General features: G+C 49.8%; 3 protein-coding genes across 4 annotated transcripts; 1 reads left to right on the forward strand and 2 right to left on the reverse strand.

The window, feature by feature from the left end:
• The first annotated feature begins 24,254 nt into the window (after positions 1-24,254).
• LOC122381336 lies at positions 24,255-41,685 on the forward strand. The gene is made up of 7 exons (XM_043365373.1): positions 24,255-24,489; positions 29,088-29,147; positions 31,366-31,440; positions 33,998-34,216; positions 34,495-34,692; positions 39,104-39,313; positions 40,599-41,685. Exons 1-7 carry the CDS (start codon positions 24,355-24,357, stop codon positions 40,986-40,988), a joined length of 1,287 nt encoding a protein of 428 aa, XP_043221308.1. The 5' UTR covers positions 24,255-24,354; the 3' UTR covers positions 40,989-41,685.
• Positions 41,686-74,734: 33,049 nt separating this feature from the next.
• LOC122381337 lies at positions 74,735-89,797 on the reverse strand. Of its 2 annotated transcripts, none has more exons than XM_043365375.1 (6): positions 89,584-89,797; positions 79,387-79,440; positions 77,899-77,970; positions 77,291-77,536; positions 76,221-76,421; positions 74,735-75,846 (listed from the first exon to the last, which is right to left on the reverse strand). In XM_043365375.1, exons 1-6 carry the CDS (start codon positions 89,698-89,700, stop codon positions 75,502-75,504), a joined length of 1,035 nt encoding a protein of 344 aa, XP_043221310.1. In that variant the 5' UTR covers positions 89,701-89,797; the 3' UTR covers positions 74,735-75,501. The 2 variants fall into 2 exon arrangements, with proteins under 2 accessions (XP_043221310.1, XP_043221309.1); XM_043365374.1 differs by lacking the exon at positions 89,584-89,797 and adding an exon at positions 83,669-83,898.
• A 28,480-nt stretch (positions 89,798-118,277) lies between these two features.
• On the reverse strand, positions 118,278-119,324 carry LOC122381305 (phenoloxidase-activating factor 3-like). The gene has a single exon (XM_043365311.1). The coding sequence runs from the start codon at positions 119,322-119,324 to the stop codon at positions 118,278-118,280; it is 1,047 nt and encodes a 348-aa protein (XP_043221246.1).
• Positions 119,325-144,179: the final 24,855 nt, after the last annotated feature.

Genomic DNA, 144,179 nt, shown 5'->3' on the forward strand with positions numbered 1-144,179 from the left:
TGGCTAATTGATGTCATCTGTCCACATACTAAATTTGAGCTCAATTGGGCCAGTGGTTACTGAGATATAAAGAAGGGGTGTGCACGTGCGCACGTGCACCAGCACCCCCTGTTTCAGAAATGCAATAGTGGCTAATGTATGTCATCTGGCCACATACCAAATTTGAGCTCAATCGGGCCAGTGGTTACTGAGATATAAAGAAGGGGTGCGCACGTGCGCACGTGCACCAGCAATCCCTATTTGACAAATGTGATAGTGTCGGATGTATTGTATCTGGTCACATACCAAATTTGAGCTCAATCAGTGACGCGGTTCTGGAGATATCATTAGACCAACTTTGTAAACACCCCTCACGCGCCACGCGCAGACCCTCCTCCGTGCCAGCCGATATCTCCCGGAGACATTGCATTCAATTTTTAATGCACGGGGTCATCAAACAGTGAAGACCGGACCTATGTGGGTGTTACTGATCTCGAGATATAAAATCTGAAAGTTAGGGCCACTATGGTCATGGCCGAAATTTCTGCGCTCAGTCCAGGTGTACAGAGGTCTATGTATATATATGTTACGGGTCATATGCTAACTTGGGCAGTATGCAAACTACCCGGGCAGTATGCAAACTACCCAACAGCCCGGGCAGTATGCATACCGCCCGGGTAGTATGCATACTACCCGACCCCTTAGGCAGTATGCATACCGCCCGGGCAGTTTGCATACTGCCCGGGTAGTATGCATACTACCCACCTTTTCTCTCACGGGCAAGATGTTTACTCGGGCAATATGCTGACCGTGGCCCGTGAGACTAGTTCATGCAATAGCTCACATATACGTGTCAATGACAGACGCTTTAACCCGCGCCGGGGCGGTGCTCGGCGCCAGTCGTGCCGGGCTGGGGAGCGGGTTGAACACCCCTGCTCGACTCCCGTGCCACTTAGCGGAACAGAAGTAAGCGGCATGTAAGATGCGGTAACCGGCATTCGAAATAGCGTCAAAGATCATGACGAAAGTGTCCTAGTCATTTTTAAGGTCAGGTCAAAGAATAGGGCAACAGAGGTTATCAAAGATCAAATTTCGTCTTTTTCATTTTTTTTTATAAATTCGCCCATAACTCGGAAGATAGGAGAGCTACAGCGCCGCAGAAAAACGCATTCGATAGCTCTGTTAGCGCTTTCTGGAATAAGTACTCAAAGTTGATCTAAGTTCCAAATTTGACCAGAGGTCAAGGTCATGACCTGACATGAAAAGGTCATGTTGTTTATCAGCCGCTCCTTATCGTCGAACTGAGCACATCTATGTAAGGTTGTTTACATGACCATCGCTCCAACACGTCTCCATAAAAAAAATAATGGTCAAAGAACTGCTGGAGGCCTTTTATGACCTGATATGACCTCATGGTCATAAAAAGGGGTCACAAGTGCAATTTTTTCGATTCAGTGCGTCATGTTTACCTGTATGTAACCCGATGTTTGAGAGTGTTTAGAATAACGTTCAGCAAAAATGGCGTCCTTCAACTTTCTCCTGTCAACTTTTTAGGGAGACTGTGCAATATTGACTTGACCTAAAAGTCATCGGTATGATATCAAAATTCAAATACATGCCTTTTGACCCTAATGTTACTCTTATTAGTCGCTTAAAGTTTCAAAGCGATCGTTAGGTCGGTGTAGCTATGGCGAGCATTCCAACTTTTTCTGGGGTAAGGTCACTTGACCTGACCTGGTAACCCGACCATAACAACTTGTAACGTCTTATGTAGCACGCTACATCTTGACCATCTAACGTAGTATCTTTTCGGCACGGTCGGCCCGGTGACGCGCAGCTGAGCAGAGCGCTGCCGCACGCTTCCCTCCCTTGTCATTATTCCCTTCCTCCTCCCACCCGTCCCCAGGTCCACCCTCCCCAATCATTTCTCACTGTCCGCACAGAATGGGCCGCCATTAAACTCCAATTAAGACAAGCACCTCTGAAGACAGTCACATCAGGATGAGTCATTGGTAGTCATTACAAAGCAGCTGAAGCTACAAGCAAACGTCGGCACACTGTGAGACCACGCGCAGGCTTAAGGCACGTAGCACATTGGGTCTCACGTAGCCATGGTAGCACAACAGTGCGTCTCACTGCAACGGAATCTGCTAAACTTAGCAAACAGCCTCCGAAACAGACGTAGTTCAGGACGTCTCCACTGCGGACAGAAAGCGCTGTTGTCCGAAACAAACGTAGTTCAGGACGTCCCCACCGCGGACAGAAGGCGCTGTTCTACAGACCCTCCCAACCAAGATGACGTCAGTGGGTGGAGCAAGAGTGACGTCACAAGGGGCGTTGCCGGCAGACGAAACGGAAGGAAACAAAAGTTTGAATAAAGTGAAATTGAAGAATCAAAATTAAAACTCGAAAATCACCAACCTTTCGGGGATTGGTTTATGCCAGCGACTACTAAGATGATAAAGCACTCAACACGAAGACGATTCGACGGCCAAAAATTGCAGACACAGAGGAGCAAGGTGACTAAACAGGACAGAGGGCGCCATCTTACGGGCCCACCCACAAGAGGAAGGCAGAGGAAGAGGACGGCGCAAGGGCGTGGTAGTCACCCCCTCCCCCCAAGCTATAAAAGGGTGCACCACCCAACCAGAGAGGTAGATACAGTCGAGCAGCCGAGAGTCACAGTCTGCAGCCGGAGCCGGAGACGCCATCTGGGAGCCGCCGTCAGTCCGGGGTCACCCGCGAGAAGTCTCTTCAGTTCGAGCGCAGAGGAACTCCAGAATGTGAGTGCTGTTGAAAAGTCTGCTCTATCCCTGATCCTTGCCCCCCCCCCTCTGCCCAGCTTGCCGTGCCCGTGACGACCGCCAAACATTTTTGGTTGCCATAAAATGCACTCTCAATTGGAATTGGAAAATTTAAATTACTTTGAACTTATTGGTCCAGACACCCTAGTAGCACATTAGGATCTGAATTTCGAAGTCATGTCAGAGCCGCCAGTAAATACGTTATTGTCAGTTGGAGTGCGGGATACATCGCGATTAGGTCGAGAACGGGATGCTAAAATTTGAATAAGCAGCTCAGTGTCACGAACGCTGAAATCGATGACCGGATGCGTAACAGCGTTGAAACGTCTTTGTCTTTGGTCAAACTGGTTCGTTTGATTTATTATCGGCGGTGGCCAGGCGCAATTTGAGGTTGGAACGTTTGTGAAATTAAGGGTTTAGATTCGTGCTGTACTCACTAAAAGTTGCATTGCGAAATCATTGGTAATATGACTGTAGGAATTAATTGCGAAGTCGAAATCAATTGTAGAACAGGTAAATACGGTTGAAAAGGAATGTACTATTTTAAGGTGGCGACTGATTCATGCAATCGATCTATGAATATGGCTATGAGTTATGATTTTCGACAGATACGAATGCTTGAGCTTACGGCGGAATTTCTTCTGTTACTTAGGTGCAGAGTTGAGAGTAGTGGTTTGAGGTCGACGGTCTGACGCTTTGCGACTTTAGATGGTCCTTGTACTGCGTCATTGAAATTGCGAAATGTCGAGTAATAGGTAGATGTAGAATGGTTTGTGGTTAGAACTAATATGCGACTTATATGATACCGATCGTTGTGCTTTTGTAGAATAAATACTAGAAAAGACCATCTTTGTTGGGGAACGATTAAATGGGACAGGAATTTAATTTAAAAAAAAAACTTACGTGGAATGGAGCTGATGAGATGTCGAACAGGGAGATATTGCAGCGATATTTTACCAGATTCACACTCACTGACACATTCGTTGAATCTACCCGGCCCGGAGAGACCGCACACACCAGTACTGCACCGCAAGTGATGACGCGCCCATAACGGCGCGGCCTTGACAACTGTCGACTGTCGACGCGGCGCCGGCCGGCGCCGCGGTAATCATCGTTCGCGACGCGGGACCGTGCGCCGCTAGATGGCACACGAGGGCAGCGTCGGGAGTGGAGCAGCGGCCACAGTAGGGCAGTGGGCTAACCGTAATTGGGCGCGTGCGGTAGGTGAAGGTCATCGTAGGTATAGGAACATGGTTAGTTGTGGAAGTTGCCACGGGATAAGAACGTAAACAGTTACTGCATAATTATAAATACGACATGCTATGTAATATCTAGACTGCAGTTCGTTTAATGTGCATTGTTTACTGTTGATAGGATGATTTAAATTAGATTTCCTCTGAAAAGCTAGCGATCCGTATCCGTATGACAATATTCTGGCATTCTATAAAGATAAATTGTATAGGTAACTAGTAGTCCATCAGAAACTGCCACCAGAAACTATCGAGCGAGTTTCAAGGACTCATTTCCGTTTGAGCACTCAGTAATTTACTATGATACGGCGGTCACAACCAGACGACAGATCCGTGCGTACTAATTGGTTCTAGATCATCTGATTAAATCAAGAGCGGTTCAAGGTCTGCTAGGGTTGTATACGAGAACTGATGATTAGGTTCACGCGTACAGCAGCAATTAGGACTTGAGATTACGATTTGGTTTGGATAAATAATGCGTTTTTGTTCTTCGCGTTCTTGCGAGTTAGCGCCAATGATTACTCCACCAATATTGGCACAGGGCATTGTGAGGCACAGACGGCTTGTTTGCCCGTCTCCTATGGCGTAACGTTTACCAGCATGACTGTATGAGACACAGATGCACTTCTCTAAACCCACGTCCAGACCGGAATAATAAGAGGGACACACCGTCACGTACGCAGGGCATATGCACGTTTTCCGCCAGTGGTACCGGCCACTGTTAATTTCCCGCTTAGGTAATACTGGGTAACGAGGCAGTGAGAGGTTTCTATGGCAGAGGAAAGGAGAAGACTGGTACAGTGCAGTCGGAGAGTAAGTTGGAGCTATGCCAAAGGCAAGAAGCCGAAGGTCAGGGGTGAGTCACCCAAAGGGCGGATAAGGCATGCTGTAGTGTCCCGAATAAGTCCTCATACTTATTTTGTAAGGGTACCTTAATCGGTACTGGACAGCCTCAGGGGAGGTAACGATGTACTCCAGGACACGTAAGGCCTTGAAAGTAAATCCCAGGGTTTAAGGAGAGTTCCTGAGGAGAGTTCCAGGATATGAACGGTGGTCCCTGGGTCGTGAACGGAGGTGTTACACGCGGACCGGAAGAGGGCATAGGTAATCTCTCCCGGATAGAGAGATAAGTCGGATGTAAATCGCGTATGTGTGTACCATAAGTCTATCGGACGTGTAGTGAATCCCATAAAATGGCAGGGTGGATATTTGTGCATAATTATTCTGGACGGCCCTGCGATAAGTTTGTCGCCGGTTAGCGGAGCATGCAAATGGATTTCGGAAAGAGACATTTATCTCGCCGGGGAGATCGTCGTCAGCCAGACACCTAACACTATCGGAGGGAATTTCGGGGGCTGCTAAATCGATTGGGGTGAGTGAATGGAGGGCAAATGCTTTGTGTGGATGAGCGTAGGAATGATGAAGGATAAATCTTAGGATAAGGCCGATAGGAGTTAAGCAGAACTCAGGTTGGGCAGTCCAGCTAATGATTCTCGAGGGTAACTAAACTAGCAACGCTAATACGAACTAAGTGGGCAGTTTTCGTAATGGGGAGGCCAGTGATATAGGAATGGGTGACTGGACGAATGATCACATTCAATTAATCAATGTAATTACCACCCATAAGTTTGGCAGTGGTCATCGGGACTTCGAATGCCCTGTCCTTCACCTGCCTAACTGTGCCGCAACCCCAGCTGATCGGATTCCTCTATCCCTAATCCGAGCAGTGAAGAAGCATCTCGTGCATCATGGTCTATACAATGAACAGAATCATCAAGCCTCTAAATCAAAAAGCATCTTCCATCAGATGTATTTGTATGCAGGGTAGATCTCTAACTGGATGCCCACATCTCTATCAGGTGGATCTCATCACTATCAAGATCCCTTTCTAAATCTATCTCATCTAGATCAGGATCTCATCACTATCTGGATCCCTCCCTATAGCTATCTCAGGATCTCTTCAACGACTCTCAGGTTCCCCTGTATCACCAGCTCTACTATCGAGTTCATTACAGCAGCAAATAGTTATCTGTCTTCTACAATCAGCCGCAATGAACCAGTAGGGACCGCTGTTTGATGAACCGCAAGATGCAGTTCATCCTTATTTTCTTTCTTTTCTTCATTCCCTTGCTACAAATGGCGCCCATAACGTGGGGCTTTGATAATTCTCAAATTGTGAAGCTGGTAGACTGGCACAAGCCGCCGAACCCGAAGTTGATGAATTGAAAGTCAACCGTATGGAGAAGAGGAAGAAGTTGAAGAATAGAGCAGGTGTTCGAAAATACTGGCAGCAGTGGAAATGAGCGTGCTGCAGGGGTCGACGTGAAGAAAGAGGATGAGCTAAAGAAAGCTGTGTGAAGATGATGAAGCTTATGATGGTGGCTGATGACAGGGAAATTGAAGAATTGAGCAGGTGTTCGAAATACTGACAGTAGTGGAAATGAACGTGCTGCAGGGGTCGACGTGAAGGAAGAGGATGAGCTAAAGAAAGCTGTGTGAAGATGATGAAGCTTATGATGGTGGCTGATGAGAGGAAGCGGTCTTACGAATACTGAAAAGGACATAGAAGAAGTTGTTGAAGATAAGATAAGGAAATGAAGCTGTCTCATGAAACAAAGAATCAGACCAATACAGAAGTCAGGCCGAAAATGAAACTTGACAATTGTTCGCAGCAGCTTATCAATTCTTCTACGTTCTGCTGTATAACAAGTACAAGTCAAGGTCAGCTGCTGTATTGCAAAGGGAGCTCGAACTTTCTAGAGTATTGATGATAAGAGGACAGCAATATCAAAAGCAGCAGAGGAAGAAGAACAGGCGGAATGCTCGTGTTGTACTGAATCAAAATCAAGCACGGCCGTCTTCACAACACAGCCAAGGCGATGATCAAGTTGGTGAACGAGGAGAGGGTGCCAGGGTGCTGCAAGACCAACTGCCAAACGATCCATTCAGATGGGCTGCTGCATAGATCACCCACCTGGGCTGCTGCAAAAGCTGTCACCTGGTCCGCCGAAAGGTCGCTACCTGAGCTGCCACGGAAGATGCACTAACCACCCGTGCTACCACGAAGGTCTCTACCCGGGCTGCCGCGGAGGTCACCCAATCGGACTGCCACAGAGGATACATTGTCCTCCCGTGCTGCCTCGGGGGTCACCCACCTGAGCTGCCGCGGAAGTCGCATACCTGAGCTGCCACGGAGGTCACCTGTGCTGCCATGAAGGATGCATTGCCTCGCGGGCTGCCTCGGGGGTCACTCACCTGAGCTGCCGCGGGAGTCGTCTACCTGAGCTACCACAGAGGCTGTCACCGGGTCTGCCACGAAGTTCACCTACCTGGGCTGCCATGGAGGTCGCCCACCTGAGCTGCCATGGAGCCTGCCACCCGGGCGGCCACGGAAGTCGCGGCAGGGCCGGCCATGGAGGTCGCCTATCCGGACTGCCACGGAGGTCACCCACCTGGGCTGCCACGTAGGCTGCCCATACGGGCCGCCGTGCAAGCTGCCCACCCGGGCTGCCATGGAGCCCGCCGTCCGGGCTGCTGTGGAATCTTCCCACCCTGGCTGCCGTGGAGGCAGCCCCACCCAGGCTGCCATGGCAGGCTGCCACCCGGGCTGCCGTGAAGGCTGTCACCCGAACTGCTGTGGAGGCCGCCCACCTGGGCTGCTATAGAGGTCTTCACCCTCCTGAGAAGCCGCTTACCGGACGGCGACCGACGACATCGGGCTAACCAAAGTGGTTGGTGCCCGTGACCTGGATCTGGTGAACGACAAACTGAGGTGGGGACGAGGAACAACAGGTGCGTGTGTGTACTGTACTAGGTATACGATGTCATTTTGTAGGCGTTGCGGAACTTAACATGATTGTGTAGATTTAGATGAGTAAGGGAGGTGACTTTTTTGTAGGAGTTGCGAGGACGCAACTAGGGTTGTTTGGACTGAAGATGTAGCACGCTACATCTTGACCATCTAACGTAGTATCTTTTCGGCACGGTCGGCCCGGTGACGCGCAGCTGAGCAGAGCGCTGCCGCACGCTTCCCTCCCTTGTCATTATTCCCTTCCTCCTCCCACCCGTCCCCAGGTCCACCCTCCCCAATCATTTCTCACTGTCCGCACAGAATGGGCCGCCATTAAACTCCAATTAAGACAAGCACCTCTGAAGACAGTCACATCAGGATGAGTCATTGGTAGTCATTACAAAGCAGCTGAAGCTACAAGCAAACGTCGGCACACTGTGAGACCACGCGCAGGCTTAAGGCACGTAGCACATTGGGTCTCACGTAGCCATGGTAGCACAACAGTGCGTCTCACTGCAACGGAATCTGCTAAACTTAGCAAACAGCCTCCGAAACAGACGTAGTTCAGGACGTCTCCACTGCGGACAGAAAGCGCTGTTGTCCGAAACAAACGTAGTTCAGGACGTCCCCACCGCGGACAGAAGGCGCTGTTCTACAGACCCTCCCAACCAAGATGACGTCAGTGGGTGGAGCAAGAGTGACGTCACAAGGGGCGTTGCCGGCAGACGAAACGGAAGGAAACAAAAGTTTGAATAAAGTGAAATTGAAGAATCAAAATTAAAACTCGAAAATCACCAACCTTTCGGGGATTGGTTTATGCCAGCGACTACTAAGATGATAAAGCACTCAACACGAAGACGATTCGACGGCCAAAAATTGCAGACACAGAGGAGCAAGGTGACTAAACAGGACAGAGGGCGCCATCTTACGGGCCCACCCACAAGAGGAAGGCAGAGGAAGAGGACGGCGCAAGGGCGTGGTAGTCACCCCCTCCCCCCAAGCTATAAAAGGGTGCACCACCCAACCAGAGAGGTAGATACAGTCGAGCAGCCGAGAGTCACAGTCTGCAGCCGGAGCCGGAGACGCCATCTGGGAGCCGCCGTCAGTCCGGGGTCACCCGCGAGAAGTCTCTTCAGTTCGAGCGCAGAGGAACTCCAGAATGTGAGTGCTGTTGAAAAGTCTGCTCTATCCCTGATCCTTGCCCCCCCCCCCCTCTGCCCAGCTTGCCGTGCCCGTGACGACCGCCAAACATTTTTGGTTGCCATAAAATGCACTCTCAATTGGAATTGGAAAATTTAAATTACTTTGAACTTATTGGTCCAGACACCCTAGTAGCACATTAGGATCTGAATTTCGAAGTCATGTCAGAGCCGCCAGTAAATACGTTATTGTCAGTTGGAGTGCGGGATACATCGCGATTAGGTCGAGAACGGGATGCTAAAATTTGAATAAGCAGCTCAGTGTCACGAACGCTGAAATCGATGACCGGATGCGTAACAGCGTTGAAACGTCTTTGTCTTTGGTCAAACTGGTTCGTTTGATTTATTATCGGCGGTGGCCAGGCGCAATTTGAGGTTGGAACGTTTGTGAAATTAAGGGTTTAGATTCGTGCTGTACTCACTAAAAGTTGCATTGCGAAATCATTGGTAATATGACTGTAGGAATTAATTGCGAAGTCGAAATCAATTGTAGAACAGGTAAATACGGTTGAAAAGGAATGTACTATTTTAAGGTGGCGACTGATTCATGCAATCGATCTATGAATATGGCTATGAGTTATGATTTTCGACAGATACGAATGCTTGAGCTTACGGCGGAATTTCTTCTGTTACTTAGGTGCAGAGTTGAGAGTAGTGGTTTGAGGTCGACGGTCTGACGCTTTGCGACTTTAGATGGTCCTTGTACTTTGCGTCATTGAAATTGCGAAATGTCGAGTAATAGGTAGATGTAGAATGGTTTGTGGTTAGAACTAATATGCGACTAATATGATACCGATCGTTGTGCTTTTGTAGAATAAATACTAGAAAAGACCATCTTTGTTGGGGAACGATTAAATGGGACAGGAATTTAATTTTAAAAAAAACTTACGTGGAATGGAGCTGATGAGATGTCGAACAGGGAGATATTGCAGCGATATTTTACCAGATTCACACTCACTGACACATTCGTTGAATCTACCCGGCCCGGAGAGACCGCACACACCAGTACTGCACCGCGAGTGATGACGCGCCCATCGCGGCGCGGCCTTGACAACTGTCGACTGTCGACGCGGCGCCGGCCGGCGCCGCGGTAATCATCGTTCGCGACGCGGGACCGTGCGCCGCTAGATGGCACACGAGGGCAGCGTCGGGAGTGGAGCAGCGGCCACAGTAGGGCAGTGGGCTAACCGTAATTGGGCGCGTGCGGTAGGTGAAGGTCATCGTAGGTATAGGAACATGGTTAGTTGTGGAAGTTGCCACGGGATAAGAACGTAAACAGTTACTGCATAATTATAAATACGACATGCTATGTAATATCTAGACTGCAGTTCGTTTTAATGTGCATTGTTTACTGTTGATAGCATGATTTAAATTAGATTTCCTCTGAAAAGCTAGCGATCCGTATCCGTATGACAATATTCTGGCATTCTATAAAGATAAATTGTATAGGTAACTAGTAGTCCATCAGAAACTGCCACCAGAAACTATCGAGCGAGTTTCAAGGACTCATTTCCGTTTGAGCACTCAGTAATTTACTATGATACGGCGGTCACAACCAGACGACAGATCCGTGCGTACTAATTGGTTCTAGATCATCTGATTAAATCAAGAGCGGTTCAAGGTCTGCTAGGGTTGTATACGAGAACTGATGATTAGGTTCACGCGTACAGCAGCAATTAGGACTTGAGATTACGATTTGGTTTGGATAAATAATGCGTTTTTGTTCTTCGCGTTCTTGCGAGTTAGCGCCAATGATTACTCCACCAATATTGGCACAGGGCATTGTGAGGCACAGACGGCTTGTTTGCCCGTCTCCTATGGCGTAACGTTTACCAGCATGACTGTATGAGACACAGATGCACTTCTCTAAACCCACGTCCAGACCGGAATAATAAGAGGGACACACCGTCACGTACGCAGGGCATATGCACGTTTTCCGCCAGTGGTACCGGCCACTGTTAATTTCCCGCTTAGGTAATACTGGGTAACGAGGCAGTGAGAGGTTTCTATGGCAGAGGAAAGGAGAAGACTGGTACAGTGCAGTCGGAGAGTAAGTTGGAGCTATGCCAAAGGCAAGAAGCCGAAGGTCAGGGGTGAGTCACCCAAAGGGCGGATAAGGCATGCTGTAGTGTCCCGAATAAGTCCTCATACTTATTTTGTAAGGGTACCTTAATCGGTACTGGACAGCCTCAGGGGAGGTAACGATGTACTCCAGGACACGTAAGGCCTTGAAAGTAAATCCCAGGGTTTAAGGAGAGTTCCTGAGGAGAGTTCCAGGATATGAACGGTGGTCCCTGGGTCGTGAACGGAGGTGTTACACGCGGACCGGAAGAGGGCATAGGTAATCTCTCCCGGATAGAGAGATAAGTCGGATGTAAATCGCGTATGTGTGTACCATAAGTCTATCGGACGTGTAGTGAATCCCATAAAATGGCAGGGTGGATATTTGTGCATAATTATTCTGGACGGCCCTGCGATAAGTTTGTCGCCGGTTAGCGGAGCATGCAAATGGATTTCGGAAAGAGACATTTATCTCGCCGGGGAGATCGTCGTCAGCCAGACACCTAACACTATCGGAGGGAATTTCGGGGGCTGCTAAATCGATTGGGGTGAGTGAATGGAGGGCAAATGCTTTGTGTGGATGAGCGTAGGAATGATGAAGGATAAATCTTAGGATAAGGCCGATAGGAGTTAAGCAGAACTCAGGTTGGGCAGTCCAGCTAATGATTCTCGAGGGTAACTAAACTAGCAACGCTAATACGAACTAAGTGGGCAGTTTTCGTAATGGGGAGGCCAGTGATATAGGAATGGGTGACTGGACGAATGATCACATTCAATTAATCAATGTAATTACCACCCATAAGTTTGGCAGTGGTCATCGGGACTTCGAATGCCCTGTCCTTCACCTGCCTAACTGTGCCGCAACCCCAGCTGATCGGATTCCTCTATCCCTAATCCGAGCAGTGAAGAAGCATCTCGTGCATCATGGTCTATACAATGAACAGAATCATCAAGCCTCTAAATCAAAAAGCATCTTCCATCAGATGTATTCAGGGGCGGATCCAGAAAATCTCCAAGGGAGGGGCCATTAGAAACCAGGAGGCCCCCATATGTTGGAGGCCCCATCTTCCCACTTGTTGGGCCCCCCCCCCAAAAAAAAACTGCGTCTATTGAGCTTATCTAGCTGTTCAGGCAACATCTCAACATGAATAGCCACTTTATTTTCAGGAGGCCCCCTTTTCAGCTTTTTAACTTTTTATTTTATTTTTGAAAAAAATCGGCCAAGGGGGGGGCCATGGCCCCCATGGCCCCCCCCTTGTATCCGCGCCTGGATGTATTTGTATGCAGGGTAGATCTCTATCTGGATGCCCACATCTCTATCAGGTGGATCTCATCACTATCAAGATCCCTTTCTAAATCTATCTCATCTAGATCAGGATCTCATCACTATCTGGATCCCTCCCTATAGCTATCTCAGGATCTCTTCAACGACTCTCAGGTTCCCCTGTATCACCAGCTCTACTATCGAGTTCATTACAGCAGCAAATAGTTATCTGTCTTCTACAATCAGCCGCAATGAACCAGTAGGGACCGCTGTTTGATGAACCGCAAGATGCAGTTCATCCTTATTTTCTTTCTTTTCTTCATTCCCTTGCTACACTTACATGTAAATGGTTTCAGGTAACATTAGCTATTGAAACTATGATAACCCCCTCTACAGGTCCAAGTGCCAAACCAAAGCCAGCGAGTGATGGCACTATAGATATGTCGTCATTTCAGATGAAAATGACTTGTTGACCGCTGGCAATGAAATTCAATGAAATTCTGGGGAAATATTTTAAGTCTTTATATTCTAAACATTATTTCACTCTTCGATCGATAAATCACGTTTGACGGCGAAAAAGACTTCGCGATTGAACTACGCTACTTTTTTTAAATTTAGTCCGAACCTTTTGAATAGAAGGATTCACAGGGACAGAGCCCCCGCTAAGCGAAGCTTGTTGCGGTAACCCTGTCCTCTACCCTCCGATCGCGCAATGCCGGTTCTATGGCAGAATTTGGAGTCCAAAGTTTAAAGTGCGCACAGAGCCGCGCACGGCCGGTCCTCTCACTGACTTCGCTTGGCTACGGGCTACGGCCTGCCACAAACCGCAATCATATCTGTAAGGAGGCTCATTAAACGTCAATCGCCCGTCGCGCTTCGAACCCGGACTGTTATAACCGGAAACGCGTGTTCTCACCACGCGGAGTCCAACGCTCTACCGACTGAGCTACGGGACCGGCCAATACTTATAGAGCCATTAATACTTTTTAAAATGGACATGGAATACACAACTTCAAGACAAGAAGCGGGCAGTATGCAAACTGCCCAAGTTTTTGGGCGGTATGCATACTGCCCAAGGGGTCGGGTAGTATGCATACTACCCGGGCGGTATGCATACTGCCCGGGCTGTTGGGTAGTTTGCATACTACCCAAGTTAGCATATGACCCGTAACATATATATATATATATATATATATATATATATATATATATATATATATATATATATATATATATATATCGATGTTTATGGTGACAATTCAGGGTTGGTTTTCATCAAGAGAGCACAATTCTAACAAATAGCATGGGCAATGTAAAATGACGATATTAACCTGCGCCCTGGTGGAGGGGGGGGGCTATTTTTGCTCCCCTTCAGACTTTTGGATATACCTCCAGAACCGCTGCGCCAATCGTCACCAAACATTCAGTACCCTTCCGGGCATCAATTTTACACATTGTGACCAAAATTTTTCCAAAGATTATGATAGGTTGGCCGTGAATGACGTCAGAGTGACGTCATGTTCTTCCGTTTTCGACCCGAAAAAGGGTTTGCGGGAAGAGCTATCAGGCCTACAGCTTTGAAGATACAGAAAAACGTTTAATACATAAAAGGTGTAGAATTACCAGGGCTACAAAACTATTATTTCAAAGTTTTCAAATTGTTGGATTTTGTAGATCACGTAGCGCAAAACAAAGACCACCATTAGATTAGCCGTGACGAGTTGCATCGAATCAATACCCATTTTATGCAAAAATATCAACTTTGAAATTTGACTTTTTTACCTGACATTGACCTGACCTCAACCACGAAGTGACCTAAACCGTTCCTGATGGTCTTATACCCAACACCATTGAGTTGGAAATGAGAAATTGGCCATAAAACAAGCATCGCAAAGCCCTAGTAAAATTGGGTTCATGTGCTGACCCTTGGTGACCTGACCTGTGACCTGACCTGGTATTATCAGTGACCTCTAGGCCAAAAGAGGCATTTCAAGTTTATCCCATTGACTTATAATGGAGAGGTCACAAAATAAACCTGGCCTTATATCGCTGATATCAGAATTCCGAGATAACGTTTTATACATGTTGTTACTCTTAAAGTTTCAAAACGATCGTTCTGTTAGTTCAGCTATGGCAAGCATCGGAACTTGTTCTTAGTCAAGGTCACTTGACGTGACCTGGTGACCTGACTTGGAACTGAAATTTTCACATCATGTGCAGATGCCTGATAAGATGTAAAAAAAAACAATTTAAAAAGAAACGAAAAACGGCGCCGCCGTTTTTTATATTCGCGACAAACCTGAGGGCCGGGGGCATAAAACGCCCCCTCCAGAACGGGTTGTTTTGAGTGTCTCGTCAGCATGGCATGGCGCCTGTAATACTGCCGATTTGACTCTATGTAATTGTGCAACCTACGTCCTACAGTAAACTACAAGCCTGCACGTCCTTCATGATATAGTTGAGTCCCAACCGGTCTATACATACAATCCTTCCTACAATCCTTCCCCATCGTGCTTATATGCTACATCATGATATACGCGCAACCAGACTTGTGCCTCGACCAAAAATCAAGATCCAAGATCCGCAAGAACCCACACAATTTCAAAATTTCAGGATCCAAGATCCCCAAGATCCAACGCAAAATCAAATTGCAAGATCCAGGATCCCCAGGATCCCACACAAAATCAAAATTCCAGGGTCCAAGATCCACAAGATCCCACGCAAGATCAGACTTCCAGGATCCAAGATCCCCAAGATCCCACGCAATATCAAAATTGTAGGATCCAAGATCCCCAAGATCCAACGCACAATCATAACTTTAGGATGATTTATCGGTTATTTGCAACTACAGACTGCAACTGACTCAGTTCTAGCCCTGGAGAAGCACTAAATGGAGACATGTATGTACATAATTGTACATGATAGTGATGTAAATATTAGATTTTGTATGTACATGTTTGTGATGTAAATTTAAGAAATTTTCGAAACCAATGCGAAACTGATACCGACCAAACTTTATATCTATCATTGATATATTACATACAAGCTCTGCTAGCGCCACCATACGACGCCAGCTGGCAAATACTCCAGTTAATAAATAGTACGGCCCACAAAGTCTAAGATGTGTTTATCCTGATATATACTTTGAAACCTTGAGCACCTTAGTTAGTAGAGTATGTCTTCCTTCCAGTATAAAGTGAGTTTAACAGTTGTACATGCTAATGTTTTGCACATTGGTTTTCCTGGCTAGATATTCATCCTCAGGAGACTTGAATTTGCTAGCAATGAATAGGTTTGGTAGGCATTTAATCATGGTATACTGATGTGTAAAATATTCCTGTTAAAAACCAGGATCCATGATCCCCAGGATCCCTCGACAAATCCAAAACCAGGATCCAAGATCCACAAGGTCCCTCGACAAAATCAAAAGCCAGGATCCGAGATCCTCAGCATCCCTCGACAAAATGATGACCAGAGTCCTGGATCCTCAGGATCCTTGGGCAAAACCTGAAGTGCTGGATCCAAGATCCCTAAAGATCCCGAATCTTGGATCTTGCAGATCCTGGATCTCGGATCTTTTTGGGATCTTGGCACAAGTCTGCGCGCAACGGAAGAGAGTCGAAATGTCCCCTAAGTAACGCGTGTCCTTCGTCCCCGTGGCCTGTTCGAAGTCGGTTGAAATAAACCCTTAGTGGGTATAAGTAACTGGAGTACCAATCATGTAGTAGCCTGCCCGTCCAGTTATGACGTGCAAGGGTATGACGTCGAGCCTCCGTTTTTTTACGGGGGGGGGGGGGGGCTCTACGGTCCGGAAAAGAGGTTGTTTCTATAAAAGCCAGTCATGACATCAACTATAGGTACTTACATCGTCGTTGTGCAAACGACGCGTACCTACTTGCTCGTCACTTCAGCATAAACGAAGAGATGACTGGGTGATGACTGATGATATTGAAAACGAAGTTGTTTTTTATGTTTATTTGAGTTAACTAGGTAGGCATTGTTTGATCGCTTTGATAGCCACCCAACCAACGTCCCCAAACAACTTTCCAATGCTACGCTCAGCGCCACCTAGGGAACTTTGCCAGCCCCTAGTTCTCGTACTTGACGCTAGGCGCAGTTACGGCGCTGTGCTCGACACTCGACAGCAACCGCCGACTGCACCGTCACCGTAAACCACGGAATATATAGTCTACGACTATCGTAGACTATATATTCCGTGCCGTAAACCATCCATCACGGGGTCTGACAGTTGCAAAGTATGCGGCCGTTACAACAATTTTTATAATATCATTGGCTACGTTTCCATGGCACAAGCTAAGCCGATTTTGAAAAATGGATTTGCTCCATCATAGCATTTAGGCATAATTTAAAAATGTAAAGATAGGATTAGGTGCTACCTAACACCATATATACGCTCATTTTTTGCATAAGGTAAATAGTTTCCGAGAAAAACGCACGTGAAATTTCGCTTAATCGATTTAGACGTGTCATGGAAGCGTAGTGATTAATTGATCTGTGCCTGAATGGACGTATCAGCCAGCTTCGCCATGGTGCAGAAAGGCTGTAAAGACACTCGTATCTCCGGAACAAATTGTGGAATCGGAAAAACAAATTCAAACGGCATTTGAGAGCGCTCATCGAGATGAACAAAATATGATATCGTTGACCTCGACATTTTTACCTGTGATGTCTCAAGGAGGTTCAAACAAGGTAACATTTGTCCAATTTACAGTGACGAGAATCGGTCATAAAAATGTATATTTCTAAAATATATGATGTATTCATAGAGTTGACCAGTGGATAGTCATCTGAATGGATGATGTCCTGTGACGTCACAAGAGAGGCCAGCCTCGCCCTCGACCAATCAGAAGACACTTGCATGAATCGTATGGAACGGCATGCTGAATTGTGAATATTCGAGTCTTTATGAAACCACGTCATATATACAGGGTGTTCCAAAAAAGTGAGCCCCCCAACTAAGATCACCTGTATCTCTGCAACCGTGCATCCTACACTCTACAGCTTTGGGAAGCCGCTCATTAGAAAGAGCAATCAAATTCCATCCAGATATGCCGTAATTCCCTTACCTACATATCTTGCACAACACGACCAGCATTTTGAAAAGCACAATTCAATACCATTTTTTTTGGTAAAACATTTAGCTGCATTAGATATGGTCAAAATTTCTTCACATCTGACTGCATATTTTCGTTCACGTGCGTTCTTTTTTCTTCGCCGTGTTTCACCGCCGATCTCGCAACACATTTTGTTTTGGTCGTTCTCGATGTATGTAATAGGTACGTATACATACATTCAGAGTCACACTTTTTTAGTAGGTAGCTTATCCCGCGTCCCAGTGGCGGTCTCAGCCAACTTCGCCATAGTGGGGAGGCATATGTTACCACCCACCTCTAACTCAAAAACTAAGAGGGCTAGAAAGACGCGGTAAAAAGTAGTCGATAGGTCTCAATGCGTACGTTTGAAAGTATTTCAGTCATTTTTCATCTTAGAGTAATATTGGGGTCACCAGAGGTCATCAAATGTCAAAATTTGCCAAATGTCACTATTCTTAGGTGTTGTTTCTATCCGCTGGGTATAATATTGGGATGAGTAATATTGTGTATAATACTGGGATGAGTAATATTGGGGTCACCAGAGGTCATCAAATGTCAAAATTTGCCAAATGTCACTATTCTTAGGTGTTGTTTCTATCCGCTCACAAATGTCACTAAATTTTTCAGAAAACATGCCGTTATCTCAGGAACTATGATAGCTATAAAACACATGGAAAAGCAATCGATAGCTTTTGAACTCTTCTTTTGATAAGGTCATCATCAAAATTGACGTCAGGTCAACGGTTAAGCCTCCATAGGTCTTGTTTGTTTATTAGGGTTTACGGGCGCGTCGACTGCGGTGGTCATTTTGCGCCAGCCTCCATAGGTCAAACATTGTGAAAAAACTGTTTTTGGATAAAACTGTTTCACAACTAACTTTTAATCCAGCAAAGAAAAAGAATCGGCAATGGCACTATCCTGTTTCTCTCCTTCAGTCGCTTCGAAAAATATATTTTTTACCTGGAAAAGTCAAGATCAAACTTTGACCTCAGGTCAAGGTTACGTGGTGACCCCAATAGACCATGTTGCATATCAGTCGATGTGTCTCGACAAGACAAACACAATGAAGCAATCCCCAGAGTTCTATCTCTTTCCGATCGAGAGTTATTGGCGAAAAGCTGTTTGTAGCCTCAGCCCTCAAATGACCTCTGATGACCTTTCTTGAGGCTATCAGCAACTAAGACACCTTGGTCGTCGGTGGTCCAAATCATTGTGATTGTGAAATATTTGGACTCTTCCTATGCGTACACACGGATCTAGAGGCATTTTCATTTTTCTCTATTGACTTATAATGGAAAGGTCACGCCACTGGCCTGACCTTAGCTCAAAGATATAACAAATCCGAGATATCAAAATTATAGGTGCCCGTAACATCATGCAATCCACCAAGTTTAAAACCTCTCCGACAAACACTGCAGGCTGGACATGATTGCAAACTTTTTTAGGCTTGGTCAGTTAACTTGACCTGGTGACCTGACCTGACATGACCTGGGGTCAAAAATTTCACACATTGTCCGAAATTGATGGACCAAAAGCTACCCCACCGACACCGACTGGCCGATCGCCTTGAAACTTTCAGCGATTGATAAGAGCAACAGTATGCACAAAATAAACCCTCGCCCATGTAGGGGGGGGGTTGGTGCAACCCCCCCCCCCTGAGGCTTTTCGGAAATAGTGCAAAAACGGCGGCGCGCAGCGCCGCCAAATTTTGGGTACCTTATGGGGCAAACCTTGCGCATCTTTTGATAAAAAAATTTGACCGGGTCATGTCAGGTCACGGAGTTATGACGTCACAAAGGGAACAGCCTCCGGCCGGATTTTCACAAACTGAGTGCCAACGCCCGAGGTTTCCTGCCGGTGGTACGGACATCGGTTGATGGATCGTGATGAAACTTCCCATGCATGTTGGGGCAAGTATTGGCTATCATATGGTATAAGAAACTTGACCGGGTCAGGTCAGGTCACGGAGATATGACGTCACAAGAGGAACAGCGTCCGGTACTATTTTTGAAAAGCGCCCGAACCACTATTTTGCTAATTCTTGTCACCTCAATGGGAATATGCAGCAATATTAGCTTCTATAGGGAGCAAATGGACCTCCCAAATCCAAAAAATACAATCAGATTTCAAAAATTTAAATTTTGATTTTTCAAATTTCTGCCGCCGACTGTGACCTTGCCGACTTCCGGCGCTCCCAACGCGCCATTTTTAGAGCTAGGGAAACGAAATACATACCAAACGATAGAGAATTGATCAAGGAACACGATAGTGAAGATTTCAAGTCGATATCTCCCACCGTTTTGCCGCAATCGCCGCGGAAAGTTGAAAAACAGTCTATTTTTCCGAAAATTTGACCTTTGACCGGTCAAAAGTAGGTCAAATGTTGACCTAGGACCAAAAAATATACCACCAATCGCGAGATCTCGGCGAGAGCAATCCGTTGGTCTTTTCCGCTAATCTCTACGACGCTTCGTTTTCAAACGCCAAGGGGGGGGGTCGCACCAACCCCCCCCCTGCATGGGCGAAGGTGGCAGATCGCCGTTTACGGGCGAGGGTAAATATATCGGAATTTTGATATCGGTGACCTAAGCTCAGGTTAATTTTGCGACCTCTCCATATGTACGGATAGGTACCTATTAGTTCCCGAGTTAGCCGTTGGCAGTTTCCAAAATTGTTGAAATGGACTACATTTGACCCTTGATAACCTCTGGCGACCTGACCTTTGACCTGACCCAAAAAATGACTGAATAATTCCGTCATTATTTTTGACGCTCTTTCGAATGCCGCTTACCGCGTGTCGCTACGTGGCTCAGGAGCCGAGTTAGACGGGGGGGGGGGGGTGTTCAGACACTCTCCCCTCGGCCCGGCCCGGAAGTCGCGGAGCACCTTCCGGGTTAACTTGTTTAGCGGCGGTAAGAGCCCAAAGTGTGAACATGCCGAAATATTGATAATATCTACTTTGATATGAAAAGTGACTCCTAAATGGCGTCATAGGAACTGTGGGGGCCCCAAAAAGTAGCCAAAAGTAAAAGTCAAATATCTCAAAAACCGGTAAATATTTTTTGGTGAAATATGGTGTATATGGTACATCACTTTTATGCCAATTCATTGACTTTTTTGAAGGTGGGAGGGTCCCTCTTCTCGCCAATTTTTGCACTATGTTGCCGCCTATGCTTTCGCTTTTTCAAATATTTTCCTTTTCTATATTTTGTCTTTTCGATAGTCTGCGTTTGATATTTTGTCTTTTCGATATAATGCCTTCGATACTTTGTCTTTTCGATATTCTGCTTTCGATATTTTCTCCTTTCGATATCATGCATTCGATATTTTACCTTTTGATATTCTGCTTTCGATAGTTGGCTTTCCGTTCCTTTCTATATCCATTCTGTTTTTTTTTTTATAGGTACTTTGTCTGTTCGATAATTAGCGTGACGTAATGCTTGACTTGACATGAACTAGCCTGTATAAAAATTGTACACACTGTCCTCCCGTAACCCATGCCGTTTAGGCGTTTACCGCTTGCCGCTAGCTTCTTCGTTTTCCAGATTTTAGGGGCATGTACCCATCCCCCATCCCCCGCAGGTGCGACATTGGGCCGGACTCCCAAAGACGTGCAAGTTGAAGATCACATGCAGTGTATCAATCGACCTGTATTGTTCACCTGAAAACATTTCAGATGCTTCATTGCTCTATCAAGGCTCTAACGTGAGTTATTGTCGAAGACCCTTAGAAGACCTTTTATGACCCAACATTACTTTTTGAGTGACCTGTGGTCATCTACTGCAGCCTGTCTATATGGGTAGAGATGTCATGTTTCTGATAATGTCTTGTTGATTTGACGTGTTTCTTCAAATTTTGTGTAGGCATTTGCACTTTTCCCAAAAGCTTTATCATGGTGAGGCCCCAAATCTGATCTAACCTCAGGTCACACATATAAAAATCCAATATGATAAATGATGTTGCTGATGCTTTCATGCAATACGCCACTGTTTCAAACTTCTTAGTGATGGGCTGTAGAAATCTCAGAAATAGTTATTTTTTAAGAGGTGCTTATATACATAACTTGACCTGTGACATGGCCTCAAGTGACCTGTGGTTAAAAAAATTAAACACACTATGCAAATTTGATGTTTGATAAGCTTTACTAATTTCCGCGGTAAAGCGATTCGCAGTTTTCTTTACACCCGCAAACAAAGTCGAGTTTCAGCAGCCCCCCTCTTAACTCGCCAGAGTAAAGAGGGGGGCTGCAAACAAAGTCGAGTTTCAGCAGCCCCCTCTTAAACTCGCCAGAGTGAAGGTTAAGATCAACTTGGCGCCTGGGGAGAAAACGGTAACCCTTGCCGGACCTATCGGTTTTCTACCTACGCGCCGGCCGAGGGGGGTTAGTACGACCCGCTCGCCGTTTCGTCTCTGATCGAGCTAGAGCTTCGCAAAAAACAGCGTATGGGCCTTACGAGACGCAGCGACTGGCACCCTACTTTAAGGTCTCAGGTCAACAGGTGACCTCTGAGCCCTGAGGTCAGGTCCAGTGGCCCAGGACACAGGCTCAATTTTTGATAAATAACTTCGCAAAAAAATGGTTGCGCCGCCGCGGTTTTGCCATCATCGTGTTTGTCTCCTTCAGACGCGTCAAATAGTATAATTTTCGTTCGGATGATGTCAACCTGAGGTGAAATCTCGGGTCGGGTCTATGTAGGTTAGGTCAGAGCCTCCCAGGTCACGAAGCTGGTCGAAGGAGCTCATAATGCATATCATTCGATTCGACAGGTCTTCCTGAGTCCATTGCTGGCTTTTCCGACCCGCTAGCTCAATTTTATCGGGAGTTATTAGCGAAAAACTCCTATGTCCCTAGTGACTATATGAATGCGTCATGAATGACGTCACGCAAGGTCAATAATGCAAAAGTAAGCATCAGGCCTTCCAAGGAATGCATGAAATCACTATTACGTGTCTCAGAGATAATTTGAGATCGTTCCCGGTGCCAAAATAGCAGTTTTTCATTTTTCCCATTGACATTTTTCCCAATGGTGATGTCACGTAACCGACCTAACCTCATTTTTCCATTCCATTCCATTCCAGAATGTTTATTGCATATCGACAACCTAGTAAAATGATCGGAAAATGAACATGAATAACAGAGATAAAGCAAAATAATACAAGAATGGTGCAAAAACACATTGTGCTTGACTCTAGGCACCACCTCTTGTAACATAATCAGATAGATACCATAAACATAAATTAACATGAACATAGCCTTCAGATCAACGTCGAATGAAGCGGCGCAGGCTGGTTGACGTAAACATACAACGTAATGAAGGTAACGTAGCGTAATGAAACAAAACTACCATGTGACTTTGACCTCACCTCATGTGGCCTTTAGGAAACAATCCGAGATATACGAGCTGTGAGACCTCTGGAGGATACTTCGTCTCGTAAGTTTCACCTCCCTGTAAAAGTTCCTCTGGCACTGAGGGCGTTGCGAAGTTGGGACATCTGAGGACCGTGCAGAGGTTCACTGACGTAAAATGCGGTTTTGTCGCAAGATTTGGCTTGAATCAAAGGTCAGGTATCCAAGTTTCAGCTCTCTATCGCCGGCGTTTTCGGAGCTATTGCGAAAAAGCCTATGGGGGGACGGCACCCGCTGCCCCCCCCCCCCCACTCGGCCGGCGAGGGTTAAAACTTATGCTTTTCGGAAGAACTACTGCGCATTATTTTTTTCCTATCCAAATCTTGTATTTTTTCAATTTTGCGAGCGTCTGCATGTCTTCAAGTAGAGCCCAATGAACAATACTTATACGCACAGCTGTTGGGATGGTTTGGTTTTCGTTTTTTTTTGCAATGTTTTTTTGCAGATGTTCAGAAGCGGTGGTGGGGTGGTAAGGACTTTTTTGTGTCATGAGGTGCTTTTGACACATATCTGTGGTACGTGCTGGGAAAAGACCCAGATCCTTCTAGGTCAGACCATTAGGATCAAAAATGAGCTGGCTCGGACAAAGTACCGGTAATGGCCAGATGCGTTAGTCTACCTAAATTAACCTTCGTCCAACGTTTTTCAGGAATGTCGCTACTCAAGTCAACTGAGTGGAGAATTTTTTGCATATTTTTTCATCGTTTCATCTCTGCAAAAGGAATGAAATATCACTGGCCTAAGGCCAGCGACAAAAATAGACTTGGTGGTACCCTATGGTGATCAAAGCTGTGAATTGAAAGGTGAGCGTTTCAAACCCACCCCCAGTCAGAAAGTAGCAGTCCGCACTACTATTGGTTTAGTTGAAAATAATTGTACATTACTGCATATTCTATACCACGAAATGTGGTGATTTCATTTGCTGACCCCACTCGATGAAAGCGCCGGGTGAGTGTCAGAAGCTGCCCCCATTCCACCGGCCCCCACTTACATCGAGCGAGATAAACCGGCGGTATGTCAGTGGCCGGCTACGCACAACGGCGCGCGGCAATTTCCCACAGCAGTAATTAATCACAGACAGCAGCGCGATCGTTAGGCTCCTTTATGCCGGTGCCTGAGGAGGCTCCCGCGCGCCGGCTCCCTGCTCTGGCTCCCGCGCCGGTTCCTGCGCTGGCCTCTCGGGTCGCTCCTCTGCTCCCCGACCCGTCTCGCCCAGCCCCTGTTTACCTCGTTTCGCCACCATACAGTAGCGGCCGGACGGACAAAAGAGCAGGACGGCTCGCGCGGGCGCTGTTTTGCATAACTGAGCGCCGGCCCGACGCGGCTGATTATTCCACAACCCTTGCCTTTTTGCGGGCGGGCCGGCGCGGTCGGCAGAGGGCGCCCGCGGTGGTGCCCGCGGCGGCGGCGGCGCGGCGGCGCGGCGGCGGCGGTGCGCCGCGCCGGCCGCCGCCAGACGTGAGCGGAGCGGCGCGAGGGACGAGTGATGCCTGTGCACGCAGCAGCCATGTGGAGCTCGGCGGTCCTGGCAGTGTGCGCGGCGGGCCTGGCGGCGGCCACCTCGGCCACTGAGGACAGGGCGGCTCTCTCGGCACAGTGCAGGGCCATGTGTCTGGACGAGGTGAGTGGAGGACGGGAGGTCGCTGGCCTGCGAAGTGGTGTCTTGTTTACTACGATTGCCTTTTTCAGTTAGATTTGCATGCATTGCTATGATTTTTAACGCTCTTTCACATTGACTTTCCCAACGTAATGCGATTATTATAATACCTAATATTATTTCAGTAAGTGCGCTGACTCACCTGACACCAATTGTTTCACACTCAACGCTATTCATGAAGTTCGCGCTTTCCGGCCATCTGTTCCTTGCTGTTCATTATATGTTGGAAAATGGTGTTATTTCTTCTCATAAGATGTCACGCAATATCCTAAGCTGAAGGCTGACAATACATAGATTCTGCTTCGCTAAGATGCCTACGCGTCATCCCAATAACTGCATGCTTTTGTCATGGTAAATCATTGGTGTCACAGAGGAGGACAGACCATTCCATCATGCTCCAGCATCTGACAAATCCCGTCATTTTGCCCTCGTTAACCATCAGACGTGCCATCAAAGGCGCTCGATCGTCACCTCCTCTCCTTGTCATCGTCATGAAATATCAGGGCTCTGTCCATTTTTACAATGTTACGCTCACGAGAACAGCATTATGATTTATCTTTTGTCTCTGAACGGAGGGCTTATCAAACTGTCTGCCACCGTGTTGGTCACGATTTCTTCCTAGCTGTCCTGCTGTAATCTGACGAGCACGTTTCATGTGATAGGTGCCGATGGCACAAACGTCCCTCGCTTGCCGTAACTTCAATGCAGACGACATTATCCATAGCACATCGAGTCTGGTTTCTCAATGTCGGTATTGTCAGATGCAGTTGTCCTGGTCTGTTCTCATCGGAGATAGAGTGCCTTTGAACAATGCGTACTAACCAGCCATGCATTTAACTTGCATTGGCAGGGCCGTCATTGAGCGCTTGCTTCGGTACTAGCACATCTCTTTTCTACGTCACGGTGTACGAGGATTATGCTGATTGGACATGGCTTTTCGATCTCAACCATTAGGAAATATTGACGTTGCTTGTAAAGTAATCCTCAGAAATATTCAAGAATATTGTTCAGCCAGTCAATGTCTGGAAACAAACCAGCAGAAACTGCACATCACAAGTTTGGATCCGTCATTTTCCGACGAAACTGCCGCTGCGCTGCGTCGTGACTGAGATTTACGGCCTTGCGCAATCGGCCCCGCCGCTCTGTGGACGCTAATGCTAAACCACAACACTGCAGCTTGCGACAGCGTCCTCAGGTCACCGGATCTGCCCATATTGTGACCACATTGTGCGTTTTTAGTTCGGGAGCTCTAAAACATTTGTTTCTAATGTTGTCAAAAATGTAGCTGTCTGGTAAGAATTTTTTTGTATGCATTCAAGAAAATTCGCTAATGAAAAAGTAAGTCATGGCTACCCACTAACAAATTATACATTTTCATATTCACTCGGTACTTCAGTCAGGCTCCATTCATCGCCCGTCAAAATTGCAGCGTACTAACGTGCCAAATGGCTTTGAGATCACAAGTCATGAGGGGGGGGGGGGGGGTCAGCTCAGCTTTGTTACCATTCATAGCTCGCTACACAGAGCAGCACAGACTAAAACCAGACGCAGACCATTCCCTTTTCAGATCAGAAGCACCCAACTTTCCTTCTTACACCGTCCGCTCCGAGCCCTACGGTCCGCAGTCCGCACCGCGGTGCTAATAGAGGGGTGGACCAAAATGGCGCCCGCCCGGCCGGTCGCGCCGGACCGAGCCCGTGCTGTCAGTGGGCGGACAGGACAGCGCGCTCGCTGCACGCTCATGGCACGGACAATGGGGACGCATTGGCGGCAGACGAGCCGGGAGACGGCACACCGCCTCTAGTGCAGTCACTGAGACACCTGAGAATAGGTAGTGTTTGAAAGTACCGATGTTTGTTTCTGGGTAGTATGCATGATTTGCGTCAGGTTTCTCAGATACACTTATCTGGTTTTGTTTTCTGTAAGTTATGCGGTCTTGATGGGTAATCTCACTCAGATGAATGCATGTTCTTACGGTGCAGTAGAGCTTATCCCACGGTCCGACGGAGTCGCCAGCGGTGACGTGGTGACGGCGACTGATGTGTATCAGTTCTGACGTCTTCCCGGTGTGCCGAGCGGTGCTTCAAACGACACTATCCCCCCCAGACCCCCTCTCTGAGCCCGGAGTCCAGACATATCTCGGGTGACCTCGGTGCGTTTCCTGTGCGTGGTCGGGTCGGCGCGGCGGGCGGTCTCCCGCCGGCGGCTTACTGCAAACAGCTCAGCCGCCGCCACCACCGATCAATTAACGTGTCATTTCCGGTGGTGGACCGGCCGGCCGTCAGCGAGGGCCCCGCGCGACAGGGAGCCGGCCGCTCTGGGTCCGCCGTTGGGCCCCCGCCGGCGGCGAGTTTCTCACATCCACCAGCGCGACCCAGTCGGTCCGACTGGGCCGGCCGGCCGGAGCTCACAAAGGCCGGCCGGTCGTCTCCGCGCCCGGCGGACAATATCAATGGTGCCGGGCCCAAAGGCCGCTTAGAATCGCGTCTCCATTCAGCCGCCAGCCGAGGGCGCATATTTTCGCGGCCGGCACAGCGACGGCGGCGGGGGGCATTCACCAGAAGCGCTATCAGTGCGGCCCGCTTTCACGCGGTCACAATCGACGTCGTCTAATGCGACGGCGAGCTGTCGCGGCATTCATAGCTCACACGGTCCCGGCTGACAAATAGAAATAAGGTGTAACCAATGGCGCTAAGCGGCAGCCGACCTTTCACGCGGCGACAGGAGCGGCGCAAAATAGCCGGGTCGAGGACAATCCGGCGCGCCTGACAACAGGTACCCTTCCGCCAGCCGCGGCCGAGACGGCCATTGAAGGGTTCGCCCGGGTGGCTTTCTTCGATCTGGCCCGATTGTGTAAGCTTCTTACCGTGTAAAATTGGCTCCCGGCTTCCTTTCCGGCGCCCAGTTGAAGGAGTACTTTTCTTACCAGTCTCTGTCAAAAATTGGTTGACGTTTTGGTAATACGCTGGGCTGATAAATAGCGTCAGTTACCTTTGCAAAGCCAAGTTCTGACTTTTACAAAGCCTAATGAAGCAGCAGTGAATAGCGAAAAAAACTGCGGTTAGATACTTTTCCAAGCCAGCTCGTCTAACAATCAAGTCTGGAGCTGACCAGTGCCGGAATAGCGATACCATCAGTCCATGTGCGCGCGAGCCTGGCCTGACGTGCCGTCGCTCAGAACCAGCCTGTCGGTTTTTTCCTCGGCGACAGCGTCACCTCCTGCGGACAGGCTGCACGTTTCACGGTGTTAGGGCGCGCGTGTTCTCCTCTGGGCGACGTGATTCCCCGCGACGGAGAGCGGCCATCGCGGCGCAGACTCATTGCGGAGCGGTGCGACAGATTCCTCTCCTTTGTGCGTCAGATTGGCTCACTTCCTGGCGCTGGCAGGCAGAAATACTCCGTCATTATGGCGTAATTGAAAATCCGGGAGCGCGGCGCGGGCGCCGGAGGTGAAGAAGCACCCGAGTGGCGCTGCCGAAATCGCCCCAGCCGTCACGCACATCCTGTGGACGGCAGTGGCGTCGCAGACAGCGACTCGAGATAAAGGAGACGGGAGACTGCAACGCAGCAGTGTCAGCGCCACCTACTACCGCGGTGACTGCAATACAGCAGCAGCAGTAGCACCAGTAGCGGCGGAGACTGCAACACAGCAGTAGCAGTAGCACTAGCGGCGGCAGAGACTGCGCTGCGGCATAGAACAACAACCCGTCGGCCGGGTGGCGGCCCTCGCGGCGCAGGCTCGCATGATGCGCGATGAAAGGCGCGATAGCCGCGGAAACAGGGCGCTGTCCGACCCGGCTGGGACGGGTGGGCGTGTTTTTGAGCAAACACGACCGGCAGCGGCGCGGGGGGCGCCACCGCGCGCCGGGAGCCGCACTGCGCGCCGCTACTGCGCCGGCCGGACAGAGACGTAAGCGGCGCAGTGGGGCGCGCCGGTTAGTGCGGCGCCTCGCTGCGCCATTGTGCGTGGCCGCCCGCCGGCCGGCCTCGGCGGCAATTTGTCGACGGGCGGCCGCCATTGGGTGCGAGGTTGCGCGGCGGGGTCGGTGCCGGCCCACTATAGACGCTCCCGCGTGGAGCACCTGACCTTGTGAGCCGGGTAGGACCGGGCCGACAGCCGCGCCGCCGACCGGCGCGCTGTTCGGACGGTCGTTAATTTTCAGAGGAATTCGTTGATAACTTTTTGTCTTTTGTTTGAGTGCCCCGTAATGGAAATAATTTTGTGGAAGGGGTTCAGCACGCTGTTCTGATTTATAGCGGCACAAATCCGATGAGGAGTGGGTCGGGCGCCGGGCACAGATTGAGAGCGCGGGCTACCCGAGATTAGGCCCGGTGGACACCATGAGTTATGAGAACACCCGATGATATCACCGCAGCGATATATCGAAACAGACCGACTCGGCCATAGCTCTCCCCAGACCGACAATTTTCCAGCCAATTACCAGCCGTAAACCTGAGCCGGCCGCACTCTTATCCCTTCTAATGTCCGAGCCAGACCACTGAGCACTCCATGGCGCGTTTGTGGGACTGTGTGCATTGTCTGACCAGTCTTTTTGTTTCAGTACGATGTCGGGAAGACCGCCTCTCACACCAAGTGTCTTCAGAACCAGTTTTGCTTTATGGTAAGTGCAGAGTGGCGGGCAGGACAAAAACTTTATAACCATGGCACGTACAAAACAATGGCTTTGATGGTACCGATGGTCTACTTTTTGTGATTCATTAGAGGGCAGATAGATGTCACTTAGCGGATAATTTCATATGACTGCTAAAAACGGTTGCTCTGATTTCCCTTCTCTTTGTGTTAGGAGAGAATCGTGTATTTGTTGTAGAAGTAATCCAGGTGCGGGTTCGATTACGTGAATATGATTTTATCAATCGTGAATTTATTTTGCATTATATAGTATTTTACTTTGTAGTACTTGACAATGCTTACAATGGTACGATGACTAAGCCACCGCAGCCGAAGAGTGCCATGCCGCATTTTTGTCGTTTATTGCATTGACATTTCTGCTTCTTTTGATGACGTGGGATTAAACTCCCCGATCGGCAGTAATGCCACAGACAATTGACGGATGCCAGTCGAATCGTGGCGACTTTTTGCGGCCGCTCAGTAACGAGCTGGGCCTGCCAGCTGAGCAGTAGTGCGGTTCACTTGTGGTCCCATGTGTTGATGCACTTGTGGCCCGGTCTGTCTGCGCACCAGTCTGATATCGTGTCCCGGGGCCGCTCTCCTGCTCTCCTCTGCTCTTGCGCGGCCGTCGTCCTGCGTTCCTCTGATCTGGCGCGGCCGTCGTCCTGCTCTCCTCTGATCTGGCGCGGCCGCGGCCACGAGTCTGGCGTGCGGCCGCTGCGGGCCGGCAGGCAATGAACGACCGGCAAACGGCGCCCACCAGCTGCCCACTTTGGGCGACGCACGGCAACGGCCATTTATAGGGTACTAAACCGCAGCATTCAGAATAACCCGATCTGTTTGCATGCAATGGTGGCTCTCGAAGCGCCCGCGGCGGCGCGCCGGTGTGCAGTAGTGCTCCGGAGGGCTGTCCGCCGGCCATCCCTGTCTTCTGGCCGCGTGTCAGCGCCGCTCAAATGGCCGCAGCCGGCCCTCAGACGCGACAGCCTTCTGCGAAGCCGAGCCGCTGGAGGAGCGGTGGCGAGCCGGACTCAGCGCGGCGCGTCCAATGGCGCCGCCGGCTGAAAGCGCGCGCCGTCCGCTGGCATCACCATCCGAATGCATTCCAGGCGCGCGCGGGGGCTTTATTCGTGGTCGCCCGCCCGTAGTAAAGCCGGGCGGATCCCTGGCGGAGCTCGCTCGGACACGGGCGCGGCTCGCGCTCTGAGAGCTCTGATGGTGAAGGGTGGGTGAGCTCCGGTAGGTCACAGCGCCGCGGCCGGGCCGGTGTGTGACCCTCCCCGGGCGGCGCGGAGGTCCGCTCGTGACCCGCCGTGTGACCCTCGGCGGCGCGGCTTCCTGCGCAGCCGGTAGCGCGGCGGTTCGCTCCGTCGCTAATCAAAGCGCTGGCATCAACAACAGCCGGGCGGCGCGGCGGCGGCGCCGGGCCCCGAGGCCGGTCCGTCAGCTGGCGCGCCACTGCCCAGTAATTGTCCGCGGCTCGCCCGCGGCACCCGCCCGCCATAAGGACGAGAATCCCGGCCGCGCCGGGCGGCGAACACCCTTACGGCCACGCACCGGCGGCCAGGAGTAATTACCGTGGTCTTGCGTCGGTAGGGGCCATTAAGGCCCACCGTGGCCCCGTGTAATATGCCCCTGTGGCCCGGCGGACGGCCGGCGCCGGTTATGCTAAGAGAACCGGGCGGCGTCTGTTCGGGTAATATCAGAGAACTGGCCGGGTTGTGTTTGTCCGTGCGGCCTGTGTCACCGGCCGCCACTCTCCAGAGCAAATACGCACACCGCGCGGCCGATGAAAGCCAGTCATTAGAGCTGCGATCAGGATCAGGCGATTACACGCGCCGCGGCGGCGGCTAATATGAAGCCTCGGCGGCGATCGTGGCGCGATGCCGCCGCGGAGACGAGAAGGAGACTGGGAGGAGGCGAGGGGAGACGGCGGAGCTGCCGCCGCCGGACGACATAATGCGTGTCCCCACTGGATAACATCAGGTGCCGGTGGAGGCCGTGGGTGGGTAATGACACCTGGACCTTCAAAGTGCCGCCGCCTCTGTGTCGCGCCTCCCCACACCCTCCCCCTCTGCCCTTCCACCCTGTCGCCAGCCATCATCTCGCCGGCGTGATCGTCCCGAGATGGGCGGCCCCCCGCTCCGGCCGGCGCGCGGCGCGGCGCGGCGCTCTCTACTGTCTGACCGTCCGTGCCCCTTTGTCCGCAGTGCTGGGAGAAGTGCGCCTCGCTGCAGGACGTGCTGGCAGCCAAGTTCACCTCCTGTGACCGCGTCCCGGACTGTGTAAGTATTTGCCCGGCTGCATGGCTGGCCGTCGGCCGGCGGCGGCGCCGTGCGCTCGCGGCCCTCATCTATCGCCACTCTCGCTGGCACTGGTCGTGACTGGCGTTTAAAGAAAGCGTTGTCGGCACTCGCTGGGCCTGACATCACAATTCTGCGAAACCGCCGGGCGCTGGCGGCGTGGTGTGGCTCGGCGCTGTGCCAGGACCGCCGCCGTCCACCGGTCCCGGCCCTCCGGTGTGCGAGCGGCGCCCCGGACCCTCCGAGCGGCCCTGGGACGCTGCGCCCGGCGTCCGCTCTAAGTAGTATCGTTTAATTGCGTGAGTAGGCTGTTCGAGGCTTTTATAATGACGCAGTGCTCTTGCCAGTACAAAAGAGCAATGGCATCGCGAGCGCTATAAAGTGCAGGCGTATTAGGGCGTAATGAGTCGGCCAGTTGGGCGAAAAACTCGTCACTCGGGCGACATAAAGTCATAAATTCACGCCACGGCGGGGCATTCAGAGCTCACGCCAGCGAGACGGCTAGAATCTGGCTCTGAGGCCAGCAGGAGATTAGTCACACGCAGAGATATCCTCACCGGAGATTCCTGAGTCATGCGTGGATACGGTGACTTGGCCAAGTAAGAACGGTGTTGAAACGGAATCAGTGAAAAATCTCGCGAAACATCTGCTATCCAGCTTATCCAGCCGTGGTTTTGCAATGTGCAGCGCGCTTGGAAACCTTCCACCATCATGCACCTTTTCATACAGGCCACATGTCAAGAGTGTTTTCTGTACTTGTTCACATTTTTGCTGGCCATGCATCCATGCGTCGTTCAAAAGGCGTTCCTAATTCTTATTATCGGCGGTCGTAATTTGTGTTATCTCCAGTCATTTGTGTTTGCGTTCATTATCGATGGATTCAGGGCCTCGGCTAACATGTTAACTACTGGGGCAAATGCCCCAGTAGAGTCGAGGAATGCCCCAGTAGTGGTCAGGCTTTGCCCAACCTCCACAAAATAAGAATATACCAATATTAACGTACATTCTTTCATTCGGGAGCGGTTGAAGACGTTTGTGGCAAGAAATCAGAGGCGGCGGAAGAGGGAGTGCACGGTGTGCAGCTGCACCCTCAATTTCCATCCAAAAACATAGGCGTGCATTGGCAAACATATCTTTTTCCACCCCATAATCCATCTTCGTTCGAAAGAACGTCAAAAATAATGACGAAATTACTTCGGCCACTTTTTTGGTCAGGTCAAAGGTCAGGTCATGGTGATGGCCAAATTTCGCCGATTTTCAGGTCGAATATCGACAGTTTACAAGATGCCGACGCATAACTCGGGAACCAATAAGAGCTACAGCACCGCGGAAAAGCGCATTTGATAGCCATATTAGCATGCTTTCTGGCTATTTCTCTTAGATTTGACCTAACGTCAACGGTTTTGCCTGCAAGGGGCAAAAACTACCAAAATAGACGATTTTTTCGGGAGCAGTTTTTTCTGCAATAACTTTTGACTCATGCCTTGCACGAGCTTTCTTTTACCGACATCGTATTCCTCTCGTCAAGACGCATCAAATTGACTAGAATTTGACCTTGAAGGTCAACTTGAAAATTCGACCTCAGGTCAAGGTCATGATCTGACCGGAAGTTGTCATGTTGCATATCAGTCGATCTGCATCGTCGAGCCAAACACAACTATGGCATTTTCATCGATCTAGCGTTACTCTTTCAAAAGTTATTCGCGAAAAACTGTTAGATACCTACCATTCGTGAACTGAGATGACCTCAGGGGCATAAACAAGGGTCACGGGTGCTATTTTCATGTTCAGTGTGTCAAAGTCGCGTACAGTGTTTTATAGTGTTTAGAATAGCTTACATCCAAAAGAGGTGGTTTTGAATTTTCTCCCATTGACTTATAATAGAGGTCGCAAAATTGAGCTGACCTTAGGTCACCGATATGAAAATTCCGAGATATAAATTTTGTACATGCTGTTGCCCTTATCAATCGCTGAAAGTTTCAAAGCGATATGTCACTCGGTGTAGCTACGGCATACATTGAAACATTTTATGAGGTGAGGTCACTTGAAGTGACCTGGTGACCTGATGTTGAATGACCTTGGTCTGAAATTTTTACAACACGTGTAGAATTGATGGATGATGGAGCGCCGCCGTTTTTTAGATATCCGCGAAAAACCGCAGGAAAACCCGCAGGTGTTCAACCCCCCAGCAGGGCGCCAACACACTTTGACGATTTGCCCCAGTAGTCAAAATTCCTTAGCCGAGGCCCTGGATGGATTGACGTTCAACAATCATCATTGCTAAATATAAAGTAGCTTTAGATTATTCTGAGTGAATTGTTGAAACACAAATTAAAAAGAAAATGCACCTTGATGCCCGACATCATAACAATGTTGTAAATTTCCAATTAGTTATTTTGTATGTGTTCGAGCATGTGTCATGATAACTTTCGGCAGTCTACAACTTTGTTGCTAAGATTACGCCTGTATCGCGCACCCATCACCTTTCAGGTCCTAGTCTGCCCTGACCTGATCTGACCTGTCCGGTGGCCTGTTGCAGCGTGACGTGGGCTGTCAGCTGGCGTGCCGGTTCCACGCGTCTCCGCCGTCGGCGCCGCGGCTACTGCCGCTGCTGCCCGTCCGGCTGGACGTGCAGTTCGGCTGGTCAGAGGCCCGCTGGACGGTCACAGAGGGCGGCGACTCACAGCTCTCCCGGCGCGGCAGCATCGTCTACCTGCTGCTGGCCAAAACCGGAGACCAGTGGAAGGAGCTTGTCCAGGTGAGAGAATGACGACGACTCGCTGGGGGATTATATTTGTACATTTGACGTGGATAGGCACTCATAAGCAGTTGCGATTTGACGCGATGGCCTGAAATTTGTCATTTTCTTATTCGAATTTGCCGTTAAACATACCGCCAAATGAGCTCTTATCAACTTTCAATCAGTCTCCTTCGTTTTATATGCAGTTAAAACCCTTCTCACGCTTAAATTCACACGCTTACCCAAGTTACGCTGACCACTCTCCCAATTCTCACCACCCCTCTTTCTCTCGTCAGACCCCGGAGGTCAGCGTGGTGCTGATCAACCTGCCGGCGGGCACGACGCTGCGCCTGCTGGCGATGACGCGCCACGGCCAGCTGACCGCCATGGAGACCGTGTTCGCCCCCACCGAGCCCGACCAGCTGGTCCTTGACGTGCAGGACAACCGGCTGCCCGGGGACCAGGAGCGCCAGATGGAGACCTACCAGATCGAGGTGGGCACGGGAGCGCGAGTACCTACCAGATAGAGGTGGGTAGCGGGAGCGCGAGTAGCTACCTGATAGAGGTGGGTACAGGCGACCAGGAGCACTCAGAGATGGAGATCTATGAAATAGAGGTGGGTAACGGGAGTCAGAGAAAGCACCAGATCGGGGCCGGTAAAGGGTCGGGGAACGTCCCGCGAAGTCGGGGAACGTCCCGAATAGATGTCAGCAAGTGAGTCAGGAGACAGGGAAGGTAGTTTTGTCGTGTCTCAGGGAGAGGTGGAGTTACCGGAGACCTGTGACTACAAAAGCCCGAGGACTTATTACAAAGTGTTTGGAATTACGGGGTGATGGTTGGGGAGAGGGAGGGACGTGACGTAATGGACGCCACGAACGTCAGAAACTCACAGATATTGCCTTATTTTGGATTTTGGAGCGGCTAGCAGACGAGAAGTGCTGCCCAATTACAACCGATGATAAGAGATGCGGATCATTAGTGAGGTAGGCTCTTGAGGCAGGATGTAACTTCTTTCCAGCGCAATAATTGGCTATTGTGGTGGTTATGTGTAGTTTGGCTATGTGAACGGAACGTAAGCGGGCAGCGTAGAGGGCGGAGAAAATTGGCCGTAATTGGTCAATAGGGTGTGTCACTAGAAACAGATCAATTGCTTCCGCTGATTTTCCTTGTCCCTGTGTCTATGGAAGCCCATTGGTGCAGTTCTTTTTTCCATGCATCGAAAATTCGATCGGCGCCGGCTAAAAGAAGTTCGGTATTTATCGTGGCGCCCGGCGTTGCAGTCTCCATGTTTGGCGTAATGCGTTTGATGACACTAACACCAGCCGCGCGCGTCTTCGCCTGTTAGCGTTGACAGACGCTGTCAATACGGATGTAAGCAATGCAAACGAGGCAGTATCCTCTTTTTAGACAACGGTTACACAGAAAAGATGCATCTTTGCCATTCAATAGCAAACTGAATTCAACTGAATTAGCATTTGCCTACCTTGTATGGTTCAGGGGACCGATTTTCTTCCAGGCCTCCTTTGAGGAGATGTTGCCCGTCCGCGCGGCTCTGGTGAGCTGATACAGCAGGAGTTGGTCGCTGCTGTGGTCGGCGATGATGTCCGGCAGATCCAGCTCTGGGCCTCTCACCAGTCACCGGTCGGAACTTCACGGGAGAAAAACGGTGCACGGAGCAGCCAGCTGCCTTACCCAACGGCCCCGTGAATGATCCGGGTCCACTGGTTTTGCCGTCCAAGTTCTGGAACACTTCCCTGAGTACAAGCTCATTCGAGTGCAGCTGGCAAGCAAACCAATGGACCGTTTTCTCTTGAATAAGCTCCAAAAGTCGGCATATTCCACCAGATCTGCCCGTATTGACGGCCGCGCCATCGCAGCCTATTAGCTAGAGTGGCAGCGTTTATCAGCTCATTGGCTTGATCAATGGCTTTACCCGAAATTGGCGTAAAGTTGGAGAGATATTCGTTTCCTGGTTCTGCTACCTTAGCCACATGTTCCTCAGCTGCCGTGTCGCCGCCTCGGCCCGTGCTAGTTTGATCATGCCTTCCATCAAAGTACATGGCCTTGAGCTCAGCGTCGCTGTGTTGTTGGTCCCGCGCTGCCACTGTACTTTGTCTCATCCGGCATCTTTCTCTCTATACTTTTTCGGGTCGACCAGCAATTCTGCTTTGCCGCTCGCTACGCGACCGATATCCATCTGAAAACCGTTGATGACGGCCGTCACAGCACGGTTGGATAAACCATACCTGTCAGTCAGCTGCCAGTGCAGTGTTTGTCATATCATCATCGTTTGAGTCTTTGATGCATTTCTTCATCTCAAATCATCTTCAGTGCATCACTTGTGACGTCTTCATTGCTGTCGTTGGTGTCGGTCGTTGCCGACGAGTCTACCTGGCCTGTCTCGTCGATATTGACGCCGTTGGAATAGGTACGGAGGTGGGAAGGACCAGCTTGACCCACGTCGCCCCTCCTCTCGTTCCGCTCCCGTCTCATTCTAAGGCTCGCAGTCTTACGCCGTTTCCTTGTCTCCTCGTAGTCCACACCACCCAGTCTCATCTTCCGAACTCCTCTCTGGTCTCGAAGGAATGCTATTTCCGCTGGCGGTACCCGGTTTGAAAGTGGACAGGTACAGCTTCGCCGATCTTTACAGCGGCAGCGGGCGATGTCAAAAAGCTTACGAAACAGACTCGCTTCAGAAAGACTTTGTTTCGCTTGTCCCTCCTGCATTCTTTTGGGCACCTTATTCGATCGGCGAAATCTTTCGTAGATTTGCTTTACCTTCCGAACCACATTGTGCATTTGTATCGTTGGTATGCCCTCACTCGACCACATTGCAACCACAGCTTCCGCTGCTTCACGTAAACATGCAGTGACTGTCCGCTCACTTTTTCTATCCCCTGCCAAGAGTCTCACATAGTTCAATACAACTCTGTTTGTAGGCAGCTGATTAACCTACCGGCAACACACTGGGAGACCCGATAACAAAATGTTTCGCTTTGCTTCGCAACGGCATCACTGCGGCACGGATAGTCCGATTCGATTGCGCCACACGCATTTCTGCTCACGCCGCAGCTGAAACCAGACTGACCCACGTTCTTCACAAGCTCGTGTGCCTCGGGGAGACAGCACATGACACAAAAGCCGACACATTGTGTTGCCGACGGAGAAAGATACCCGAGACCCCGCTCACGTTGCCCTCTGTCCATCCGTGCTCTCATTCTCTCTGCCCCACTCGTGATAGTCTTGCCAAGGCTGCAGCGTGATCCTATTATATGGATCATCTGTGGGTCCCTGAATGGCCCCAACACATTAAGATAGCAGTATGTTTCGTCCGACGTCCATTTAAACAAGAAATAGCAATCGAATTTTAACCGTCAAACGGTGTTGGCCGCAACAGGCCGACGGCGAGTCATATGGCTGGTGTTATCGCTACGGTACGCATTGTGTTCAGTATGGAGACTTCAACGCCGGGCGCCATGGGAAATGTCGAAATTGATTGGGCCCGCGCCGCCTGAATTTTCGGTGCAGCGAAAAAAGAACGGTGCCAATGGGCTTCAATGAACCCAGGGACGAGGAATATCCGCGGAAGCGCTTGATCTGAGACAAAAATATTAGATATGACACACCCTATTGGTCAAACTGGTTAGATACAGCCCAAATGATGCTGGGACTTATACCTGGACGCGAATAAAGAGCGACCATGACGGACTTGAAGGGCTTCTATCGGCGAGACGACTGGGGAGCGAGGTCAGAGCGGAGCAGGTGGCTGAGGTCCGGAGGGGGTTGGTTTCCGTCACGTCCGGCTGCGGTACGGACGGTGTCCGGTGTGGTTACCAGATTGGACAGCGGTGTCCGGTGCGGTTACCAGATTGGACAGCGGCCGCGGAGGGTGGTGGGCTGTCAGAGACTGAGTGGCCGGTTGTGGTCGCCTGATTGGCCTGGGAGGAGCACGGCGGCGGCGGCGGGGCGGTGGGCAATCGGCCGGGGGTGGGCGGTTAGCGCGCGCGGTGGGTGATGGGCTCTGTCGGCTCTCTCGCTGCTGTTATTGGCCTCGGCCGGCCGACTGGTGTCGGAAAGTTTGACGGGCGCGGCAGGCCGCGTGCTCGGCGCACCAGACGCACTAATGAACACCTGGACTCGTCAAACGTCGCCTCTTGACGCCGGCTTTGACAGACAAATGACGGGGAGGTGCGCGTGCCGCGGTCCATGGGCTGATCGGCCCTCACTGATACTGAGTCGCCGCCCGGCCCGCACACCGCCCGAGGACCCGGCCGCCGTCCGCTGCTAGAGAATTTATGCAGATAACTGGCGTCAAAACCGCCGTGTTTGCTGTCAAATAGCTGTGGCTCCAGCCCACCGCCGCTGGGCGGGTTAGTGGGCTTATTTGCGCGACCTTTGCCATCAGTATTCAGATGTATGACCGCGCCGTGCTCGTCCGTATGCTACATTAGACGAGATAGTTGCGGGTAATTTTCGAGCCGTGTTGTCACTTAAACCAGCGGTCTCTTTGATGCGTGAAATCGTTGTTTGTCTCGAGAAGAACAAATGGCTGGCAATTAAAGAGACATTTGAATCTCAGGCAAATGTGCCCAGATGACGGTTTAATATAAGCCTGAATATATCATCTCATCTTGAGTATGCTGATTGCGATGCTATGAATTTATCATCTCATACATCTGGGCCATAGCTCATCGTCTCCGGGTGCATAAAGCCATCGCTGAGAATTGTAACAAAACTAGTTCCTTTTTCATCTAACATGAGATGTTTTAGTTCTTGGGCAGTTACCGTGCCGGTAACAGGGTATTTCTCATTGCTCGGATTTAGAATGTTATTCATAATTTGTCAGTCTATCACGCCACGTTCACCCCATCCCTTATGGTCACACGTCTCCCCTCTGCGCGGCAGATTCCCGGCGCCTGGCTGCTGGAGACGGTCTCTGTTGCCCGCGACGACAACATGGTTCTGGCCGAGGTCAGCTGGCAGCCGCAGACGGCCGGTCTGGCAGAGTACCTCGTCACCTGGGAGGTCAGCGGCGGGGGCATCAAGGGCCACCTGTACACCGACATGACGTCTGTCACACTTAGCCTCTGGCCAGAGTCCATCTATAACATCCAGGTGAGTTACTGGAGGGGAAGGGGACGAGAGGGAGGGGTGGAGGTCCCATATCGTGAGCCGGATCGCTCCGTTCCACTCGAGATAAATGCATCTGATGTGGGATTTACGGCTATAACACTTTTAGGGACACGAACGTGTCGCGTGCCTGGAATATCATTGCGGCGTTATCAGCGCTATATTATCTGAACGCCGAACATATGCCATGCAGACTCGTATCGCGCCGCCGAATGGAGCCCGCCTCGATAGCATCGGATTCGAAAACACTTCTTTATCACTGCGAGCGACCATCAAAATTACATAAACGTCCCACCAAAGCGGCGGCCGGCGCGGCCAGCTCGGTTTGATGGCCGTCCGAGGCGCTATGGCAGGGGCTTGGCGGCTCGTCCGGGCCGGAGCTGCGGCGAGCTGCAGAGCTCAGCCAGCGCCGGGGCTCTGGCGGATCTCGGCGGTCGCGCCGCTGTATGACCCAGCCGGCTGCCCCGCCCGTCTGCCGCGCTCGCCGCTCGGCCCACACGCTCCTCTGACGAGGTTTTTGCTCCCGCTCGGTCGGCCACCGCCCCGCAGCGTCGGAAAAACTGCACTGGTTTGCGCCGGCCGCGGCTCCGCGCTGCGCGTGCCAGGTGCGGCGGCTCACGCGACGTCACTCGATCGGCACCGGCTCAGTCGGACGTAAATGGATCTCAATGGGGCCGTCGGCATTCCTGGCGCGACGCCGGAGAGCGTCGGCCGGGCGCGGCGCGAGCAGAGACCAGCGGAGGACCGGCCGTCCGCTCCGCTCCGGTCCGGTCCGGAGCGCCGGCCGCTGCCACGGGGCGTCTTCGCCGCGCTCTCTGACTTATGGCGCGAGCGACTCCGCTTTGGGCCGGCTCGGCCGAGTAACTGCATCCTAATTGGCGTTATTAAATTTTGCAGCGAGCAATGATGCAGCCCGATGATAAATCACCACTCTACGATGCACAAGTGTGATTATTTGCATTAGTTTGATTCAGCGCGGAGGCCGGCCGGCGGCCCATGTGCCTCTCGGCGATCCGACCGCGCCAACAAATCTAAATTGGCGCTAAAACCCGTCGGTAATTAGTGGGCTGCGGCCCGTGCCGGTCGGCCGGCGGACCACCAGCAGATGAGCGGCCTTCGGGTCGGCCACCGCCGCTACCGCCGGCGGCGGCGCGGCGCGGCGGCGCTAGTTCGCCCGCCGGCCACCCGCGGCGCTAGTGAGCCGGCAGCTGGTCTCTCGCCCGTCCGCCAGAGGCGCTGAGTGCTGACTGTTTCTCTGTTTGTCCACCAGGTGGAGCTGATGGTATCGGAGGAGGGCGGCGAGCCGCTGAGGTCCGTACCGCTGGTTATCAGCACATACAGCGTGGCCGAGACGGGCCCGGCCGGCCGCGCCGTGCGCAAGGTGCCGCGCTCGGCGCTGGCCGGCGGACCGGCTGGCCAGCGGCTGCCGCTGGGCGACGCGGCGCTGCTGGCGCTGCTGCTGGTGGCGCTCTGCTGCACGGCCCTCTGCGGCCTGCTGGTGACGGCCCGGCAGCGGTGCGCCGTGCCGCGCCGGCCGGCTGCCGGGCCTCCGGCGCCCCGCCTCCTCCCAGCAGTGTCCCGCTGCGTGGCGCACAAAACGGTACCCTCGCCACTAGATGTCACTGCGATCGCTGCCATACACCCGCCCCGCCGGCTCTGATGGGTCCGAGCTGTGTCAGGTCGAGAAACTGCCTCCTGGTTGAGTGAGTGTGAGTCTGCAGTGTATGAGAGTGTCTGGAGTGCGCTGCGAAATGAATTCTACCTTAGTGTTTTCTAATGGGTAGCTTTACTTATGAAGTGTCATATTTGTGTTGTAATTAATTGCGTTCGGTGAATATGACAGATTTGTTGCGTTCCTATAATGTGTTGATGTTCGCTTTACGCTGTAAATGACTCGATACCATGTTGTCAACTGCGCTGAGTTGTAGGCCCATTCACACCATCTTCCGTGTCCTCATATTTCGCCTTCCCACCACGTCCATTCGTCTGGGTCCGTGCCCAGGCGGCGGTGTTGACAGATCTGTCAAATTTATGCGCTCGCTCGTGTAGCCTGCGGCCGCCAAATGCGTTCCATGTGGCGACCCGGAATGTTGCCTGCCGGTGTTGACGGCCGGCGGAGAGTGGCCGCTCATCTGTCACCGCTGGGCTGGCAGCCCGTCATCTGTGTCCGCCCGCCCGGCTGAGGGCCACGTGTGTCCCCCCCTGTTCGAACGGGTCACCGCCCCCCCCCCCCCCCGAGACTGACCATTATCTGTGATACGCATATGCATGATTCGCCGCCGCTGCGTCGCCGGTCGCGGTGCGCGCTGTACAAATACGTGCCTTCGTGTCTGTGAATACATCCAGTTGATCGCGAACGGTCTGTGTTCAGTGGCTGGAGACGCAGCAGCCTCCGGTCGGAGCGCACACCGCCCGCGGACTCCGCGAGCGCAGTAAACACGGCGCACTTCGTCTCCATTATGGCGCACAGCGGCGCGCGCCGGCGGCACAACCGGCCACTCTCAATTATCAATTACGGCGCGGCAGTCAGCAGTGGCGGCGAGGAACGGCGCACAGCGCTGCGCGCCGCCGGGCCGGGGCGTGCGCGGGCCGCGCTGCCATGAAATATGCATATCAGCCGGAATATGGGGACTAATGAGAGGCTACGGCGCTGGGCACGAGACGGACAGCCAGTGCGCAGGTCCAGGGAGGCGCCGCCCCCTCAGGGCAGAGAGCGCAGATCGAGAGGGAGGGAGAGAGGGCTCACCGAAGGAGAGAGGGAGGGTGGGGGGTAATAAGACTCGATGAAGGTTAGTACCAAACGCTGTGGGCTGATTCAGGAGGACACCACGGACAAAGGTTGCAAGCACGGTGTAGTAAGGGTGACGCTTTCCTTTTTCTTACATGCCTATGTTTTGCTTTCAATTACATCAGCGTTTCACTCGGTTACCCAACAAGGCTCGTTAAGATGATGAAATGATAAAATCCCTATAACGATAAAATGACATTGTTAAAATGATTCGTCTCACGTTTGTATTATATGGTATAGGCCATGGTCTGCAATAAGGCGGCTTTTGCGTCGTAGCCCCATCATTCGGTGGCGCTGAACGCTGTTTCGCTCCGCCTGGAGTGGACGTTACGCGGATATTGCAGCAGCATCTTGTCGAGGAAGTGAATACTACTGGTGCCCTAATGAGCACCTCGAGTCTTTAACCTGCAGAATCCGAGCCCACTCACCTTCTCATAAAACGAGGCTTGAACCGACCAACAAGACGATCCCGTTCGCCCCAACGATATTTCCAACTAAGCACAGCGCGTATTTCACACATAATGCCCGTTTAATTTTGAATTCATTCATTAATTTGCGTTACTATTACGTTCTTTATTTGTAAGCCGTTCAGGGCTGCCGTTTCGCCTTCAATATGAGCGGCGAGCGCGCTCTGCCCTAGGCGGGGCTTGAACCCCAGTTTGCCATATTCATGCGCTACTGCAGGAAATGGTCTGCACTTGGTATGCAATATGCCATAGATGTGCGGCACAGGAGGTAGTCCACGTAACCCACGGCCAAGTGATTACCAGTAACGTGCGCCAAACCACGCAAGACGCTACTACATAAGGCCTCAGATGAATTTATTATTTCCTTCACACGTAATGGGCAATACATGCAAGCAATCAAAAGAAGCGTTCTGAAAAGTGGGATATGGTCGAGTCCCGAGTGCATTCCGAAGTTCATGTTCCGCTGTGCAGTGCTTCCCTAAAAGAAAAAAAAAACTGGTGTGCATTTGAAGATTCAACTAAACACTGATATTCACTGCAGATGAGCAGCTCGCTGTAACTACACAGGTTTGATTTTACCCATCGTCCGAAATCTATCTCAATCGATATATCGGTGAGCCGAACAATGTCGGCGGCGCCCAGCCGAACGTCAGCTCAGCAGACCGATTGACGGCACTATCTCCCGTCGTCATTGCGCAACGCTCATTGTCTAGCCTGCAGTTGTCGTTGTGACACCCACCCCCGTCCACCCGACGCATACGTCCGGTCCGCGGGCCTTGTGACCAGCCCGGTACCCGGTCAGCTCCTCACGCTATCGGAACAGGTGACAGTTACTGCCGGCCACGAATCAGCCGCCTGTCGGTCAACATGTTCAACTGGACGTCCAAACACGCTCGCCATCGGCGGTTTGGACACGGCCCGGTGAAGTGATCGCTGATCTGTCGGGAACCTGTTCCTCGGACACCGGTCAGCGGTACCTAACGATGTTTGTTTGCGCTACTCACAGCACTGTAAAATCGAGTTTCTTTTGTTGTTGCTGCCTGGCCTTGCCCTTTATTGTGCATGCTGTTGGATGATACTGTGATAAAGAGCATGCACAACTTGTGTGCATGTGTGCCCCACAAAATATCATTGCATCTACTATGCATTTCAGACCCCATGAGACCCTGTTTTTCGGCGATAATTTATTTAATATTTGTCCAATTTGCTTCAAATTTTCACAATGCACATTTCAGCTCAAGCGCCAATTTTTGTCAATATGGTCTTTTAACAAAATATCAAATTTTAGGGTACTTGTCGTTGCCTCGTAATGTTAAAATCGGCCCCGTAAATCCGTCAGTGGAGTAGAGGCTATCCGTGCGTAGGTGTGACGTCACAAACACGTGACCATTAAGCTCCGCCCTCCCGGCGGACGGGGCGGTGACCTTGGCCGGTCAGTCGGCTGCGTGGAGCGGGCGGGGCAGTAGCCGTCGCACCGGGGCGGCTCGCATGGAGCGAAGCTGCCGTGCAGTTGTCGTTGCAGCCGTAACTTCATCGAATGAGCTAAATAGCGCGCATAAGTAACACACTAACTGAAGCCCTTGACTTTCCATTTATCACAAATGTATACGTACACCTTGTTCAGTCACAACAAAATATCTATTTCCACACAAGATTCGGGGCTTGTGAAAAAAGCGCACATAAAAAACGCTGTTGATTTCAAATGATTGCGTAAAATTATGTATCGTGTCAGACTACGTTCAAATTGCAAAATAGAATCACAATTAATAGGATGCAATTTATGTGTTTGATATATGAAATTTGATTAGGAATGTATGCCGGTGTGATCGATTCATATCATCCCAGTGCAACATAAGCATTGAACACCTTCAGGAGTAATCCATTTTGTCATCGACTTCGGTTGAGGAGGTCGCCGGACTAACTTTACCCCCAGATCTTATATGTTGAAATGCAAACATGAAAAGTAAAAGCCTAGAGAAAAGAGATAGGTAGTTACCTCACCATTGAGGACATACCTACTGCTACATAAGTTTTGCAAACAAAAAAAGTTTTGTGTTTCTTGATGATCGTTCTCGTGTAGTGCCCAACGTCCGCCTGCCACATTCCTATTTCTTTCTGTGCACGCCTTAACAATATAACACACACACAATACACATGACATTCTACCATACGACACATTACGCTTCTGCCCCACCCGGCGCCCCGCACCGCTTCACGAATCACGAATACGGTCGTCTCGCTGGAGCGATGCCCCAGGCAATCGGCCGTGCCCGAGACTCTTCATCCTACCCTGTTGCTTTCTGCGCCTTCCTCAGAAACATCTATTGACGCTGCCAAATATATCAATATTTTTTTGGTCATGCAGAGGCTTACGCATGATCTTATAGGTAATCGGGTAGTGACCTGACCCAACCTGACGATGAGATAGGTGCAACTCCGGCTTAAATAAATATTCAGAGTTCAAGAGTCCATCTATCTTTCCTTCTACGGCCGGTTCCGTTCCAATAGATCCTAGCTTTGATTCTGATCATTCTGAATATTCTGAGCTGGTTCGACGTTTAAATACCAAAATAAGGAGAAGAGGACACCAAATGCCCTCGAACGGATAATTTTTTGGCTTTCGTCCCGAAACAACGTTGCCAGCTTAACTTGTCTCCATTATGTGGTCCCGCTGCGACCTCTCCGCGGTGCTGACACCGACTGAAGCGGCATAGACCCATCGCGGTCACGGCCGGTGGGCGGAGTCAAGTTGAGCACGGCGTAACGTGATTGGCCAGCGCTCCTATCCAATCCGGTGCGGCAACGAGCGAGCCTCTATCCGGGTGCAAAAACTGATTAACATTACGAGCCAACGACAAGTGCTCTAAATTTTGATATTTTGTTAAGAGACCATATTGACAAAAATTGGCGCTTGAGCTGAAATATGGTCTGCCAAAATTTCAAGCTAATTGGACAAAAATTGAAGAAATTATCGCCGAAAAACAGGGTCTCATGGGGTCTGAAATGCATAGTAAGCTACTCTAAAAAGTTTGTGAAAAAAAGCCTAATACACCGAAAAAGTTATGTACAAGTTTCCATCTTGGCTCGCCTTTAAACAATCGGTTAAACCAACCAAGTTCGTTTTAAGACAAGACAACGACAGCTCAGAGACATCTCCGACGTCAAAAAGGCACATACACTAGACTAAACAATAAACAGCTTTCCAAGACGCTTCTGTGACCTTCAAGTGCATAATGCTTGCAGCTTACTGGCATTTAGCCAAAAGCTAGAAACGGTATATTATCGAACCCCGAAACTTCCCTCACGACCAGCTCGCTGAATGACGCATGCACATCTCATCTGCATCACATCGGATCATTGTGCGTATCTCCCCTCTATACTTCAGTAGGTATAAGACAGACGAGTCGTCTTTTCTCGTCTCTCACTCAAGTGATGGACAGACGAACACTCCAGTGCGGTCGCGGCGCCCGCTCTACCCGGCGCCACACAGACAGGCGTGTGCGATAGTCCGTCACGGACTTCCCTGCGCGCTAGCCCTGTCTCCGGCCAAAACAGATAATTAATTGTATCGTGACGGGCCGCTGAGTAGGTTTTGATGTCACCTTAACTCTCCCGGAATCAATAATAGCCGAGGCGGAGTGTCAGCCTCCTCGGCCGCGCCGGACTGCCGCCGGTGCGCCGGTAATCGTCTCCAAGATCTGCTGTTTGTCTCGACTCGTCTCGGCGCACTGATGGAGGAATAACGTGCGTGGCGCCGGGCCTGCGGGCGCTACTTTCGCCCCGGCAGCGCCGCGCGTCTGCCCGTGGGAGGGAGGGGTCACTACTCACTAACGAGCCTGGACCGGGGAGGGGCGAAGGTGGGACACATGGGATGGCCAGGTAGTAGACTCACCGGGTGGCAGGCAGACGCGGAACTGGGACATGTCCGGCTTACCGGGGGGCGAAGACAAGGGAAAAATATAACTTCAGCAGATGAGAGATAACGTGGTGGTGTCGATTAAGTGGGTGTCCTAGACGGAAGGTAGGAGGGTTAAAAAACAAACCCACCCAGCACGTTTACCATCCGTCATTCATATTAGTCACCGAATCTATCAGTGACCGAATTAACCAGTTACCAAACTGGCCTCCTCTGCTCCTCTACATCGGGTGAAGTTAGTTTCCAGTTTGTATGAATTTATACGCAGGTCCGAGAAGTTTCGACCCAGAGTTATCCTTTTCTCTTCACTGGCGCCGCGGTGCAACTCTTTGCCACATTTTACCTTATTAATCTGCCTAAATTTGTCTGCCAGTGCAGTATCTCAATCTCTCCTCTGCGCGCGGTTCAAACGGACTCTGCTCTAACGGCCCGGCCCTCCTCGCCGCCTCTCTCCGCGTGTGACCCTCGGATGGCCATGACTTATGGCCGCTATCTGACTCTCGCGTGATCGGTCGGCGCGCGTCTGGACCGATCAGCGCTGACGCTTCTGACGCTAATTACGTCCGCTGTGCACCGCCGCCTCCGGCAGAGGAGACGACATCGGCAGGCGGCGCGGCGGCATCCGGCGGCATCCGGCGGCATCCGGCGGCATCCGGCCCGGGCGGACCGAATGCCGAGCGTGGCTGCTGCTGCTGGTCCGCATTAGGCACCGCCTGATGCCGGCGCTTTGATGTCGCCGGCAACGTGACGAGACGGCGGAAGAGGGCGAGAGGAGATGGAGGGAGAGAAAAGGAGAGGGATGCAGAGTGAGTTCAAGGGAGTTTGCCTGCAAAAGAGAGGGAGATGCAGAGAATGAGAAAACACTGGTTCAGGGGTTGTCCATTTCCCACTGCAGTGACTGCACTAGAGTTGCAAAGTTTCCCCCAAAGGCTGCTACCGGCACCGCCCCGCCCCACAAATTTTTTTGGGGATACCGGCATGCTACCACGCCCAAAGCAAAAACACCACCTAATTACCGGCATACTAAAAAACCTGCATTGTTGCTTCCAGTTTACCCCTACAAGAATTGCCACATTTTCCTCTTAGTGTCCAAAGTTTGAATCATATGCTAATAATTTTTTTTTGTGCAAAACCAAAAATACCGGCATGCTACCGGCAAGACATGCCAGATACCACAAAAAAAAACCTGCGGTAGTGAAAAATTACCGGCATGCCGGTAATGCGGTAGGGAAACTTTGCAACTCTAGACTGCACTGACCCCCTGGCAATTTGAACCTACCATTGACTTTATAGACCGAGAAACCAAACCAGTTTGGATTACTTTTTGGACACCTTTTTTAAGTAAATGGTCAATAACATTCATTCGCTGTGGGCTTGTATTTTAAACGTATGTAATAAGTTTTGTGTGGAAAATATATGCAGACACAATTCAAAACTGTATTTAGTAAATAAACCTACAGATAGTCCCACCTGAGCGGAACTCAAAATTGAGCCCCGATCCTGCCTCGAGCAGTGCCCCGAGCGATCCCGAGCAGTGCCCCGAGCGACTCCGAGCAGTGCCCCGAGCAGTGCCCGGAGCGATCCTGAGCAGTGCCGAGCGGAGCGTGAAGGCCGCACCCGGCTCCGGCCGCCGGCAGGTGAATTACGAGCTCGCTTCTGACAAACCCTCTTAGCAGAAACACGCGCAACACTTTATTCGCCTGCTCCCTTAATTAGATCTGGTGCCGGCGGGCCACCGGCTGCAGCCGACGTCCCGCGCCCGCGGCCACCTCACACCGGGCCATTTGTATTCAACCGCCAGCCAAACAGGCCAAATGGCCACTACCCGAGCCCCCGCGCGCGATGCATTCGTGCCTTATGTATATGTATGACTCCTGCGAAGCTCAGCGCGGCCGCTGCCCCCGTCTGGAGCACCGCCAAGGGTGATTGAGTCGTGCGCTGCCGGCGCGACGGAAGCTGCCCGGATCAGTCCGATTGCGGGCCGTGTGTGGCCGGGGCGGTGACCCCGCGACCCGGGACGGGACGAACTGACCAGTCACGGACGCGGTGTCACGCAGTGGTGGCCGCCGGACGCGGCCAGTCACGACAGATGCCGACAGAACCGAGTGAGCAGGCAGCGCCAGTTAGGACAGATGCTGACGGGATGGGGTGAGCAGGCAGCCCCATAGTTAGGACAGGGGCGGGGTGAGCACTGAGCAGGCTGTGAGCGTGACGGGACAGACACCGTGGGTTCGAGGATGGGACCCATGGTTGACTCATGATCTTGGGGATAGAGCTCAGTATGGTTCAAGTGTTTACTTACGGCTTTCAACAAACGACGTCCGCAGGCATCATACGCACAGTAAAACGTGGTGTGTGCTCCTTGAGTAACATGCTCTAGGACATGCCGTGAGTCAATATGTGAGACGCGATCAAAATTTGATAGACCAAATAATTATTTCATTTGCTTTTTGTCTTTGCTTAAATCTGAAAAGCCAACTTTCATATAGCACGCGTATGCGTAGGTGAAGCAAGCAGAACCAGATAAAATAATTCATATATCCAAAAATTTGCTAGATCTATGCGGGCTTCAGCGTAATGTAACTGGCAGTGAAGTCAAACATTGGCTAGCTGTACAACCAGGTGCGAAGTGACATACCGCCGAGTCATAACGGCCCAGCGAGAGCTGAAGCATCGGGCTCGGGACTAAAATGCTGAATGGGCACGGCCGGCATTCACACGAACGCTTCAGGAACAATTGTCTGGCACCACATCAGCTAGCTCATCGACGGGGATACGCTTCAGAATACGACCCATCTGAGATCATGTGAATGCTCACTGATCGCCGGACAGCTGATCCCCGTTCAAACTTCGCACCGATCCGATCTAATCGGTAGGTGCCGAGATCCGCTCGGGGTCTCCCAGGGATCTGTGCTGGGCCCTGTTCTGTTCATTGTCCGCTGACACGGGAGCCCGCGGGACGTCCTGTTGACAATAACACGGCACCGTGTCCGGTTGCACGGAGCCCAGCTGGCGGTCAGCGCTTAGTGCCGCTAATCCCCGCGACAAATACGGCGCACCGCCGCGCGGCGCTCGCTGTCCGGCCGGGCGACACCGAGCGGTCGCGCAGCCGCTCCGGAGGTGTCGTGTTCGCGCGTTAGAGCGTGATCGCGCAGCGGCGGCGATCGGCTCGCTTTCATCGCGCCGGCTGAGGAGACAATTAGGAGGTGCGTTAGCATTCCGGGACCCACCGGGTAGCCGGTGCTAATCCCCCGTAACAGCACGATCCTCAATTACCAGAGCTGGCCGGCTGTTTGGACGGTTTTATCGAGGCGCGGAGGGCCGTGAGGCCTGGCTCCGGTGTCCTATTCAGTGGTCATGAACACCAAGTGGATGGGAGATGGGGTGTTTGGTGCGAATCCAAATCACGTGTAAAATGGCCTGTGTTTTGGACGGTTAGGTCGGCGCTTATGCCGAGTGCGAGCTGCTGAAACACATCGGTCTGCTGCTGGCTGTACGAAAACAGTGCCTGTTGGCGCTTACTGTTGTCACTTACTCAAAACACAGCCTGGAAAAACTTCCAGCCACTTACATGTAAAAACTTCGTAACATTTTGCGTAAGAAATAAATTCTTTCTCGATTTTGAACGTCTGTTGACTGTCAATCTTCCACCAACTAATCACCTGCGCAGTGCGCGTTGAAGGTTTCATTTCATGACAGGGTTTTCTTAGGCAGTTTCGTCCCTTCTAAGGCATTTTAAAGCTTCATCCGTGCTTATGAATCTAAAATGCATCCTGCAGTCACCAAATGTGTGCACCTATATACTATATAGCCATGCTATTATTTCTTTTCCCACATATGCTATTATTCGCGCTTGAAAGCAGTTTGTGTACTAGTAAACAAACGGTTCCCCAAAAGAGCGACCGGGGAAGATCGTGCTTCCCGGTGAAACTAAAAAAGAAAAAAACGGAACACGGATATGGTAGGTAAAAATATGAAACGTTAAACCAGCTTTACGGAAAAGTGATGCCTAAGCGTGTTAGCGATTCACTAAACAAAAATAAGACAACGTTGAAATGATATCCAAATAAAACATATCATTATCAAACAAAAAGAAAAACGATATTCAAAAAGATGTATGAACGTCACGCCTCACTGTTGCCCACCAAGCATTATTGCATTGAGGAAATTGCGCGCGCGGACCGTTGCAAGCACCCTGCTGCGCCGTCGCGGTACGCTCCCTCCTCCGGCAGCCCGTGCCATGAGCTCCGTTTACGCCGCTCCTGGCCATTAGTCGGGACCATCTGCGCAAAAACGGCCCGCCGCCCGGCCGCCGCTGGCGCCGCCATTGTGCCGCGGCCGCTCGTTACGCGGAGGCGCTCCTTTTTGCCGCGCCGGCCGCATGACGGGCACCCATGACGCCTCGCGCCGGCGGCAGGGGCGACGCCAGCGGCACGTGCCCGGGGGGGAGCGGACAGCAGAGCGGCGCGTGCACGCTGGGCCCGCTGCAGGGAGGTCCGCAAACCGCGCTCAGCCGGCGCCGGCCGCTCCAGCAGCGTTCATCGCCACTGGATGTGCGCGCTGCATGCAACTGCACGCGCGGCCGGCACGGGCGGCGAGACTCGTGCTGCACGGCACGCTCCCGAGACTGAAACCGCACCGGAGATCTCAACTGTTCTCAGGAACCCGAACACCACACCGGATACCCTCCCCCGACCGGGCCACGGCACAGCCGGCACAGCACCCGCACTGTCAGACAGCGCGGCTTCGTTACGGGCGATCATTAACGGAAGTCGGGTCGGCCGAGCGGCGCCTAACAAGCGCCACGGCCGACGTGTCGGCATTAACATGACCAGCCGAGTTATGGCGCCAATTATATCGACAACAAATAGATCGTTAGTGCAACGGGCGGCTATAGACGGCACACTACATGGTCACTGTCCCCGGTTTTTGTCGGATGTTGTTTGGATTTCTTGCGCAGGGCGCTTCGTTTGCGTCACACTCGCCGGCACATGACTCGTGCTGTGGGATCTCTAATCAGGGGACGGTACAGCGATGGTCGAACATGCATCCGAGTCTGACCGAGGCCAGTACACAGCTTGTAAGTAAGAACGAGAGAGCTTCGGCTTTCTGAAAGCTTCGGCTTTCTGAAAGCTTCAGCTTTCTGAAAGCTTCGGCTTTCAGCACAGAAGAAAAGCATGACACAGAGAGCGATTCAAGTATGACAATTTTTGACCGTGTCGAAGTCAACGCATGACGCATATCATCAACCTGACCTGACCTAAAAATATTTTGGTGCCAAACGATACGGCCTCAATGAAATGTCAGTATCCTGATTTCGGCCCGCTATCATAACGCAAACTGATCAAGCGCAAAAACCATCAGAGCTGAGGGAACATCTCAGCCGACCGGAGAAATGTCTACTCAAGTACTCACACTTCGGTACTCACATTTCGGCTTGGTTCGGTCACCCACACGTCCCACATTTCAGCCACCATTCGGTAATAACTGGAATCAGTCGCAAGAATTGTCCGCTTAGTCAGCACTCAGCAGTATACTGTCATCAAGGTAAAATGTATGTAGATAAGAGCTTTCTTTCAAGGCTACATATATCTAGCCTCTGGTATGCTTCTGCTTTCCCTTTTCGCATAACTATATTCATGGGTTTTGCTCCTGTATAGAGAGCATTTCATGCATCGAGGACCAATTACATATATCATTGGTTCACAACACTGTTTTATCTGTTGAACGTGGTCAGTTTCTCAAGAAGACCTGGATACATGTAAGGAGCCTGATCAGTGATAGCCAATATAACTATTTTCGTGAAGCGGCTAATTTCCCAGGTATGAAGGTAATTGATAAGAATTGTAATTCTCAACTTTCAATGCACACTTGCCATTTATATACCGATACCAATCATAAATGATGATTTATGGCGTGAACCAGCCATCAATCATCATAAATTGCTCAGTTTTATATAGCTAGACATTGTTGTTGATGCAGTCGGCAATGCGTTAAACGGTAACTTCTTTAGATAGATACGGGATTACGCAGTGTCTCGCGAATGGCTTGTTTGAGAAATATCAGATTAGTTTTACTTACGCTATCGCCCAATCACTAATACATTGCTCAAGTAAACGAAATAATGAAAATTGTTATATGTACTGAACAAGTGAACAGCACACAGCAATATATTTTGCTGCCTTTAAAGCACAACAGACAGTTTTTTTGAAATAGCAAATGATGAAAAATCGGTTACATTTGAAACACAATTAACGATTGGTCATCGCGCTTTGTGGCATGCGTGCATGATCAATATGATCCAGCACTTTCAAAACATACTTTATTACTTTATTATCTGTCTTAGTTGACTTCAGCAGTGCTATTTGCTGTCATCAAGAAATTAATAAAATATGAGATAATTGTCTATTCATTGCACCCCAATAATGATTGCTGCGCTGCTCACTGAGTGAGCAGCGCAGAATTCGCTCAGCGCACGCATAAAATGAATCACCTTTTAGGTCCGACGTTATTTCATACAGCATAAACGAGTCATAACCCAGACCCACATTGGTGCTGTGCTTTTACGCTCGGCAGACGGGTCACACAGACACACACACACCCAGACACACACACACAGGTCCGTCGCCGTATATCCGTCACCGGCCGGGCCGTTTCCCGCACACCCGGCCGGCGCCGCCTCCCACCACAGCGCGCCGCGGCCCGTAAAGTATATCACCGTGACAGGCCAGTGGTTTAAGCGCCGCTGTCACTCTTTAACGGCTCTGGCGTCTGCAATGCTCGCTGTCGCTCCGAACTCCCCTATCTCAGACTTAGCACCCGTCCGAGAGGGACGGTCGGGTGTGTGTGCCGCCCGTCCGCGCCCCACCGTCCCCGCGTCCCCTCCCGTCCCCGCGCGGCGCTGCAGTAAATTCTGCGATACGATCGGGCTGCGCGGGCCACATGTTTATGGGAAACGACGGAGGTCGGCGCGCCGGCCCGATCCCGCGGATAAACGACGGGCGACGACGGCACCACAATGGGGTCTCGACGGCGGGCCGCGCACCGACTGGCGACCGCGCATGGGAACCGAGCGGCTCCCAGAGGAGACACGAGGAGACCAGAGGAGGCCAGAGGAGACCAGAGGAGACCAGAGGAGACCAGAGGAGACCAGAGGCTCCCGACAGCTCCCGGCGGAGACACGCGGCTCCTGAACACTGAAAACACCTGGTACACGACTTACGAGCGACTCACAGCGACACGCGCAGCTCCTGAGCTGTGGACTGTGACCTTACCTTGCATATGCGTCTGCCATACACTGATATGACAAATGCATGCCTTGGTTCCAGGCTGTCGAATCGAGACCTTTGACAGATATTTCAAACTCTGCCTCTCTTTACCGACAGCTCACTGCTTGGATGATTGTACTTGGTTTTCGCCACCCCTGTGCATGCAGCGTCAAGGCATTTGACAATCGACCTGACTTTATGGTCTCACTTGCGTTAGCAATGAAAGCCAATGGCTGCGAAATACAGCTGCCATTTTTTCTTTCTAATAAAGATATAGGGAACATTCCAAAAGTGTGCTAATAGACTGTCTGGTGTCACGCAGAAGTATTCGTCGGATGCAGCTCATTTTGACGATTTTCTTCGCAACAATACTGAAGATTGTTGCTTGTTCATTGCTGTGTGGCATATCAATTGCTGTGTGACCATCAATTCTGTTTGCCTGATAATAATCAACCAATAACTTACCAGTTTCCGTACTCATTGAACTACATATATAAGATACCGAGACGCATAAATTCTCAGGTGTCGATAAGATAAATGGCCTTCATAAGTTATTCTTATTTTCATCTAATATTATTATGCTCGATCTTAAGACCGATCTCCAAGTCCACACCCACCAAGCACGTGAGCGCCAGCGATTTGTAACTATGATTAGTTGTTGCACTAATGATTCAATGAGGGGGCCCGCGCACCGGCCCATTAGAGTCAGCTGTGATCTGGGGCAGGTGTTGCAGCTGCACCTCAGACCGTCTGTCTCTGTCTACGGGCGGCCCCCACCTGTCCAGTGGCACCCAGACCTAACCACAGCTCTGTCCGACATACCCTGAGCAAACACGGGCCGATTTGGAACTCCATTCAACGGACCGTGGCAGCAGCTGTGTCAGCGGAGAGTTCTGCACGGATCATCAATCACGCTTCTTTGAGGAAAAGACCTTACACGACCTACCAGAACAGAACTGCATCTGACATAGGTATTCTAAGAGTGTCTATCGCATATTTGCTATCTTAACCCTCGCCCGCACATGGGGGGGGGTTGCCACCCCCCCCCCCAGGTAGTCTTTCTGCTCTGCAGTTAACATTTTTAGAGCTATGTAGAAGGCTGATTTTTCGTATAGCTGCTCCTCTATCCTTTCTTGATGTCCACTGAAAATTTCAAGTTTCTGTGATTTTTGGTTTCGGAGATATGGCCTTGTTTTTCAGGTCATGTCATGACCCAAATGGTCAATTCTCAACATCTTGCGCTGGCTATGGGCCTTGTGAGCTTTTGACACCTTGATTTCGGCCTTTTTTGCCAGTCTTACCTCCCAACTATCATGGAACATGTTGTTCGACGATGTACAGATGTCAAGGTCAAGGTCAAGGTCAACCTAGGTCATCTAAGCTAAGATAATTGCGTTTTAGGTAAGCGGAAATTACTTTTTGTCAAGTTTTTTTACTACATTTTTGGTATAGTTCGTTTTTTTTAAGGTCGACCCTCACTGTAAACATCTTTTTGGAAACAGCACGAGAATGGCTAGCTGAATTACTGAGAAAACTGGTTAGCGCACTTTGTATTGGAGATATGAACTAATATTTTCAAAATAAGTTTCTAACACCGATGATACACTATTACGTTAAGCACCGTGCGATTCATTAATTAGTTTAGTTACACTTCCTGACAAGACCTCAATCCTTGTGAGGCTGCAAATACCGAGCTGCGAGTGGGGGAAAAAGGAGCCAGGTAGAAATAATTTTGATACAATTGATCGTCTGCGAAATCATTGTGCGCCAACGAGTTTCTCAGTAATTTAGCTTCCAATTCTCGTGCTGTGTTCAAAGAGACGTTTACAGTGAGGGTCGAACTTAGAAAAACGAACTATAAAAGCTTCTCAGATCATGATTTCATGTAATACGGACACAAAAACAATCGGTGCACACATAAGTATACACACAGACACACACAGATATACAAACACATATTATTGACCTTGACCTAACTTGACCTGACATGACCTCAGCAGCAAAAATCTGGTCGGGTAGTGTGACAAAGAGGTTCTAGCTGGCTTGGCACCAGAAAACAGCATCGTCATCGGTATATGGTAAGCAGCGCACTTGATATCCAACGTTGACCCAAAATAGCAACATTTTTTAGTTTGACCTGACCTGGAAGGTCAATGACTGACCAGAGAAGGTAAAACTGGGTATCATTGGATTTGTCTCTTCCCAAAGAATCTTTTTGGTCTTTACCGCTAAGCTCTATCTCCAACAGGAACGAAATGGCGCGGGGGGTGGCAACCACCCCCCCCCCCCCCCCCATGTGCGTTCTAGGATGGGAAAATGGCATGTGCGGGCGAGGGTTAAAGCAACTATCTTCGACGGCCATTTTGATTTGGAGATAACCAGATGTCATCAAAGACGCGTTAAGATCACAACGGTCATTCGTGAAACCCGGAGCCACCCTCGGACTGATCATTTTTAACTGATCATTTTTGTTACTCGTTCATGCATTCAACGCGACATCAAATGTCATTCTAATGATTGAATGGTTTGATTTTTTAGCAAGATTATGATTCAACTAATAATTCTTCATGAATGAATAACCTTTTACTCAAAACTGAAGGAGGCCAAAGACAATCTAAAAGGGATTGTTTTGGCTTTCTTTAGCTGTGAGCAAAAGGTTATCTCACTTTTATTGCATTCTTATCATAATCTAGTGTCATTACATTGTCAACAATCGTGGCACGTCCCATGTTGTCCTAGGGGCATTCCACGTCAAGTGGGACAAAAAATGATCATTTTGAACCTCACCTCCTCCGATTTTTGCGAAACTTTGTGAAACTACTCATCTATATGTGAAAAGAAAGGAGACATATTTTTGTCAAGATATGACGTCACGTTTCCAAGATACACGTCATCAAACATTGACTTAGGCAAGGTACATTATCATCTTTAAAGCGTCATAACCATTGAAGTTTTAGATATATCACCACGAGACAAAGTGTGAAATGTAGGGAATAGGTCAGGCTTTAATTTGAGGATAACAATACTTACGTAATTAACTAATTAGTGAACTTAATTAAAATTCAAAAAATAAATTTTGATTTTCTGAAAAATGGGTTCCCTTCGATTTTGCTGATTTTTACATATTTTATTCTCCTTTACATTAGCTACATCATATAAAAAATCCAGAATGGGCCGACGTCTACGTAACTGTCTTTTGGACTTCGTAATGTCTGGCACTCGCATGTTTCGTTTTAGCAACCAAGGAGAGGCGCTACCCGGAGATGCTTCATTCTACCCCAAACCAAAGCAAACCTAACCTGACCTGACATGACCTGACCTAATCTAACACGCGTAAATATGTACAGCCCTCACGGCAGTTGCCGACAGGCCAAATGCTACCTAGATACGAATATTAGCCCTCACGACAGTTGCCGGCTGGCCAGATGCTACTTAAAAAACAAATGCGTGTTAAACACTTCAGGCTGACCCGCTGCGAGCCAGCGACCTTTTGATTTCGAGGTGGGTACAGTCGGCACACTTACTACTATTCCACGAATATAGCTGGTCATCGTAAGCCAGTTTTTTAATGATGAAATTGGTCATTCTCCGGGCAGCGCCTCTCTTTGGTTGCAAAAAGAAAATACGCCTGACTCCCAGCGCTAGGAAAGAAAAACCCGGTTTAGCCAAAAAAGGAATAAAAAAACGGAATTTGAATTGTAGGTGGGGCGGTGGGGAATTTTATCATGTGCCAATTTCATGGCCCTAGATCAATATACCAATTCAAGATCAAATGAGGTTAAACGTGATCAAATTTGCTATAGTGACTATTTTGCGTTTATACGCCCATAGCTCTAAGAGATACTGGCCGATTTCCTATTTCTTCCTTTATACGACATTTGTAGTGTTATGAGAATCTCCAGTTAATCTTACCACAAATTTGGCAGTTAGTGGCTTGCTAAGAGTAAGATATCGCCGGCAGAGGCGGGGATCGGCCGACGCGGCCGGAAACGTCATAGTCATATATTGTTTTTGCACCCTAATAATTTAATTTTACCAGCTGATTTTCGTATTTATTTGAACATTAGATTGCCTGTACATTTTTAAGCCTTCACACAAAATTTGACACGAATCGATCATAATCAGCGGTAAGAAGCGCGGTACAAAGATGGAACCGTCCCGCGCCAGCACAGTCTACCATTCAGGCGGCAACGGCCGGCGCCGGCCGCCGAGCCGCTCCGGCAGGAATGTTTGACTTTATACCGCTATTACTAGAAAAAGTTGCGGACCGATTTACCTATTTCTTGCACGGGAGGATTTGCAATTCAATTCTAGACAGATCCTGAAAGTTTGACGTTAATATAATAATTATGGCGTGAGTTATTGGCGATAAACAGGTGGAAATAGCGAAATCGGCCCCTTCCACCGCCCGTGCTACGTTGCACTACTTGTTGCTATATCATCCAAAGTTATCGTTGGCCCACTCTAATTTTCTCAGCACGTGTGCCTTACGTGTAGTGGAAGACAACATCTAAATTTGAGCAAAATCGAAGGGTACCCATTTTTCACAAATTACATTTTAAGAAATTAATTCAAAATAAAATAAATTCAAAATCACCAAAAAAATGTAAAAATTGTCAAATTTTCCTAGCATAACTCCTTACGAACACGTTTCAGCTTGTTTGACATGGATAGCTTCAAAAATGTTGAAGCTATAGATCTTTGAAGATTGCAATACACATGCATTTCTGCTCAAAAAGCAGAAGTTTAGCGACTTGTATCTCTGTAGCCCGAGGGCATATGACAAAATCCTTTCACCCTAAGAGATTTCACCCAATAGCCAATAAGTATACCAAGTTTGAACAAAATCGCAGAGGTGGCCGATTTTGGCTGTCCCGGTTGACATGGAATGCCCCCCTAGCCATCCTAAGTGACCTAATAGCACTCCTGCTTACAGTAAATCCTTCTGAGGCCAGTGAACGCACCTGCAAAGCGTGATATTTGTGCCTTATGGCATCTTTTGTCTCGCGCCTCTCTCGACCGAACTTCATTAAATGGCCCATTCGTCTGATGTACGCCTATGCGCATATATTGCCGTTGCAGGACGGCCAATGATTCTGAAGGAGTCGCCGCGCCGTGATGTATAATTATGCATTGCCAATTTTGCCGATTAGTGGCGCACGTGTCATTCAGTGGCGCCCTGCTATAGAGCTGTGGTGACAATTCGAAACAAGACCAGTGTTTGCAATTGATGCACTTTCACTGGTGAAGGTCGAACGCCGCGACAAATTCTGAAAAGCGTATAGCATGCAAAGCAATATGTGTTGCATGTTGAGTATCCATGACAGGTTGGATGATGATGTAAATAATAAACCAAATTATTACAAATGCATTCAAATATATTCAAAAAGACACACAAAGCTTTCGGTTCATGGAACCTTGATCACTGTGCAAATGAGTATAACAATCGCTGTAACCGTCTAAAAATTCTTTGAAATTAATCAGCCGCGTGTTTTCTTCTTCTGCTGGTCTACCAAGTTCACAGAAAACCGACAAACAAAGAGGATTATGTGCACTTTTACTCAGCACACAGTCAAAGGACGAAAAGCGGAATAGTTATCGGTTTCTTTCTCAGAGCGCTAAGAATCTGCAGCGATGAATTCATTCAGGAAGAGCTCAATCATATTTATACTTCGTTCGAAAAACTGAAATATCCCAGAGGATTTTTAATCAAACAAAAAGAAAAAGCCGAAAAAATCAAAAATCGAAGAAACGAACAAAACAGAAGATACGAACAAGAAACGAACCAAGCGCAAAACGATGACACCAACAGAAGACTCGAACAACGTACGAACCAAGCACACGAAGATGAGACCGACAGAAGACACGAACGACGCGCGAACCAAGCAAACGGCGACGATGCCAACAGAAGAGACGAACAACGTGCGAACAAAGCACACGAAGATGACACGAGAAGAAAAGCCAACAAAAGAAAGAGATGGATTTCGGTCCCAAATTCGAAAAATATTGATATCATAGTAAGAGCACTTGAAAAGTCAGATATCAAAGTAGCTACAGTAACAGGAAAGAAAACTCAAGATTTAGTCAAGCACCATGAAACCAAAAAAGATACCAGTGATGAAAAAAGTGCAGTTTACGAAATACCATGCAAAGGGTGCCAAAGAACGTACGTTGGGGAGACGGGAAGAGGGGTGGAAGTTCGTTTGAAGGAGCACAGAAGCGATGTAAAATTTCACCGAACATCAAATGCAATAGTACTGCATATAGAAAAGTATAACCACTTACCTGACTGGGACGGTACGAAGATATTAGAAAACAATATAAAGAAAGGTACAAGGAAGGTCCTGGAAGCAGCCCACATCATCACACGTGATACGTTTAACAGTAGGAGCGGATTCATCACATGGTCGTCAATGGCAGCAAAATCGGTGGTAGACCAGCAGAAGAAGAAAACACGCGGCTGATTAATTTCAAAGAATTTTTAGACGGTTACAGCGATTGTTATACTCATTTGCACAGTGATCAAGGTTCCATGAACCGAAAGCTTTGTGTGTCTTTTTGAATATATTTGAATGCATTTGTAATAATGTGTTGCATACCTAGCTGCATAGTCTCTTCGCATTATTTATTGCATTATTTATATACGCACATCACGCATGGCTGATCTATATTTAGATACGGATATGGCAGTAGAATTTGACCCCATGCTGAACGCATTTCATTTCCAGATATAGTTATTCAAGACGGTTCCTGCTTACTGCCTGCTGGCTCAGGCTGGTTTCGGGTGTAATGTTATACGAGTGTAGGAACATGCGTTGAACACCCCAGATAGCTATACAGTTACACACCAACTGGTCGTAAGCTTGCACATTGGATCGCATTGAAATCATTGGGACACGCAATTACAAGCTAAATGGCTCCCATAAAAGCTACAATCGGCCGCAGACTGAAATCGATCCAGGGTCGCAATGGTGCAGTAGCCTCACACCTATTGCCAGGCTCCCATCCACGGCGGTATGCAATGACATGGAACGGCGCTGGTATGCCGGAACATAAGGTGAGACATGCGGTAAATCAGCGCGAGGTCCTATTTGCCATCTACTCACAAGCGCTTTACCATTATGTATTTACCATTACAAGCCCTTTACCTATTATTTTTCTGCTCTTTTAGCAGAAAAATAATCGTTTTGAAAATTTCTAAATGTGGCGCTTAATTTCTCATGTCCGTTTTACCGCCTTCTTCAATAGGTTATGATGAGTAGTGAGTACCTAGCTACAATTTTCAAACGAAACCTAGCAAATGAATCTGCGAATCAATGTACGGCATACCTACGCATTTATTTATTCCACTCATTTTGCACGCAAAACGAATGGAGCAGTCCTGGTAAAAAGCAGAACGGATCGTTTTTCCCTTACACAAATCGATCGATGTTCTTCTGGCTTGTCTCTTTTTTGGATAATCAGTTGCTATTGACTAATCATAATACCTGAAACTGGCACCACCAATCGGTACCACCCATGGAAATGAGCGTCCCACCGGCCCACCCCATCGGCCGATACCACCCCTTCCCGCCCTTGCCGTCTCCTTTCCGCTGATCCCGGCGATTGGTTTGTTTTTCCACCGGTGCCCCTAATTGACACCAACAGGCCCCTCTCGCCACCGCCAATTACTCTCACATCGCCATCAATTTCCCGGCGGACCTGATCGCGGCACCGTACCTCCTGCCTGGCAGATGTGCGTGAGATAGACGGTCCCTCCACCCGTCCGACCGTCCGTGAGCCCTGCGCCAGTCCGTCCGTCCGTCCGTCCGTCCGTCCGTCTATCCGTCCGTCCGTCAGCTCGGAGATCAATCCTCCGTCAACTCGAGCCGGGCTAGACCGTCGAGCCGAGCCGAGGTGACGGGATCAAGTGACGTGGGGATAGCATCTTCCAGTCGCACCCTTCCCGACGGCACAGCGCAAACGCCGTGCCGTCCGCGAGATGCCGTCATCGGAGAGCGGCGGATCAGATGGCCGGGCAGGGAGGACAGCTCAGGGTAGGGAGGGGGAGAGGGGTGGACGAGATCGGGGGTGGAGCGTGGGTGGAGTGCCACGAGCTGAGGGTGGACGGGTATGGAGTGGACAGCAGGCATAGGTCAGTGCTGTCAGGTGGAAGATGCGGTCGACAAGAGGCAGATGCCGACGGAGACGGAGTGACGCGCGATAACCCGGCGTTAGAAAGACGCCCAAAGTCGAAACCGACTCTCACCTGGACAATTCGGTAGGCTGAATGGCACGTGTGACCCCGTGGCGCGATGATACGATACCTTATTGACACTGGCTGGTGTACACCGTCTACCGCTTGGATCCGCGCTGGTCCATGTCTGGTCAGTGACAGTGGTGGCTGGCAGTTTCCATCATCATCTTATTCTGGAGCAATTGTTCCGAGAAGGTATACTTTACAACTTCGCGCTCGCCTTCCTCAGGAGCACTGATCACTTTTGCCTTATCCCTCGCCGGCCGAGGGGGGGGGGGGCGGGTGCCGCCCCCCCCCCATAGGGTTTTTTCGCGATAGCTCCAAACACGCTGGCGATAGAGAGCTGAAACTTGGCATACCTGACCTTTGATCCAAGCCGCATCTTTTGACACCAACCGCATTTTTGGGTCAGGTCAGGTCACTGACCTATGACGTCATAAGTGAACCTCTGCACGGTCTTCAGATGTCGCAACTTCGCAACGCCCTCACTGCCAGAGGAGATGTCACAGGGAAATGAAACATGCAGGATCTAGTATCCATTATGAGTCCCACAACTTGTATATCTCGGATTTTTCCTAAAGGTCATATGAGGTCAGGTCATTTTCGTGACCTCACCATTATAAGTCAATGGGGAAAAATTCAAACTGCTATTCTGGCGCCGGGAACGATCTCCAACTATCTCAAGCACACAGAATCGTGATTTGATGCACTCCTTGCAAGGTTAGATGCGTCACTTTTGCAATGTTGACCTTGCGTGACGTCATTTATGACGTCATCAAGGTCATATTAGTTTTTCGTCAATAACTCTTGATCAAATTGAGCTAGCGAGTCGGGAAAGCCACCAATGGACTCAGGAAGACCTGCCGAATCGAATGATATGCGACATGACCCCTTTCGACCAACTTCGTGACCTGGGGGTGCTGACCTGACCTTGACCTGAGGTCAACACCCCAAATTGACCTGACCCGGACAAAAAGTATATCATTCGACGCGCCTGAGCGAGACGAACACGATGCTGCCAAAATCGGCGCTCTGCGGCCGTTTTTTGCGAAGTTATTCACCAAAAACTGAACCGTACCTTGGGGCACTTGACCTGACCTCAGAGGTCACCGGTTGACCTAGGACCTTAAAATCGGGTACCAATCTCTGCGTCTCGTAACGGCGCACACGCTCGTTTTTTCCGCGACGCGCTAGCTCCACCAGGGGCGAAACGGCGAGGGGGGGTCGTACCCGCCCCCCCCCCCCCTCGGCCGGCGCGTATGTAGAAAACCAATAGGTCCGGCGAGGGTTATTCCAAGAGGAGCTGTGAATCTCTCTCGGATGACACACTCCCTGGAGGACTATTCTGCTATACTTGCATTCAGTAGTCCCTCTGTAGTGATGAGCATACGTGGTGTCGGCCCCTACCTCAGTGGTCCCTGGTGGGATCTCCCACACCTCCCAGCAGGCTGGCGGTAGGCGCACACACCCCATATGCACTCTAAGTGCGCTGTATCCCGTGCCCCAGCTCCCGGTAGCCGCCGGCCACCGCTGATTACCATAAGAGCTGCTCACAGTGCCCTCCGGCCGGCCGGCTGGCAGCTGGCGGGCCGCCGGTGCCGGCCCCGGGACCCGCACCGTCTCATTAGCCGGTCCGATTAGCATACGGCACTGCCTGCTGATGTAAGCCGGGCAGCGTCCGGTGGCGGCCGCACCGGCCACTGTGAACCGCCCTTCACCGGCGGCGGCACCACGTGACCTGACATTCACCCGGTGTGACCTGACCTTTAGATGGTGTGACCCGCCTCTGATCTGAGGCCTCTTGCACCAAAATACCTAGCTAGGTAGAATCGGCAAAATACCTACCTAGTAAAACTACCTACGGCGGCAACTTCTCTTGCACCATCCTAGTACCTACCTACCGAGGTAAATTTGACAGCTCGCGTTTTTAGGATTTGTTTTGATTGGCTGTTTGGTGGCGAATTATTTGTGGGCGCAAACAAATAGTAACTAAAGAAAACAATTAAATGGATATTGTTTTTATTAATATACATTTTGGTATTATGAAATCATTTTTCATTTACGTAAATACCGATAGAAGTTATTTTCATATTAAATTACTTGAACAAATAAGCTTCGTTTCCATGGCAACGAGTGAGTCTTCAACCTGGCTGTTCTGCTACGGATGTTTATCGCCTTGGGGTACGGAGAAGTACCTCTGTGAACCCATAGAACATTCGGTCAATTAAATTATTATTAATTATTCACTCATAAAACATTGATCTATCATTGTCTAAACATTTTGTAATATCTAATTTACATAAAAGTACCCGTGGATTATCATGTATTGTGCCTATTGTTACTAATTGAATCATTTTACCTAAGGTTTTGCTAGTTATTTTGGCAGCCCTCATTTACCGTCAAACCGTCAAAAATTCCTCCGCGAGTACTTCTTTCCGGCCTTCGGTGCATGAGGAAAACAGCCGGTCGGACTTTGAGAATTGGTAAGTTCTTATACCGCTCGGTATAATTTCTAGGTAAATTTTCACGGTAGCGTTTTTTGGTAGGTAGTTTGGTGCAAGAGAATCTAGGTAAAATCTGAATTTACCTAGGTAGGTAGTTTGGTGCAAGAGGCCTCAGGTCACATGAGCGGAATGTTCAGTCACAGAAGGGCCAGGTTATATCGACTGAAGGCTCGGTCACAGATAGAGGTCAGGTTATAGCGACTGAAGGTTTTGTCACAAATAAAGACCAGGGTCACATCGGACTGAGGGTGGGTCATAGTTACTTCAGAGTTCAGGTGAATCTCAGGTTCCACCCGGTGCAAACCAATTCATTCAGGGTTGGACCTTTCCGGGTGAAGGCCAGAGGCCTCTTGCACCAAATTACCTAGCTAGGTAGAATCGGCAAAATACCTACCTAGTAAAATTACCTACGACGGTAACTTCTCTTGCACCATCCTACCTAGCTACCTAGGTAAACTTGACAGCTCGCGTTTTTAGGATTTGTTTTGATTGGCTGTTCGGCGACGAATTATTCGTGGGCGCAAACAAATAGTAAGCAAATAAAACTAATAAATGGATATTGTTTCTATAAATATATATTTTGGTATTATGAAATCATTATTCATTTATGTAAATACCGATGAAAGCTGCCTAGATATCAAATTATTTGAACAAATAGGCTTCGTTTCCATGGCAACGAGTGAGTCTTTAATGAGGCTGTTTTGTTACGGAGGTTTATCGCCTTGATACGGAGAAGCACCTCAGTGTACCCATGAAGTATGTGGTCAATTATATTCATGGGTGGAGAACCTGCCCCGGCCACCCCGGCCGTGGCCGGGGTAACTTTCAGCCTACCCCGGCGCGGCCGGGGTAACTTTTCCACTCTTGTAAATCCTAAAAGCTGTCGCCATACGAGAAAAGAAAACTGTCGTTTTTCGGACGTTGACTGCCATGGGCGTAATACTGCAACTCAGGAAGGTATTTACACTATTTAGGTACTCAACTTACCATGCGGTGGCGTTGAGCCCTAGGACCCGCGTGTGGTTGGCAATGCCAAGATTGCTCTCAAATCGTGTTCAGTTTCGAAAATTTGGCGCGCCTTCGGCGCACTTTTTTAGAACCACTGCTTGACTTCACTGCCTTCGACCGGCCTGCCACAAACCGCAACCATACCGTCAGGGCGTAGCCGTCAGGATGCTCATACACCGAGCGTCCGTCACGCTGCGAGCTCGGACTGTTGTAACCGGAACGCGTGCTCTCGCCACGCGGAGTCCAACGCTCAATCGATTGAGCTACGAGACCGGGACCGGTCGATATCCCTGGATAGACTCCCTGTTTGTCTTATAAGAGGTTGAGCCACCCAACATTGAAAAAGACTGTCACTGGATGTCAGTGACCCATTTTAGTGCTTTGGTTCGAACGTTCAATTTTCTCTGTAAAGCTCCTACGAAGTGAGCCGTCATCTTTTTGTAGTTATTTTGAGACACAATAAAAAGCTGAAAACGCAACATTTACTCATAATGACTCATGATAGGTATGGTTTGGATATGTTGTGAAATTGCATAAGTTTAAGTAAAAAAATCACTTAAAAGAAAATCGCCTTTTCAATCATCGCCAACAATGTTATGAATGATACAATGTCGGATACAACGCTCACCATTGAACAAACACAACGTCCATTATTCCATTTCCATGGGTCAGAATAGGGGTTTGTTTATGATGATCGTTGACAACAACGTGAGCTTAGTCGTCTTTCCGACTATCGGTCGCCGGCCGGGGTAACTTTTTCAAACATTCTCCACCCATGATTATATTATTATTCACTCATAAAGGATTGATTTATCATTGTCTTAAACATTTTATAATGCCTAATTTACATCAAAGTACCCGTGGATTATCATGTATTGTGCCTATTATTACTAATTGAATCATTTTACCTAAGGTTTTGCTAGTTATTTTGGAAGCCCGAGTTTACCGTCAAATCGTCAAAAATTCATCCGCGAGTACTTCTTTCCGGCTTTCGGTGCAAGAGGAAAACAGCCGGTCGGACTTTAACAACTGGTAAGTTCCGATGCCGTTCGTTGGAATTTCTAGGTAAATTTTCACGGTAGCGTTTTTTGGTAGGTAGTTTGGTGCAAGAGAATTTAGGTATAATCGGAATTTACCTAGGTAGGTAGTTTGGTGCAAGAGGCCTCAGGTCACACCGGCTGCAGACCAGAGGCCTCTTGCACCAAACTACCTACCTAGGTAAATTCAGATTTTACCTAGATTCTCTTGCACCAAACTACCTACCAAAAAACGCTACCGTGAAAATTTACCAGCGATTACGAAAAAGCAGCGATTCGTTGCGAGAGGCACTCACTCTGGCTTCTCGTAATACGGAAAGGTGTACCCTTATACTCGACGGTTTAAAGAAACAAGAGGGAAGCTTCTGCAGACTAGAATGCTCCCAATTGATAACTATGTTCTACATCCGATGTGAGCAAATTTATTATTCAATTATTTATTATTTCATTCATCAGAGGCCTCTTGCACCAAACTACCTACCTAGGTAAATTCCGATTTTACCTAAATTCTCTTGCACCAAACTACCTACCAAAAAACGCTACCGTGAAAATTTACCTAGAAATTCTACCGAGCGGCATCGGAACTTACCAATTGTTAAAGTCCGAACGGCTGTTTTCCTCTTGCACCGAAAGCCGGAAAGAAGTACTCGCGGAGGAATTTTTGACGGTTTGACGGTAAAAGCGGGCTTCCAAAATAACTAGCAAAACCTTAGGTAAAATGATACAATTAGTAACAATAGGCACAATACATGATAATCCACGGGTACTTTTATGTAAATTAGGCATTACAAAATGTTAAGACAATGATAAATCAATGTTTTATGAGTGAATAATAATATAATTGACCAAATGCTCCATGGGTTCACAGAGGTGCTTCTCCGTACCAAGGCGATAAACCTCCTTAGCAGAACAGCCAGGTTGAAGACTCACTCGTTGCCATGGAAACGAAGCTTATTTGTTCAAGTAATTTAATATCAAAATAACTTCTATCGGTATTTACGTAAATGAAAAATGATTTCATAACACCAAAATGTATATTAATGAAAACAATATCCATTTAATTGTTTTCTTTAGTTACTATTTGTTTGCGCCCACAAATCATTCGTCGCCAAACAGCCAATCAAAACAAATCCTAAAAACGCGAGCTGTCAAATTTACCTAGGTAGGTAGGTAGGATGGTGCAAGAGAAGTTACCGCCGTAGGTAGTTTTACTAGGTAGGTATTTTGCCGATTCTACCTAGCTAGGTATTTTGGTGCAAGAGGCCTCTGATCTCTATATGTGACCTGATCTTCAGTAGATCGACCTTAACACTCTTGGTGAAGTTGTTATGATCCGCGCATGAACTGACGTCAAAATTCAGACCATTGCTCGGTGTCATCCCTCATGACTTGACATGACCTGACATCTACCCGTCCTGACCCTCCTTCAGCGCGTTGTGACCCATGACTTACGTTAAATGTCATAGCCCCCCCCCCCCCTAGGGGCGCTGCCATGTCAGGCTGTGTGAAGGCTGTGTGAAATGGGTAAGCTTAGCCATGTCACACAGCCTTCTTTCCGGCTCCAAATACTGGCCCCATCACTCATGAGCTCACCCACCGCTGCCCCTGACGGAGTGCTCTGGCGGTGTCACCGGCGCCATGACCGACCGGTTACAAGTGCGAGATGACCGACACCGTCTGAAGAGCCAATTGAGCCCCATCTGCGGGCGATTGGCTCCAATGGCTGACCTCCAGCAGCAGCGGCCGTCGGTCGACTCTCCAGTAGCAGTTAGAAGGAGCGGCTACTCCTCAGCGCCAGTCGACTCCCCAGCTCCAGCTCCAGTTCCAGCCGGCAGCGGCAGTTACCGACTCTCAGAGCCAGTCGACCCGCCAGCTCCAGCTCCAGTTCCAGTCGGCAGCGGCAGCTACCGACTCTGATAAATAAGATCTAAGTCGGACAGTACAGCAGTTAGACGGCGGCACGGCAGCGGCATCTAGCCCAGCGCCGATCTAACAGTCAAGCGAAGTGGCCAGAGCCCGTACCGTACTGTGCCCGAGCTTGTCCAATTGTTGGCGTGCCTATCGGCGAGGCATTTCTATTTCACTAGAAATATCTAGTTCTTTAAAGAACTTAAAATACGTGGTTTTCAGTACAGGAAACAGAGTGAGCTCGATAACCTTCCGATCTCGAATTCATGGTGTTTGATACCTGTGTCCACAACGTTATATTTTATATATTTACTTAGCACTTTATGGGATTTTCACCTGTTGGCGATTGATGAATCATAAGATTGTACAATGTGAATATTTGCCATTATTTGAATATTCGCCCATTTAATTGTACCATTCCACGATTAACCCTCGCCGGACCTATTGGTTTTCTACACACGCGCCGGCCGAGGGGGGGGGGGGGGGGCGGGTACGACCCCCCCTCGCCGTTTCGCCCCTGGTGGAGCTAGCGCGTCGCGGAAAAAACGAGCGTGTGCGCCGTTACGAGACGCAGAGATTGGTACCCGATTTTAAGGTCCTAGGTCAACCGGTGACCTCTGAGGTCAGGTCAAGTGCCCCAAGGTACGGTTCAGTTTTTGGTGAATAACTTCGCAAAAAACGACCGCAGAGCGCCGATTTTGGCAGCATCGTGTTCGTCTCGCTCAGGCGCGTCGAATGATATACGTTTTGTCCGGGTCAGGTCAACTTGGGGTGTTGACCTCAGGTCAAGGTCAGGTCAGCACCCCCAGGTCACGAAGTTGGTCGAAAGAGGTCATGTCGCATATCATTCGATTCGGCAGGTCTTCTTGAGTCCATTGGTGGCTTTCCCGATTCGCTAACTCAATTTGATCAAGAGTTATTGACGAAAAACTAATATGACCTTGATGACGTCACAAATGACGTCACGCAAGGTCAACATTGCAAAAGTGACGCATCTAACCTTGCAAGGAGTGCATAAAACCACGATTCTGTGTGCTTGAGATAGTTGTAGATCGTTCCCGGCGCCAGAATAGCAGTTTTCATTTTTCCCCATTGACTGATAATGGTGAGGTCACGAAAATGACCTGACCTCATATGACCTTTAGGAAAAATCCGAGATATACAAGTTGTGGGACTCATAATGGATACTAGATCCTGCAAGTTTCATTTCCCTGTGACATCTCCTCTGGCAGTGAGGGCGTTGCGAAGTTGCGACATCTGAAGACCGTGCAGAGGTTCACTTGTGACGTCATAGGTCAGTGACCTGACCTGACCCAAAAATGCGGTTGGTGTCAAAAGATGCGGCTTGGATCAAAGGTCAGGTATGCCAAGTTTCAGCTCTCTATCGCCAGCGTGTTCGGAGCTATCGCGAAAAAACCCTATGGGGGGGCGGCACCCGCCCCCCCCCCTCGGCCGGCGAGGGTTAAAGTAGTTAATGGAAAATATACCTTTCTTTCTTAATCGATAACCATGTTACATTTTATACGTTCTTGTGATTATCATCCCCAACCACTTAGGTAACTCGTCATTAAAACGTTGCGTCTCAAAGCAAAAAACAAACAATAATGCATGTCTTGTGACTGCATTTTAGACAATGGTGAGAAAAGTCTGCAGAAAAGAAGTTGGACGGGCATGGAACGAGCCGTCTCAATGGGCTTTTCGTGACGATTGCCGGTGCAACCTTGAAGAGCAGGATATCCTTGAGCGTCAAGCGTGCCATTTTAAAGTCGTGCAATTAATTTACTATCATTATAAAGCCGACACAGCAGTCGGAAAGTGAGACCGGCGCAGACTTTTCGCACGGCACTTTTTCCTTTGATCCAGTTTAAACGCGATCGGTTTCAAGCTGCCAACATAAATCCAGTACACTGCTGGACGTTTATGGACTGCAGTATGTCATGCGACATGATCTCGGGATCAGTCAATGACGGAGGACCGCAACTACTGACGACAGGTAATCGATATCGTGGTCTTCGGATAACATCCTGATCTCAGACACATGGATCGCCGGTAGGTAACTATCTATCATTCCTTGATCCAGTCCGATTAACGAAATTATTTACTGGCGATTGGCGAAAAAATGAAAATCAACGTTTGACGGCAATGCAAAACTACGTAGGGGAAGGTGGGGTAAGACGGCCCAGCGGGGCAAGACGGACCACCAGCCCTCCCGGCTGAACCGCTGCTGGTATCTACTGCTTTATGCACTCACTATGTATGTTTTCCTTCGTAACAATGGCCACCTTGAGCTCATGCTGCTAGGATGCATAGCTTTTGAGTTATTGAGAAAAATGTTGTTTTTCGTCAAACCGATCTAATATAAGGGGTCTACGGGTGATTCAATTACTGCGCCTTTCTTGCATGATTAGTTTCTATTTTGCACTTAACTGTGAAGAACAAAGTTATAAACTTAGTTATAGTCACACTTTAGGAAAGGCAAGTTTTTGCAATGTTGGGCTATTTGACATATACGTCATGATAATGACAGAATTTAGAGTTGGGGCAAGACGGACCACTGTGGTCCATCTTACCCTGTGGTGGTCCATTGTACCCTGCATATGGAAATTTCTTTTCCAAAACATTGACACATGTTTAAGTAAGCTAATTTTTCAGGAAGGAGTCTTTGTTGCATGTGAGCCATGCATGCAAGTGCTCAGATAGCATGCATTCATGCCAAACGACAATCAACACCCATGTTCCCAGCTTTTAGCTGCACTTCCATCACACATGAGTAAAGAATAAAGGCTCATTTTGTTATTTTACCATTCTGGTTACTTTTTCTTACAAGAGTACAGAGCAGAAGTGTAACACACATGAACGGATAGCAGGCACTGCTGGGTGGTCCGTCTTACCCCACGTTTTTTCTTGTCTGAGTTTTTGACATGTCCCTCTTTAAGAGCATCCACCACCTAGATGTCTTTAATTTGAAATTTAGTCTTTACACATATCAACAGAGGAAGGATTGAGCATTCCGAAGACTATAAATTATATGAATTACGAGAGCAGTGTAGCAAGATATGTGGCCTCAAAGCTTAGCTGGTCCGTCTTACCCCACCTTCCCCTACCGTGTGCTTTTACATACTGAAGTTTCCATTATTTGCTGACCAAAGGTTGTCTCAGTCAGATAGTGGCCTGAGTCCTGACTCACCAGAGCAGGCAGCCATTCTTACTTCAAAACTAACACAGCCATCGCTTGGATGAATAATTCGGGGTTAAATGAAGTCGTAGGGGTTGAAAAGTGGGACCTGTGACTGAGCATCCTGTAACTTCATAAAAATGCAAACGTCAATTTCGTTAAAGGTAGATTATGACCTTTTCCCACTTTATTGGAGTTGGGACCATTTTTTAGTAGAAAATGTATAAATATAATGTAAATTCATTGCATTTTGCCGAAATCCCAAAATTACCATGTTTTTTAACCCTCGCCCCGGCAGGGCATTTTTCATAACACGGCCTGGCAGGGGGGGTCGATGCGATCCCCCCTCGCGATTGGCTCCTATGGCACCTAGAAACACCAAATTTGGTAGGTAGGTGGGCCCCCTGGAGTTCTCGCCCCTGTGCAAATTTGGTTGCTCTAGGTCAATATTTAGGGGGGTTTTGGGGGGTATAAATGCAAAAATTTCGCTAAAAACAGGTCAAAAGTTTTTCGCTTATAACTTTTGATCTAATTAAGATAAAGCAAAAAGAAAAGCACCAGTGAACTCAGCACGTCAAGGCGCGTCGAATGATATACTTTTTAGCTTGCTTAAGTGTACTTAAAGTTTTTCTTAAATCTTAAGTAAACTTAAATTTATAAATTAAGTTTAAGTTAACCAAATTGCATCATATTGCATATCATTCGATTCGGCTGATCACCAGGAACACAATGATACCATTTTTTAAGCTCTAGCGTCATTATGTGCCAAGTTATTGGCAAAAACGTCATTTGACCTCAGTTGACCTCATTTGACCTGACCCATGGATAAGTACACCAAACAAAGAAGCACCAAGTGACCTGCTGTTAAGTACTGTGGTTTCAAAGCACAAAAGTGATGAAACGAAGCAGATATCTCCAGTATTTTCCGAATTTAGTATTTTCCCATAGGCTTAACATTACGTCGTAATGACCTCTAACTGACCTCAGGTCAGTGACCTCAAAAAACCCGAACTACAGGGTGGGGCAGCATAATCGGGAATGCTTTTTGGGCTCTGGTCATGAGTAGGCATGGCATTATTTTGATAAATTATATCATGGCAATGAAACGCCCAAAAGTTGTGCATCATCTGACATGACTACATCCATGAGCATGCAACTTCCTGGAAAAGAGCAGCAAAATAGTTCGACGGTGCTCCAAGTGCTTTGCGCGCGCCCATAGACACTAATGTTAAACGAGTAAAACAAGAACATTTTGTTTAAAACAATGCCATTCCACGTAAAGGTTGCTGGACAGGTCAACGTGTTATCACGGACGATAAGGATTGTGTGGGGATACTTAGGACAAAAAGTTAACGTAATCATCGTAAAATAACTCTTAGCAGAGGACATACAAGATGACTCACTTGAATATAAGGAAGAAGCTCTTGAGCATATTAAAAAGAAACAATGTTCAAAACTTCAGCGACCAAAAATCTTATCACCGACTGGAATACGATAAAAAAGAATGGCATGCCATATAGGGGATTGTATCGAGAATATTGCAGCGGTCATGCAAAGTAAACATCCTGTTGAGGTGATGGACCTATGGGTGGTCTTCAAGGGAGGTGCACGTGGTGCACCCTACTTCATCGAGCCCGGATAAAACGAGCACCTCTGGTAAATACATCCACACTCTGGCAGACTCACGTGGAGTCGTCGGAAGAGAGGATCACTGACGGTCCAGATCACGTCTTACGAGGACTCTGTCCGTGCTGGTACTGCAGTGAGGACGACATGTTATTGTGTAGGGCACCTCCACCTGAGATGAACCAAAAACTTCTGGTCCTTCAACTCCGCCGATTTAAATCCGACCAAATTCTTTATATGGAGCGTTTTTTGGTAGAAGTTTAATGAACAACTTATCATCAGTAAAAACGGTCTTCAGTGCAAGGTACGAAGCTGATGGGCGATCATGGACAAGCAGGAGGCTGCACGTGCATGCGCGTGCTTTTGGACCCGCCTTGAGAAGGTCATCGACGCGAAGGGCGGTCAAATAGGATGAGGGATAGGTAAAAGGTGACCGATTGATGGGATGTTGTTAAAATAGTGCTTGGAGCTATATTTTTAAATTCATGACCAAATAATCCCGTTTGATATTTATTCCCGATTATGCTGCCCCACCCTGTATATGCTATACAACTCGGTGAACTTAGCACATCCTGAAAGTTTGAAGGAAATCAGTCCAAAACTGTGAGTTGGACAGGTGCAAAAAGAAAATTGAAATTTGACCATGACCTTGTACCGGTTTTTCTGACCTGGTGACCTGACCCTAGGTCACTCGGACCTGAAATTTTCAGGTCGTTTTTACGCTATCTTCGACAAACCTTAGGGGGGGTCGCATCGACCCCCCCCCCCCTGCCAGGGCGAGGGTTAAGTTAGCTCAAGCGCTCCGCGCTTGGTAGTGATGGGTGAGCAAGTACTTGCAGGTTTAAGTAAAATCGGTGAGTAAAAATAAATCAATATTTGAATTTTTTAGTACCACTAAAAATAAGTCAGTATGTCAAAAGATTCTTGTGATATATTGATACAAATACATTACCTTTCTTAGAATATCAGTGAGTCAAAATACCTACATGTGTACCGGATGACATAAATTTCGTAGCTGCGTTCCATCTGATTTGAATGGCCGCAATAACGCACGGCTATGGGAATAACGCGTCGTTGTTTGAAACAAAAGCGCCGTACACTACGACTTTTTGAAAGAGAAGGACAAAACATTTCAGTGGGTTTTGCAAGTACTGCAAGTATTGCTTATTTTTTTAAAAAATAAAAACAGCTTTCACATACGAAAATGTGCAAGGAAATTTTTATCTTTTTAATAAACTGCAGTAAAAATAACATGAAGGTCGAATAATTTTTATTTAAGAAAAAAGAAAGCTCATTATCTCCCTTTAATCCTCAGTGAAGTCGTCTCGCATTGGAGGTTGGTGAAACTATTGAGCATTAAGTAGCACATGTCCTACTATTTTACGCGTATGTACTTAACTTAATGAAGGCTTCTGACTTTTGTTTGTCATCCTACTCCTGACTTTGCTTTCTCCCAGTCCGCAGAAAAGAGCATTATGTTCTTTGACATATACATACACGTGTATTTGCAGCAGCACGGTTCACGTAGACGCACACTGGCCATCGCCCATTCTTGGGCTATGACTGATTAAAGACGCTCCGCGGCTGCCCGCGCACGGGTAGTCGAAAGGTCCCACCATCGACAGAACAATGCGCCGCTCTGTCCCGCTCCCACTAAAACAATGCGATACATTTACAAGATGAATGTGTACAACTGCAGTGAAGGCGCCCGGGCCCGGGAGGCGGCGGCGACGGCGCGGCCCATTGTGATCGGACGTGCTCAGCCGGCCGACATCGAGCCGACTGACGAGAGCTGACGGACGGATGAACGTGACAGTTCGCGACAGCCGCCTTCAAGGCTCGATGATTCAGGCGAATCATTTGTTTGATTTTGGCAGGCCCAACTTTGAGACGACAGAGGCCGGCGACCTGTCGGAGTTGCCAAATCATCGGCAGCTATCGAATTAGCACGGCCTGCCGAAGTGAGGTCACCACTCCCTGCGAGGCGCGGCAGGCGGATCGCGTCCGAGAGTACCGCGGCCCGATGCGGCCTCACGATCCGTCAACAGCACAACTGGAGCCACAGTCAACACCGCCGCTCTCCCGGGTCAGACAGTCTCCACACACAACGACAACGCGCAAACATCACAGCCTCTGCTCAGATAAATACCATAACACATCATCTTTGGTTTGCTCGTAACGCCTCGTGACGCCATGTGACGTTAACGTCACACTGCGCCCACGTCACAGTCACAGTCCGCTCACCGGCGCGCGTGTGATATCACAAAGAGAGGCGCCATCCGCGCCGCGGCCACCGCCTTGCCCGGTGGTCGGAGGACACCGTCCACAGTCCGGTTCCTCGCCAGGAGGTTCCTCACGCGGCACTCCCGGCGGCCCTCCTCCAGCGGCAGCAGGTACTCGGCACTCCTCCGCCGCCGCTCGTGGCACGCCAGCGCGCAGCAGCCGACCACGGCGGCGGCCAGACACGCCAGCCCGACGGCGCCGACGGCGAGAGTCGCTGCCGACGGGGCCGCGAGCTTCTCCGCCGGCAGCGGCGTCTTGGTGCTGACGAACAGCGGCTCGCTGGCGTCGTCACCGTTGAACACCTGCCGAAAATAGCACGCGTGTTAGCTCAAGGATGGAGAGAGACAATGCACAATGACGGGCAGTTCACACCTGGCTTCGACAATGACGACCGAAATCACCCGAATGAACGGATAAATCTGGAGCTAGACACCTAACCCGAATCTACTGCATCATTTCTAGAAACGCTGACGTAACTGTCACTGCACACTAAGAACCCATCGCATTTTTAGTTCTGTCTTTGCTTTCCCCGCCACATCATGTCATGGCATCGCTGTGCCGCCTCCGGTTCGGCGAAGACCTGAGTCACCAGGCGGCCTGCACTGTCGGAGGTCTGCAGCCGCCACACGAGCGGGGGTCGCTCCCACGCCTGGCTCAGTCCGCACGCGAGGCTCACCTGCACCACGTAGTCCTCGTCCGGCCACAGAGACAGGCTGACGCGGGGCTCCTCGGAGACCAGGTGGCCCCGCAGGCCGCCAGAGCGCAGCTCCCAGGTCACCAGGTAGGAGGCGTCCTGGCCGCGCGCCCGCCAGGTCAGGGTCGCAGAGACCAGCGGTGAGCCGGGCTCGATGGACGAGAGCAGCGGACGCCACCGAGCCTGTGTGCAGAGGAGAGTGTCAGTCACAGAGAAAGTGGAATATATTACAGAAAAATGTCCGAACTAGTGTGGGAACGCAGTGGGTTAGGAGTGTCCTGCGCGAAATTCATCAGATGAAGATCCTCATCGGATATCGCGCACAGAAAATACACAACTGTGAGCCGCATAATCCATGGACGATTGTTATGAACCGCCTCCCACATTCTCCCAGCCCTTTATTCCCAGCGCGGCGTTAACGAGGTGCCTCCCCTTCTTCCCTCCCAGTCCCGGCACCCTCCCCCTCCCACCCAGACATCGCTGTGACTCAGGCGAACAGGTAGGTCCCAGATCGCTATCCCCGCGGGCCCGGCCGGCAGGAGATGCGTATCTCCACCTGAGGTCGCGCGCCTCAGTGGACACCCGATCCCCGCCCGGCGCCCCCGATAGGCATCACCGCCCAGAAAGGGTCGCGACGGCCACAAAAACACACACCGGCCGCGGGAAACAAAGGTCGACTCAGCCGGGGCGACATGGGACAAAGCGAGACAATGGCGGCGCACGAGACGACGCTCAGCGAGAGGCGCGAGACGAAATGGTGCGCGGCGGTGGTGACAGGACTCGGGGGCGTGATCTGGGTATCACCTCCCCTCTTTTCTCCGTCCACCATTGAGTATCATCGCCCTTCCCTCTTCTTCTTTCTCCGCCTATCACCTGAGTATCATTAGCCTTCCCCTAACCTCATTTTTTACAGCCCGTCCTCAAAGCAGCAAAGTAGAACCGGCATCCCAAGAGAGTTGCGCTGGCGCATGTATTACGTAAACGTTTTACCCTGGCCTCGTTCAACATCAAGCCCTGCGTGACCTACACACTACCGAACACCCAGTACACACCTTGTGGTCCTGCAGGCCAGAGCTGGACGTCTTCTTATGAGGCTCCGAGGGAAACGAGGGAGGCGGGCCGTACAGAAGGCTCTCCTGCGCACTGTCCGCGGATGCTGGGGATGTTACTTTCGGCCCTGACACAGTGGTCGTCGCCTCAGGCGCCGCCTCGGTCGATGTCTGGACGGCCGGGTTCAGCTCCGTGGTGACAGACGCCGAGGTCAGGTAGAAGTCACACGCCTGTCGACACCCGGCGGACTGGAACGGACAGACGGCGCGGTCAGTTAGCTGGCGAGGTCCGATCCAAACGTCAGGGAGTCGGACACAGGCAGGCGGTCGACGCCAACTACCACGATCGCTCGATAAATTCACTAAAACGGGCCCAGCTGATACCAATTAACATCAACTAACGGGTGTTTTCGTTGGCCGCTCTGGATGGCAGGGATTAAAATCGACACAGCTGGTTGGAATATGTGAATGCCATCGGCGGCAGATGAGATAATGTGTTACGAGTACGTTTCCAAACAATCTCCGACACAAAAGCATCATGATTTCATTTGATAGTTTGCCCTAGGGCCTAGGTCATCACTCTTGAGACGTCACATTTACGGGATACTCACGCAGGCTTTGTTGAGTTTGCAGTACTCGCGGATGTAGTGGTCCCTCTGGAACGCCTGGCACGACGCCCAACACTGAAAGGAGAAGACGACCATCAGTCAGAAGAGGCCCAGTCAGCAGGCCATGAATCAACGACAGAGCCCCGGCTCTTCCCGCACAGCGCGACTGACTGCGACGGCAGTAAACCAACACGACCCATTCCATCAGCGCGCGCCGTCCAATTCATTCCCAGATCGGTTCCAGTCCGAAATAAAGCACTCCATTTCCCGTTGCTCATCTCGGCCTGTCGGCCCGCGGGTTGGGACCGGTCGTCACCGCTGACAAACGCTGCCGCTAGCCCGAGAGAGAGAGAGGACTGTGCGGCGCGCCGGGCGAGGAGCGGTCGCGTCAGCCCCGGTCTGTGGTGGCTGGAGCAGATCGGAGCCACTAAGCTGGTCTAGACTGGGTCGAGGTCGGGTTCAGTGGGTCCGGGCTGTGTTTGGGAGTGATCAGGGTCTGGTGCAGTCTGGTCAGAGGCTGGTCTAAGGCAGGTCAGATTGGTCCAAAGACCGAGCCAGGCGAGATTGGTCCTGGCCAGGCCAGATGGATAGGTGCCGGTCCAGGTCTGCTCCCGAGCGATCTGTTTGTCACCGCCGCGCCGTTTGTGCCGCCGCCGGAGGCCGGCTCCATTCTCCGGCGGCCAGCTCCATTCTCCGGCGGCCGCACGCACGGCGGCCCGAATTAATCCCCGTCGCCGGCCGAATGGCGCGCTCCGGGCCCTGAGTCGGCAGTTCTGGCATCAAAAACGATTTAGGCCCGGCCAGGTAAGGCCCATTGACGGCCGTGGCGCGGCCGGTGGACGGCCACAAAGGCAGCATTTCACGGCCTGGCGCGCCGGCAGCGGCGGCGGCCGGGGGCGGCATTGTGGCCCGCGGACCGCCGCCGGGCAGGGTCTCAGCCCGCGCCGTCAGCAGGCCACTGATGGTGTGTGAAATTCGCCGACCGGCCGGCTCACCCCTCGCCGTGTGATCAGCAGGCCCTGATCGCGCCGCCGACCGGAAAATGGCCACAAAGGGAACAGTGGCCCCACCGGCCGGCCGCCGCTCCACCGGCCGCCACAAACACCCGGGAAAGAGAGAGCGCCAATCGGCTCTGATGATACGCACATCCGCTACCGGCACCCTGATGGATTGTGGTGAGTGCCGCCGGCGCGGCAGTCACCTGGCCGCCCGTGGGACGGGGCGGGGGCGGGGGCGGGGGCGGGGGCGGTCAAGGGGCAGAGAAAGGTCCGGCCGCTCGGCAGCCGCAGAGAACGCCCGAACGCGCGCAGATGGGAGATAACCGGGCGAGGTGTTGACACGGCAGATGCGATCTGCCCAAGGTGTGAGGTATGCGGTTTATCTCAGCCGATTGAAAGGGTTCCCCGGGTTTTGAGGAGGCTTATCTCCGCCTGCGGACGGGGTGGATCGATCGCTCGGTGATTGGGGAGGTCGCGGGCGTCTCTCACTCACCCGAAGGCATTCCTCCTGTTTGAGACAGCTGGCCTTTGAGCCGTCCGAAGTCAGCTGAAACAGAGAGAAAGGGACGTCAGTTCGGCGGCCCGGTCGGTTCCAACAGCGTATCAGGCATGGAAACAATGCTAATCACGGGCTATCGAGCTGGGCAGCACCGGTCGAATGGTCTCTTAGCGAGCCCTTAATTATAACACCAGCAGCGGCACCGGGGCGGTCTCACACCCCTCGGCAGGCCAGTCTCCACGGGTAATGACACCGTCTCTAAGCGAATGGAGCCACCCGTCGGCAGTTCCTGCAGTAAAAACAGCAATTACGGGGTTCGATTGGGGCGTCCGGCGGGTCGGGGGCGGCCAACCGTTTGGCAGAGACCCACACCCACACTGAAAGAAAAAATGACACCCTGTACGGGGTATTGACGGTCATGTCAAAAATAACACCCGAGTGGGGTGTTTTGAGGGGAGTCGCTGAGCTATTATAAATGGGGTGTTCGGCGTACACCCCAGAAGGGTTTCGACGCATAGTGGGGAGTCGCAGCCGCTAAAGGGGGGTCAGCGCCGGCCCACATGGGGTTCCGTTAGACTGCAGGTGACACCCCTCAAATATCAGCCGAGCACCCCTTTTTGGTCCCTAAGCACCCGACAGGGTATCAAACTCCCAAATTAGGGTGTAAAATATAGCAGCTCAACTCCCCTATTTTTCTGATTTAACTCCCCATATTGTTCCTGACCCCCACGCGGGGAACCGCGCGCCTTCAGCAGGTAATCTCTCAGAGAAGTTTCACTCCCCTATACTTCCGAAAAACTCCCGGCGAGGATTAAATGTCCTTCGGAACGAGAATCTCAGACTATATTTATAACCGGGTGAGGAGTTACTCTTTCCGTTCGCGGCCTTGCGGCGCCCTGTAGTGTGCACGACCAACGTATGACACGGTAATCAGTCTAGATATCATCATGATATAGTTGGCCACTCTACGCTATGCACGCTTTTGCCTTAGCTGCAAACATGCACCAGCCATTCGTGAAAAACAGGTCCCGATTTTACCAACTTTAGTTTGCGCCATCTATCGGTAGGATTTGAAGCTGAAAACACGGGGTGTCACTCCAGGATAATGACACCCCAGAGGGGTTTCAACGGGGGTGTCTCAGCGACACTCCAATTTTTTGGCCTGCAATTTTTGGGGAGTTCGCTAGCCGAACCTCTCCCAAGGGGGTCATGTACATTTTTGCGGCGTCAAAAGGTAATGGGGCTCCCGTGTCGGGTGTCACAACACCCATGACATCCTAAAATCATGAAAACGGAGCCTAATTTAGGAGTATTTTGGAGTATGTGGTGTCAGATTGTAAGAAATGGGGTTCCCCGATTTTTTTCAGTGCAGGCGTCCGGCCGGCCCCCGCGAATTAGCCAAACTCCGCCTCAAAGGGCGGCGTTTAGCGACTGCGGGGCACAGCGCGAAAACAGGATAATCTATTCACGCGGGCGCGGCCGGCGGCGGCTCGGGTCTGCCGGGGTGCCGAGGAGCAGCTGTCGACAGCGGGAGCCGCCGCGCGCGAGACCGATCGGACGTTTACGTCTCTGTCGTTATTTTTATCGTTTCACGGCTGTTGGCCGGCGCGTGGGTAGGGTGGTGGATAGAGGTCAGCCTTCTGCTGATGGGATTTGGGGGTGTCGCAGATAGTTGGTAGGGCCGACGCGGTTCCTGTGACGCCTAACGTCTCTGTCGCCCCGTCCACACGTCTACTTCCAATAGGATCGTTATCACTCACTAAAGCAGGCTATACCGGAGACGACCGGACTATGCAAGGCCATGAGCAGGCGATAATGGAGACGACCGGACTATGCAAGGCCATAAGCAGGCAATACCGGAGACGACCGGACTATGCAAAGGCCATGAGCAGGCGATACCGGAGACGACCGGACTATGCAAGGCCATGAGCAGGCGATACCGGAGACGACCGAACTATGCAAGGTCATAAGCAGGCTATACCGGAGACGACCGGACTATGCAAGGTCATAAGCAGGCTATACCGGAGACGACCGGACTATGCAAGGCCATAAGCAGGCGATACCGGAGACGACCGGCTCATAATCAAGCTCTGCATTGAAACGACATCATTGAGACACTTGTTATTAAACTTGAGATAAAAAGCCAGTTTGACTCAGCAGGTTAAAGTCGGTATGACTGGGGTAAGACATAAGCGGAAAGCAGCTCCGTATAGCATTGCCTTCGTAACGTTGTCTTCGTATACGAAGACAACGATTGCATTGCTAGAGGCGTGACGCAAAAACCGTCAAGTGACACACCCGGATAATGCATGTAGTTTGAGAGAAAACTCTGTCTGGGGGCTCAAACATAGCTCTGGTATTGCAGCCGGCATTCGGCAGTACCGGGAACGACGGGAGCATAAGCGAGCTATATATACTGAGCTGATGAGTTACTGAATTTGAGAGATGCTATGCTCTACTGGACATTTCATTACTTTAATAATTTGTTTGAGATATTTAAGATATCGAGTGCAAATTATCCTATGTGCTTCTAACGAGGTATTACGCATTGGGCTATGGAAACGGCCGGGAGATACCTACGTACTAATTTCTCCGACGGCTGCACCGGAGACGACCGGAGCCGAGACTGCACTAAGCCGACAACGCAGCTGTGAAATGTGTTACGGAAATTTGACCAGTAGTACGTATTTTATTGGTTTGCCATTAACAAGGCGGCAGCACCGGAGTCGACCGGAGCCTATGCTAGCTCGACCCTTTTATTGGTTTGCCATTAACAAGGCGGCAGCACCGGAGTCGACCGGAGCCTATGCTAGCTCGACCCTGAGACGACAACGCTTTGAACGCGCGCTCGACTCAAACGCAGCGCTAGCTGAATATGCTACTGAAATTTGACCAGTATTTTACTGGTTTGCCATTAACAAGGCGGCAGCACCGGACTCGGGTGCGACCGTAGCATAAACAAGTTATTCATATACTTATATATATACTTATATATATACTGATAATATGCACTGAGCCGACAACGCAGCTGTGATGCCTATAAACGACGGAAAAGTCGCAAATAGTGCAGCCTTTTCTTTACATAGTCTGCCGTTTAATACGAAGAACCGGCAATGCCGATAAAATGACCGGACAAACAAGCCAACTTGTGTTACCTAAAAATGTGGTATGTGGCGTGCCAACATGGCGTACTCTAAGTAATAGCCGGTAACACTTGGCATGGCCGGAGAAAAATCCAACATGTCCTGAGCCAGTGCAATTGAGAGGCCTTTATGCTACTGTCTCATGCCAGAAAACGCAGCATTTAATGCGTCAGGCTGCCCTGTGTGCCGGAGACAACCGGAACTTGACTACTAATGGAATAATATTGCCAAGTGACGCGTACTTCTGCTCATTTCTGCTCGTTAGAGAAAAAAAGCAAACCATAGACGCACGGGGCACGCGTTAAGCGAGCCCTGTACTGAGGCAGCAATGCATAATGAGTCGTGTTACCCAAGGCTACTTTGTGTTACCAGAGTTTTATTATTTTTTTTTTATTTTGCAAAACGCCCGGAGACGACCGAGATTGAGGCAAGCGATGCACTGAGACGCCAATGCAGCGGTGGAAAAGCTCATATGTACTAATCCATCGCAAAATTTTCATGCCAGGCTGCTGTAATAGCTGTAGTGATGTAGCTGTAAGTTATTTGTCCATCACTCACTTATGTATCTGCGTCCGAATCTGGTCAATGCGAATCGCCTCATGCGGGAGAGAGGTCAGTAGGTCAATGCCCCGGGGGCCCAGTGGGCAGGTCGGCCGGACTAGTGTCCGGGCCGCGCCGGCCAGGCACCAGACGCCGATAAATGCCCCGAGGCATGAGCAGCTGATGCGGCTGGCGACCGTCCACGGCACAGACGGGGAAGGAAACCGGTAGGCGGGGACGGAATTAGACCGTCCCATGCAGCTCAAAACTCAGCGAGAAGTTAGATTTTGCTTGATTGGTGCTACCTATAGGTACTTAGGTAATTTACAAACGAGCCTCCTAAAATGCGAAAATCATGCTGCTAGACCGGAGGTTGACGAGGTAGACCGGAGGGCCGAGAATATTGCGCGCACAGCACAGACTGTCAAGCTCGCACGTAACGCGAAACATTAAGATGTCATCAGCGATGAAACCAGTCAGACTTGGAAAGTCAAGTCCAAGCAAAGAATCTAGATGCAATATCTGCTGATCGGCAATGCGGCCGCAAAGGTATCGACATAGTTATCACTAATGCGATCTCCAAGACACCTCACCTCCAGTGCTGTCAAGCAGCAGCAGTGTCGAAAAAAACACGACACGTCACGAAAAGCAGGAAGCGCCGCGCTCAGCCCACGGCTCAGTGGCTGACTGCTCTCGGCGGCGCTGCGAGCGCGAATGACCCGGGCTCGGGTCATGCGGACCTGACGAGCGGGCGGTATGACGCAATCACATGGGCGGCGCTCGCCCTCACCGCGGAGAAAAAACATTATCAGTTGACTTATAATGTTACATTTATCGTTTCACGGCTGTTGGCCGGCGCGTGGGTAGGGTGGTGGATAGAGGTCAGCCTTCTGCTGATGGGATTTGGGGGTGTCGCAGATAGTTGGTAGGGCCGACGCGGTTCCTGTGACGCCTAACGTCTCTGTCGCCCCGTCCACACGTCTACTTCCAATAGGATCGTTATCACTCACTAAAGACCCAATGAAGCCTTTTAAATCGAGTGATATTAGAGCTTATTAGATTGGTGGTGTGGTTTTGCTTTACGAAGGGAAATTAAAGAAGTGAAAAGGGACAACTTTTACACAACCCAAGGTCCGATGAATTAAAATTATCGCTTTAAGACTGTCACCTTTCACAGCTTCCACAAACGGGGTAACTAGTTACAATTCGTGCTGACTTGCGAGTGGGTGAAAAACAGCGCCCACTAAAAGCGACAAATTGGCTCCATTTTAGATCAAAGATTACCAACGTGACACATTGGGGCCGAATTGCTTTCGAATGTATCCACCCGGTAAGGCCATTAGAAAAGTCCGGTTAAGGCGATTCAGGTGAAAAGATGGGACCGCGGACAGGCGATTTCTGAGTTCTAAAAACGCAGTTTCACGAATGGCTGGTGGCTCGTACCAGACTGAGGTTCGGTGCTCAGTGTGGTAGCCTGTTAACAGCACTGGATCACGATAATTCGTGTAGCCTTCCGTTTAACTCTGAGACATGTTCAGTGTTCACGGATGCGATCTTTCAGCCAGGAACAAACTAATATGGTGCTAAGCTGCTGACATTGGCTTCCCATTAAAAGCCCCCTAATCACTCTAACAATAAGACGACGGTCACTTCTCGTGGCCGTGTAATCGCAGGTGAGATCAGCAGGCTGCTATTAAACAAATAATCACCCGGTTACCGTCTGAGCGCACCGCAGAGCAGGGAACAGGCGCGATCACTCCATCACGACCCCCTCGGCCGCCGTCTCGGCACAGCTGCGGCCGCTTCATCCCCGAACCACGCACTGTGCAGGGCTATCCAACCTTATTGCAGTCTGCGGCGACTCACAGCACGGCATCCTTCGCTCAGAACAGACTCACGGCGGAATCACGGCGACTCTACGACGTTTCAGTGCAGGCTCACGGGAGATTCACGGTGAGATCAAGACGAACTAACGGCACACTCACGACGACTTCCGATCGGCTCACGGCGGGCTCACAGGAAGCGTGTGAGCCGAGACGCTATCGGTGTCCGTCGTGAGCGCTCCTCGGAAGCGTCACACGGGAAGGGCTCCGGCGCGAGCCGACGCCAACGGCTGCCGTGAGAACGGCGCGGAGTAACGACCGGACCGCACAGCGTGACGTGACGTGACGTCGCGCACCGGTCCGCTAAATCTGGAGCCGGCAGCAGCCCGCGGTCTGAAGCCGGCAGCTGCCCGCGACTAGCGCGCATCAATCAGCAACGCCCACGGATAGAACAGGCGCCATCAATCCCCAATCATGTCCACTGAACTGCAAATATTGCCGATCCATCTTGGACGACTACTTAAAAGCCTATAAGCATGCCACCGATGATGGTAACGACGCCGGCCGCGCGGCGCCTGGTGAGCTAAGACGCCGCGCGCCGAGGGGCTCACGCCGCTTTACACCGGGTACATGGCCGTACGTTTCGTTTATGTGCACGTGAGAGGTGGTGGTTTTTCACGGCGCCCGCTCGGAGGACACGGACAGCGTTGCACGGCTCTGGGCCGGGCTGCAGCGCCGGGTCGCGGTGACCCGCTCCGCACCGGCTCAGGTCAGCCAGTCACCCGACGGGGGAGGCGCATCACCACATTGCCGCCCGGCGGGGGTCGGCGCCCCCCGGCCGGCGCGCGCACGTAAAGTAAATCTTGCCGTGTCGAAGCGCCGCGAAACGAGCGCTCTCGTCACCCACTGACCCTAACCTCGCGCCCCGGTGACGTCATCGTTCGTCTGCAACGTGCCTGGTCACGTGATGGGCCACCCCACCCACCGTTCGGCGCCTCGCGTGAGCACGTGACTGGCAGCTCGCCGCCCATCTGGCCGCTGCTGGAATGCGCGGCGTGCGGCTCTCGCCGGTCCGCGGGCCATCTCGGCGGCCGCCGCTGACCAAGAGGCACATTCCGTCGGACGGGCCGTCGACAGGCTCAGCAGCTGATTAATCGCAGCGCCGGCCGCAGCCCGCCGGGGAGCATCGATCACGGCGGCGCGCTGGTGCGCCACCTCTCCGCGCCTGCCGGGGAGCTGGCGTCACCCGATCGGAGCGGCCCGGAGCGGTCCGGAGCCGACACCCCACTCCCTCCCCGGGAGACGGTCCGGAGCGGCCCGGAGAAGGGCCGGAGAAGGGCCGGAGACGGTCCGGAGAAGGGCCGGAGAAGGTCCGGAGAAGGGCCGGAGGCCGACCTCGCCGTGTCGTCCCTCCGTCCCTGCCGGCTCGGTTCGGCGCGGCGCCGGCCCCCACTGATGGATGGCGCAGATAGCATCACCAGACGGAAAGGGGTGGGCCAGGGGAGGGACCACGCCGCGGGAGGCCACGCGCGAAAAACGAACGGACACAGACCGGGCCGGACCGGGCCGGGCCGAATTTCGGCCAGCGTCCGGCCGTCATACATCACGGCAGTTTCGTCTGTCACATGAATCCGTCACAGGGGACGATATGTCACAGACACGCGTCCGTCAAAGATGGACGCACTCCCAATTCGTCACGCAGAATCTGCCGAGCGAGCGAGCCGTCAGTCAGCGCGGTCTCCGACGGCCGCGACGAACGACGACCGTCGGGGTCGACACCACGTCGGTGGGTGATCTGGGTCGACGCGACGTGCCTCCGAGGGTGGTCCCGACGGAGATCGTCGCAGTCCCGTCACCAGAGTCGACACTAACGAGAGACGAGGCGCCGAGTGATTCTGGCAGATAGGGCGGCCGCGAGAGAGCCAGGACGTCGAAAATGTGACAGACGACAAGACGATGGAATAGGCGAGACGACACGGTGACGCAAAGTAGCTATGCGTGAAGTGTTTAGCGCGGCTGGGGATGCGCCAGAGGAGATGACTTGGACAGAAGGAAATCGATCGGCGTCGCTGCTAAATGGCGAACCGCTTTGAGGGAAATGGATCTTCGGACAGTGATGACTCAAGCGGTAAATGAAATTTCACGACAAACAGAGAGAGTGGCAGCTGCAAATTCCAAGCTGTTTCCCGGACACCGAGTGAAGTAACGTCAGTCCGGCATAAATACCTACACACAGACAGACTGGCCGACATCTCCCCCGGGCCCCTAAACATTCAGAAACATCTGAGAATTCAGCGGCGGTGTTCCTCATGCTCCTCTGTCGATTACCGATACTGCCTCCCCGAGGGACCCGTCTCGGATCATCTCACGGCTGATGTCACTCGAGAGACAGACAGGGACGGGCGCGCCGCTAACCGGGACGGAAAAGGAAAATAACCAGGGCGGCGGGGTGCGGCCGGCGGAGCTATGCCGAGCGGCTGTCGGGACTGTTTGGGGCGGCCTCTGAGACAGGGAGGGCAGGCTGTGTTTGTTGCTGTAACCGGGTGTCGGAGGCGGCAGTCGGAGGGAGACAACGGCGGCCCGTGTGATGCCGCTCCGACTCTCCGACTGACTCCCAGTCAGCCGGCGCCGGATCATGGATCATGGGACATGGGACATCAACATCGTCTTCCCTGCCCCCGTCCCGCCTCTGTTCGGACTGCCACCATGTCAACACACTCCCCCTCTCTCCCTACCATCCCTGCTTCAAGCTGTCGGTTGCTCGATAGAGCTCTGTCTCTCGACTCTCGGTCGCCGCTCGCCGTTCTCTCTCGGCCGCCTCCAGCGGCGGCGCCATGACTCGCCGCGGTGGCAGCTGCCGAGCCCGTCTGAATGGAGCCCGGCCGAGCGGCGCCAATGGCCGTCACAGCGCGTCACGCGCGTGACGCCGGCCCGGCGGGCGTTACTTCCGGCCGTCACGGGCCAGCCGGCGACCGGTGGCGGCCGGTGGCTCCCACGGAACCGTCCGGGAAGCGCCGGGAACCGGCCGGCTCCCATGTGCAACTTCCGCGCTCGGTGGGAGCCGGCCTGCGCCGGCTCCCAGCCGTAACGGGCGAACGGTTGGCGTCCCACCGGCCGCCGCGGCGGAGCGACTCTCCCAGCGCGGCGCCGGCGTGGGCACCGGCCGTGTACTACAGCGGGCACGGGCTCTCCCAGCGGCTCGTCCGCTAACGACCGGCGAGCGGCCGGCCGTGCGGTTTACCGGCAAGAAGCCGGCGCGGTCACAGCGCGCCGCTTTCCCAGACCTCGGCGCCGCGCTTCTCGTTTTTGCGTTATAAACACAACTCGGATCGTTCCCCTCTGGCGGAAGAGAAAATTGCGCCGACTCCGCGCCCGGCTACGTGCCCCATCGAGGCACCTGTTCCGTGGCCGGCGTGACGCGGCCACCACAGCCAGCTGTACCGCCACCACAACCACACGGAAACCCTGCAACTCAGCCCGGCAAAACTGCCGGTAAAAAGGACACACCATGAGCGCTGACGTCGGTCCACCGGTTTCCTGCGCAGCGCCGCTGAAAAGTGCGGCTCTGAACCCATTCAGCCGGCGATCTTTAAGCCGATAGCGTTTCATCGGCTCGGCACGGCCGAACAAAGCCGCCGCAGCCGGTGGCTCGCAGGCCTCAGGAGGTGGCGTGGTCGCGGAGCCTCGCACCGGTTCGCCGACGCGTTACGTCAGCCCCGGGTACAACTTTCCGGCGAACGGCGCTCCGCGCGAGCGGCCGCTTTGGAGGCCGGCAGGCGACAGGGAAAAGGGTGGCTATAGGCGAACGAAATCAGAGCTAGATGTCGAGATAAGGACTCGTCTCGCGTATAAATGACGGGAAAACTGGCGCAGTAACGCCGTCCAACCGAAACGTGCATGGACGGATTGATGTTATCCATATGTGCGAGGCATTGACATTGTCAGCATCGACTTCAGCGAAACGACGCCGTTGTGGCGGCCGTTCGAAAATTATGGTAGCTGCCCGATCAACATTAGAGTGATGATTGCTGATATCCGATTGTGCAGCTTACCCGCAATACATCGCGAGTTAAAGAAATGTGTCAAATTAACATGAAGGAACACTTTATATCGGAGGGTAACACCTCATTTGATTCATGGATAAACAGACACAGAAGAATAAGATATAAATTTTAAGGGAAACACCGATCTCAGCAGACAAACTAGAGCTTTGCCATGGTAGGAGGGGCAGAGTTCAAAGACATGTCAAGACCGTTGCTAGATCAAGATATGTTTAGCGATATCACCTCTTTTCACTAAGCCTTTTCATTAAATTGGCATTAAAAAAAGATTTCCTGTTCACCATTTATTTTTCATCATTGCTAAAGGCAATGCTGACAAGCATCGAAATACAAGCGGTTTTGACAATGTGCATAAAAAAACGGGTTCTGTAGACTGCAGAGATAAATTATTATGTTCCTGTTCATCTTGAAACGGGCAGTTCATCCGTTGTCATATTAGTTAGTACGAAGTACCTGGACGGGCAGGCGAGCCAGTTACTTCGTACTAACGTTTCAGCAAACCCTTTAAAAACTTAGGACTTGTCATATTAGTGTATGCAATTCGACACATACCAATGTGCCGTGAAGGTCACACATCAACAGGTTAGACTAGCTAATAGCCCATCTCATCAGAGCTCAACTCACCTTCCTGGAGCACTGAGCGCGACATTTGGCCACGAACGCGTCTCCTCCGCTGCCGGCGGCGATGGCCGTCCCCTGAAGCACCCACAGCAGCGCCAGTAAACCCCCGCAGGCGCGCATGGTCACCGGTCTGATCACACCACCTGTTCCAGCGTGATACTCGGAGCGACCGAACACCCTCCTCACACCGCCGCGTCACCACACCGACTGCAAGGCCCTATATACCAGGTAGGGTCGTCCGGCGATTCTACTGATCGTGACGTCAGCTCGTGACGTCATCTGGGGGCAAGTCTTGAAGTCCCGTTTAAGTCCTATGCAAATGGGCGATTTTTGAAGCGCTCTAGAACAAACTCTGCTAAAGCTAGCACAAAACTAAGGGCATCATCGGAAAGCCGAGACATTTTTCTTCGAATTATCTAAGAAGCGTTTCTCACTAAACCCATTTGTTTTTCCAAAAATGCGTAAAAAAGCCCCCATGCCTCCGCAGCCTCCCTTCCGCCGGCCGCCACGCCGCCGCGGTAGTGTAGTGGTTAGGATGCTTGCGCCGTAATCCAAAGGTCGTGCGTTCGAATCTAGGCGCGGGTCGTACTTTATTTGAAATTGCAAGCAGAATATATGTTTTTTCTTGATAAATCACTTTAATTACAGCTAACCGTTCATAAAACTATCGATAACAATTGACTGAAGCCCAAAATATAGAATACATTCTAATAAAACAAATTCAAATATGGCGGCCGTTGCGCCAGGCTCCGCCCCCGACTCCGCCCCTTCGTGTGACGTCATCTGTGCACTTGGACACACAGGGAGATAGGGGACGACATGGGCCTGACCGACTGCCGCCCCGCCGCCGCCGCCGCCCGCCGCCCGCCAAGTACCCTGCGCCCGCCGCCCGCCACCCGCCGCCCGGCAGCCCCCGCCCCGGGCCGCCACCGTTCCGGCACCCCGGCTCCGCGGCGGCAGCGGGGGGGGGGGGGGGGCGGGGGGTCCTCTCGAGGGGAGGGGCCGAGAGCTACCGACGGCCGGCGGGAGGGTGTTTGTTTCTGGGATTGACTCCCGGGTGGGAGGCAGCGCCAGTGATGATCGGCCGGATGATTAGGGCGTCTCGCTGGCGCCCGTCCGGCCGGTATTGAACCTATATCGGCTCGTCGATGAAGAGATAGATAGGCCGGGAGTGGGGGTCTCGCCGGCCGCCCACCGTCGCGCGCAGCATGCGGTCCTCTGTGAGAGGCTGCGATTAACATACAGGCGGCCAATGCAACGGGATAACACACCAGTCACACTGTTTGGAAGCATGCCGAGCGTGTTTGCCAACTGGGAATAGCTGACCACCCGTGGCGGAGTGTGTGTTTTCCGAAGTGTTCTCACGAGGTACAACGAATTTGCACGCAACCTTCGAGCTGGAGCGCAATGAAGAAGTTGCAGATACATTGAAACATGGATAATATTGATATATTACAACGTTAGAGAAATATTGAAAAGGTATTTTGTTAGCGAATGGCTGGGACCGTTTCCTATTTGGTAAAATCACCATAGGAAGTCATTAAAGTCTTTTATAAATTTTGCATAAGAAAAGAGGAATTTCGTTGACAACTTTGTTGGATCGATGAATTTTTGAATTTTTAAAGCGCCGAATAATGTCAAATAAGCTCGGCATTACCGAATGACTTCCATGCCAAATACTGATAAGCCGAATGCCGAATAATTTCGTCAAAACGTCGTAAAAATTTTGAATAAGTATTTCAATTAGTACAGACACTGAAACAGCATCATACATAGTGTACATCTTAACAAAACAAGTAGCCCACACAGGAACGTCACGGAAAGAATGGGAAGCAAAAGTTCGATCACGCTTTTAGGACCGCGTCTGCAACTCAGCCAAGGCAAACATGTTTCCAGATTTGTTCTCAGCTCTGAAATCTAAGCCCCTTCTGGAAAGTGGAAGCCTTAAAACTTTAAATGAATAGTTTCAGCTGACAGCTTTTATTATCATTTCTGGCAAAAAAGTGAGACGTTATGGCTTATACTCAGCCCCAGCTCAATACAGGAAGTGAGTATGAATAATTTAACCCTCGCCGGCCGAGGGGGGGGGGGGCGGGTGCCGCCCCCCCCCCATAGGGTTTTTTCGCGATAGCTCCGAACACGCTGGCGATAGAGAGCTGAAACTTGGCATACCTGATCTTTGATCCAAGCCGCATCTTTTGACATCAACCGCATTTTTGGGTCAGGTCAGGTCACTGACCTATGACGTCATAAGTGAACCTCTGCACGGTCTTCAGATGTCGCAACTTCGCAACGCCCTCACTGCCAGAGGAGATGTCACAGGGAAATGAAACTTGCAGGATCTAGTATCCATTATGAGTCCCACAACTTGTATATCTCGGATTTTTCCTAAAGGTCATATGAGGTCATGTCATTTTCGTGACCTCACCATTATGTCAATGGGGAAAAATGAAAACTGCTATTCTGGCGCCGGGAACGATCTCCAACTATCTCAAGCACACAGAATCGTGATTTGATGCACTCCTTGCAAGGTTAGATGCGTCACTTTTGCAATGTTGACCCTGCGTGACGTCATTTATGACGTCATCAAGGTCATATTAGTTTTTCGTCAATAACTCTTGATCAAATTGAGCTAGCGAGTCGGGAAAGCAACCAATGGACTCAGGAAGACCTGCCGAATCGAATGATATGCGACATGACCTCTTTCGACCAACTTCGTGACCTGGGGGTGCTGACCTGACCTTGACCTGAGGTCAACACCCCAAGTTGACCTGACCCGGACAAAAAGTATATCATTCGACGCGCCTGAGCGAGACGAACACGATGCTGCCAAAATCGGCGCTCTGCGGCCGTTTTTTGCGAAGTTATTCACCAAAAACTGAACCGTACCTTGGGGCACTTGACCTGACCTCAGAGGTCACCGGTTGACCTAGGACCTTAAAATCGGGTACCAATCTCTGCGTCTCGTAATGGCGCACACGCTCGTTTTTTCCGCGACGCGCTAGCTCCACCAGGGGCGAAACGGCGAGGGGGGGGGTCGTACCCGCCCCCCCCCCTCGGCCGGCGCGTATGTAGAAAACCAATAGGTCCGGCGAGGGTTAACTTTGCCTTTACTTTTATGAAGTGAGGACGCTTCGCGTAACTGGGCTCTGCGTCACAAAGCACAACTACGAGTACAATAAACGGCAAGAAAAACCTATGACTTGATTGCACTAACGGGTGTCTACTAAATAATGAGACAAAGTTCAAGTAGTTAATACGACCTTTAATGGTAATAGATAATCTGTATATTCCACATGGCGAAAGACCTGTCTGTTGCGGATGTTAAACACGCAGGGGCGTCGCCACGGATTTTTGAGTGGGGGGGGGTCGGGTTTCCGGTCTTCGTCTTGATGGGTAGGGGTGTTTTTAGCCACACTCCCGGTTTTTTCGTGTGCCCGGAGAAAAACCTCGGTGCACAGCGCCGCGAAAGCAGCGGTATATCTTATTGTACCTACATCAATTTTGCATCGTGCATAAAAATCAAGCAGAGGTCACCTGAGGTCAGGTCACAATGTCATGTCAAGTTCAGTTTTAATGCCTCTTAAAACTGCAATCTTGTCATTCCTATAGATTATCTCCTGACTCCTATAAGTCTGAAATTTGGTGTAATGAATGGGATTATAAGTGCCAACAGTTCATGAATCTGGGATTTTACATCTGAGAAGCGAAGTCAGGTCAAATAGGTGTGTGACCTCACCAATCATGATAAGATATGGGAAAAGCACGATGCTCTCTGCTTTGAAAGAATATGCTAAAAACGCTAGATACTTTTGTAGCCATGTTCATTTGTTCATTTTAGAGATAAGGTGCAGCTAATGACCAGTGGTGACTGAAATGGTCAGTCATTAGGTCATCAAAGGTCTCTAACACATTTTCGACAACAACTTTTGATGGAGACGTTGTAGAGCGATGACAGCACCTGGAGTGTGTTCAGCTCAGTAACACAGATCGATCCATATGCAGCAGGTTCTTTTCCGGTCAGGTCATGACCTTTACCTGATGTCAAGTTTTCTATTCAAGTTTTTAAGTTCAAATTGTAAGCCATGCGACGTGTTTCGACGAAACAAAAACGATGGTGATAACATGAATATCATACACATTCACTGAATCATAGGTTGTTACAGAACAAATGTTTCGGCAAAATCCGTCCGTTTAGCTGTTTGGACTCTATGGTACACAAGCCATAGACCCGAAGTCATATCTGAGGCGAAGTTGGCGAAAGAGCTTTAAAAAGCTATCGCATACGCTTTCTGTGTTGCTGTAGCTCTTATTCGTATTTTGCGGGTCGCTAAGGTAAAACGTTTACCAACGTAGCGCATAAGGCGTGCTTTCGGCCCCTGATCGAGGTAGAGTTTCGCGGAAGAGCGAAAATGCTGCCCGTGATGAGAGAAAGCCGATGATGCCCAATTTCAAGGTCTTGGCCGGGTCATCTTAGGTCAACGCCCAAAAGTAGGAAAAATCTGTCCGCCTGCTAGAACTTAGTGAGCCGTAGCTGTTATCGGGGTCCCGAGTACGAGTTCGATGTTAGTCTTGAACAAAGATGATGACTCCATGCATTTTGGGTAGATCGGGTCGGGTCAGGTCAGGTCGACCAGCAGGCTTCCTGCCGGCCATCTAGAGTGGGTGACTGACAACCACCAACGATAGCTTCGTAACATGTTACATAACCATCATTTATCAAAACTACTTCAAACGGTTCAAACGGGCGCTAAACTCGAAATCAGCCCCAAAAACCACACTTGTAAGTGGAAGCAAATAAAACTCAAAAAAGTTAACCAAGGTCATCCATATTTGAATCAGGGCCAATTTTTTTTTTAGAATAGGTGTAAAATTAATTAACTCTAGGTCACTGGAAGTTTCGTTGCAATATACTCCTTTTTGCGCGTCTTATTAGGAAAGCCCCAGAGGGATCCACCATCTGACCCCATTTCCCCTATGCAGGCAGGTCCGAGGGTAGCAGGCCTGGGGCTAGCCAGGTACCTCGTAGTTACTGATACGTCATCCGACGAATCGACTGCAACCATTATTTTGACAATCAGACGAACGCTTGGGTCAGTTTTGACGCGCTCGCTCATTTGAGGGATAAAAAGGGGCTAAAATCATATTGTCATGCTGATGTTCTAGCCCACAGCTTATTGACCTATAAGCAATAGGGACTAGGGAGCTCTTGAAGCAATTCTGAATCTGACGTTGTATTTGTTGATGTTGCTGACGCCAACTTCCCTGACATGATAGCTAAAAAAGCATATTCAGCATCGCCAAAAGTGGGGGGTCGACCCCCCCGGTTCTGACGAGTGGGGGGGGGGTCGCGACCCCCCCCCCCCCGACCCCCCCCCCCCCCCCGTCGGCGACGCCCCTGTAAACACGCCAAACGAAAACTTAACATCCCATGGTCAGTCACCATGAGGACGTCAAGCAAACAAAGGTTCCGAGAAATCTTCGCCAATTTTGAGAAAAATTACCCATTTACAACGGAAACGACACTTATGGCTCTCTTAGTGCAAGTTAAAGGTTTTTAGCCAAGTGCCAACCGCACATTTATGACATTTGGGATAAAAGGAAACGTCCAGCATGCTGGAGAAGGTTTGAAGTGGCTATAACTGTGCGAATTTCGCCACAGAAACAAGATCCCCTGCTATGGGGTGCGCAGTACAAAGTGAGGGGTGTCGATGTGCCTGCTGGCGTGACGTCACTATAGTTGCCACTATAATGTCATAATTTTTCCTGTGGAATATGTGCAATTGAGTACCGGGGGTGCACACAGGCAACTGAGGTCACCAAAGCGCAGCAACGCAGAGAATAACAGCGTTTGCATCGGCTATTCAGGGGTACGCTGTCAAAAGAACGCATGGAGATGATAATGGGTGACATGAGCTGTTTGACCTACCCAGGAACAGAAATGTCATCTATTGCCGGTTTGTATGCTCCTGCAAGGGGTAATACAACTGCAACCTGTGGACAAGTTTTCCTACCGGTTTCCAGCTAACTGATGTGGCTAGACTGTCTCTCCGGAAAGGGAGGTGCTGCCAGTCATGTGTCCAAAATGAGTTATCATTGGGTGGGTGTTCTATAGTGCGAGGGACGGCAAATAGATGAGTTGATTTCTTATCTTTTAGGGCACCAAGGTAAAAAAAAAGACGAATATTACCCAAATGGCGATTATGCACTCTGATTTGACCTATTTTTCGTCCATTATGCAATTAAAACCATCACAATGTTGGAGGGGGTCGGCGTACCCATGAAAGATCGAGAAGATAATCCACCCTGTGTGTTGCAGCTGTGGCCGACTGAATACTTGTGAGGCTTTGTCAAGAAAGAAAAATATCCAGGGGACAAGACTGTTGAGCTTTGGACCGACATCTGAAGACGGGAAGGCGGGAATTATCGGTCTCGTTTGATGTGGAGGTGCCGCGACGTTTGAGCAAGGGGGTCGGGTGGCGCGTGCGGCGTGACGTGAAACATGGTGTGCTCAGTGCGCTGCGCTGAAGGTATTTGATAACCAATAGACGGATGCATAAGCATGCAAATTTTCGCTTATCAAAGTTACAAAATACCCGAGATATAAGCCTTTAAACTTTTTCTCATTAATTAGTAGACACCCTTTATTTCATCAATCAAGCCTTTACATACAACAAAGGAAAATGCAAGTTTCAACTGACGTTTTTTTTTTGCAAACAATAGGGGACAAATGACAATGCAATACTGTTGAACCCCGCTCTCAATTTTAAAAGATGAATCATAAACATCGATTTAAGATGACATAGGCATGAGATCGAGGGAGCAGCATAACACCGTCTATTGTCTTCCAGGCAGAAAAACAAACATGCATTCCGTATCAAATAGACTACCAAAAAGTGCCAAACATTTTTAAAATTATTTTTGCCTTTCTTTCTCATCCCATGATTTTCAAAAAGCATCCTCGTTGTCCTCTATATAGTTCCTCCGTAAAAACCTTTCCTCTATAAGCCCACAAAAACCGCAGTGGCCGGCCGGAGGGCACCTGGAGCTGCCTCTTATGCAGCCGGCATGACACGGGGTTGGCTGGTCATGGTGAAAGTCGTCTAATGAAGTCACGGCCAGCCGGCGTATAATTTGCGCGCGCCGCCGCCGGCGTTGGCGCGCCGTGACGGACCTTGGCCCCTCAGCCGGCGGCGTGTCGCGCTCAGCGGGTATCTGGTGCGGGTCCCGCGCGGCCCCCGCGCAGCGCCCGCCGCGACAATGGGCCCCGCAGACGGAGCCCCGCCGCCGGCAGCGACTGCCTGCAATAATGACGGATGCCCCTTTGCGCAATGCCCTCCGTGTCCTGTCCTCATTTGTAACTGTCAGAGAGATGAAAGTTCAATGTTACGATGCCGAGTAGATGTCAGCGAGAGTGAAGGACAACGCAGCTACTGGGGGTTACCTTTATGATATGTTAGTGCATTCAAGATTGCAAGCTCGACATTTATGTACCTACCAAAGCATGCTCTGCGAATGTCGACATCAAACAGCAAACAAACAGCAGAAGTCAGCTCATACAAACCAAAGTGTCAGTACGCGGACCACAAATAATTGATTCGTTCAATGAATCATGATGAAACCTTACATAAATGCATTTCTTAGCTTTTGAAGACAGGGTAGTTGGTAACATGTGGAAATGTTCTCAACGCCCCCGGCCCCACTCTGATCATTTTCGTTGGCCAAGGAAAAACGTTAGCAAGATCTTGAAGTAGGTATATGAGCAAACATATTGCGTGACCGATTTGAACCATACCTTCTTTTGTCCTTATCTTTTGCAGTTCACCTTGCGATGCGACATTTCATAGCAATGTAAAGTATCACATAAACCCACTGCAGCATACATTTTTTATTTACGTAGCGTGTTATTTCTCAGAGGCGTGGTGCATTAATCCCTAATACCAAAAATATCCGCTGAGGCAGCACTGGCTCAGCTGAGACGGTCGCCGGCGCACCAGAGACCAATCAGCCGCGCGGAGGCAGCTCATGCAGTGGCCACTCCAGCTCAAATTCGACGCCGCGCTGACTTGCACACTCACTGTGAAAACTCCTCAGGACGCCAGCTTCCTTCAGCAGACACGATTCTTTGTTTGTGAAAAAGCAAACACTAAGGAGCAATGGAACGAGAAGTCATCGTTTCTTGAGCTGGCCAGCCGCGGCTTTGAGTGTATTGACGCGGCGCGGAAATGGCTCCGGGTAACTGGTCAGCCATTCCGAGTCAGCACTTCTGCGACTGAGAGGGGCTTGAGAGAGAATTCGCTATAAATAGCATATCTAGCGAATAAATCCAAGCCATACGGTGATTTTTGGCCCGATACTTTGAATGCTTCAATAGCCGGCCTTTGACGCCTTTTGGCACCTCATGAACCCGCCGCAAGTGATGTCTTACGTACTCGTATTGCGAAATGATATGAAATATTATCGTGTCATGTCATTCACCTATCAGAATGAGGCTGCATCTCGACAGGAGCTGATATACTGGCGCTGTTCACCGTCCAATAGATCATTATGCACTGTTCGTTCACTGTCATTCTCATTCACTGTCCAATATTCATGATTACGGCTTTGTTACGCCGCCGGATATCCACAGTCCGTTCATTCTGTCCAACGTTCACCGCCCACTGTCCACTGTCCCATGTCCACCGTCCACCGTCCACTGTCCACCGTCCAATGTCCACCGCCCACCGTCCACCGTCCACTGTCCACTGCCCACCGTCCACTGTCCCCCATCCACTGTCCACCGTCCACTGTCCACTGTCCACTGTCCACTGTCCACTGTCCACCGTCCACCGTCCACCGTCCACCGTCCACCGTCCACCGTCCACAGTCCACCGTCCATTGTCCACCGTCCACTGCCCACTGCACTGTCTACTGTCCACTGCCCACCGTCCACTGTCCACTGTCCACTGCCCCACTGTCCACTGTCCACTGTCTACTGACCACCGTCCACCGTCCACTGTCCACAGCCCACTGTCCACTGTCCACCGTCCACCATCCACCGCCCACCGTCCACTCTCCACCGTCCACTATCCACCGCCCACCGTCCACCGTCCACCGTCCACTGTCCACTGTCCACCGTCCACTGTCCACTGTCCACCGTCCACGGTCCACCGTCCACCGTCCACCGTCCACCGTCCACCGTCCACCGTCCACCGTCCACTGTCCCCCATCCACCGTCCACTGTCCAGTGTCCACTGTCCACCGTCCACTGTCCACTGTCCACCGTCCACTGTCCACTGTCCACCGTCCACCGTCCACCGTCCAATGTCCACTGTCCACTACCCACCGTCCACTGTCCACTGTCCACCGTCCACTGTCCACTGTCCACCGTCCACTGTCCACCGTCCACTGTCCACCGTCCACTGTCTACTGTCCACTGTCCACTGTCCACCGTCCACTGTCCACCGTCCACTGTCTACTGTCCACCGTCCACTATCCACTGTCCACCGTCTACTGTCCACCGTCCACTATCCACTGTCCACCGTCTACTGTCCACTGTTCACCGTCCACTGTCCGTTGGACAGGATCCAATCTCGGTCGGTCACGGTGATCAGCGAGTCATTAGGGGAGCGGCGGCCGGTAGCCGGGCTAATGGCCGGACCAGACCAGAACCGCCGCCACCGCTCTCTCAGAGCCAAGCGAAGAGCGCGCCGCGCGGACTGCCGCCGGCCATAGAACCGAGCAATGGATGACCGGGGACCGGGCAAGGACTTAAGAGAGACTAGACTGTTCCGCTCATAAGCCGAGGCAGTTCAGAGCCAGAAAACAGCCTTCCATGAGGACTGACCACAGGGCCCACTCACTGCAGCAGGTAGTTTTTTTTTTTCTGGGCAGTGTGTTTTCGCACCTTCCCGCGAATCTATATATTGCGCACTCTTCTGTAACGGGAATATGTGTCTAAAGGTACGGCTCTCGCGAGATTAGACGGTAGGTTTTGCACTTTTACATTTCCGGTTATATCTCAGAAACTAATTGATCTACGATGTGGGTTTTCTCAGTAGGTATGCGAAGCTTATATGCATGACAAGTTTTTGCAACTGAAGGTTATTATTTTTCATATATTTTAACAAATAAGAACACCTAGGCCGGTAGCTCAACTAGCAGCCTAATACATGTAAATCATGCCTAAGTATATAATTGTGTAAATACCGCAAAGCAAACAACTAGCTTCAACCACTCATGATTACAGTTCACATTCTTACGGGTGAATACCAACATTAACTCGAGTCGCCCTCGGTTTAGACCTGACATTATTGCCAGCTGACAGAACATTCCACATCTAAATACCTACCGCGAGTGCCAGTGAATACCGTTCCCCGACGATCTGATATCAAACCAACCACACTCCTTCACCAGCAGCAGTGGAGGAAAATAATCCTAATGAACGGCGCCCTACAATCGAGCTACATCGTTCGACATCGGACATTTCGAGCTATCGCGCGTGTCTTACCCCAGTTTCCCTGAACAGCGCCCGGCGAAATACAGCACGGCGCCCACCGCAGCTGCGCGTGCAGGGCGCGGCGGGCACATCCTCACTGCGCCACTATCGTCGGCCGCTGCGCCAAATACGGCGCGCCGCTGACATAAGTACATTGCACGTGTAGGGCTGATGTGCGGTCCACGCAGCTCTCAAAGCCGCCGACATATAGGAAGGGTTGAGCTCCGGCTGAGGGCCTTCAGAGCCCCGGCAGAGGTCTACGGTGTGACATCCCTCAGGGGGAGGGGAGGGGAGAGGCACTGCACGCGATCCGACGCCCTGCCGCTGCACGAGGCAGGGCGCCGCCGGAGCAACGAGGCGCCGGCATTCACTGTGACTAACTCGCTTCCTGTAACGATGGAACCAGCCACGACCGAGTCATTATCGCCCAAATGGGTGCACTCAAGGTTCTGAGAATGTTCACCTAAGCAGCAACATTGTTCATCGCACGCTGATTATATTTTATATTTTTTGCCACTACAACGCATTGCGCTTGACAAAAATTACATACGGCACTCCGCCACTGTGTAACGAGGTTCATCAGCGCTGATTGCCGGCTAAAGCGAGCATTATTCACCTTTTTCTTTAACAAATTAATCACTGACAGACATATGCATAATTAAAGCAACAAGATTAATGGGGATATTCAAAGGGCAAGGTAACACAAACAACGGTGTATTTGCACCACTAATTGCTAACATTTGTTTCAACATTTAACCCTCGAAAAATGATGGACACTGAAGATGTAGCACAACGCTGATCATCCCCAAGAGATGCATATGTCGTAGGCATCGGGTGAAATCCGGCATTTCATGAAATGTCTAGGCATTACATGGAATGCCGGCAAAAACTGAAATTTTCGTAGAAATACGGGCGTTACAGCGAATGCCTGAAAATTCTAGGCTTTTCATGAAGTGCCAGGCGGAGGCCAGGCACTCCCTGAAATATGGTCAAAACCAATTGAGTACACTCGTTGCCTAGGCATTACATGAAATACCCGACTGACGGCCGGCACTTTCTGAAACGATTACCGCAGCTATGTGGTTTCCCGCGCTTTTTTCGTATACATAGAGACGACGGGTGCACGTCGGCTGATCGTCGGCCCGACGTCGGCTGGATGTCGGGCCGATGCTGGCTCGAGGTCGGGCCGACGTCAGTTGGGGATAGAGCCGTCGTCGGCTAGGCGTCGGGCCGACTTAAGCGAGGCGACGGGCGCACGTCGGCCGATCATCGTCCCGACGTCGGCTGGGTATCGGGCCGGCGTCGGCTGGGCGTCGGCTAGGCGTCGGGCCGACGTCGGCAAGACGACGGGTGCACGTCGGCTGATCGTCGGCCCGACGTCGGCTGGGTGACGGGCCGATGCTGGCTGGAGGTCGGGCTGGCGTCGGCTGGGGGGGGGGGGGGTCGGGCTGTCGTCGGCTGGGGGTCGGGCCGCCGTCGGCTGGTCGTCGGTTGGGGGTCGGGCCGACGTCGGCTGGGCGTCGGGCCGATATCGGCCGGATGTCGGCCGGATCTTAAGTTTCTTTATATGAAAAAGTTAGATGTTTCAGGTCAACGTTTTGGTGTCATCTGCTGTATTAATTCATCTTTTTTTTTGCCAGCAGTACCTAACATAAGTAAAAAAACACACGCTAGCCTCGAGAAAAAGCATACAAAATTGACGAAGGAAAAATAGAGATGATGTCGGCAGCTGGCGGTGTACTTACCAACATCCAGCCGAGATGAATGCCGAGATACCGACGTCGATAGCAGACGAGACGATCCGTGAAATATCTCGTAGTGTTATCCCATTTTACACCAATACGATAACGTCCCTCCCCCTCCCGCCCGCCGGCGTGTATATGCACACAACCGTCCGCGTACGAAAAGTTTTGTTACAGAGAGTGCCGGTCGTCTTTTGGGCAATCCATGTAATGCCTAGGCAACAAGTGTACTCAGTTAATTTTGACCATATTTCAGGGAGTGCCTGGCCTCCGCCTGGCATTTCATGAAATGCCTAAAATTTTCAGGCATTCGCTGTAACGCCCGTATTTCTACGAACATTTCAGTTTTTGCCGGCATTCCATGAAATGCCTAGGCATTTCATGAAATGCCGGATTTCACCCGATGCCTACGACACATACACTGCTCAAACGTCAATCTGCTTCCAGGCCAATCTTTCCCTTTTTGTTTGGACTGCTTTGCTTATCCAAAAAGACACTGTCCCTAGTGTTACCGATATTTTGCATTATTTTGAGTTAAGTTTTGTTTGTGTCCGAAATATAGATCCTCTTTCGTCTTTAGTGTTCTGGTAGAGGTTTGTGTGAATGGGGTTAAAAGAAACTTTTAATTTCACAGAGTTTTATTTCTCAAAAGCTATTAAAGACGTTATGGGAATAGTTATTTCTTATTAGGTAATAAGGTACCTACGAAGGTGGATGAATAGTTATTGCTCGATAAAGACATTAGTCAGCCAAAGCATGGACCCTGACAATCTTACAGTTAACCACTCATGGATAAAAAGTAATTCGAGCTGAACCTGTAACATCACATTCGAACATTGCGTAACCGTGCAGCTCATGAGCCAGCCAAAGGTTAGCCAGCCAATACGGACCCCTGCAGCACCCCGCGTCCTGTCAGTGTCTCCGGACGGAGCGGGTCCCTGTGGCACCTCGGCCGCTGCCACCCGGCCGTCCCCACCGCTGTTAGCCGGCGTTTAGTGCATGACGAGCTTCGCACGGGCGCTCATTACGGTCGTTAATTAGTTAGTGCACCCTGGCGGCGGGAAGGGGGCTCCGCGGACCGTGAACGCCAGCCGCGGGAGCCGCTCGTAACGCGGGCAGTCACGGCGTGATCGCTGGGCTCGGGCGTGACCGTGAGCGCCGCCGAGCCGTGATGGGAGAGAGAGAGAGAGAGAGAGAGAGAGAGAGAGAGGGGGGAGGGAGAGGAACACGGGATGGGAGACCGTGGCAGCTGCGGGGTGACGCGATAGGCTGATAGTGAGAGACGGCGAGTATAAAGAGGTGCCCCCAGGGCGATGTCCCCATATACGATGTGATAGCGTGAGAAACGGTGGGACTTATGACATCTTATGGATATTACAGTAAACATGAGCGCTCTATGAAACTTAGATGCTCTGGGAAATAGATTTTTGAGTACCTACACATAGTTCTGGTCATTGGCATATTTTCGGAGAACACCATAACTATCTTTGTTCAACCTGGCATTGTCTGAGCCGGTGAAAGATCTTGAGTCATTGAAACTCTTTGAAGTTTGGGGAAGATATAACGCCACCCACGGAGTGAGCCCGCGAAGTCGACACCGTCCGCGTTGAAGCACATCACTCCCCGCCGAATGACTGGCCAGATATTGTGCCCACCGCGACGTCTCCATGCAGTCACAACTCACACACTGCATCAGTCCTCGAGCCCGGACTGCGGGACCGCAGAGGGCCGTCTGCCCGGGGGCTGCCGGCGAGTGGTCACAGCTGGGCAGTCTCAGCAGGTGCGGCGGCAGAGGCGGCGCAGAGGAGACAGATGCCGCGCGCCGTGACTGGCACCGGAGCGCCGCAGACGCGTCGAGAGGCGCCGACAGGCACAGCCCAACTGGCAACCCTTTCACAGTCCGGACGACGGTGACCATCTGGCAACTTTGGATGGCAGCTGGATCGTCAAGTGGGAGGCTACTGCAGGACGCTGTCGGAAGGTTTCTACGGGACGCCGTTGGACTGCAGAGGCTGTGCTGCGGTACATCTTTTATCTACGAGGAGCTTTACTGTGACTGCAAGAAAGTTACTTGAGTGGCAGGGAGGTTCACTGAAGCTGGGGGAGCTTCATTGGGGATTTGGATAACTAAAGCTATTAAAGCTATTATACTGGAGCTAGTAGAAACCGTTCGGGAGTTTGGTGGGGCTGTGCTGGAGCAAAGGCAACTTTACTGGGGCTGTGAGAAGCTTTACTGGAGATGTAGGGATCTTAACTAGTGCTTTGGAGAGCTATGAGGACTGAGAATCCTCACTGAAGCTTTCCGGAGCTGTACTGGCGCCCTAGGGATATTTACTGGAGCTGCGGTTTCAGCCCGCCATCACCGTGTGCACCCGGCGGTACGGAGTCGAGGTGTGGCTGCTTTATGTCCCGTGTGAGACGGACTGCATCCGACTGTATGTTGATTAGTCCCGCGGTCGCCTCCTCGCCGAGGTGTAACCAATTGCCGGGGAGGGGCCCCTCACACGCGACCACGGTACGGAGGTGGCCGCTCGTCCATGTCCCGTGCTCTGCGAGTCTCTGGTCAATGCTGAACGTATATTCATCTACCGTACCCATGCATGTACTGTCGGTACGTTCAGGAACTTTATATATCACAGGCCTCACGAGACTGCTCTCAAGGGCTAGCAAGTAGCAGAACCAGGCTAGTCAGATTTCCCAGTTTGAAGAATATCTCCTCACCTATACAGACCAGCCAATCGTAGAACACTGGTGGGTCCAGGGGGGGGGGCATTTGTGGCAAATGTCCATCCACGCAGCGCCCGAAATTTATGAAAAATTGCGTTTTTTTCGAGAATGAAACAAAACTAAGCAACTTTTATGGAGAGAAGTTTGTTTCAAACTGCAAAACAGTGCGTAACGATTCAAAATCCGATTACTTTTTGGAATAACACCTTTTAATTCGTTAAGTGCTTGCTGAATGTAAGGCATTTATTTTAATCGTTTGATTGTTTTTTGAATGACCTCCTTACAAAATTATACTTTTCATTCATGTATTTTTGTTTTAGATGAATTTTCGGCCACGGGCCATGATCACATCAATGCCAAATATACCTAAGAATATTGGAAGACAAAATACAAATTTTTGTATTTTTTATTAAACACAATTATTTATATTTTGTCTTCCAATATTCTTATATTTGGCATTGATGTGATCATGGCCCGTGGCCGAAAATTCATCTAAAACAAAAATACATGAATGAAAAGTATAATTTTGTAAGGAGGTCATTCAAAAAACAATTAAACGATTACTTTTTGGAATTTCGAGAAACATTTCTGGAAATTCCAGAAAGAAAATGGAAATGGAAATGGAGAAACACCCCCCCCCCCCTCCCTACCCCCGCAGCGTCCAAGACCGCCTTTCTGGATCCACCAGTGTCATAGAATGACAGTTGTAGGTACCTACCTAAAAATAGGGCATTGCAATAATTCTTTTCTTGCCCTATGTTTTTGCTATCACCTGCGATCAAGCCGTGAATGGTCACTGAATTGGAAGGAGGCAATTGTTATATTGAGCAGCCTTGTACCTATAGTGTATTATACTAGAGTGACCGAGTCTTTCACAATTCACGGTCCGAGCTCCGAAGGCCAGCAGTCTGTTCACCGCCCTTCCCTCTCTGGTGCTGCCATCTACCCAGGTCTGTGACGGCCTCCTGCAGGGAGAGTCGGGAACTACCGTAGTGGGCGGTATCGAGGCCAGCCCACCTAACGCCCTGGGTGCCGGCACTGGCGGCTACGAGCAGGGAAGGCAGGGTCCAGGGAGACATGCTCCCTCTTGTAGGCACGATTTTCCCAGTGATACGTTCACGGCAGTGTATGTAACAAACACCCGACCAGCGATGTTGCCCTTTTCTCCCCTTTTATCCCCAGTTTGACCCAATAGCGGGTTCAGCTTGGGCCTGCGTCTTGGGTGTTAGCATACAAATAGTTCTGTGGTGAAGCTATTGATGCGATATAGTCACACTAGTAGCATATAGTCTAATGCAAGGGTGTGTAAAGCAAAATTGATGCTCAACCTCCCAGGAGTAGGGGAAGTTGGGGCAATGCCGGGGTTGGGGCAAAGCCGAAATTCGAGATATTTCGAAAACCGTACGACATGGATGACACCTGTCAGTGATGCTCTGAAGCTTAAGTGACTACCAATTATCGCATGTTTGTTACCAGTCGTCATTCGGAATACTTCGGCTGTGAGGGCGCCAAGAGCGTTTTCAAGGTACGTTTCCTTTGTACTACATGCGTCTTCGAAGCTGCATTTCCTACTCATTATGCTACCGTTTGTCTGGCCAATTCGGTCAAGTAATCTTCAGCACGTCTTTGCCTAAGTGTGCTGCCTATTTGAAATTTATACAGCACGTTGAAAAGTTATGGGCCTGCAAATGAAAGTATGGCTGGCTGGGGTAATGCCGAAAACGTGCATTTACGCGTGTTAAAGCATGCTACGTGAACTTTACCGAACTTTAACTTTACCGTAGAATAGCAACGCGTATTTTTAGTCACACAAATTACACTTTTAACCGACACAACGGCCTGTTACCATAAGGAATGATTTACCTGGCCTTTTCTTATTATATCACACAATCATAACTTCCAGTGTGCACCAAGCGTCCTCAAGCTCTTAAAACGCGTGTCAGCTTTGACGAATTCTGGATAAAATTTGAGATAAAATAGCAAAACATCAATTTCGGCATTCCCGTAGATCATTTCTCCCATTTTCGGCTTTCCCCGCAGTCCGGGGCAACGCCGAAAAAGTCACTTCTTTGATATTTTTAGTTTGTGCGCTTAACGGTATGCAAATTCATCAAATGCGCCTGGTATGTTTGAAAGGCAAAAGACTGGCCTCTCGAATGACGCCAACAAGAATAGCTTATGTTGTCTACCTTGCGTGCTACGGGCGTCAGAAAAAAGTATTCGGCGTTCCCTTCCCCCAACTTCCCCTACCTTACCTACGTAGATTCTGGAAAACTGGAAAACTTTCCTATAGTGCATGATTCTGTTGCTGCATACCGTCGGAGCACTTTTTTGTTTTGCTGGTTTATCCACGCTCCCCACTCCCCAGATTCCATACCATCTTCTCCAACACACAAACTAAACGATTATTTACGTTTGTCGAGCTGATGTTCAAAGTGATGTTCCGGAGTCACTCGCTACGTCCCCCGATCCACTGTCAGGCAGACGCATGCATAGGACCTATGCGTCGTGCGTGCTACACATCACTCAACTTATCACTCATGGTGGAACAGGCAGGCATTACATAAGCGGAACAGGGAACAAAACCGCTAACCATCCTATATAACCACGAAGCATTCTCAATCTCGACCATCTGTGCTGGGTTGCCACAGCTATGAGCTAACCCCATGTTTGATGCTCACCGGAAAGCTGCCTACTACGCTGCAGTCGCCCCATCGTCACAACTGGCTGGCTCAATGGCGACAAGTCACGATTTCCGTCGCTCGGTAGTGGAAACACGCCATCTGAGCACGACAGGGCGGATACAGAGTCGGATTCACGAGCTCATACCGCCGCGGCTGTGGGCTCAGTTCTGTATAACTGTGTCGCTGAGAGTTGAAACCGTGAGATGCAGTGAAGAATCGACACTTTTCACGATATTGGACTATCAGTTGCCAGTTGGCGCTACTGCTTTGATATTTGATAAGTAAATATAAGCCTCCAAAACCCTTGGCTGATGTCCTTGACTAAATCGTTTGTTGAAAATTCTAGGTGGTGACAACCGATTAATGAAAGAAACGTCTGAAAAGCCCTTCACCATTTACTCCGAACAGTCGATACTAGATAGTATATGAGTTGAGAGGGGAATCACCATTATAGAGTTCAGTGGGAATCACCGTGTTACGCAATGCCCTCGCCGTTACAAGCTTGGCCGGTTTTCAGGCTATCGTAAACCGGTTTTGAGGACGCGGTGGCAAGTTCGGTTTGTCGCGGCTACCGTCCGCGCTTCTGCAGCTATACTGCGCAGCCGCGGCTGGGAAATGAGTATTTATGTTATCTGAGTGCGGTCGGCAATAGAAGGATAACCACCAAACGGTGGCTGGTTCTGTGAGCGTATATTTGGTTTGTGCTGGGCTTCACACTGTTTTATGTTTGCAGACGGCAATGACCTGCTTGGAGAACTCTGTAAATCTGTTTTATAGGTATATCTGTCACATATCAAGTCAAAAGCAAAAAAAAAAATATGAAAACATATGCTTCGCAGAGGCATTTCTATGCGTAGCCGCAGGTAAGTTGCTTGACGAGAAAATTAGCTTGAAGCTAATCATCGAATTGTTATCGAAAAGCTTGATACCTATCCAAAATACCTAAGCTTGATTGTACGAAATGACCGACAATAGTGCGAAATGCGAAGTGTATAATACAAGTATAGTTGAAATTTGAGGTAGTATACCAACTACTATACCGCTGCATGTTACGCACCTCTCCAATGCGCTGGTTATTTCTGCGTCAAATTCAGCGAGCGTACCCTGCAACCCGTCGATATTTGATCATCACCTTTCCTGGGACGCCCCAGAAGCACCAGCGCACAACTGCTTCAATAATGTATCACACACCCTTGTCACTTTCATTCTCACTCAAAACTGTGAAGCACGAGAAAGGAGCACAGTTCGACATTTCCAGTCAGACTTTTTCAAGTTTTACATTGTGCCAGGGAAGTTTTTGGAGCTGATTTCGAATTTAGCATCCACTTGAACATTCACAAAGTAGTTTAAGCGCCTTCGTAACATGTTACGAAGCTGTCAGAGACGGTTGACACTAGTGATGTCAATTACCGAAAATCGGAATACCCACACCAAACCAAATACGAACCGAAACCGTGAGGAAATATCGAAACCAAACCAATTTGGGAATATGAGGGAAATACCAACTTTTTACCAATTTCTCAGCATCTTATAGGTACATTAGTGAGGGTTCATAATACCAACAAAATACCAATCACATTTGGATTGAAATACCAAATACCAAGTTGGTATCGGTTTGGTATCGGATATATATCAAAAAAGTTGGTATCCGATTGACATCTCTAGTTGACACGTACTACGAATATCCGGCAGGTTGACTACTGGTTGACCTGACGTGACCTGACCCGACCTGGCCTAAATGCATGAAGACATCATCTCTGATCAACACTTACATGATATTCGTGATCAGCACCCCGAAAACTGCATAGCAGCCACACTTAACGACATTCTAAAGGCCTGGCTACACTATGCGTTTTCTTCGTGCGTTTTTTTTGCGTGTTTGCGTGTTTTGCGTGATATCGTTCTAGAAAAAAGAACGATATTACGTTTTTGTGATGTTTTTCACCTTAAATTTTAGTTACATAAGAGTTATATTAGCTTTTGTATATAACCAAAGTAAAAATTATATTGTTTATAACTTTTTTCCTAGAACGATATTACGCAAAACACGCAAACCTGCAAAAACGCACGCAGAAAACGCATAGTGTACCCAGACCTTAACAGGTCCCGATTTTCCCGACTTGTAGGTCATGGACCTGACCTGGAAGGTCAAGCAATGACCTAGGACCTTAAAATCGGGTATCATCAGCTTCCTCTTGTCACGGGCAGCACGCTCGTTCTTTGTTTTGCGAGGCTCTTTAGCTCTTATCAGTTGCCGAACGGCAGGGGGCTCAACCGACCCCACTCCCGCACGTTAGACTCTGGAAAACGCGGCACACAGGCGAGGGTTTTGCACACATGCTCTCAAACGGGCTTGAGTGCTCACGCTCACGAGTGCAATGTAGGAATGCGTGTTTCTCTCCTGGGCACTTACTGTCATCATTATTGTCTTAGTTTAATTTGTATTTTCATTATCCTAGGACCTTATTTTCATTATTATGTCCGTTGGGGTCTGCTGTCTGTATTCCTGTGAAAGTATGAATGTCCTTTTATCCCTCCGCATTTTATACCTATACCTCAATGGTATAGAAAAGGCGCTCTTGGGTGGATTTACTGAAACGATTGGTATTGGTATTGGTATTGTTAATGATATTGGTAATGGCATTGGAATTGGTATTGGTAGGGTGCAGCTCTGCTCATGGTGACTACATATAGGCTAGTCCAGTCGGCGCGCTGCATCAGATGTCCCAATCAGCTCGAAACTTTTCCTTGATAATTGATTCAATGGTGTCGTCACGGCATCGCGTAGCCCCCCAACGAGACCTCCTCTCCCCACGGTATGGTGTCACCGGATATCCGCACGCCCCACCCCCTCCTTGCTGGGGGGGGGGGTCGTCTGAGGTCACAATTCGCGTGTCATCCGAGTGGGCCGCGGGGAATTTCACTGCAGCTGCCGGAAGAGGCACAGCTCTGCGACCGGCCGCACCTAATGTTTATAATGGCAGTGGTGGACTTGACCCGTGTCCAACCGGCGCATCAGCCGCCGTTGAGCTCCGATGTCGATATATAAAAATACATGACTATGAATTGAGAAACATTACGGTAAGTTACACAATTTTTTTCGCATTTGGTACATTCTTCGATGTGCTCAAAGCTGTCGCAATTCGAGAATCAATGATCAGTAAAATAATGTGCTGGCCGGCCGCGATAGATCTATGTAGATGCAGGTGATGTCAAGAGCGATGGTTCTCAATGAATCCTTTCTCTTTCTGACAGCTATCTTCTTTTAATTTGCGGCATAACAGCCGACAGCAAGTGCAATGCCCATAAACTCTGGGGAGACTCTCTACCAGGGTTGTGCTTGACTCATGAGTCGAGTCAGAAATTTGACTCAACTCTGACTCAAATGAGTCAGATTTGAGTCGAGTCGGATAAAATGTTGAGCTGTTGAGTTGAGTCAGAGTTGAGTCGGACAAAAATATTAAGGTGTTGAGTTGAGTCAGAGTTGAGTCAGTAAAATAACTTTTGACATTGAGTTGAGTCAAAAACATTTAGGAACATGAGTCAGCTGACTCAACTTTCTAGAAACAATATAAAGTATAAGTTTTTCATTCTGCCCCCGCTTAACAACTTAGGCCTGGCCCTGCTGCCGGATTATTTTTCACCCCCCCCCCCCCCGCTCAACAACTTTTTTATCTGAGTCAATTTTGAGTCAACACACTTGACTCAACAAAAAATTTGAGTCAAGTTTGAGTCAACTCATATTTTCATTGAGCCGCTTGAGTCATGAGTCGAGTCAAGGGAAAAAATCAGCTCCTTGTTTGAGTCAGAGTTGAGTCAGGGCATTCTGACGTTGAATGATGAGTCGAGTCGGTAATTTTTTTTTGAGTCGAGCACAACCCTGCTCTCTACCTTCATTTCGCTGCGCCGCTTGGCCTTGAAGGATGCCCGAACAGATAGGTGCGCAGTAGACATCGAGTTTGATAAATTAGCTGCACCTTTTTCAATTTCATCGTCGAAGGGCGAATCGCGGGTGGAACCACAGGCCAAAGTGGCAGTTTAACTGGAAAATTTGCTACGACCCAGACCCCCCCCCCTTCCATCCTCAAGTGACCGGAACACAGCTAGCTGATGAAATCCGTTCAATTTGCCGTTACGTAGCAGCTTCTCTCTGAACGAATCGTGGCTGCTGGATTCCCTGTCGTAAATCATACGCTGTGTCTGGATTCCCTACACGATATCACTCGGCACTTCCCGCCCTATCGTCAGCCACATCCTGCGCCTAGCGGTTCCGAGAGTCGCACGGCGGTCCGTCCACACGCGTCAGACAGTCTGGCACGGTCCGACTTCCGCTTCAGACAGCGTGACGACGGCCGACGTCCGTGCGGCCCGAACCACGAACTGACACCGTTCAGAGTTAGGACGGCGCTTTATCTCAGCAGTTCGAGCAGGACAATTGCACACAGATGCCAGGAGTTGTCGAGGCTGTGAGGAAACCTGACTCTGAAGGTGGTATTTCTGCACTCAGGCGCATGGACTGGTGATTGAAGAAAAGCTTACCTAAACCTAACTGGATGCGGCAAATTGATTGGAAAATCATCAGTCTAGTATTTTACCAAGGAACATCCAAGTGATTAATTCAAGTCAAAGTAACTAATATAAAAGCTTTTAATGCGGTCGGTTTGCAGTCAGCAATGGATACCTTCAACAGGTGCTTTTAGAGGAACAAGTTATTGGTCCATCGTTGAATGGTACCATGATTATCCGGAACAGCTGCTTCATTTTTTCTCCTACGGAGAAACACAATGTAGTTTGTCGTGTCCCTGAAAAACGGGCTCATCGCTGTGACAATCTGGGCTGTGCAGCTGGGTGTGTGCGCAATTTAGATGGTGCATTGGGTACTTCCTTGAAATGCAAGAGTCCGAACGATGGCCCTCGCTTTTTCTCCAATAAGAATTCATTCGCTGAATCCTATAGGATTCGTCTCACAACAATCGCTCCAAGCGCAGACAGGACAATCTTCATCATTTCTTTTACGTTTTGTTTTTCACGGTGATATTTAATCAACCTATAAATACGATGCGAGCTTAATGATGCATTTGGAAACTTTTTGCACATCAGCGCACGTCTTATAAGCTATTCACTGGTTTGTTGTAAAAAAATGTACCTATAATTACATTTGTTTAATTGATGAACTTCCGTGCAGTAAATGAAGAAACTTCACGTACTATTATTAGCCATTTTCGGCATTTGCTCACAAAGTGATGTGGCAAACACAACAGCTATAACCATGAAAAAAGAGCACTGCGTTCTTCAGCGCAATAGTGAATGCCATATTGAGTGATTCTTCGCTGGGGAGCGTGCGTCGCTCGTCCTCACTGCAACGGCTGCGTGCTGGGAGTCCGTGACCTGTTCAGTGTTCACTCCGACCCGGGGGAGGAGGGGGGGGGGGGGTCGGTGGGGCTTCCCAGGTAGGTGATGGTCGCCCTCCACATCCGGGTCGAGGAAAAGGAGACGGGTCCCTGCGCAGACCACCTCTTGAAGACAGGTTCCGACCACTGCACCGCGCCGTTCAGGTAGATGACCTCTTCGCTTTTAAACTTCGTTATCACTAATAGTAAGTGGAGCTTTACGTATCTCACAAACTGGCTATGTCATGCGTCCTCCATAAGAAATGCAATTGTGCGGACTCCTAGCCAATTGGTGATACCGTGTATGATTGGACTGTGGCATATCAAGACCATGTCCAATATAAGCTGGAGCGTAACCCCGGGACCAGTAATAACAGAGCGGTGATATCGTCCTCACATCTGACACTGTGATCTGTGCCCAGCCCATCCAAGGTCATCAAGCGGCACGCGGCCGAACCATATGTACAGACCTCAGTGCGCACTGCGCAGGTCGTCAACCCGAGCCCCGGGGCACGGCTGGATGATGTGCAGACGGGTGCGTCTTCGCGTGATGCGGCGCAGATCAGGTCAAATGAATGTCACGAATCCACAACTGCGGGGAGGATGGGAGTGAGATTATCCGGGTGGTGGCAACTGGCAATATGTGGGTAAAATTGATGGTTAGGCGAAAAGAAACAGTACCGAACTTGTGTGGTGCTTATCGTTAGTATTAGTTAGAAGGACTGTGCAAGCTCTGTGATTTTCCGATAAGGTTCCGAAAATATTTTCCGTTGTGTCCCGATGACGCCTTTGCGTGTCGTCCCAATGACGTCGTTTCGTGACTCACATGTGTGAAATCATGTTCGGGGTGTCATCGAACACGACGATGTATGTACTGTCACGTCGCTCGCACTGAATCGGCATCTTACGAGCTGCATCACTGAATCTAGAGTGGCGTTATTGTGCTTGAGCGATACATGGAAGGACTATGTCAGCACATAAGCACCTATGACACACTGTCTTACTTAGTATTAGTGAATATGGATACAAGCTTCTTATGCCATGGCATAGGTCCATGTCAACGTTATAGTATTGAATCACTGCAGCGCGCATGCGATACTTGCCAACAATACACATGCTTGATGCTGCCGTGTCTAACGCCAGGCAATTTTTAATCCAGTGAAATATGCTCACATTGTAAAGAGTTTCGTTGTTTTAGGGTAACCATATGTGCTAAGTTACATAGGGCATTTCTGACATTTCCTACTCCTTACATTGCATACCCATTGTGCTTTTTAAGTTTTTTTTTTTTATCGGCACTTGGGTGGGTGAAACTCGTGCTATTCACTCCGTCCTCCTGGCAGACTCGTGCAATAAAAAGCGGTGCCTCTGAGGCTTCTTCATCTCCTGATCACCCCTGGATGAGGGAAAAGGTGAATTGCAATGGCTGGGAAACCCGTTGTGGTTTCTGATCATTGGAGAAGCTAGAGCGCTCAGCTTTCCAGCCCCTCACGAGTGAGGTCAGAGTTCATGAGGCGCGACTAAAGGCCTGGCTACACTATGCGTTTTCTGCGTGCGTTTTTGCAGGTTTGCGTGTTTTGCGTAATATCGTGCTAGGAAAAAAGTTATAAACAATATAATTTTTACTTTGGTTATATACAAAAGCTAATATAACTCTTATGTAGCTAGAATTTAAGGTGAAAAACATCACAAAAACGTAATATCGTTCTTTTTTCTAGAACGATATCACGCAAAACACGCAAACACGCATAAAACGCACGAAGAAAACGCATAGTGTAGCCAGGCCTTAAGCGAACCGGAACATAAAAGCTACCGTTACACTAGTGCCGACTGTAAAGTGGCAGCTCTCAGTAAAACAAACGCTGCCTCAATGCTTGGCGATGTTTAATAGCTCAGTTTTGTCGGTTTCATCACGGCCTGTGCATTTGTTTGAGGGGTGTGAAGTGACATCTTCCGAAATCACCAATGGGAGGCGGACCACGGTGTCTTTGGGATCAGATCGGCTGGTCACTTTGCGATTAGAAGTCAGCTGGATAAGGTGACCAATGACCAACTGAGAAATACGTCTGCTATTTACGGAGGTTTATTTTCGTCCTGAAGATCGCTATCAGGATTTTATGCTACCAAAAAAAAAAATATCTAGCGCGTTCAAGAACATAAAAAATTGGACGGAAACCTTAATGCAACTGAGTGTCAGCTGTTAAGTCAATTTTAACACTAAACATTGAATTGTTATTGTTCAATGCATTGTTTTGGAATGTTGAATATAATGCATCGAATGCATCATATTGCATTTTGCATTTAGTTGAATTGAATCATATTACATTGAATGCGTCAGCAGAATTAAAATGAAAAACACGTGATATGTAAGTACCTACTAATATAAGCCAAAGGGGATATGACAAAACGAAGCAGGTGTAATCGAGTAAAACTATTCTCAAACGACAAACGGTTTCTCGACACCCAAATTTTTGCTTTTAACCATGGGCGTAGGAACCTCACAAAAATTGTGTGTGTGTGGGGGGGGGGGCGGGGCAGCGAAACTTCAATATTACTTTGTGGGAGCCCCATTTACCCCTATGAATAAATTATTTGCTGTTTTGTGCTCATCTCACCTTGCTGAACCATTTCTTCTTAGTTTGGTATTCAAATAAAAATTAAGTTTTTGCTTTAAAAATGGCTGAAAGTGGGGGCCATGACCTCCCCCCCCCGGCTCCCCTGTTCCCCCTGGCGTATACGCCAACATGCATTTAACGTATTTTCATTTGGGGCCTTAGTTATTTAATTATTGTAATTAAAGGAGAGGTCGGATGGATCACCCTCCATTTTTCACGAATAACTCATGGCATAAACGGCGTAGAGCAACTAAACTGAAACTATGTAATAGCCGTTTTCACGACAGACTATTTGGCGAAGGCACCAAATTTGACCAAACCTACACCAACTCTCTTCTGCAACAAATATCTTCATATCATGGATTTATTTCAGCGTTTCGATCGAAAATGATGCCTGATCATTTAACCCTCGCCGGCCGAGGAGGGGGGGGGGGGGGCGGGTGCCGCCCCCCCCCCTCCATAGGGTTTTTTCGCGATAGCTCCGAACACGCTGGCGATAGAGAGCTAAAACTTGGCATACCTGACCTTTGATCCAAGCCGGATCTTTTGACACCAACCGCATTTTTGGATCAGGTCAGGTCACTGACCTATGACGTCATAAGTGAACCTCTGCACGGTCTTCAGATGTCGCAACTTCGCAACGCCCTCACTGCCAGAGGAGATGTCACAGGGAAATGAAACTTGCAGGAGCTAGTATCTATTATGAGTCACACAACTTGCATATCTCGGATTTTTCCTAAAGGTCATATGAGGTCAGGTCATTTTCGTGACCTCACCATTACCTATAAGTCAATGGGGAAAAATGAAAACTGCTATTCTGGCGCCGGGAACGATCTCCAACTATCTCAAGCACACAGAATCGTGATTTGATGCACTCCTTGCAAGGTTAGATGCGTCACTTTTGCAATGTTGACCTTTCGCGACGTCATTTATGACGTCATCAAGGTCATATTAGTTTTTCGTCAATAACTCTTGATCAAATTGAGCTAGCGAGTCGGGAAAGCCACCAATGGACGCAGGAAGGCCTGCCAAATCGAATGATATGCGACATGACCTCTTTCGACCAACTTCGTGACCTGGGGGTGCTGACCTGACCTTGACCTGAGGTCAACACCCCAAGTTAACCTGACCCGGACAAAAAGTATATCATTCGACGCGCCTGAGCGAGGCGAACATGATGCTGCTAAAATCGGCGCTCTGCGGCCGTTTTTTGCGAAGTTATTCACCAAAAACTGAAACGTACCTTGGGGCACTTGACCTGACCTCAGAGGTCACCGGTTGACCTAGGACCTTAAAATCGGGTACCAATCTCTGCGTCTCGTAACGGCGCACACGCTCGTTTTTTCCGCGACGCGCTAGCTCCACCAGGGGCGAAACGGCGAGGGGGGGGGGGTCGTACCCCCCCCCCCCGGCCGGCGCGTATGTAGAAAACCAATAGGTCCGGCGAGTATATCGGTATCTTTCCAACCCAAACTGATGGCTTTTAGCAAACACAATAAACCAGATTTGACCAAATCCTCACTAAATCTGCACCTTTTCTGCACCAAATGTGTACCAGATGGCCGTCATGAAAACGGCTACTACCTCTAACCCCATGCTGATTAATTTGACAGATATCCTGAACATTTCATGATCATGGTCCCAATGACCTTTAACCTGTGACCTTTCCCTTGAGACTATGGCAGGCCGGAATGACGATCCTACCGAAGTCAGCGCACTATTTGATGCGTTTCCAGGCTTCTTGTGATTAGAAACGTGCCAGCATGCGTGAAATACTCTTTGTCCCATAGATGATAATCGCCACGCCATATGTGGAAGGCTTTTGGTGTCAATACATACATACTACATACATGATGTGATTGTCAAGAATCACGTACGGAACAGGCTTAGGCTATTGACCTTTGTCATCCCCGTTTTTTTTTTTTTTTTTTTTGAAGTTGTACCTACAACTTTGTTGGTAGTGTTTGGAACTGTCCTTGAAGTCAGCATTCATTTGAGCATCTGAGAACTAGTTTTTGAAATCTTGTTTAGAATCTGTTTGTATTTGGCCAACACCCACTAAGAATATCCAGCGGAATGTCTGAAGGTTGACCTGACCTGACCTGACCTGAAACGATCTCCCAAAATGCACTTATGAATCATTCTTGAAAGAAAGAAAACTCAAAAGTAGGACCCAAAAATACACCTGGAAACCCAGTTTCAAGAAGTTGTATCACGGTTTTCCAGACTTTTAGGTCATTGACCTGACTTGGAAATTGGAATGTCAACCAATAGCCTATCACACTAAAACTACCTACGCATCATCGGCTTCCTCTCACCACGGGCACGGGGCAACACACTCGTTTTTATCGCGAAGCTTTAGCACCATCAGGGGCCGACCAGCCAGGAGGATGGGGAATGGGGATCATCGCCCCCCCCCCCCTCCCGCGCCCACTGGACGTTAGCTGCTGTGATAACGCGAATACGGGTGGAATTTAGAATTCGTTGGTTAACTAAGAGAGATATTGCGCGTTGTGCATATCGTAATACTTCCATAACAATTTGCAACCAACATAAAATTAGAGTAGCATATATCATGTGTATTTAGTGCATTGATATACCGTTACGATACAACATCACAGGTCATTCTTACGATAGCAGTCACTTCAGCACACAATAAAACCAAGTAAGCTCATTCACTTTAATAAAATAAGCTCCCGATGCTCAACAAAATGCAGCATAAAACCTAGTTCACACATTTGAACAGAATCCCATTGCATGTGCAGAAGATGCAGATCTCACTTGAAGTGAAACTCAGTCGGTCTTTCACCGCACACAAATACAAAATCACGCAATAGATAGGAGACAGTGAATTTGTTTCCATCGGCGACCGTCGTGTCCAGCCTGGCACAGGCTACCAACCATCATTTGTCGCAGAGCACGTACCGCCGCGCCCAGCGGCCTCCCCAGCTGCATTCTGCTTCATCTCTGGCCTCGGACGACGCGAGCCAGCCGAGGCCATCCCCGCTAAACCGGCTTTAGAACGGCCATGGCGCCGCCGGACCCCTCTCAGCTCCCGGCTTTCAGAATGGACGCGGCGAGCCGCCCGCTATAAGGTCCATGGAGGAGAGGAGCCACTCTGTGTGCGGCTTCACCGGCAAGTAGACCACCTCGGCGTCCTTCCGTGCACTGCACGACTTCTCACTGGGGACGGACGTGGCCACGCCCAACAGGAAGTAGGCCGAGCCGAACTTGTCGGCGGACACCATCGGACCGCCCCGGTCGGCCATGCAGCCGTCGCCGGCGCCGATGCACGTGCCTGGCTCGCCGGCCTTCTCGCCCAGCATCCGGTACCGGCACGCGTCCGGACCGTCGTAGGTCTCGTTGAAGTGAGACAGCCGGACGGCGTCCATCACGTGAGAGGTGGCGCCACGGTCGCGCGAGCAGTTACAGCAGGCGGCGCCACTGTCGGTCATCGGTGCACTGCTCTCCAGGCTAAAGCCGATGGCTCGTTGGCTGCGGGGCGGCGGCCGCTCGCTGTAGATCGGCAGACAGATGGGCAGGATTCCGTACGTCAGCACCACCGGCTTGGCCAGGCGCACGATGCCGATGTCGTAGAGGCTCGCTCCGGCCCGCCACAGGCTCGGTTTGAACTTAGGGTGGACCATGACGTCAGCCGTGTCGATCTCCTGCGACTGTAAACACTGCTCGGGCGCATACCAGAGGCAGTCCGAGCTAGTCCCGAAGTCGTACTCGCCCAGCCGAACCTTGGCCAGCGGGAAATCGTGTCCGCCGAGCGCGCAGCGTGCCGAGGTGACCACGAACTGGTCGCTGATCAGCGCTCCGGCGCAGGTGTAGGTGATGCGACCGCCGGGGGCCCGGAAGCCGAGCGCCACCAGCCACGGGTGGTCGCCCACCACCGGGAAACCGCAGCCGAGCGGGCCGCGGCTGATCTGCGCCTCAGAGCCCGTGCCGCAAAACTCCAGGTCGAGGAACTTCAGTCCCGGGTGGTTGGCCAGCGAGTCAAACACCGCCGTCCGGCGCTCCTTGAGCGAGAGTTTCTGCCCGGCGGCGATTGCCACCAGCGCCAGACACACAACCACAGTCACTCGCCGCCGCAGAACCTCCATCGCTCGCGCTCTGTGCCGCACTGCTGCTGGCCCGGCGGCCCAAACCAGTTTAATGGCGGCGCTGCTGACGTCACTATACGGAAAGCCCGGCGCCAGTGACGCTCCAGCGGGCGGGCGCCTCTCATTGGCTGGCCGGCCAAGTGGCCCGTCAAGGCTGTTCCTCTGTACGGTCGGGCCCCGCCGCCGGCCGCCGGAGAAAACCCCTCACCGCCGCCGCTACCGGACGGGCCGCGGGCGGTTACTCCCTGACGTACGGCGGAAGCGTTTCCGTGCAGAAAGTCTGCGGGCTGGGGAGCCGAGTGCCGTCGGGCCTTCTGCCATTGTCCGTACGGAGCGTCACTGATCATTTTCCGTTGTCGGCCGACAGATTATCGGGGAGCTGATGCCCGTCCAGGGCTGTCCAGTGCGGATGCGGGAGCTGGGTTCCGTGCTGCCAGGCGCATGCACGTTGCGCAAGCTGTGCATGGAAGCTGTGTAGTGTGCAGCAATGCGTGCGACAGGAGAGACCTCAGATTTACGCACTCGTGCAGCAAGTGTCCGCCTCGGCAGTGTTCACCACGGGTCACAAAACTCAAGTACAGCCCGGCCCAAGCCAATGGGTTCACAGCCCGGCCCGGCCCGTGCCCATTATTGATAAAAATTACAAAACCCAATCCATCCCGTTCCGGTAAAACAAGCAAATGAAAAATTACAAAATGTATTTCAGTTTATGCAATTCATTGACATAATGCTTATAATTTATATGACATGCATCTGCACTCTGCGAAGCATGCACTTATCATCTAATTGCGGTTTTTGTCTCAGTCGTGAACCCTGAGTCCATCGCTCCTGTCCCATTGTTCTGATCCTTCACATTTGACTGGCCCAGCCCAGCCCGTAGCCGAGCCCGGCCCATGGCAAACACTCCCCCACTGCCGGGGACTTCGACCGACTCAGGGGGTGTGGATCCCAGAGTTGACAGTCCTAGCAAAAAGAGAGGCAATCGAAATATATTTACAGAAGAAATCTGAAGAACCACAAGCATGTTCTCATGAAACGTTACAGATTTGATCAAGGTCAGGTTAAATATCAAAGTTAAAGTTGTATAATGTGCAGGTGCTTTCAATCCAAACCCTGCAAGAGTTGTTTGACGGAGGGCAGCCAGAATGCTTGGAAAAGCCCAAGAAATTAAAATTTTAGATTCGAGTGCATTTGTTAGATGTTACTACACAAAGTTCAATGAAAATGTAAGATCACCGAAGTCCGAACCCTCGCCGGCACAGGGGGAGGGGGGGTTGATGCAACCCCCCCTAAGGTTTTTCGCGAATAACTCGCGTAAAAAGCGGCCGATCGCGACGAAACTTTCAGTACCCTCGCATGGATCATTTTTACACCTACCCTGAAAATTTCATGACCCTGACCCAAATGACCTTTGACCTGTGACCTCTTTCCTGTGACCATGTTTTGCCGAAATCGCGGTTCGGCGCATGTCGGCTCGCATTAGCCGCGCGTTTGCAAGCTTTTCGTGGTTTCAAACGTTCAAACATGTGATTTGATGTTGCTCCCATGCATAAGGGTGGGTGTCAAGGTCACCTGAAGGTCAGGTCAGGTCATTGACCTTTGGTGACCTCGGGTGACCTCGGTTCACTTTTTATAATTTATAATTATAATTAATTAATTTATAATTTATTCAAGTGATCACCAACAGGGCGGACCCCCACTGACAGGCGAAGTCAAACTAACACTATACATGATAAACAATGACATACGGGCAAACAATGCAGAGTAAACAGTAGGTAAATATTACGATAAATATAGCTAAAAATATAATGCACAAAAAATATATGAGTTAAGATGAATTTAAAAAAACGAGCTTGTAAAAAGGCTCTATGACTTTAAAAAGATGATATATACTTCAAAACATGAGATTTAAAAGTCCCAGTGGCATCGGTAAAAAAATCTGCCCCTGCAACACCGCATAAAAACGAATTGACTAGACATGGTACCCTGTTGAATAAACCCCGCTTCACGGTGTTGACGCGTGCACGGGGCTCATAAAACAGTTTCTGTGTGCGGGTCGACCGAGTGGGTATGTGCAGTGCAAAGCTGTTTAATATGTGGCAGCAGTCGTGTCTCCCATGAAACACGTTTCTGATGAAAATCAGATCATGCTGAATTCGACGTGAAGCCAATGACTGTATCCGGAAGTGATTTAGTAAAGCACTGTAATCCAGAGAAATGGAATGTCCGGAGTGCGTGTTTGATAAAAGCCATATTAGAAATTTGTGTTGTACTCGGTCGACCCGCACTGTGTGGGTGTCAGCCGCACCCGCCCATATCACACTGCCATATTCTAAAATCGAGCGTACACTGGAGAAGTAAGCACACAAAAGTGCCTTGCGATGAAATTTGCTTCCCTTCTCACCTGTTTGAAAGGATCGAAACAGCAGGCCCAGGTTTCGGTTTGCTCTGCTAAAAATGCTGTTCACATGAGCAGCAAATGTAAGCTTGGTATCTAAAATGATACCCAGGTCACGTATCTCTCCAACATGCTCGAGTTTAGTGGCGTTGATAAAATACTCTGTCGGGACGGGTGCGCGCCTGAGGGTGATCGTGAACGATTTGCATTTGCTGGGGTTTAGGGTGAGTCCCCATCTGACGGACCAGGCCGCCAGACGACCAAGGTCCTGCTGGAGCAGTAGTCCGTCAGATGGCGAGACAATTTTTCGAAAAATTTTGACGTCGTCGGCGTACAGAAGGCACCCGGAATCGACTTCTCGCGGTAAATCATTGATGAACAAAGAAAAAAGTAGCGGAGCCAAAAGGGATCCTTCGGGAACACCGGATAGTACTGCCGTCCATTTGGACGTTTTTCCGTTCACGATGACCCTCTGACGCCTATCGGACAGATATGAGACGAACCATTGTAAAGCAGACTCCTCCAATTTGAAGGAGTGTTTTAGTTTGTGAATTAGAAGGGAATGATTCACACTTTGAAAAGCTGCCGAATAGTCTGTATATATAGTGTCCGTCTGATATCCGCCCGATATGGCCTCCCACGCTGACTTAAGATAAACGGTTAGGTTAGTAATACAGGACCGCCTAGGAATAAAACCGTGCTGCTCGTTGCACAGGGCCGGCGAAACATGATGGTATAACTGATCGTAAACTAAGCGTTCGAGTATCTTTCCGAAGAGAGGAAGCAATGACACGGACCGGTAATTTGATGGATTCTTCTTGTCTCCTTTTTTTGTGGATCGGAATAATGTTTGCCTGCTTCCATCTTTCCGGAAAGACACCCGAACTTATGGAGGCGTTACATATTTTGGTGATGGGAACAACGAGCTCATCTGCACATTCAACAATGATGCGCGCACTGATGTCATCGGGGCCACAAGCCTTGTTTACTGGAACGGCTTTCAGGGCAGATCGAACGGCAGCTTCAGATATATGAAGTCGAGACAGTCTGTCTACAGCGTACTCAGGCGCTTCAGGCAAATCAGTTTTTTTCGAGTTTTACATGTTTCTAGGCTAGTTTTTGGAGCTGAATTCGAATTTAGCAAGCATTTGAACATTTACGAAGTAGTTTTGGTGCCTTCGTAACATGTTACGAAGCTGTCCGAGGCGGTTGACATGTATTACGAATACCCGTCACAACCCCTACCGCTTGACCTGACCTGACCTGACCCGACCTGGTCTAAATGCTTAAAGACATCATCTCTGATCAAAACTAACACGATATTCGTGATCAACACCCCGGAAAACCACATAGCAGCCACACTTTACGACTTTCTAACAGGTCCCGATTTTCCCGGTTTTCGGGTCATTGACCTGACCTGGAAGGTCACCCGATGACCTAGGACCTTAAAATTGGGTATCATCGGCTTCCTCTCGTGACGGGCAACACGCTCGTTTTTTTCCGCGAAGCTCTAGCTCGATCAGGGGCCAAATGCGAGGGAGGTCGTACCAACCCCCCCCCCCCTTGTGCCGTCGAAGGACTCAAAATGGCCTGTGCCGGCGAGGGTTAAATATTACGATATGGTTCGCCAGAGTGTAATAAAAACACATTGGTATTATTAATAGTGTTTAAGCGGTAGGTTTTGCACTTTTACATTTCCAGCTATATCTCAGAAACTAATCGATCTACGATGAAGCCATTTTACACGATCATGGCCGGCATGTTACCCAACAAGTCGATCGCATCCGCATCTTCAAGCTTAACCCGCGCCCCGTTGGGCTCTGCCGAGCAACGCGCCCTGTTGGGGGGGGGCCATTTTGGCACCCCCCCCCCTAAGATCTCGAGAACCACGCAACCTAGCGACAAGCGGCAAACGGTGTTGGATAGCCCTATCAGGGAACTACCTTGTGACCCAATTTTATTGACCTAGGTCAAACCGATCACGTCACAGGTCAGGTCAAAGGTCCAATTTTCACCGTTTACAGGCATTTCAAGAAATGCGTTGCAAAATCGAGTAAAATGCATTTCATTGAAAATCATCGATGGGGGAAATGTTCTTCAAACACATATTTTGCTATTTGAAGTCACTGATACCAGGTCAGGTCACAGAGGTCAGGTCACTGGGGGGTCACAATATGAAAGTGTCGTGTGATACATGTTTTATGGTCCATTTTACATGACAAATGCGATTATGTGGGTCAGGCAGCCTTTGGGGCCAGCTTAGGTCACGTTTTGGTCAAGGTCAGTTCAAGGTCAGGTCAAATTAGGTCAAATTTCAAAATTAATATTTTTGCATAAAATGGGTATCGAATCGATGCACCTCGTCACGGGGAGTTCAATGGTGGTCTTTGTTTTGCCGTACGTGGTCTAGAATCGCTAAAAATTGAGTTAAAAAACTTGACGTCATCATTTTTGAACAGTTTTTTCGCTATAACTTGGCCAAAAAAAAAACGAGATATCGATCTGAAGTTTGGTATGTATATAGAAGAGCGCAGGGACTATCAAATAATTTCCGTTTTTTTCGAAATTCGGAAAATTTTGGATTTTTTTAGTTTTTCTAAAAAATCAAATTTTTGAATTTTTTGGGTCAAAAACCAAAAATTTTTGAAAATCCGAGATAGCCGTTTTGTAGCGCCGCTTTTTGTCTACTAGACCATATAAAGAACTTTGAAATTGCTTGATAACTGTAGATTTGGTGAGCGTTTCAAGATTGCACATGACCTCAGTTTGACCTTAACCCTCGCCCTGGCAGGGGGGGTCGATGCGACCCCCCCCTAAGGTTTTTCGAAGATAGCGTAAAAACGGCGGCGCGCAGAGCCGCCAAATTTGGCACAGCCTATGGGGCAACCTTTTTACATATGACCTGAAAAATTCAGGTCCGGGTGACCTTGGGTCAGGTCACCAGGTCAGAAAAACCGGTACAATGTCATAGTCAAATTTCAATTTTCTTTTTGCACCTGTCCAACTCACAGTTTTGGACTGATTTCCTTCAAACTTTCAGGATGTGCTAAGTTCACCGAGTTGTATAACATATAGTTCGGGTTTTTTGAGGTCACTGACCTGAGGTCAGTTAGAGGTCATAACGTCGTAGTGTTAAGCCTATGGGAAAATACTAAATTCGGAAAATACTGGAGATATCCGCTTCGTTCTATCATTTTTATGCTTTGAAACCACAGTACTTAACAGCAGGTCACTTGGTGCTTCTTTGTTTGGTGTACTTATCCATGGGTCAGGTCAAATGAGGTCAACTGATGTCAAATGACGTTTTTGCCAATAAGTTGGCACACAATGATGCTAGAGCTTAAAAATGGTATCATTGTGCTCCTTATGATCAGCCGAATCGAATGATATGCGATATGATGCAATTTGGTTAACTTGAACTTAATTTATTAATTTAAGTAGGGTGAAGTCGTATAAGAGTACGCACTTAGTGGATTTCTTGCTCTCATTTGTTTAATATTTGAAATAAAGAAATCGCAAATAGGGAATATTAAAGTTAATTGAATTTGCCATCAACGCATGGGTAACGATCCTTCAGCGTAAATGGAAGTGGTCTAAAACTGACATTTTCTGAACCGCTGCAGTTGCGTACTCTTACCATATGGGGTGTGTAAGAGTACGCACGCCAGGCGGGTGGAGTACGCAAGCATATGAACACACACCTATGCAGCTTGTACTGTCCAAATGCTTAACCTCAAACTCAGAAGGCATTTAAGCTAATTCTAGTATCCAAAAAGAAAAACTTAAAATAAATATTTCAAGTCTATAAATCAGGAAATAATCATGTCGTGTATTTCTTTAAAAAATGCACAATCAAAAGGGAGAATAACTCGTATTTGGAAGAATTTCGGGTACGCATCTGCATCACAGTGCTCCATTGATGATATACCTACAAACAAACGTCATTGAGCGATATATTAATAATTTTATATTTCTGTATATTCGATTTAATGTATAATTCTGCGTACTCTTACCCTCCTGAACAGTGCGTCCTCTTACTGTACATGCAATTCGCGCACAAAACAACCCCGAAACGTTGTGCAAAACTTCGGAAACATAATATTGCACTGCACAGTATTTCCCCAGATAACCTCACAAGTTTCCCACAACAATCACGAAAATGTACCTTATCTCAACTGCCAAGTATCAAAATTATTGTACCATGTTACGGTCCTCCCTCCACTGCCTTCTTGTGATCATTGTCCGGTTTTGTTTGAATTCGTGTTTCAAGGTGACTTTGTTTCTGATTCGTCCCCAGGAGCCTCAAGGTATGATTGGCACAAAGGCAATTATGACAGGCTAAACGACCTAATAGCTATGATTGACTGGGACTTCGAATTTGATTATCTTAGTGTCTCCACTGCTGTCGACAAGTTCACTGAGACCCTGACCTCCCTGGTTGCTCAGTGTATTCCCCTGAAGACTGCTCGCAAGGATAAGCCACCATGGAGAACCAGGCCTCCGAGAGGACTGTTGCGTCGTAGACAGGAGGCATGGGAGGGTTATAAAAGAGCCAGATTACATTGTGGTCGTAAATCGGTTGTAGCCCTTGAAGCATATTCTGCTTTTGCTGCTGTTAACAAAAGTGTGCATAGTTTCGAGGCAAAATCTCAGGCAGACTATGAACACAGTCTCATTGATAGGTTTAAAGAGAATCCCAAGCTGTTACACTCATATGTGCGCTCAAAAAAGTCTGTTCCGTCCTCCGTGGGTCCCCTGAAGCTTTCAAATGGAAAACTTTGTTCTGATCTCGCAGCCATGAGTGAATGCTTGGCTTCATCATTTGCAGCTGTTTTTTGTCAGAATGTCCCATCTCTTCAAGAACCACATCAGTTGTATGAAGGTCACATTGATATGTTACACCTGTCTATTGACGTGGTGAAATCCGAGCTTTTATCCCTCGATGTCAATGCTGCTATGGGTCCCGATGGTATCCACCCTATGGTGCTCAGGAGATGTAGTGAATCCTTGGCCTATCCGCTCTTTGTGATTTTCTCCAAGTCACTCGAGGAAGGGACAGTTCCTGTGGCTTGGAAGAACTCCACCATTATCCCTATTTTTAAAAAGGGGCATCGTTTCGAGCCACTTAATTATAGACCAGTGAGCCTTACCCCTGTTTGCTGCAAAACCCTGGAACGCATCATTACTAGCCACTTGCGGCTCTATCTAGAGGACAATGACCTTCTTTCTGATCATCAGTTTGGGTTTCGCCAAGGGAGATCCACTGCAGAGCAACTTCTTTTGGCTTACGACGAGATCGCGGACCTCATGGATTCTGGGTATGTTGTGGACTTAGTGTTGTTCGATTACAGTAAGGCTTTTGATATTGTTTGCCACAAAGTCCTGTTAACGAAGCTCCAGTCTCTTGGCATTACCGGTCAGCTCTTAACATGGATAGCATCATTCCTATCTGACAGGGAGATGAGAGTGTCTGTTAGCGGACATCTCAGTGGCCCCAGACCTGTCCACAGTGGTGTGCCTCAGGGTTCGGTCTTGGGACCGCTACTTTTTTTGGTCTATATAAATCACATTGGCTCCAAATTGATATCAAAGTACAAGATATTTGCAGATGACCTCAAGATTTATTCCGGTGTGAAGTATCCTCGCGGACATTGCCCGACTGTGATTCCATCTGTTCAGAATGATATAGACTTGTTGGTCAATACGTCTGTATCATGGGGTCTCAAGATTAACAGAGAGAAATGTGCGGTCCTGCGTTTCTCGAAAGGCTTTAAGGACCTGGTGCCACCTTCATACTCCCTCGAGGGTAGTCCCCTTCCTGTCTGTGACTCACACGGTGACCTTGGTGTCCTGGTGGACACAAGGCTTAGATTTCACGAACACATCGGATCTGTTGCACACAAAGCGTCTGGTTTATGTTACAGTTTTCTTAAGTCAACTGTCTGCCGCTCATCTGATTTCATGTTGTTCCTCTTTAAAACTCACATAAGACCACTGATAGAGTATGCTTCATGCGTGTGGAACACTGGTTACAAGGGCGATATGGTTAAACTGGAACGTGTGCTAAGGATGTGGTCTAGACATATAGATGATTTGCAGAATCTGAGTTATGAGGAGCGTCTGCGAAAACTTGATATGTATTCAGTCGCAGGAAGGCTTCTGCGCGCAGACTTAATCCAATATTGGAAAATATTTAATGGTAAAAGTCATATAAAACCTGAGACGTTTTTCTCTCGTCAATTACACGGCTGCACTCGAGGCCATTGTTACAAGATACGCGTGCCACATGTTACACTAGATGTTCGTCGTCGCTCTTTCTCCATCCGATGTATACACATCTGGAACGGCCTCCCAGAAAACGTTGTGACCGCACCTGACTTAACTAGCTTTAAGAGGGCCTTGGCCGATGCGATTCGTGACCAACTGTACCAGCCTGCGGAGTAGTTGATGATGAGCAACTTCGTGTCAAATATTCTTGATTCACATGTATTTTTTCGTATGAGCTATTTATGTGGATGCTATAACTCCAGTTGCTATGTAACCCCTCTATACTCGCGAATTCTTATCTCAACTGGCGCATCCTTTGATCCTGGGTTCCCTTGCCTTGACTATCCTTAAGGCTGTCAGGCTTGGTGAACCCTACCAGGTGAGAATACCAGGTGAGAATACCATAATAATATCATAACACTCGAAAATAATATTCATCGCCTTAAACTCAACAGCGTCGCCGCTCAACGCCCACGTTCCGTTGGTGACAAGCACGCACTGGCGGCTTCATGTCACTTCATGAACTCGACAAGCCCGCGTTGCTAAGCAACCGAAACAGCTGATGCGTACTCTTATCGCCCGCGTACTCTTACCCGCCCTTACCCTATACTTAAAATTTAAGAAAAACTTTAAGTACACATAAGCAAGCTAAAAAGTATATCATTCGACGCGCCTTGACGTGCTGAGTTCACTGGTGCTTTTCTTTTTGCTCTATCTTAATTAGATCAAAAGTTATAAGCGAAAAAACTTTTGACCTGTTGTTAGCGAAATTTTTACATTTATACCCCCCCAAAACCCCCCTAAATATTGACCTAGAGCAACCAAATTTGCACAGGGGCGCGAACTCCAGGGGGCCCACCTACCTACCAAATTTGGTGTTTTTAGGTGCCATAGGAGCCAATCGCGAGGGGGGGTCGCATCGACCCCCCCCCCCTGCCAGGCCGTGTTATGAAAAATGACCTGCCAGGGCGAGGGTTAATAACTCCTGACCTAAGGTGACCTAAGACTTGAAATTTGGTGTCAAATTGATGCCCGGGAAGTACTGAAAATTTGGCGGCGCGCTGCGCGCCGCTGTTTTCTTGCTATTCAGGAAAAACCACAGGGGGCCAAAATGCCCCCCCCCCCCCAACGGGGCGAGGGTTAAGATGACGAAGATATAGCCTGAAGTACACTAAATTTTCTAGGTGCAAAACCTACCGCTAAAACCCGCGAGACCCGTACGTATAAACGGCATATATATGTTACAGGGAGTTTGAGAAATCCGTGAGTTTGCAAACTCCCTAGTGAGTTTGCAAACTCCCTGAACCATCAGTGACTTTGCAAACTCACTAGGGAGTTTGCAAATTCACTAGGGAGTAGGGAGCTTGCAAACTCACTGACCGATCAGGGAGTTTGAGAAATTCCAGAGTGATTGGGCCAAATAAAATCAAGTGTGTAAGATGAGGGTGGCATACGTGCCGGCCGTGATGTTAAAACAAAAGCGACTAGTGGTACGGCCTATATAACCGTCGCACGCTGACAAAAAGCTTACAGATCCTTCATTGTTTTACCGAAAAAAATGCTACTCGCGGCTATGTAAAGGGGAGGTTCGGAGCAACGTGCTCCTCCGTTCCGTCGTTTCCATCCTCAGGAATCAGGATACTGAAATCCTTCTCGTCCACGCCAAAACCCCCACTCCGGGCTGGACAGGCACCTTTATCTCATGCGGGCTGCTCCCTTGGAGCAGCACCGCTGCTCCCGAGGGAGCGCACCCCGTAGCCGGGTGCAAAGAGTGCTTGGGGGGGCTGGTCGGTCTGTCAATTCGGACGGGCTCAGCCCCGGCGACTCTGCATATGGGGTGTCTGCCCAGACCAATGTCTCCCCCTATAATTCCTATCATTCGTCCGACTCTGAAATGGTCTTGTCAGACCGAAAGGGCCTAACCCAACAAAACAAAAACAAACAAGCAGCGTGCGCCAGTCGCAGCTGGGCTGGCTGCCAGCAGCGCCGGCTCTCGATGACACGTCTATGGCGGAGTGGGAATGAGCGTGAATTGATGCGTGTGCCTGTACTTTAGCATAAGTGACCAACAGTGAGCTGTTTCTACTTTGATATATTTAGCCTGACTCTGGAATAGCCACACTTGAGTGGAACGGGTCTAATTGGGACGTGAACTAAATAAATGTATAACTAAATAAAGCGGCGGTACATGCATATGGGTAAATCACTGAGCAGTTTAAAATAAAAAAGGTATTTATGGTGTGCATATGATCTATAAGCTCTTTGTCAGCGTGCGAGGCCTTAGAGCTAGCCTCCTTTGTTTTAACATCACGGACGGCACGTATGCCACCCACATGCTGCACATTTGTTTTTATTTGGCCCAATCACTCTGAAATTTCTCAAACTCCCTGACCGGTTATAACATATATATGTTACAGGGAGTTTGAGAAATCCGTGAGTTTGCAAACTCCCTAGTGAGTTTGCAAACTCCCTGAAAATTCACTAGGGAGTTTGCAAGCTCACTGACCGGTCAGGGAGTTTGAGAAATTTCAGAGTGATTGGGCCAAATAAAAACAAATGTGCAGCATGTGGGTGGCATACGTGCCGTCCGTGATGTTAAAACAAAGGAGGGTAGCTCTAAGGCCTCGCACGCTGACAAAAAGCTTATAGATCATATGCACACCATAAATACCTTTTTTATTTTAAACTGCTCAGTGATTTACCCATATGCATGTACCGCCGCTTTATTTAGTTATACATTTATTTAGTTCACGTCCCAATTAGACCCGTTCCACTCAAGTGTGGCTATTCCAGAGTCAGGCTAAATATATCAAAGTAGAAACAGCTCACTGTGGTCACTTATGCTAAAGTACAGGCACACGCATCAATTCACGCTCATTCCCACTCCGCCATAGACGTGTCATCGAGAGCCGGCGCTGCTGGCAGCCAGCCCAGCTGCGACTGGCGCACGCTGCTTGTTTGTTTTTGTTTTGTTGGGTTAGGCCATTTCGGTCTGACAAGACCATTTCAGAGTCGGACGAATGATAGGAATTATAGGGGGAGACATTGGTCTGGGCAGACACCCTATATGCAGAGTCGCCGGGGCTGAGCCCGTCCGAATTGACAGACCGACCAGCCCCCCAAGCACTCTTTGCACCCGGCTACGGGGTGCGCTCCCTCGGGAGCAGCGGTGCTGCTCCAAGGGAGCAGCCCGCATGAGATAAAGGTGCCTGTCCAGCCCGGAGTGGGGGTTTTGGCGTGGACGAGAAGGATTTCAGTATCCTGATTCCTGAGGATGGAAACGACGGAACGGAGGAGCACGTTGCTCCGAACCTCCCCTTTACATACCTAGCCGCGAGTAGCATTTTTTCGGTAAAACAATGAAGGATCTGTAAGCTTTTTGTCAGCGTGCGACGGTTATATAGGCCGTACCACTAGTCGCTTTTGTTTTAACATCACGGCCGGCACGTATGCCACCCTCATCTTACACATTTGATTTTATTTGGCCCAATCACTCTGGAATTTCTCAAACTCCCTGATCGGTCAGTGAGTTTGCAAACTCACGGATTTCTCAAACTCCCTGTAACATATATGTATAGTAGGGTGACACTTATTTTTGAACTTTTGATTTTTCAGGAGCGAAGGCCTGGATATGGTGTGAAACCATGCGAAAATACCTCCTGTGAATTTTCACATCGATCGAACATATTTAAGAGGTGCCCCAAAGCCAATTTATTGGAAACATACACCAAAAACAAATAGCGCATTTTAATTCAATTTTTGATAAAGTACACAAGCAATTTGGCTTTAAACAAATCGTTGGGGGTGTAAAACGTCGATAAAAAAATTCCACCCCTCCAACAACCGATAGCAATTTGCTAAAAAGATACACCTGGCACGCGCTGTCATGAAGGCACAGCACCCTGACCGGCGTGTATTAGCCTCTGGCTGGGGGTTTCATGGGAGCCTAAATCCCACTCATTGCTGCTCAGCTAACGTCGAATAGCGCACGTCTGGGAAGCGCCGATGTTCCCCGACAAAAAGTCAAAAAGACACACTGACACACAAAAAGGCACACCACGCTGACCTGCGTGTATTAGACCGTCGATGGGGGTCTCGACAAAAAGTAAAAAAGGCACACCTGGCACACAAAAAAGCACACCATGCTGACCTGCGTACATTCGACCCTCGCTGGGGGGTCTCATAGGAACCAAAATCCCAATCACAGGTACTCATCTAGTGTCGACTTGCGGACGTCGGGGAAACGACGTCGATGTTCCTCGACGACCTGGAGAAGGAACTGTCTTTGTTCCTCATCCTTCGTGAGGATGGCGCTGTAGCTCTAAATCAGAGCCACGCCCCGTTCGGCAAAATCGTTGACAACCTTGAGGGACTCGGCTCGGCGGCGGGCGAGCTGGTAGTCCTGGCGTTCCGGCCACTCGGCCGGGCTCACCTCAAGGAGGTCCGACGGGCCAAGGGCGTCCACGACAAACTTGGAGCTTGACGAAGCAAAGTCCGGCAGCGTCTTCCTCGTCAGTACAGTCAGGTCAGGCTCCAGTGAAATCCGCTTGGGCGGATCTTCTGCGCCGTTGCGGCCAAAGGCAGCCACGATCAGCTTCTTTTCCTCCAGCGTGGTCCTCAAGTCGAACAGAGCGAGCGACACCAGCTTCTCGGAGATGTCGCCCAAATGCCTTCGATGCTTCCCTTGCGATTTCCTCGTCCTCGTAGGATAAGAGTGAGCGGTATAGAAAGCTAGGTTCTGGGCCGGAGCAAGGGCTGCAGCGGGGCTTCGTATGTACCACGCCGGTACATACAGCGTCGCGAAGAAGAGGACGAAGCGGGCCAAGTTCTTCTCCACCGCCTTGGTGAGCTTGAACTGTCCGCGGAATAAGAAGATCTTCAATGCGTATATCAGTTTGCCCATCCATCCAGCGCGGTGGTAGGCTCCGGACTTGGACATCCTGATTCCTCCAGGGGGAACGCCACCTAAGACAACGATCGTCAAGCTGAGGAATTCTCCATAGTCATCCCGAGGCTGCGTACTTTGAAGTTTCTCCTTGCAGAACATAATGGCTTTGTCACTGGTGGACGGGATCGGCTCGATAGGCTCGAACATCGCCTGGTCGATGGATTCCCATTCGGCTTTGAAGCGTTTAAATAGTTGGGTATCGGGCCCAGACGACGGTGCGAGACAGGCGCCGAACGATTTGTTGGCCACGATCTAAAGAATATGGTGCCGGCAGGCCAGGTGGAGGAGACTCCGCCCGAGCCGCTGTTGGACGTAAGTACCTACAAGCTCCGCCGCGCACGCCGGTGTTGGAAGCGGTAGTGTCGAAAGGCATTCCCACAACGCGTTCGGCGACGCCCCAATCCTCCAGGCAGCTGACAAACGCGGAGGCAACATCGTCACCCTTCCCGCTGGGCAAGCGTGGGACTCCCGTGAGCTTGTTAACGCCATCCCCAGAAACGAGGATGGGAAGGCGCTCAGATGCCTTTGTGTTGGTGATATCGGCGACAATCTTTCCGTCCCAATAGACGACGAGGGGTACGCCCGGAGCAAACGTCTTCCGGATCTCCCTCGCCACATCCTCCCTGACGCGCCTCCGGTGTCGTCGGATCGACTCCCGGTTGACTACAAGGTTCTGGGGGATTGGGTTGTACGCCTCAGCAGCAGCGTGGATGATGTGTACAGCACTCCGGTCAGAATATGTTCTTGTTCGATCGAGCGCAGCTGCAATCTGCGGGGTCACCGCCGAGGCCCGAGCTATGCGACGTGTTGGGGTGAGGAAGCAGAAGAGGGCATCAGGCGCCATAATGGCTTTGGGGCACCTCTTAAATATGTCCGATTGACCTGAAACTTCACAGGAGGTGTTTTCTCATGGTTTCACACCATGTGCAGGCTTTCGCGCGTTGCAATTTTCATTTTGGGATTTCCCCCTACAAATAAGTGTCACCCTAAATTGTATAGTGCGCGCTACCATTTTCGAATTTAACAGCTCTCTGTTTCTGCATAGGCAGGATTTTTCAAAACTATATAGCTGTGATACGCCCTAAAATGTGTTTTTATATGTGAGATGGTGCTTTTTGCCATGATGAATAGATATAAATATGCAAAAGTGATTAATAACATGGCAGAAATGTAAAAATTTTATTGTAAAATAGGCCAAATATGAGAATGAACTTTCAGCATCATCAGATTCATTCTGCCATGTTATTGATCACTTTTGCATATTTATATCTAAAATGTGTTAGTGATTCATAGAATGCCTTTAGGGTACTCCCGTTCCAATGCAGTTACTTCGAACAAAGCATTTAATTGCCGGCATTTGGCACGTTTCAACTCACGAAGCCGAGCCATGGAACAATGCAGCCTGTACAATGCAGTTATAACCTCGAATCAGCGTCCGACGGCACTGCAGTGGGGTCACATGCCACCCAGCCGCCGCTTTGAACAATGGAACTGTGGGGAACTTTCGGCACGTGCCACGGCCTTGCCACAGGACTGAGTAACTCAGCAGGCCGCAGGTCCGGCCGGCAGTGCCAGGCTGTGGCTGCCTCTACAAAGGCTGAGGCACGGACTGTTTAGGTGCAACCTCACGGGCGGTGTGACTCCTTAGCTTAGAATGCAATCTAAGACGCTCTTCAAACGTCGCGATGTGCATTGCATGCAGACTCGTCACGCGATGACGAAGCCATTGAAAGTGGGATATCAGCGCTCAGCCTTCCGTAGTAAGATTTATGATAACGAAGTGAGGCGAATGCTCAACCACGACCGAAAACCCGCCTCGTCATAACAGGCATGGCAACAGGCTTGCCACTTGCGTCATCGCTTGCATTGGAACTGCAAGTGCCAACAGAATAATTCCTACGGATTTCAATATTGCCATTCATCTAAGGAAGCTGCATTAATCCTCATGTTTTACGTTACGTAGGTACGTTCATTTTCAGTTTATTCCTTCCATTTTCTGTGGATAGGTAGGTATACATCTTTTTATCAAGATATCTCAACTTTTGCTTTCAGTTTGAAGGAAAAGATTGTGAACCTGTTCTTGTTCATTTTAAAATATCACATTCTGTCACGAGCAACGGTCGCAGCAAATATAATATCTTCAACTCAACCGGAAAAGAGCTCGTACTGTATCAGTATGGGACTATACCGCTATTACCTTCACTGGAGCCACGTGAAACACACTGTAACACCATTTATCCTGTTTCAGTTTCTTTCTTAGGCCCATTGCTGGGAAATTTCAGAAGACTTACAGTTAGTAACACGCACCATTGTGTTATTGTGATTTTTGGCGTGGAAGCTAGTGAGAATTCCCGGTGCGTTAACGGGCACCTGTCCGTTTTGGACGACCGCAGGCGGAACTGCTGGCAAGCCATAGCAGAAATTCGCACCGTGGCAGTGCCTACAACACTATTGTTTCACGTACACGATGGTAAGTACGCGGTACAGTACAACAAATTGAACATATTGCCACTATAGCAGCTTTCGGTGGACTTCCCGTTATAGAATCAGAGTATGAAACAAAGGAGGCGGCCGATGCAAAGAATGAACAAATTGCCCGCTTGCTTGCTGCATTATAGGACAATTCATTTCAAAAGTACTAGTGTTATTTCACAACGCGCAGTTTAATTTAAATCAGCGCCCTAGGCCGCTCACAATGGCATTGTTTACGCCGGACGTGGCAGACCGGCGTCGCAATTCACTGCACCAATTTGTGCATGGACGTGCAAGTGCATCACGGAAAGGGGAATGTCCGCAAATCGGAGCGCGAGTTTACAGAGGTCATTGTATTGCTGATGAGAACAATGGGAAATGTTTGTCGGATAGTGTTCTGGTTGAGTGAGAGAGTGAGTGAGTGTGTGAGTGAGTGAGTGAGTGAGTGAGTGAGTGAGTGAGTAGGTGGGTTGAGTTGAGTGTAGGTGGGTTGAGTTGAGTGACAGGGTGAGTGAGTGAGTGAGTGAGTGAGTGTGAGGGTAGGTGGGTGAAAGAGTGATGGAGGAATGGAGCTAGAGTAATAAAAGAATGAGTGAAAGTAGCATTTTCCCTTTTTTAACTTTTTCTTCGAAATATGTCTACAATTTCAATGTAAAGTTATTAATCGCTCAGAAGTAATCGAGCATGATCGAGCATGTGGTCAGCGGCTTGCATGTTAAGGTACGAGAGATGGATTCATGCCAAACACAGAGATGGCTTTTTATGAATTCGAATTCATTTCATATGCAGTAAAAGTGTGCCGACTGCTGCACCATCCTTGTCACCATAACCTCGTGCGATGCCGTTGCCTTCTATGCCAGTGTGATTGTGGATCTCACCTTGCATTGGATGAAAGCTCTGCAACCCACGGTCGAGTCCCGTCCCAATTCGCGTGGTCCGACCCTCTCACCGGATGCACCAGCCCCCGGCCGTCCGCGCCCGTCCGCGTCACGCCCCCTACCCCCCCCCCTCCCTCGTCACGTGACCAGCGGATGCGCAGAGGGCGTCAGACGTGACTCCCAACCACAGGGGAGGGGGGGGGGAGCGGAGCCCGACCTAGTTCAATGACTGACACCCAACACTGATCAAAAATGATTGTCGACATTGGATCAGAGCAATCGTGTCAGATCAGACAATGCCATACGAACGTCTGCCTATTTTCTTTTTTTTTTTGATGTGCATGATTCTTCAGAAACAAATACCTTTCACTGGCCTAAGGCGTAAAACATGCAACACGCCTTTATTGGTGAAAGTGACGAATTTCCACAATAAAAGGACCCAGTTCCAACGACTAAAAAATCGCTCATGTCATACCTGTCCTTTGGAGGTTTTAGGTTTTCCCAAACTTCATCCAAGTGACCTTCAGTCCTTGCAATAATCGGGTAAATCAGACTGGTGCGTATAGAAGATACGCGACCATATGTACAGCTGCACGTGAGAATATGTTCTTCGAAAGTTTTTTAGTCTGGCAACAACGGATGAATGTACAGAGCAGAAGGAAAGATCGCCTTGTGTTCTTAACTAATTAAAATCGTTTCAGGTTATGGAAGTTTTCATCAATAGCCCCCAAACAAATTGAGCTAACGAGGTGAGATAAGCTCCAATGAACTAAAAATAGCCAGCGAAATCGAACAATATATAGTTATATAGTATCGAGAGGGAGGAACTCTCTCGACTAGCTTCGTGGCCTGAGGGGCTTCGGCATGACGTAACCTGAGGAAAGTACCCTATTAGCTGACCAAACAAAGGTGTATCTTTCGATGTGGTTAAACACGAGGAATACCATAAGATGGTTTAGCGCAGTTTTGCAGTCATTTTTACCAAAGTATTTACCAGCATCAAAACCCTGCTATGGGGTAACTGACCTGACCTCAGAGGTCATCGGTTGAACTGAGACCCTAGAATTGGGTATCAGTCGATGCGTCTTGGAACGGCACACGCGTTCATTTTTCCATGAGGCTCTTGCTCAATTTATGTATAGGGGGAAACGGCTAGGTGGGATCCACTACCTCCACCACTCCACCTCCTCGGCTGGAGCGTCAGTAGAAAACCGAACGTCTAGCACCTAGCAGGGTTCCGAAGGCGCAGGGTTCTTTTCCGGCCGAGGGTGCCGCTCCACCTCCCCCCCCCCCCTTCGGTTGTTTTGCGATAGCATAGGAACACGCTGTTAAAGAGAGCTAAAAGTTAACATGTCTGATCTTTGATTTAAGCCACATCTTGTAACATCAGCTGCATTTTCAGGTCAGGTCACATCACTGACCTACGACGTCTTAACCCGGCAGGCGGTGGGCCTCCCAGCCACCTTCCGCGCGGTGGGGGGGGGGCATTTTTTGCCCCCCCCTCGTATCTCCGAAACTACTGGACAGATCCGGAAAATTCAAACGGCTTCAATAGCCCTGTCAAATTTGTTGTGGGAAAGCAAATTTCATTGACCTCGGGGTCACCGATGACGTCACAGGTCAGGTCAAAGATAAAATGTTTCACCGTTCACGGGGCTTCTAGGGAAAGCGCTATAACACCGAGTAAAACGCATTTTGTCGAAAATCAGCGATAAGGCGTCAGTTGTCTAACACATATGTTGCTATTAGAGATCACTGGTCATACCAGGTCAGGTCACAGGTCAGGTCACCAAAGGTAACCAAGGGTCACCACATGAACCCAACTTTACTAAGGTTGTGCGATGCATGTTTTATGGCCATTTTTTTCATTTCCAACTCAATGGTATTTGTTATAAATTAGGTCACTTTCTGGTGGAGGTCAGGTTAAGGTCAGGTCAAATTTCAAAGTTGATATTTTTGCATAAAATGGGTATCAATTCGATGCAGCTCGTCACGGGGAGTATAATGGTGGTCTTCGTTTTGCGCTAGAATTGCTAAAAATTGAGTTTGAAAATTTGACATCAATTTTGAACAGTTTTTTCGCTATAACTTGGCCAAAAAAAACAGGTATTGATCTCAAATTTGGTATGTAGGTAGAAGGCGGTAGGAACTATCACATATATTCCGGTTTTTTCGAAATTCAAAAAACTTCTTGGATTTTTCGGCTATTATTTTCAAAAAATCTATTTTTTGATTTTTGGGGGTCAAAATCCAAAAACAAAAATCGAAAAACCGAAACAGCAGTTTTGTAGCCCTCTTAACCCTATTAGTGGCAGGCTCCTGGCTACCCCCTATTAGTGGCAGGGGGGGGCTGTTTACGACCCCCCCTTGATATCTCGAGATCTAACGGGCCGATTTTCAAAATTCAAACGGCATTCGATTTCGCTCAACGTGATCTACATTTCTAAAAAATAAAAATTAAAAAATGTCAATAGGGGGGTAGAGGGGGGTAAAAACGGGCAAATTGCAGATACATTTTAGACTGTTTATCACGGCCAGGTTTCTGAACCAATCTTAACGCAACTTTTGCCGATCGATAGAGCATGAACCAGGAATTCACATGGATCCTAAAAATATGCATTTTCAAAAATAATAGGCGGATACAGATCATTGAGATTGGGGGTACACAAAAAGTATAGTAAATAAGGTTTTTGTTGGTACTGTTTCTAAAAAGGGTGGTAATGGTCTTGTTATGTTATAATTTTCTTATGAGAGAACGACTAAAATTGTATTGGTAATGCATAGGCGGTGTCAGGGCACCTATGTTGGGAGGTAAAACATAACCCCCCTTTTTGGACGCCTGGATCCGCCTATTATAGCAAAAACGTGTCAAAAGAGGAGGCACAATAACTGTATATGTTATCACATGATACCTTTTATTCACTGTTCGTAAAAATGGTGCAGCATCGTGATCTTCGCCCAAATGACTCGCTTCACGAATAGGACCCCCCAATTCCCAGTGCTCTGGAGCCGCCCCTGGTAAAGTTATGAACTTGAAATTTTCAGGGAATGTGCCCAATTTAGTTTTAGGAAAAGTCAGAAAATTTCAGCATCGTAGCTTCAGCGGTTTCGGAGATGTTCCCGAAAAACCTGAGGGGTGGATAAAAACAACCCCCCCCCCCTGCCACTAATAGGGTTAATTTCACACCTTTTATGTCGAAACATTTTTCTGTATTTCTAAAGCTGTAGGCCTGACAGCTCTTCCCGCGAAACCTTTTTTGGGTCGAAAATGGAAAAAATGACGTCGCTCTGACGTCATTAGCGGCCAACCTATCATAGCCTTTGAAAAAAAAATTTTGTCACCATGTGCGCTAGCTATTCCGGGGATGGTACTGAAAGTTTGGTGACGATCGGCGCAGCGGTTCTCGAGATATATTGAAAAAACTAAAGAGGGGGGGCAAAAAATGCCCCCCACCGCCTGGAAGGTTAAGTGAACCTCTGCACGGTCGTCAGATGTCGCAACTACGCCCTCAGTACCAGAGCAGCTTTCACAGGAAATGAGCCTACAGGACCAATGACCATAGGCGGCGGAACGGGGAGGGCACCGGGCCACCGTGCCCCGGCTTTGATTTTGGTATTAACATTAGCCCTATAGGGCGTTGCATGGAAAGAATGGGACCAAAAGTCGGCAGTGTCCCCCCCTTAATTGAAGGTGTTCCGCCGCTACTGTATGTACAGTGGGTCTATTTAAGATCTCCAGAGCCACCACGTGGCGCTACGGTCGGGGTAGGGCGAGTCCAAATCCCGAGGGAAGTGAGGTCACCGGTCATTATGGGGGAAGGAGGGAGGCGGAGTGACGCGGTATCACGGCGCATGGGGCGTGCGTAGCGCCGGGAGTGGGCCGCCCAGGGCCGCCCGCCACTGCGCCGAGGTTGAGGGGAGGGGATGATGGTTGCGGCCTGCGGGTGCGTTCACTCCGGTATGGTGGAATCCTGTTCATGTGGAACCGGCAAGAATGCGACTGAAAGGAATCATTATCTCAAACAAACGGGCAAGCCAGAGGCAGCGTCAGTTTCAGCCAAAATGTTGAACAATGATAGGTGAAATCTATGACGTATTCATAGCATGCAACTAATCAGTCGATAGTTGCATGCTGCTTTTCATGATGCATGATGAGGCTTTTCTAAACTGTTATTTGAGTTAGATATTTTTCATTTGGCACGCTCAATTTGGTGGGTTTTATCGGGACGAAAAGAAGCAGAAAAGAAAAAGTTTAAATGGCCCCAGACAAATGACCAAAAATATTTTCTTAAAAAATGAAACTTAGCTAAACATTGATCCTAAGCGATAATTTTGACTTTTGGAGAAGATATTGGGTAAAGATGTCATTGTGCTTATCTGTGTTGCAGTAGAAGGAAAGGTTTTGGTTCGTGTCTAGATAAAACCAGACCCGGGAGTGGGGCTCGAACTCACGACATCGCATTCAGCTCACAGGCTACCCAACCTCAACGCTACGAGCACCTATCGCCCTGCGCAGCTTGCTCAGTGTTTCGGCTAAAGCTCGGCCAAAGTGTTTGACGTCTGTCAATGTCACGAGGCGAAACCCCGAAATGAGTGTCCGTCCCGGTAGCTCGGTCGGTAGAGCGTTGGTCTCCATGTGCCATGTGGTGAGAGCGCACGTCCCGGTTGCAAAAGTCCGGATTCGAAACGCGACGTGTGCTTGACGTTTTGAGCGGCTCCTGACGGGTATGGTTGTGGTTGGTGGCAGGCCGCTGCCAGGCGAAGTCAGTGAGGGGACCGGCCGTGCGCGGCTATGTGCGCACGTTAAATTTTGGACTCTAAATTCTGCCATAGACCAGGAATTGCTTGATCGGAGGGTAGAGAGCAGGGTCAACGCAACAAGCTCAGCTTAGCGGGAGCTTTGTCCTTGTGATTCCTTTCTTTCAAAAGGTTCGGGCCGAGTTTATATTAAAAAAGGGGGAGCCGAACCAGGCTGGGCCGGGTTGAACCCGGTTGGACCGGTGTCTTATACGCAATCATGGTCAGACAAAACAGAGGCTAATATCGGGTCAATTCTTTTTATTAACTGATCTTATTGTTTTTAGCTTACACGTATAATAACTTTTAGCTTTTTAACTCCAGACTTCATGCACAAAAATGTGGCATTCGTCCACGTTTCCTCATCTTCTCTTAGCGACTTGATTTGACCTTAACCCTATTAGTGGCAGGGGGGGTTGTTTTTATCCACCCCTCAGGTTTTTCGGGAATATCTCCGAAACCGCTGAAGCTACGATGCTGAAATTTTCTGACTTTTCCTAAAACTAAATTGGGCACATTCCCTGAAAATTTCAAGTTCATAACTTTACCAGGGGCGGCTCCAGAGCACTGGGAATTGGGGGGTCCTATTCGTGAAGCGAGTCATTTGGCGAAGATCACGATGCTGCACCAGTTTTACGAACAGTGAATGAAAGGTATCATGTGATAACATATACAAAGTTATTGTGCATCCTCTTTTGACACGTTTTTGCTATAATAGGCGGATCCAGGCGTCCAAAAAGGGGGGTTATTTTTTACCTTCCAACATAGGTGCCCTGACACCGCCTATGCATGACCAATACAATTTTAGTCGTTCTCTCATAAGAAAATTGTAACATAACAAGACCATTGCCACCCTTTTTAGAAACAGTACCAACTTATTTACTATACTTTTTGTGTACCCCCAATCTCAATGATCTGTATCCGCCTATGATTTTTGAAAATGCATATTTTTAGGATCCATGTGAATTCCTGGTTCATTCTCTATCGATCGGCAAAAGTTGCGTTAAGATTGGTTCAGAAACCTGGCCGTGATAAACAGGATCTAAAATGTATCTGCAATTTGCCCGTTTTTACCCCCCTCTACCCCCCTATTGACATTTTTCGATTTTTTTTTTATAAATGTAGATCTCGTTGAGCGAAATCGAATGCCGTTTGAATTTTGAAAATCGGCCCGTTAGATCTCGAGATATCAAGGGGGGGTCGTAAACAGCCCCCCCTGCCACTAATAGGGGGTAGCCAGGAGCCTGCCACTAATAGGGTTAAATCTTACCAGCAAAAAAAAATCACCTGCGTGATAATTATTTGCCAAAGGGCGCTCTATGCATGAAACGCCAGCCGGTCAAAAAAAAAAGCGAACGATACGATCTTTCTATTGCTTGAATTATATTCAATGAAAATTTTAGGAGACATAAATAATCTTAATCCTTATAGCTACTGGGCGCCCGGAGCATTCGCTAGCATCCCATTGCCAGCTGCATTACCAACATCACATTTGCATTACTTTGGGTTCACCATAGTTGACAGATAGATGAGCCGGCCACAGCAAACCCATGCCTCGTTATCCTTTCCTTCCAAGCAGCCAACTGCCAAGCTAACCGGCCGCCCGGCCCACCACCGCGATATGGAACAACGCTGGAGTGCGCCATTTGCCTGCGGCAGTGCCCCACCGCGCCGGGGCTGTTTGACAGGTCACCCGCACCGTGACCTCGCCACCCCCCCCCCCCCCGCCCACCTCCCCATCGGGCCCAGCCCGGTAGTGACCTCTCCTTGAATATCACATGGACTCGACTGAGGCTCAACGCCATCTAGTTGCGTCTGGAGATCCTTACTAGATCCACTGTACACTGTACAGGACCTATATCCCCAGAGGTCTCACAACATGTATATCTCGAATTTTCCCTAAAGGTCACACGAGGTCATGTTGGTCTCGTCACCTCACTATAATAAGTCAGTGGGGAAAATATGAAAACTGTTATTTTCGGGTAGGGAATGATCTCGAGCTCCATTTCATATCCAAGACTCTTTGCAAGGGCCGTGTTTCACTTTTGCATTGTTGACCTTCATGTGACCGTCATTTATGACGTTACATGACCTCCCTCGACCAGCTTCGTAACCTGAGTGGCCCTGACCTGACCTTGACCCGACGTGAACACCTTCATTTGACCTCACCCGAACAAACATTCTAAGCGGCTGAGCAAGAAAAACATGATGGGACTAAATTTGCAGCTCTACGACCATTTTTGGATAAGTTATTTACCAAAAACCGATCCCGTTTCTTGGGCACTTAACCTGACCTCAGAGGTCACCGATTGACCTGAGACTTTAAAATCTGATACCAATCGTTGCGTCTTGTAGCAGTGCACACGCTTGCTTTTTTCGCGAGGCTCTAGCTCAATTATAAGGGGCAAACGGCGAATCGGGTCGTACCCGTCCCCCTCCCCCCAGGCCGTCGCGTATGAAGAAAACTAGTATGTAGGTCCGGCAATGGCTTAGTTTAGAAATTGGGACTTTGTTTCGTTTGTTTTGTTGGGTTAGGCTCTTTCGGTCCAATGAGACCATTTCAGAGCCGGGAGGATGGTGGGAGACATTGGTCTGGGCAGGCACCCTAGTGAGTCGCCGGGGCTGAGCCTGTCCAGAGGACAGGCAACCCAGCCCCAAGGCACTCACTGCACCCGGCTACGGGGTGCGCTCCCTCGGGAGCAGCGGTGCCGCTCCAAGGGAGCAGCCCGCATGAGATGAAGTTGCCTGTCCAGCCCGGAGGGGGGTTGCGGCGTGGAGGAGAAGGATTTCAGTTTCCTGAGGATAGAAGCACGGAACGGTGAATTGGGACTTTGTTCGAGGAATACATATTTGTCATGGAATCGGATTAGGTTGCAATTTGCAAGTGTAAAGAAGATGGATCATTCGAGGCCCAAAGATATGCTCAAGCGCTTCTGGCGGTAAAACTGCAAAGCTGAGGTGAGCATATAGCAGAATAGATGTCAGGACGGTCGGCCGTATTGCCGTTCCGAGGCAACTGATCATGGTGGCAGCGTGCTGGTCGGGTGTTGAGACTTCTCTCGCCCGTATGAGCGTTTTTCACAGCGGCTTCCGTA

The sequence above is a fragment of the Amphibalanus amphitrite genome, unplaced genomic scaffold (assembly GCF_019059575.1).
Source record: "Amphibalanus amphitrite isolate SeventyFive unplaced genomic scaffold, NRLGWU_Aamphi_draft 000118F_arrow, whole genome shotgun sequence".
Taxonomy (NCBI): Eukaryota; Metazoa; Arthropoda; class Thecostraca; order Balanomorpha; family Balanidae; genus Amphibalanus; species Amphibalanus amphitrite.

What these genes read in the sequence shown, in the direction of transcription:
- LOC122381337 (XM_043365374.1), bottom strand. Translation starts at nt 83,881, where the DNA reads ATGTTTTTTCTCCGCGGTGAGGGCGAGCGCCGCCCATGTGATTGCGTC. An exon ending in AACAGGAGGAATGCCTTCGG is followed by an intron (nt 77,971 to 79,386) that starts GTGAGTGAGAGA and finishes TTCTCCTTTCAG; the next exon opens with TGTTGGGCGTCGTGCCAGGC. An exon ending in CTGGCCTGCAGGACCACAAG is followed by an intron (nt 76,422 to 77,290) that starts GTGTGTACTGGG and finishes CTCTGCACACAG; the next exon opens with GCTCGGTGGCGTCCGCTGCT.
- LOC122381305 (XM_043365311.1), bottom strand. Translation starts at nt 119,324, where the DNA reads ATGGAGGTTCTGCGGCGGCGAGTGACTGTGGTTGTGTGTCTGGCGCTG.
- LOC122381336 (XM_043365373.1), top strand. Translation starts at nt 24,355, where the DNA reads ATGCCTGTGCACGCAGCAGCCATGTGGAGCTCGGCGGTCCTGGCAGTG. An exon ending in AGTGGAAGGAGCTTGTCCAG is followed by an intron (nt 34,217 to 34,494) that starts GTGAGAGAATGA and finishes TTCTCTCGTCAG; the next exon opens with ACCCCGGAGGTCAGCGTGGT. An exon ending in AGTCCATCTATAACATCCAG is followed by an intron (nt 39,314 to 40,598) that starts GTGAGTTACTGG and finishes TTTGTCCACCAG; the next exon opens with GTGGAGCTGATGGTATCGGA.